The following is a 125,441-nucleotide window of genomic DNA, read 5'->3' as shown; positions in this document are numbered from 1 at the left end:
CAGCATGGTGGCCCCAACTCTGCTGCGTTACTCTGCATTTTATTAAAACAAACAAACGGACAGTACTGGTATTCCACTTTGCTGTGGTTCGGGAAGGTTCAGCATTATGCAAATGTGTTCCCTTGTACTTTAATTCCCTTGAAAGAATTCAGTTACACTTTAAAAAGTTTTTTTTTTCTGTTTATTTTAACCAAGCGTCGACTGATTTGTGGCTTAAAAATGTAACTAGTCTAACCTGTTTTAATGTAATATAGTAAGTTAGTTTGAAAAAGACACATGTCCATCAAGTTCAACCTTTTATGTCTATATAAAACCTGCCTAACTGCTAGTTGATCCAGAGGAAGGCAAAAAAAAAACCTTCAGAATACTCTACAGTTTGCCTCAGAGGGTATGAAAAATTCCTTCCCGACTTAAAGATGGCAGTTGGACCATGGATCAACTTGTACAGCTATGGGATCCGTTATCCAGAAAGCCATTATCCAGAAAGTTCCGAATTAAGATAAGGTCATCTGCCATGAACTCCATTCTAAGTGAATAATTTTTTAAAATGGTTTCCTTTTCCTCTGTAATAATACAACAGGATTTTGTATTTGATCCCAACTAAGATATCCTTATTGGAGGCAAAACAATTCTATTGGGTTTACTGCTAAAATATTTTTTTTAAAGCCTTAAGGTATAGAGATCCAAATTACAGAAAGATCCCTTATCCAGAAACCCCCAGGCCCGAGCATTCTGGATAGCAGGTCCCATACCTGTACTAAAAGCTAATTCCCCACCTGCTGTAAAGCCATCCAAACCCTTCTTGAAGCTATATAATGTGTTTTACAATTTAGAACGTAGCACATATGTGCTATATTTTGAGCAGCTACATCAGTTTTATAATGACCCAATTAAGCCACCCTAAGTCATGGGGTCCAGCATGGAACATGTGCGATTTGTTGGCCCCCTGTTTAGGTGCTTTTACAACACACTATAAATGCAGAGTATGTAAATACATACTATTAATGTGGGGTATCTATTTACTCAGGAAAGATGTGAAATTCATATTTGCAGCACTTTGTTTTTGTAGCCAACATGTAGTGGTGATGAAATGCATTAAAATGCACAATAGACATTTGTAGACAGCCCAAATTTAAAGGTTTACAGTATAAAGACAATATATACAGGTATGGGATCCCTTATCCGGAAACCTGTTATCCAGAAAGCTCCGAATTACGGAAAGCCCATCTCCCATAATCTAATAATTCAGAATTTTAAAACGGATTTCCTTTTTCTCTGTAGTAATAACTTAGATTGTAAGCTCTACGAGGCAGGGACCTCCTTCCTATTGTGTCTCATACCACATGGCACTTATTCCCTGTACATTTATATTTATTGTATTTATTTATGATATCACTTGTATTTTGTAAGATTGTACAGCGCTGCATACCCTTGTGGTGCTTTATAAATAAAGTTATACATACACATACATACAATAAAACAGTACCTTGTAATTGATTCCTACTAAGATATAAATAATCCTTATTGGATGCAAAACAATCCTGTTGGGTTTAATTAATGTTTTATTGATTTTTTAGTAGACTTAAGGTATGGAGATGCAAATTACGGAAAGACCCCTTATCCGCAATACCCTTGGTCCCAAGCATTCTGGATAACGGGTCCTATACCTGTACCAATTCTGAATTCTTTTGAATGTGAACTTTAAGGCAATAGCCCCATGTCATTTTATGGGTACCAATGGATGTTATTAAGGGTAGCCTGTTGGATGCATGTTACATCATGTATAATGTAGAAAGAAACATACTGAATTTGTTTCTGGGTTTAAGGGGACTCTGGGAATGAATACCTAAAAAAATGTACAAAATTTCCTATAGGCTAAAGCTCACCCACTGGGTTTTAAAGTGGAAGCCAGGAATAATAGCTGATCAGATTCCCAACTACAAACGGTTTTGCCTTTCTTGAGGCTCATCAGTGTAGTGCAGGGTTTTCTTATCTGCTTAGGTAGAGTCACCGTGTGGTTACACAAACAAATCATTAAGGTTGAGGAGACTGCCTCATACAGATACAAGTAAATAAAAGGAATTCTGGAAATGAATTCCAAACTCCTAAAAAAAAATCTTGCTTCTGCTTTTAAATCCAGTGGGTGAGCTTTAGCCTATAGGGTAAACCCATGTAAATGGGATTTTTTTAGGAGTTTGGAATTCATTCCCAGAATTCCTTTTGTTTACTTGTAGCTGTATGAGGCAGTCTCCTCAACCTTAATGATTTGTTTGGGTTTAAGGGGGGTAAGTATTTACCGGTACTTACACCTTTCCTTGTACAGTAATTACCATTACTTACATCTTTCTACCCCTTCCTCATCATTCTGTCTACTAATGACATTTTAAAGTGAAAAATATAAAAATTACTTTTAAGCCCAATATGAAGTATGCCTTTGAAACAGTAGATGTCACCTTTGTTTTTTAAAAAGAAAATTCCCAAGCGGAAATAAGTGTAATTAGATAAAAATAAAGTAGCATGAATTGAAAAGCAGAGTTATTGTATGTGAGAATAAGGGTCTGTAGAAGAACCAAGGCAGTTTACATTATTAATCTTAAAACTATACATGCAGTACTTCTCCCTACTCTTCCCAGTGTCAGGAGTCAACTTCTGGATTATTTATTTAAAAGGAAACTGAGATGCATTTTATCACCAGAGGTTTCTTCAAAATGAATATTGCATAGTGGTAATGACACAGGCTGTCAAAAGAAATTATGTTACAGCTGTGCTTCTTCTTTGGCATATGAGTTATTTAGTAGATTCAGCTATTAATATGCCTCTCAGCAAAAGTTTCTTTAATCATGAAATGTAATTGGTTGGTGGCGTTAACTTATTTATATATGTAGCAATAAGCAAATCAGAATAAATGTTTCTGTCCTGTTTATTAAATCATCTTGTGTAGAATTTGTATTTAAGTTGCACTACAGATAAAAAAATTATTTGATATAGAGGTACAGGTATAGAACCTGTTATCCAGAATGCTCGGGACCAAGGGTATTCCGAATAAGGGGTCTTTCCGTAATTTGGATCTCCATATCTTAAGTCTACTAAAAAATCAATAAAACATTAATTAAACCCAATAGGATTGTTTTGCATCCAATAAGGATTAATTATATCTTAGTTGGGATCAAGTACAAGGTACTGATTTATTATTATAGAGAAAAAGGAAATCAGTTTTAAAATTCTGAATTATTTGATTAAAATGGAGTCTATGGGAGACGGGCATTCCGTAATTCAGAGCTTTCTGGATAACGGGTTTCCGGATAAGGGATCCCATACCTGTATTTATAATAAGTGCCAATTCTCTAGTTAAATGTACAGAATGAATACAGACTAATATGGGAGGTAAAGAGGATCTTGCTTGATAATGTTTACAGTGTTAAAGGTGAAGGAGGTATAATACACAACGTGTGGTCTTGGGAAAGATTAGAAACCAGCAGTGAGAACTGGCAAGATGAGAACAAGTTACTATAAACACATCATGTTCTGCAAGAAAATCCCCGAAAGGAAAACACTGGCAAACAACTGGCCACCAAATCCAGTATATTTTTGCATGCAGAATTTTGAAAGCTCACTCGGATATTTTGTTGAATGTTTTTTTTTTTCGGTAGCCCAAACATGCAGGACCAAAGTGCTCCAACTCACACTTCTTATGAGAATTTCTTGAGAGCTCTGGCACCAACATTAAAAACAACTATAAGCTAAAAATAGGTACACATCTTGCGCCATTAGTGTTTGACTATTGACTTTTTTGTAGTCACTTTTCTCAGCCCTGTATTCTTCCTTTTACCCCTGAGATATCTTGTTAAATGGTGTTCACAAAATAACTTGTGCTAATGAATAGACTTTTTATACATAAATGAAGCAGCCTGCTTTTTACTTTATGGTGGCAAGCTTAGAAATCATGCACAGAATAAGCAATAATACTTAATTCAGGCTATGCGATTCTTGAAAGTTCATATATGTCAGACTGTACAATCTGCCCTTTTCAATTAACTCACCATACAGTTTTGTAAAGAGCAAGACATTAGTTCAAGACCTTTATGCATCACCATAGATTATTAAGAGATGAATCCTCTCTCAATCTGTTGACTTGTTCTACAAAGCTGGTGTATTGCTAATGGTGAGAATAAAAGCTTACAAATTATCATCAGGGTAAAACAGCATATTCTCTTAGTCTATAAGATGGGGCATCCTTATTCATACAACTCCTATTTATACTAAAAAAAAGCAAGACAGAAAAACTTATAACAGTTGGCTGGGGATTTTTCACATTTTGATTTAAAAGAAATTCTTTATTTTCTATCTAATTTTTCTAAAGTATTACAGTATCTAACAAAAAAGTATATAGTTTACATTAATAATAATTACAGTAATGTAATAGATCACTAGATTGTTTTCTCTGTGCTGGTGCTGCACCGGCATCTCCTTATGCTACTTTATTATTACTTGGTGTTTTGCGGATGCACAGTAAATCTCGAGGGGTATACTCTACTGTGCATGCATGAACCAGAATTAGTATCGGGGATACCTGGGACGCCGGTAGGATGGTAAGCAAAATGGTGGAACAGCACTCAGACAGTTTTTTCCATAGATTCCTGACTCCTTACAGGAGCACCAGCCGGGGGAAAAAACGTAGTGATCTATTTCACAGGGGGGTGCCTAATATTTTTACACCCTTCAGTGAAATAGACTTTACATGTCCTTTAAAGAAATCAAAGTAGTAAATAATCAAAACAGTAAAATTGGTACAAGTACTGGGAATTCCTTCCTTATCTAGTAACTAGCAGAATGTGTATTAAAAAGATAGAAGCATAAAGAAGTACTAAATATTTGGTAAAATCTAATGTTTTAATGTTATTTAGTGTTATAATTAATGCTACAATTTGGTTCCTGCTACCCAGTTACAATGTTTCAATGAGCCTTAGGCTGATGCCACACGCGGCGTAGGGCTGATTTTTTCGGCAAGCGGAAAAACGCTTGCCGAAAATTCAGCCCTACGCCTGCTACTTGTGCCTGCACCCGAATGAATGGAATACGCTCGGGTGCAGGCACATGTAGCCGACATACACATGAAAATGCGAGACTTTGCATTCTCTCGCGTTTTCATGCCCTACGCCACGTGTGGCATCAGCCTAAAGCAAGGAAAAATAAAGTGAAGTAGTAATAATAAAAGCACATGGCGTGCATCTTGCCATCATTGGCTTAATGAAAGGCTAAAAAATGACTAGAAGGAAAGCAACTGTACTTGGTATTTGTTTCATTTCATAGACACATCACATCACTCATGTGTGAGTAAGAAAGAGCGATAGTGAGTCTGCTACAGATCAACAGAAATTGACTCTCTCATATCAAAGTAAAAAGAGATCCCTGCAAAGTGATGTAAATTAATCATAACTAGAAAACATAATATAACTGATTGTTTAAGTATATACCCTGTTCAAGCCAGTATTTAGTAGATGCAACTTTGTTAGCAATTCCAGCCTTCAGTCTGTGTGGATAGGTCTGTAGCAGCACATCTGGCGACTGCAGTTGTTCCCTATTCCTCTTTGCAAGGCTGTTTACGCTCTGTCAAGTTGCATGGAGATCATGAGTGGGTTCAGCAAGAAATTCTCTATTGGACTGAGATCTGGACTCTGACTATACCATTCCAGGACATTAGGGGAATGACACTCAACTTAATCTTTTAAAAAGTAAACATAATATCAAACAACTTTGCGATATATATTAATTAAAAAATATGCAGCCTTTTCATGATTTTTAATGTAATAATATGGATTGTAATAGTTACCTAAGCTTAGGCCCCTGTTCTCCTGTTGATCTGTCGGACTACTTTGAAATTTAAAAAAAAATGTAACATTAGTCAACTGTTCTCAGCCTGCACTGAGCCTGCATCCTCCAAAACCCACAATTCCCTGCACATGTGATGTCAATAAGGAAAGGAACATCACAGTACAATGTATTGTAGGTTATTTGAGTATTATTTGTGTATTATGTAGTTCCTGCATGCTGTCTGTAAGCTGTGGAGAAGTTGTTACAATTTGTAATATCAGTGTTTTAGTCCCTCCTCCCCTGCCAGAGTTTTAAATAATGCAGAAAGAGAAGAAGTGTTTTGTAACTGGATTTTAGCATATAAAAATGGTATTTATTCATCTTATTTTGAATGAACAGATTACAGTAATATGTGTATTTGGGGTTTCTGTATTGTGTGTGGTTCTTTAACAAATTTTGGTTCAGAAGCCAGAGTTCCCTTTAACATAACAATAACATTTTAAAGCCATTTTTTGTGTGTTTTGGTTTTATTCTTGGGGTTATAGAAAATAAATCTTCCATGGCTTAGGATTCTTGTATACTAAATCAGATTTTCCTCCAGAATTTGAGTGTGTTTTGTTGCATTCATTGTACACTCTACAATGACGAGCCTTACAGGGCCTAGTGCAGAGAAGCCCCCCACAGGTGACTGGACAGATAAAGACATTAGGAGGAGCCATAGCTCTAGTTTACATCCTGCTGTGGCCAGAACAGAAGAAGGGTGGCCATAAGTCTGCCATAATTAGAGACTAGCGCTTCCATTTAATGGCACACCATAAACAGTGGAGGCCATTCTAAAAAGGAGACAAAATTTAAAGATTAATATCTCATTCAAGTATCTCTAAGGTTCCTGTGCTTAAATGAGATACACTAGCACCAGGAAGTTTGTGACAGCTAATCTGTATGGTAACATCACAAAATACATTCGAACAGTTGGTATCTTAGTGAAAACCAGGGTGCCACCAGTGGGCTGTAGGTTATTCATGAATACTTAATATCCTATGTTGACACTGGCAAATAAGTATAAATCCAACTTTGGAACAGAATTTCATATCTGGTAAATATGATAATCAAATATTCTAATTGATTTAGATGTACATTTAGGGATGAAATGCATATGGTAATCGTTAAGAAAAAAACAAGATATTTATTCCTTTGTGAAGTGCATCTTTTATCTTGTTCTTCGCCTGAACAATACAGACTGTAACTAAGCAACAAGAATTAGAGGGCATTTTACTCCATTTTACTCTATAAAAACAATATAGGGAATTGGTGATCAACTAAAGACTAAACTAAAGTCTTCTAGACTAAATTCATTTTAAAATGTAGTAATAAAACTAAGCAAACATTTCAGATTGATCATTTTCTAGATTGTCAACAAAAAATTGATTGTGTTTTGAGTACTAAATAATGCTCCAGGTATTAAATTTTCATTCCAAAAAGTGTTTTTGCAGTTGTTAAAGATCAAATAATTTTTAGAAAAGTTTCTCTATTTTTTTTATTTATTTTGTATTCTATTGAATACAATAAGAAGCAAAATATAAAGTATCCATAAAGAATAAAATCATATTAAAAATAACATGAACATATACAGTAAATTGCCATTAGAAATTATAATATTAAAGTATCTGTCATTACCAACAAACATATATCTAAAACTAGATCCAGAATCTAAGATTTTTCTGGATCACTTTGTATCAAGTCCTTTATGAAGTATTGTGGTTATAGAATATGGCATCAATGCTATTTTTTTCTCTAACTTGTAGCTGTTCCAGAAATATTTTCCATTTTGCCCAATATTCTTACGTACTTTGGTGTTTCCAGATCTGAAGTTTATTGCTGCATGAGAACAAAATAATCAAATAATAAATAATAATAATTCTTTAATGGTGGGTTTTAAAGTCGATGGATTTGCATCTATCCATTTCAAATAGTATTATTTACAATAACAAACAAGGCCATGGAAGAAACTCAGAGATGGTAGCCTGTCTGCTCATATTTTATGAATGACTTACAGTCCTGTTATTGTGACAGCCTGCTTTCCACACTGTCAGAATATTGATGCGCATCAGCTCAGAAATAATGCACAGTTTTACAGCTTGTGGCAAAAATGAATACGGTCTATGGAATTTTGCCTAAATACACAAAATGTAAAAGATTGTTATATGCCTTTTTATGCATATCAGCTTAGACTACTCTTGCAGTTTGTAGCCGACACCAAAATCATGAATATTGAAACAATGGACCATTGGCTTCACCCTCAGTTTTTGGATTGTTTGGTAAAGCCCAGCCCTTATTCACAGTGGAATGTAAAAGCTAAAACATGTAGAAGGATCAAGGTAGGTCACATCCAAAAATAGCCAAATTAATTTTTGTGAGGAAAAGTATGGGGTAAAGCATGGCAAAGATCCTTCATACTTATTCCCATTTTGCACCAAACTTCATACCATCAGCAGCTTGCAGCAGGTAACTACACACATGCATTGAATTAACATTATTTTCCACTCACTTGCTACAAATGTCCAATAATAAAACTATTTATTGTGGGTGCATTGTGGAGAAGACTTTCTACATGCCAAAAATTAAATGAGCTCAGGATGATTTTTTTATAATTATCTTATACAATATATGTAAGCATTAAAAGTGGAAACTAAAGTATTAAAATATGACAATGCATAGATATCAGGGGATAAAGTTATAATTTTAAAGTCAACCCTTCTTTTATCTAACTGTAGTACAATTTATGCACAGATTAATAGGAATTAGCTATAACTTTTTACCAGCAATACCAATATGTACCACTAGCAAAAAAGTTACCACTAACTTTATATTTTACACATTAGTTTATGTGCTGGAGTAGTCTGTTCCAGCAGTAAAAATGATTGTCTGAAATGTTAGTATTCTCATGAGATTTGAACTGATGATTAACAATTATGATTGCTATTAGTATCCTGCTTCTAAAAGCTGTTAAATACATTCAGGCAACTTGGCACATCTGTCACCTTTGATCAGGGAAATATTCTTGACAGTCAGGAAAGTGTTGCGAAATTATCAGACTACTGGTGGATTCCCCAGATCAATCTATAATTAATCTGGTCCAATCAATTTGACTTCACAGTGACCCTTGCTTTACTATTCCGATCCCCTGTTTAGTATAGTAGTCAAAATGAAGAAGACAGTCAGGAAAAAAAAACAGAAAAACAATAATTATGAAGAAGAGAAGTCTGACTACAAATTAGAGGTTTATAATATAGCTCAAATTGATGACAGGTAATTTGTTGTTGAACTGTTTTTCTAAAACCTATTCCTACTAGCAATGCAATTGTCGTGGTTTTCTTTTGAAAACACAAGCCATGCTTTTGTAATATGCTTGTCTAGTAGGTTCAACTGTTCAGGGCAAGAGAAAGAACAAATTAAGTAGCAAATTAGAATTTTTTTTAGGGTTTATTGGTTAAGGTAAAAGAGTCTTGTAACTAGACCATTACTATGTTGCTTGGTAACATTTTGTTTCTATGGATACAACATAATTATTACCAGAAAGTGATATGCACATGAGAACTGTGATTTAATTACAACCTAAATATAACCAGATAGTAAATAATATATGTTTGAATACTGTTAAATTAGTATTTTTAAATTTACATTATTAAATTAAATAATGTAACATTCATCGGCATTTGCTAGCTGTGTCCAAATGACTATAAGAACAACATGCTTTCTCCCATAGGACTTAAAGTGCCTTACAGCAATCAAGGCAGTCATAAAAGTGCACCTAGTATGCTGGGACACCAGGAAATTAAGTGACTTGTCCATGATCTCAATAATTTGCCACATGGAATCAAATCTTGATGTCTAGCAGGAGATCCTAAATCAAATCATTAATTATCCAACTTGCCCTCCTTATCATAACTAGTCACTTATAAAGCCTTGGCAAATTTGCACCTGGATAGTATCCCATGGCAACCAGCCAGATTTATTTCTTTCACTGTTCTATCTGCACCTGGCTGAAAAAAAGAAAGCACCGACTGGTTGCCATGGGTTAATGCCCAGGTGCAAATTTACCCAGTGTTTATAAATGAGGCCCTATAAATTTGCTTAAATGTAATCACCAGACAGCATATTCTGATATCAACCTACCCTTTCTTATATACAGACAATAACTTACTCCAACTAAATGTGGCAATTCAGGCAATATTGCTTTGTATCAGGAGCAGGAATTATTCAAATATTATTACGGCTTGCCAAGAGCTGCTTCTATATGTGTGCACATAACCAAGGCAATGGCAGCTTAATTGAGTGAATGTACCAGACCTGTAATCCACATGCCTGATCACCAAGACACATGTCCCACTCATTAAAATAATTTCTGTGCTATATTATCTTCTGCTTGTTATCTTCACAACGACAGAGGAGGGGAAATTGTCTAATTACATCATGCAGACAAATTGGATAAAGATGATGATTTCAGCTGATGGCAAGTCATCACCAGGCTGGTGGATCTAGAAACGCCACTTGGTTTGTGGCATGAATAAACCACTTTCTTTTTACCACTTTAAATGCTCCTGGAGTATTTTTTCTACAATTAAATGGAGTATCCAGACCAGTCAGCCTGAGGTTTCTCTTTATGCCATAAGCACATACTGTATACGTCCACAAAAAGTCTTACTGCATTATCGGGAGGGGGGTGTGTCCTGTTTTTTGCCTTACTGGGTTCACTTTCAGGCTAATCTTCAACTGAGCTGTGAAATTTGCCTACATATAACAGCTTTGTGTATAGCCAGCTTTATTCTAATGTTTATGATGATTCTTTCAGTAATGTAATTGTTGTTATTATAATACAATCTTAATCTAAGGTTATATGACTATAATGATGTTAACAATCTATTCCCAAAGTGATTAATACAGTGAGGCATAAAAGCCTGTGTTGCTATGGACCAATAGCAACCAGAACTACCTCAATCAATAAGGTTTAAACAAGAATTTAAATAATATGGGTTTTCTCAATTTAAAAGATTTAAAAAGATGATCATCTGGATGGTTCCTGCAGCACACCAGATGCAGTTGTCCTACTGTCCAGTCGTTTGTTGAGCTTTAATATATCCTCTAACATGTTAGGAATAAGCAGTCACGAATTTTGGAAATTTTAATTCAAGTTTTATATGATGTGTTTATTCCAATGATATCGTTAATAAGTCCTAATTATTATGAGTAGAATATTACATATTATTTTAAAACAAAGTTTGACTATGGTCATTATATTTTTACCCACAATGCAGTATTGCAGTATTTCCACCAAAATTCCATTGTAATTACTGTATGCCAGTTGCAAATCTCAGCAAAATGATCTATCTATCTATCTATCTATCATCTGTCTGTCTACCTATCCATCTATTCACAGACTCAAATATTTGCTTTGCTTCTGGTGAAAATGCCTTTTTCTCCAATGTAGGGGAGGCTTTTTGCCCCCAGACCACATATTATGTCCTCTGAGGTAATTTTAAAGCATTATGTCCCTTGTAAGCACCTCACATGTAGACTTTCACAGACTTTCCTTGTAGTAGAAGAACTTACCCCCCACCATGAACAGAAACCCCCATCCCTATCCCAGCTAACCCTGTAAGCATTTGACGTCTATGAAGGTTTTCATTCATCCATGTCATTATATATCTATAGTAAGTCAAATCAACTGGACTTGCTGTTTTTTTACTTGAAGATGTTTTGCTAGTTATCTGACTGGCTTTCTCAATTCAGAATGACTTGTGCAAAGATCTTTCTGGTGTTATATACCCTTGAATCTTTCTCCAATCAGCATAATTAGGCCATGTATCATTTATCAAAACCCCTCTGTGTATATACAGACTTTCTAAGATTCACAAGGAAGGGTCCCCTCTCAGACCAATTGTCAGCAGCATTAACTCTGGGACCAATGTGGCAAAATACCTAGCCAAAATCCTAGCTGTTTGGAATACAGAGCATCACATCCAGAAACCAAAGGATTTTACAAATAAAATCCAGGTTAGTATTGGCACAAAAGAAACTATGGTGTCCTATGATGTTTCATCCCTTTTTTTCATGCATACCCATTGCAGAGGAAGGAAATGGCGAGAAAATGATTGCTACAAGACAACACTCTTGGCAACAGAACAGGTCTTAACCCAGATCACTAGAGATGAGTGAATTTTTCCCCAGGCATGGATTTACTGCAAAATTTGCATTTTGTCATTGCCAATTTCTTTTTGTGAATTTTGCCAAAAAAATTCACAGTGACAAAAATTTGCACAGTGAGGAATTTGTTACGGTTGTGTCAGATAAGTCACAGTCATGTTAAATAAGTCGGGGTGGTATTAAATAAATTAGGGTCGCGTAAAAAAAAGTCACACATTGTCAATAAAAGTCGCATGCATCCAAAAAATTTGTGAGTTTCAAAAAAGTCATGTGCGAATGTGCATGGTACAAATTTCCCAAAATTTTCAACACAGTGGACCACACGGGAAGAAGTGCAAGATAACACATTGGCTTATTTGGACTGCTTGGTAAGAGTTAGAGAGGGTGGGAAGCTGGAAATAGAGGTCTTCGGGAAACCAACCCACACAGACCAGTACCTGCTGTTATCAAAACGTTATCGAAAAAGCGGCTGGCGCTATTCCCGATCTCCACCTAAATAAAGTTGAGGATATTAGATTTCTTTTAAAAGCATTCCAAAGTTTATTCTTTATACACAACTATACATAAAAATCCTTACGCATTTCGTGCCATGCAGGGGCACTTAATCATAGCCTTGAGCCTACAACTAAAGTGCTGCACCACTTGCCTCATTTACATTAAACAAACCTTTGTACGGAGCAACGCCAACACTGTTGTTTTCATAAAAATCTTACTTTATTTATCCATTCTTTTTAAAAAAGGCATATTGTGCCTTTTTTAAAAAGAATGGATAAATAAAGTAAGATTTTTATGAAAACAACAGTGTTGGCGTTGCTCCGTACAAAGGTTTGTTTGGCAGTGTAATTCGCCGTCTGGGTTTCGGCTGTACGTTTGAGCACACACTGATGGTCCGGTAAGTGCTCCCGTGATTTCTACAAAATTTGAGACTCATTTACATTAAAACTGACAATGCTTGATAAAGTTGTTTTAATACATTCAAGTTTGAGCGCATAGATGCGCCTAGTGCTCACAAAGCCTTAATATTATTTTTATTATTAAAATAGTAAGGGGTCTTTAGGGGTCATTTACAACTGAATCCATTGTGTGCAAAGTGCAAATGTCTTGTACCCACAATACACTGTTTTTTCCCCCCAATTTCAGCATAATTGTGGCCAATGCATCAAAAAGAGCACAACTGCCCATGCACTCTGATACAAATTGCACTACAAATCTTCAGTGTTGTAACGTATAATAAACTCAAATAAAAATAATTATTGCTATCCTCATAATGTTAGATTAGATCTCAGTGTTGGCCCCATGTAAAGTAAACATAAAAAAACCCCAAAAAACATAGTGGTGCTCATTTAGAAATAGTGGGCAAATTTGCAAACAGGCAATAATCTATGGCAACCAATCCGATATTTGCTTTCATTGTTCTATTTGCAGTTATCTTAAAAAAGTTGATCACTGATTGTTACTATGGGATACTGCCCAGCTACAAATTTGCCAAGTGTTTGCTATGAGCCTTAGTGAGTTATAGTATATTGTATCAACTGTATTATGAAAAGTAATAATGGTACACGATCTTGTAATTATTTAATTTTTATATACTCAGATTTAAACAATGAAATTTGGTAAAAGAAATCTAAAGACCTAATCTGCCAAGAAACTTCAAGAAAAACAATCCGCCCACAGTGCTTAACACACAGGAGACCCCAGATCCCACACAGTTTTATTTTTAATCCTTCAATAAAACAATAAAGCACATTTTTGGAGTGACAACTGGACAGCTAAATCTTTGTGTTATTTCAAACATTTAAATGTTAGCAGTATTATGATCCATCCTTTATTCTTGCAGTAAATGCCTGTTTCTAGCTGCAGAGGATTTTAATTAGCAAAGGTTTAATTTATTTTGTCAAGTGCTAAAATATAATCCCATTTTAGCATCCTGTGCATTGGTGATGTATGATTACTCTTGAGTTGAGTCCCTTTACAAGTGAGAGTGACCTTTCTGCTTATCAACCAGATGCTATAACACACAGAACCAATTCAAGAATAAATACAATTTACATGTTTATTTTCCCATATTTGTTATGTTTTTAGTTCGGGGTATGCCTCATATAATTGTATCCGTGCAAAAGCTCTATTATACCAGTGGTTAATAATATGTTTGTGTCTGTATCAAAGCAGTGTTTACTCTCATGACTTTAATACTTTCCTTTCAGCAGTGAGGTCTCCTTTAAACACTATTCCCTCAGCATTTCCACTTGCTACCTTAAGCGTAGTACCAACAGCCTAGCACATGGAAGCTCAATAGATTTTTTTCAACACTTTTACATTATAACTATATGAAAAAATGTTTTTCATTGCTGATTTTGTACAGCCACAACAAATCAATGTTGCAGGCATGTCCTTTACTCCAATATTGATGCTTCAATACCAGTTTAATAGTGTTGAGCACTATTAAAGATGGCAACTTTTCTCTTCCCCTGTCCCTGAAATTGTGTTGCAGTGTTGGGCATTGTTTTCTACAGGCTTATTATTAAGATGCATGTTGCAGTCAGAACAAATAATATCCCATTTCTTCTTATTAAACTGCTAGTTACATACACTGAAGAGAATTATTGTTCTGCAACTGTGCAACCAGACCTAATCAAATCTGGTATAAAATACTCGTATATCCTACTGCCATTATAGAGTCACAGTCTGCAAGATTGGAGCAAATTCAATCACTTCAAGGATGACTTAGGTAGAGTGTCTGGTAAAAAAATAAAAGAATGTAAAACCAAGTGACTTAGCAAATAGGCCACATGTAGCATTCTGTTAACATATCTATCAAGCTGTAATCTAATTTTGAAAATATCCACGCATTACAGATCAGACAGCTCAGCAGCACAACATCTGAAATACATTCATGTTGCATTATCATAGATAATTAAGATCCTAACGGAAATGCAAGGCAGCATTGAACTTTATCCTTTCAATGTTTCTTTTTCATAACAAGCATATATATAGCTTTCTGTATTAATCATCTTCGTACAAGTAAGGCTTGTAGCTGCTAGAAACCATTCTTTCAACCTTATGTGTAAGTGGATTTAACTGAGCTCTCGCAAATAAACCTCATCTTTCATGAGTTGTGCCTAAACAATTTCATGCTAACACCCTTGCTAGTTCATGTTGTTGTGTTGTTAGAACTCAACCCTTGAATACGGCGGATCTCTGCATTACTGGGAAAAAAACCCATTGCCTATTGCCTTGCTTTGAAAATTGTTATCTAATTCACACAATGAAAGAAATAATATAATCTAATGCAGGCATGGAATTGATGAAAAATGGTCCATATTATCAATTTCTAATGCAGATATGGAAAAGATGATGCAACATGTAAACTCTAAATGAGTAGCATCTTAGATTTATCTCTGTTATTGCATAGAAAATGTAATGGATTGATGCAAAGTTGGCAGAGCATAGAATAGCTGTTACAGTTCATGTCCAGCAACACATTAGGAAAAAGCTACCCCCATTATATTTAAGTGTTATTGATTCTTTATTTCATTACTAATGGGCTATTGCCATGTGTAAAGATAATAGTTTTCAGTTAAATGTTTGATTTTTTTAATCAGCATAATTTATTTTTCTCTATGTCTGTGTGATAATGTGCAAAGTAAGAAATGGGACAAACTTAATCTGGATAAAGCAGAATTAAAAAAAGCCTTTTTCTGCAGAGCACTCTATTTAATATAGATTAGCATGATTAAACCAATGTCCAACTGTTACAATAATGCAAATTATTATTATTTGCTTAGTTGGGGCAGAGAGGTTGTATATTTATTGCTAAAAATATCTTTTGATGAATGCTGGATTGTTTTCAAGCTTGGATGCCCTTTTAGCAGAGACAAACATATGAATGTTACCAGTAGAATGCCCATCTTAAGAAAAATCCATTTGCCATTATTAAACATAAACGTGAATGTTTACATCTTTGAAGTAAACAGAAAACCACATTAAATGTTAAGTAAAAAAGAAACCATGAAAATATTGGAATAGCAAATAATATATTGTGTTGTACAACTCAAACATAAACATTAAATTGACAGTCTTCGTAAAATAAGAGTATTGTAAATATAATAACAAACAAACCTTGGGAAGGAAATTATGGAGAGTATTTTAAAAAGTGATGCTCTGTAGCACAGTCTTCATGAGCAGTCTTCATGGCCTAGTGGCCAATCCACTAGGAGAGTAGAAGAACAAACCTCAGGGAAAAAACACTTATAGACTTTGACTTCCTTGCATTTTTTCTCTGCCCTGTGAACAGAGAGAGATGGGATCTACTTGTTTAATGAAGACTAGCTTTAGCAATGGGAGTAGAAAATCATTACATTCTAATTCCCTTTATGATGGTATTAAAGATGTGGGAGGACTATAACACTCTACATATATTTCTTCACAAAGAAAAGTTCAGATGCCAGTGGTTTTTAACCATAATTTTTTATTAAAAGACAATAAAGTGAGGTACTTCCTCAGTATATTATTGAGCCAAGTAGGTCTTTAGTGGTATTGCAAAGATTGGGCAGTTTATAGAGGTTCATGCACCATTACCACTAGGAAACAGAAGGATGTTATGAAATAGTCTCACTATTTAGAGATACCTTAGTGAAATGTATCTCTTATAGTGTAAGTCTCTTAGGGATAAAAGATAGCTTGAGTCCCTTTTTTAGCTATGGTGCCTACGGTAACTTCACACCACTATTCCCAAAATTTGTGGCCAGTGCAATCCACCACTTAATTTGGTACACACATAGTTTAATTTTTGCATGCACAGCCTATTCCCAGTTCCTTCCTAACCCCCCTGAGAACATCTTCCTTACTTTATCTACTGCCCCATTACACTCATTTCCATCAGGCATGAATAGAAAAAACTCCCAGCAGATAATTGGGCTCTTAAGTTAAAGGTGTTAAATATTGCAGACAAAATGTCACCAGTGATTCCAAAAGGATGTAACAATATTAGTAGTCAAATAACAGACATTCCATACCACTGCTAACAGCTAACATATTGGAGCAGACTTTCCACTGGAAAGGTATTTAATTTTATTAAGAAAGTTTGTATGGTCTGTTTGGGAAAAAAGTCTACTTGCTTGTAGAAGGCCCCATTCCACTGGAAATTCTTTCAACAGGTGTCCGCCACTGGAAAAAGCAGTTTGAACAACTAATATAGTAATAGTAAACATGGAGGCTGAGCAATCCCCCAATCTGTTGACCCCAAAGTTTTCTATTTATTTTTGCTTGCAATTCACAATGTACTTCTTGTATTAAAGAAATCACCAAGTGCGTGGGTAGTATTTTAATGATTTGTTTTGTATGCTGACATAGGCACCCCTGTATTTTTAATAGTCACCTTAAAATTGAAGAAAACAGCTTGTCAGAGTTATTAGGTACATATTTATCAAATTCCACTCTGGTGAGCCCTACTTTTATGTGTTCTTTACACTGTTTATATGTTCTCATGGTTTATAAACCAGTGTTGTATCCTGTTCATCATCCTGTACTATAAAGTTAAACGATACTGAAACTGAAATGATATAGTATACAGTAAGGTATCCACACCTCCTTTTATTATCGTGGCTATACCCACACTGTGCTATAACAGTTGTTAAAATAAGTAGCACTAACAGCACAAACAACAAAACAGAATCGCCATCTTTAGGCACTCAAAGCAATAACCAATTCACTGAATCCTATTCCCTGTAAATGTTGGTGACCCTGGAATGTTGTATACACATTCATTGCTGCCAGTATGTAAATGTAAGTGTTAATATAACTTTAAGGGGCTCTCCAACCTTTCATATTGTGCGCATATGAAAGTTAAAATGTACAGATGAACTGTTACACTTGAAATCCTGGTTTAAATACAGGTTCTAATGCCCTGCTATCCAGCTTGTGTGAAAAAGGTTATTACTTGTGGAACTAAAAGCAGGCCATCACTGCTATGTGAGCAGGCAGATAGTTTATTTATGTATCATATTCCCATTCTGTGCTTCAGTCTCTTCCTCCTGCCCCCTACTCAGTTGCTATTTAACATAAATATAGCTTTCATTATTTCTCCAAGAATAGATTTATTCAGAATTCAATAAAACGCAAAACACATTCTCAAGTTTGTTTATTAAGAAATAAATTAAAAAACTTGTATTACTATGTAGTAATACTACTGCTTGCATTTTATAGTTATTTATATGGAGGCCCATGAGTTGCTGACCCCTAAATATGCTTTACAAATTGTTTCAGGTTACATATTGTTCCACTCCAGACTGAAGTTGAGTATCTTATAGGCTGCAAGGTCAATGAACCTGAAACACAAACACAAATTTTACATTTACCATTTTTCTTGTCACTTGAAAAATGTAAACCAACTAAGATATTGAATCTTTATTGGAGGCAAAACAATCCCATCAGGTTTAATTTATCATTTAGTAGACTTAAAGTACGGAGATCCAAATTATGGGAAGACCTCTTATCCGGAACACCCCAGGTCCCAAACATTCTAGATAAAAGGTCCCATGCCTGTATATTCAAATCAAATGCTATGGGACAGCATTTCAAGACTGCATTATATCGTTTATCAGTTTGAGTAATATATATTCAGAATTGGAACTGTGGCTTAAATATAGGGCAGAGGAAAATTAAATTTGGAGAAATGATTAAAGAACACTGGGCCATTGGCAACACTGAGCTATTTTCTTTCTCGACGTTAATTCATAGAAACTAATCAGTAATTAGCTTGTTACATGGGTACCTGGGATTGTTACCAGTTTAGGCCTTTACTGAGAATAGCAGGCATGACCACAATAGAATGCATTAAACCAGAACTCACTTTATTGCAGGCTTTTCAGAATACAGGACAGGACAGACTGTAGTAAACCAACCAGGAAACTGCTCTATAAGGTTTTACGAGTGTAGGGATCCCCAGATTTGGGCCCTCTAGGTGGGTTCCCATTTAGACAGGCACTAGAGGGTGACCCTGTGGGATTTGGACACCTAAAGGTGGTCCTAGATATTTATGTGCTAAAAGGGAGTTTCCCTGCAGTTCAGACAGCAGCCACTGGGTGGTGTGTTGGGATATAAAAGGGGATGACTCCCATGTTCATCAGGTTTTAGTCCTGGGACCTCCCCAGAGGTTGAAGAGGTGTTCAACAGGCTTGTGCTCTAGTTAGGAGATTTTGGTAATATGTCGCTCTTGGAGTGACAAGCAGGATATTTAGACAGGCAGAAGTAGCCCCACCAGGAGTAAGGCGGGTTAAGACCCCCCAGCACTCATGGCTGGAGTTCAGGGCATGTAGTGATTAGTTAGGTGACCATAAGGGGAGATTCCTAATCAAGGGTACCTGGGCGAGAGTACTGGGGTGAGTCCTTGTGGAGGGTCAGCCTGGCGTGAGTACCGGGGAGGGCCCTAGGAGAGGGTCTTCTGGCGAGAGTACCGTGGGTAGCCCTCTGAGAGAAGTAAAGGAGAAGGTAACCTGACATGTGCATATAATGTACCCTGGAAGTCCTGCCTGCTCTCAATAAAGCAAGTTCATCTGGTTCATCATCATAACCGGTGTCTTGGCTATTCATATACAGAGGATCCTCAACTGCCTGGTAAGCAGCTACCCCAGGGAGGGGCAAGGTACCAGGAGTTGCAGGGAGACCCTGTCCAAGGAGGACATTACAGAGTTTCCCAGGGAGGGGAGTTATAGTTCTACCTATACCTACCCTGGGTGGAGGCATGCCAGTAATATTGTACCTGTTCCCCCATAGTAAGCAGGGGTTCAGGGCTCCTGTAGCGCCAAAAGTAAGCCACTGGAGGCATAAGTAGCAGCACCGCCTAAAGTGGGCTACACGAGTATGAGGCACATGCACATTTCACACAGTGAACCTTCTCTGAAGCCTCTAGGACCCCTGGACCCTCAATGCCCAAGCTTCATTCAGCTGTCTTTTTACAGCCCTTCTTCAAGGCTGCTACCCTAAACCTACACACTCGCAGTCCTTACCTAATGTACAATCATCACTGGGGCACTACCCCAAAATCCTCATGGAGACCCAAGTTGTCCTTACTAGCTAGCATGTCTTGCTCTTGTTCCTAGAACAAGCTAGTACTTTCTACCTCTCTATCTACCCTAGTAAGGTACTTGTGCATTTAAAAATCAAATGCATTTAAAAATCCCAGCTGTCAATCATATTCTGCCTGCAGACAACTACTTAAACTTTCCATTCAGCACTTACATTCCCCCTACTTCCTCACCATCTAATTGTGTAGCCAGTGCATGGGCATCAGGTCCCCCATTCTGGCACATACAAAGATTTTGGGTGATACAAAGCTTGCCTTAATAACAGTGCCCACAAAATGGCAGCTGCCTGCTAGCTGTGATTGTATATTCCCAAGACTGAAGGAAACAAGATTTAAATCATTTATATAGTATGTGAAGTTAATTTTGCTTAACAAACACAGGTTCCCTTTAACTATTTACTTAATAAAACCAATATTTTGTTTCACCCATTTACAAGCTTTGTTAAGGTAACTGCAAGTAGAACAGTTAAATTATATGTCACATAAAACAGCACAAATTTAAAACACTGCTTCATCTAAATAAATAATTTTCATAAATACAGACTTTTCTAGTACAGGTATGGGATCCCTTATCTGGAAAACCGCTATCCAGAAAGCTCCGAATTACGGAAAGCCTGTCTCCCATAGACTCCACTTTAATAAAATAATTCAGAATTTTGAAACTGATTTCCTTTTTCTCTGCAGTAATAAAACAGTACCTTGTAACTGATCCCAACTAAGAAATAATTAATCCTTATTGGATGCAAAACAATCCTACTGGGTTTAATTAATGTTTTATTGATTTTTTTAGTAGACTTAAGGTATGGAGATCCAAATTACGGAAAGACCCCTTATCCGGAATACCCTTGGTCCCGAGCATTCTGGATAACGGGTCCCATACCTGTAGTATATATTGACCCAGATAGCCGTTTTTTGTAAGGAGTGTCTGGGTCAAAGCCTGTCATGATTTCTAAATTAGCCCCCACTGAATGACACCGCAATTAGCCAGTAACGGTCACTATGTCATAGCCATGCCCCCTGATGCGAGAAGCACACCCACTAAACATCATTACCATGCCCACAGACATCACCTCTCCTTCCCTGACAACAACTGTTGTGGTGGCAACCCTAACCTAAATGCTAGGTCACATCAGCCAATCAGTGGTCAAATTTCTGTCTTTTACTTCCATACATCTTCCTGTTACAATTAGAGCTGCATTATTTTTGGTCAGGTGGTCTCTAAAGAAAGCAAATAGACCATTACAAGTGAACTGACACCTCTTCTTATAACAGAAGTTTAAACTTGGATATACTACCGTGCTTAATCATTTGATTAACCTGTAACCCAGAAATATACAAAGGGTTAAAAACAAGACCCCCCCCCATGTACACAACTAGCTGCCACTTGCTCTGGCAAGGTTGTTTTGAATGGGAGTTGTGCGTAACATCTGGAAGTCATTTGATGTGGGCCATCCCTTCTACCCACTATTTTGGGGGGACTTATTGGAGTAGAGGCACATATGCCCTGTATACAAAGGGAATGGCAATGAAAACACTTAGGGGCCCATTTATTATGCTGTGTAAAATGAAATTTGAACTTATTTTACATAAGTTCCGGCAGAAGAAAAAAACTAAATTTTTCCACCATGAAGCCATGTGTGATGAATTTTATCACCTTTTTTTACACAGCATAATAAATCTGCCCCTTATTGATGATGGATCAATTACGCTTAGAGCAGTATTTTATACAGATGGTGTATCAGGGAAGCAGTGTATAATAAATATTTCAAAGAAATGTAGTTCTATTGTAAGAGGTTCATAGTTTATGAGGAAAATGTCACGCACTGTACTAATAATAAAACATAGTGAATGTGTAATATGAAAATGTTTTTTCAAAGTTGGAATGTGCCTCACAAGGCAGATGGTATTTGTGAGTTAATGACAGGAAAAAATGTGTTTGCTAAAAGAAGAAATGTAATTCTTGATATGATAATTAAAAAAGTTGTTTACAGTTTAGTTTCATAACAACTAGTAGTAATAGAGTGATCAATAACTTTTTTTTAACAGATTTGAGAGGTGAGAATTTTTGGGTGGAACTGAGATAAAAGCAAATGATATAAGGGATTTGTGAACAAAACCTTGTATACTCTAAAGTTTCTATTGTTAATAATTTCTCATTTTTGTCTGATTGTTGTTTGTATTTAGATTGAAATTAAATCTCTTTTCATAAACATAAGTACTAAATGTAATCATTAAAAATCTTTTTATAAAAATCATAAAGAAGTATTAAGGAGAGGACATGGCTTTATTTATAGATGGAAGCAATTACATTTATGCTTAATCTAATGCTTAAGTGGGCCACTTCAGTCACTCCAAAGCTTTAATCATGGTTAGCATGCTGAATAAAAGTCATCCCTCAGAATTCTAACAAAGAAGCATTAAACAATGTTAATCACTTTTTATGGTTGTGATGTTCATAAAATAAATTGATTTATAATTTGCATTTGCTGCAAAAGTCTACTATAAACTGGTGGTGTTCCAGTTGAAAGGTGTAGCATCTCCATCAGCTCAACTAGAACCCTGGAAAAGGAGGCTAAAAAGTGCAGAAACTGAACTTTATTATTGTGGGCATCTCCCTGATTAGGCATGGTGCATACTTTCACATTTCTTAATGGTGCTCAGTTCCAATCATAGAAAAAATAGCCAGTGAGGGTGCAATGTGTACAGGTCACCTGAATTAACCGTCTTGTCGGTGCTGGCAAATGATAAATGTAACATAGAGATTTCTATTGTACCTGTTTTCTGAACCTGCAAGAACTCCACAAACACATTCCTGCCCAAGACCACACACCCGGCAAAGTAGCAAAAAAGGTTCTTTATGGTGAGGATAGTGAGGGTGTGGAAAGCCCTGCTGGGTGATGTTGTGATGGCAGATTTTTTAAATGTGGTTTCAATGACGTTCAGGACAAGCGTAATATCCAAGGCTATTGTGCTCCTAATATCTACAGTTAGTTTAGTATGTGTATATATAAAGTATGTGACTGTATTGATAGGTTTATTTAGATATGTGTATATATGTGCACAGGGTGTCATTTGGAGGGGTTACACTTACTAGTGAGACAAGTGAGAAGATGCATTGAACCAAACATTTTGAATGTTTGGTTCATATGTTCCACATCATCAGGAACAGTTAGCTGATGTGAAGACAAAGGGTAAAAAATGTGTTGTGCTCTTTACTGGGGTATTGGTCAACCATCTCTTCTGAACCACTGGCTTTTTATTCCTTCCTGCATTGTGGATTTACAACCAAGTAATATAAATCAGTTTTGGGTGATCACATGTACTCTTTGGTCTAAATGGTTTCTTCAAAATGTTTCTGTATTCTACAATAATTTCATGCACACTGCCAAATAGATTCAAGATTTCATGTAAATTGGGATTAAATCAAAGACAAAAATATATTTTGAGCTATTTCTTAGGTGCTTGACACACCCACCAAGCCTTTTACTTTATTATTATTATCATTTATTTATAAAGCGCCAACATATTCTGTAGCGCTGTACAATATGTTATATCTTTGAAGGTGAAAGGCAGTCCCCGAAAGAAAGAATACACACTATGTTGATGGCTGGTCACAAGTCGATAGCAAAGGTGAAAGGAACATAATGAACACAAAGTTAAAAAAGCAGAACATAAAATAGGTGCAGAAAAGAAAATAAAAAAAACTGAAAACAAAGCAAAAAATTGCATCAATGAAAAAATGGAACCACAAAAAATGTAATTTTTTCCAAGCATAGTCTCTGCTAGAAAATGGGTCATGCAAGTAAAGAGGAAGGGAATCAGCTCTTGGTGTACACTGAAAAATCTGCAAGTTTTGGGCAAATCTTAATAGTGGGGGACAGGACCAGAACTAGGGTTAGGCAGAAGAGTCTCTTGCCTAGAGGGCAACAATGGTGGGGGGTGCCAGACAGCGTCCTGCCTACCCATAGTCCCTGCTTCCTTGTGCAGCATTCCCTGCACCCCCAACCCCCGCAACATTATTGCGCATGTGTGTGTGGTGGTGGTGAGGGTGCAGGAGCGAGGTAGCCTGTTGGGTTGCCTAGGGCAGCTGGTCAGCTAGGCCTGCCACTGGTGGGGAATTTTAAAAACCCAGAAATTAATTGGCACAGTTCAATGGAAACATTTAATGGAAACATGTTTATAAATGTGCTGCATGACTATTTCATGTCACAGAATGTTGAAGACCCAACCAGCAATTATGTTATTTTCGGTACAGCGATCTTTAACAACCAATGACCACCGTTTGGTGTTCGGCTAAAAACACCAAGCGGAAATGGTTGTTATTTGAAATTATTATTAAACCATTACTGTTCCATGTATGTGAGTTAAATTAGATATAAATATGTTAAAAGGAATGAAGAATTAGCTTTTAACTTTTAATTAACACACTCATGGCCAAAGAAAAAACTTTTTTCATCACTTAGCATCACTTCACGCTTTTTTTCATTAATTTTTCATTAATTATCTGCCCCTAAATCTCTACCAGTGTGAACAACCAAATAAAGAAGTCAATGTAAGTTCTCCAGCACTAAAGCATTCAATGTGCATAAGCATATGAAAATGCGCACTCCTGCATTTTCCTGCAATTGAAATGTGTTAGTGCCAGAGATTCACACTGACTTCTATACAAAGGTATTTCCTGAGTTTTTGCTACCTGGAGATTTATCGCAGGCGACTAAATGTATCTGATGCCATCACTCTAAATGTGGCCCTAGTAAATAAATTTATGTAAGCATGCAATATAGAACAGATGCTGGGAAACAAAAACATGATGCTGTGAATTTAACATTACACACGTGCACAGAATACATTTGAATTTTTTAGACAAAAATGTATTCAGCTCTCATCAATATCAATTTCAATTCCAATGTATGTATATTTACTAGGCTAAAGCAAAATAGCATAGGCAGGTCAGGGTTATGATCTATATCTTGTGAGTAACAGAAGATCTGATTCTGAGAGTCTGAGATCTTATTGCTGGCATCTAGCAAGGCTAAAAATACAAAAATATATTTGCACTTAAGAGATCTGATTCTTTTTTTTTTAAAAAAGAAAGTAGTCTAAAGAGATCATTTAATATTTATTTCCAGCTTGCTGGCTGTGAGTGCCGTGCAGTCTGTGAGTGCTTATTCTGAGAAGGGAGGTGAACCTGATTGGATAGTGTCCCTACAGCATGGGGAGGGAATAGAAACAAGAGTTTCAGCTTGTAATATTGACATAAACAGAGAGGAAAGGAAAGGGTGATATGCATTAAAGGCTTATTGCAGACCCTATGACCCCAATTCTTCCTTCAAACCCTCGATGGATAATGTCAGTAAAGAGTTCCACTTCTTGTTTCTGAATTCCTTTCTGTGGATATAATAGGGAGATAAAGGAGCTCATCTACTGGCACAAAGCACGTTGAAAAATGGAACTGAATAATGTGAGGAAGTTTACTGTTCGGAGATTCTTCTCTGTGTATTTGCACAAGAAATCCAGGACAAAGACTTCAAGCTTCAACAGATACGAGGTACAGTACATGCTGCTATTAATAGACAGATTGAGAGTAAGCACATGTGCTTTGCAGAACACACTTGCCATTTGAACAGGATGTGCTGATGGTATGGCACATACTGTATGTGAGCATGGTGCCCATCTGGAGACTCTTCTTGTAAAACTGCAATTTACTCTGGCATTTCCTTATGATGCAATAATGGTTAAGATTTTTTTAAGGGGGCAGAAAGCTGGGGGTAATTATCTATGGCTTTCTTTATAATAAAGTACTGAGCTCTGTCTATCTATCTATCTATCTATCTATCTATCTATCTATCTATCTATCTATCTATCTTTTTCATTTAATGCATACTGTTTAAATTAGAGTTCATCAGTGCAGAGTTCATGCTTGGTGAGTGTAAAGCATAATCTCATTAAATGGTTTAGTATAAAGAGAGATAAACACGGATAGCCCTTGGCCAGGGCAACTCCCCGAATGAAGCTCTTCTTAGCTAAGAAATTACATTGATTACATAGCCCATACTTTGCTGAAATTGGCCGATGCTAAAAATAAATATGCAGTTTCCTAGAGTTCTAGAACAATGAATTGTATAATCACCAAATGCAATATGTTACTAGTTTAAAATCACTTTGGAAGTTTTACCAGTTTTGCTCATAATACTGCATATCCACAGCTGAAATTATACATTGCTGTTAATTTGTAGCAATTTTAGCTCAATCTGAATGCAGAATAATGTAAAAAAAATCAAGTTGCTATGCTGTGATATAAATCCAAGGAAATGCAAAATATAATTCATTTTAGATTACATAACATTTTCTGCTTAGAAGCCATAGGGTTAGCTAATCCCTCTGTAAGATGCAGTAAAATATTAATTAAAAAAATGGAGGTTTTTGTTAGCTTTGGTTGTTAGAGTTTGGAGTGAGCAAAAAGGTGTGTTTCTCACTCTGTCAGAGTTGTTAACATGAAGATAATTGCACAGAAGGTTGTATGGTAGCATTTGATCTTTTGCAGAATCATCAAAATCCTGTGGAAAATATAACACTGGGATCAGGAGCTGTATGCTGTCATTTCAAGTATGATTAAAGAGGATTATAAAATGGATTTAAATATGCTCTGATGCACAATCCTGTGCAAATCGTTCTGAAATAGAGAATACATTAAAGCTTTCACTATTTCACTGATCATCCACATATATGTTTTGACACAGGTGCACAGAATAAACTGAGGAGAAATTTTGTATGCATCTGGGTGAGTTTGCTACTCTGCGCTGGGCTCCTCTGAATAATTTTTTTGCAAGAAGGTAGTAGTAGGAGTAGTTTGCAGAGTAGGTACACCACTGATCCATGCACTTCTGTGGCAATCACATACAAAGGTGTGTGCTACCACTTCAGTGATTGCCAATTAGTAACATAGACTGTCACAATTCCAAGTGACAATCACCTGAAAAGCAATTGCATATGTGTTTGCAAGCAACCGCTGTAGAAGTAACTGTGGAGTAATTTTAGGTGTTTTTTCCCAACCACCCAAGCTCTGGCCCTTAAATGATAGTAAAGCCATTTTAGTTTGGATGGCTAATTTACTGTGCTTTATAGGAGTTCTGCTACACTTGTCTGAATATTTACAGTCCATGTAGCATGTCTGAAAGACGTAGGGGTTAAAACCTGGCTACTTTATACTGTCCCATCTGGTAAAAATTATACTTGATGTAAATGTTACTAATAGGAATAGGAAAGGAGGCACAGAAGGTGACAATAGCAATGCAATTGTCCAGGTGTAGTAACCCATAGCAACCAATAAGATGTCGCCATTAAAACAGGTGACCAATAAATGCCACATGCTGATTGGTCGCTATAGGCAATTAGACATGTAACAAACTTTACAGTTTATTACATAACTTCTTTAGTGTGTAACTAGTGCTCAGTAACAGTTGTGTAGTAGAGACCTAAATATCTGATATTGTGATAAGGACATCTAAAGTTCTGCTTGCAATTTTGAATGCAAGTGCTGATACATTTGAATGTTAAAAATGGTTAATCTGCAAGATACAATGGAGACTTGCAGCTACATGAATAAAATCCATACTTATTCTTTAATTCAAGAAAAAACAATTATTTTAAAGAATTGGTAAATGTAATCAAAAGCATTTTATATATGAAAACATTTGTTCCACACATCTTGCATGTGGGCAACATAAAACTTAAAAATAGCCTCCACAATGTCGTTAGATATGGAATCAACAAGTGTGACTGGGTATTTCCTGCAGATTCTGTTATGGTCATTACAGCCTGCTTGGTAGAAGTATCATATATCATATAGTATCCTTATTATTAGTGTTATTACATTTATTTTTACAGGGCCAGCATTCTCTGCAGTGCTGCACATAGGGGTGGCTTACAATCTATAGGTTTGGCGAGAGTTGATAGACAAGCCACAAATAAAACAAAGGCAGAAGATTAAAGTCGAACTAAAAAAGGGTTGTCCTACAGAAACAATGGCAAGTTTTTACTGATCTGTCTCTAATGTGGGCAAATCAGTTATAAAAAATTAAAAGCACCAGTACAAGTGTTATTCATACTTCAGTTCTAGAAAGAATTCAGTATTTTTATATTTAATAATTTATTACCCTACTCCAGTGACCAGTAAATTGGGTACAACTCTTAGTTAATTAACTAGCACACCCTATGGGATACTACAAATGTTTTCTTATCCAAATAACTATTGGGATAAGGTAGTAATGGCCCCTAGGTATCCACATTGATTTTTATAGCCATCACCACAGCTTCTCTGAGTTGGTGAGATTGAGGGGGAGGCAGGGTGTGAATTTACTAATCAGTTCTGCATTATACCTGTAAAGCTTGCAGTAACAACTAATCATAAATACAACTTTCTACTGCAATCCTTGAAAAATGTATTACATATTAGTATTATGCTATATGTATATCTGTGAATTGCATGGGAACTGGTTTAGCAAGCAGTCATAGGCCTGTGCGCAGCTTGAGAGCTGCTGCTTGTTTTTAAAACTGATTTATGCATTAACTGTAGCCACAGAACTCAGGTATTTTCCATTATTTTTTTACTTTTCATATGTGAAAACACATGGACAGCATCTTCTCATGCATGGCTATGTCCCTACAGGTCATGACACCACAAGAGTGATCTTTTGATTGTTTAATGTTAATGATATCATGTTGCAATGAGGTTGCTGTGATGTCATTATATCTTTGACAATGCATAATAACATCCTCAGTTTAGGGCTCATGTACATCCACAAGTACAGTTGTGGTCCATGCATGTAAAACAACCTTCATTAAAGGTATTTGCATTAAAATGTACCCCTTGTCCCACACAGTCCTTCCTGACTTTAATTCCCAACTGAGCGCTGCTGCTTTTATTGATGCTGATCCAGACCAAGCAGTAGCTCCAGGGTTTCCTTAGTGCCCTGCATCAATCGTCACAGTTCAGTTGCACCAGAACAATAGGCACACCCGTCACTCTCATGGAGAACACTGTAAATGATGCCAGACAGACTGTTCAGTTTAGTTCAGCTTTATTGTCATATACACAAAATACAATGTACATAGTACAATGAAATCCTTACCTGAATGCCTTCTCCACAAACTAAACAATTAACACTTGACACAAGACAATAACAATACGTACAATAATCACAATAAAATCTTATTACCTAAAATTACCTAAAATAAAGCTTGGTACTTACCACGCTTAACATTTTCAGCAGCTATTATTAACCAACCATAAATACAATTGTAAAAATAGCTTAGTACACCTCACATTTCCAGTATCTATATATTAACAGCAATTGTAGTGCTTCCAATTTTAACATTGCAGTATCCGTTGCAATATTGTACCTAAATATATTAAAAACCCATAACTTCCAGTGCTAGTGTAAAATAGTAAACTTCTCATTTGCCATATCTAAAATGCAAAATGTGATATACTGTATAGTGCATTACAATTGTAAATACAATTTACCATATTGCACATAAATGTGTTATAAAGTGCCAATGCAAAAATTTAGTGCCTCAGCAAACTTAGCATTTACAGTATACAATATCTCAAGTGCAAGTGTAAAAACATACTGCCTTAGCACATAGAACTTTTTTGACACAACCTCAATTTTTTTGACGTGAGTGTGACTTTTTTCCTCAAGTAAATTTCCATCACAGCGAAATTTTCTGCAGTTTTGCAAAAAAATCGCCAATGGTGAAATGTGGAATTTTACATCAAACCCATGTCTGCTGAAAAAATGTGCTCATCATTAACTCTGAGTTATTTGTTCCAGAATCTCTCATGTATATTTAAAAATGATCAGATAAGGCCATATAGTCTTGTTTTTTTATAGAACAAAAAACTACCGTACTTGTTTTTAAAACTGATTTATGCATTAACTGTAGCCACAGGATATTTTCTATAATTTTTTTGGAGTAGTGTAAATGTGTGGTTGAAATAAGTGTATCATCAGACCATGGCGGGAGATAGAAATTTCTTGGACTATCTCCCAGCAAAAAAAGTCTTGTGTGAGTGGCCAGAAATAAGGTTCTACAATTAGCACAGAGATATGTCACAAGCAGTTTATGCTCTCACATAAATATCTACCATGTGACACTCATAATATTTTAATGCGTTCATAATTAATTTAGTTGTTATTTGCTATTTATATTTTTAACACTTTACCAATGTTCTTTGTTTATTTTAGTTTGCAGTGTATGTGTATGTGTGTTTAAATATGAATACGTATTAAATACACTAATACTTAACAAATAATGACAATATTGTACCAATACAATACTTTGTAACATAAAAAGTGTGATATAGGAAAAAATATACAAAATAAATTATTCTGCTTTTCTGTAAATAGCTTTCAATTTGAAAGTTTAACTTGTTTTCATAAAGTTTCACAAGTTTTATCCAATTTGTCATCATTTTCTTTCCATGGATGCCTGGCCAAGCAGTTTAGTCCATCATACTAAGGTCATTAAAACTGACCCTTATTAAAATGTCAACCAGTCTTTATACAGCCACCCCCTGGTATCACTCAGTAGCTTAGAGATCTAAAGCTGTAGCATAGGAAGAAATAGCTGCCTACTGTTTTGCCATCTGTGTAAAAGAAATTCACAGTAAATAATTGGTGTACAGCAGGGTTCTGTATTGGGTTGACTTTATTTAATCTGTTCATTAATGACTTGGAGGAGAACATTGAAAGTAATGTATCTGTGTATGCCAGTGATAAAAACTCTACAGAACAACTAAATGCATCAAGGATGTGTCATACTTGCAGGAAATCTTGACAAACTAATAATCTGGACAGTACTTGGGTTTTGGAAATACTTATAGGGGTATTTACACCCTTTAATCCCCCTTGAAGATTTATCTTTTGGTTAGAGCTTATAGAAATATGTGGCATGCACCAGCACATAAGGGCCCATATTTAACATCTGATTTTAGCAGCTGACCATTTAGTACAGGGCTTATAGTCTATAGTGGTCTATAATGCATCTATTAAATAATGTAAAAGTTAAATGGTATAGAAGAGGATGCCCATGTCCTTACCCCCTGCCACAAAACATGGAAATTTTACCTCATTCTTTGCATTTTGCAAATTGACCTGTGTATAAAGGGCTATATAGATTCACAGAAAGCAGGGGCAATTCTTCCATTTTACAAAACATTGGTACAGCCTCATGTAGAACATTCTGGGTGGGTTTAGGAGTTCAGTAATGGTGTCCTAGACAAAATCCAGGGGAGGAGCAAGCAATCTGATAAGACTTACAGAATATTTGAGTAAGAACAAAGGTTGGTCAAATTGAAATTTCTTATACTAGAAAAATAAAGTTTATTTGCTATTCTATGGAATAAGCAAGTGCAGCTATTTTTGTTGTTTTCTTTATATAAACATATATATATATCCATAAAAATAATTGAATAAATTCAGTTTTCCAAGGGTTTCAGTAGAAAATATTCTCCGTGGTTAGCTTTTACTGCAGGTTCTACATAATGGCTGAACTAATCAATAAATATTAAAGATCTCTGCAGTTGCCTGGGGCTTCCCCGCCTTCCCCCAATCCTCCTTAAATTCCCAAAAGGAGTGATGTGTATAGAAATCAATAGGAGAGTCTGAGTGATCAAGCTATTCTATCCCAACAGGAGTAATTAAAAAACATTTTTTTCTAGGGTTCCCTATCCAATCTACCAGTAGTTATGCTTTATTTACTGACATCCTGAGCGCAAGCTAGATGTTTGCCAAGCTAGAGATATAATAGCACGTAACATAATCATTATAGCCTAGAACTTTTTCTCAGCTTGCCGAATAGATATAACTTTGAAGCCACAACCTTATATAACGATGTTAAAAAATACTGCTATAATTTTAATATGACCGAGTGGTACTGGAAAAAGAACATCCTTATCTGCCATAGTAGCTGATGCATTATTATATTCAGATTCAGAATGTACTGATTTTTAAACTGCTATGTAATATAACAGCCAACAATCAGCATGAATGAATGCAGACAAAGGCAAAGATATGCAATAAAATTGCATTACACTCCTCAGGTTGTAAAAAAAAGCAGTGTACTCCTACATAAATGTATGCAGAGCAGATAGTATGCAGTGTACTCCTACATAAATGTATGCAGAGCAGATAGTATGCAGTGTACTCCTACATAAATGTATGCAGAGCAGATAGTATGCAGTGTACTCCTACATAAATGTATGCAGAGCAGATAGTATGCAGTGTACTCCTACATAAATGTATGCAGAGCAGATAGTATGCAGTGTACTCCTACATAAATGTATGCAGAGCAGATAGTATGCAGTGTACTGTGTTTTTAAGGCCTGATGCAGCTTGTTTTCATAATAGATCAACATATGTATAAAAATATAAGAACTTACAGAAACTCCTGCTTTTGCTGAATGTATTTCAAAATGGCAAAAGTACCTCCTGCCAGTCCAGAATCCAATTACCCAGCAGAGTCTTTCATGCTGCACAGTTCTTGTCCTTAAAATGTTGTCCTCTAAGCAGTTTTGTTACACAGCTTTAACCTTGCCTTTCCTAATTAGGCTTCTAGGTGTGTAACCCTCCCTCAGGAATCAGAAACTGGCATAGACTGAGTGGGAGCCCTTTTCAAGACAGGAATAAATGGGGATAACCCATTTCCATTATATTTTATTATTTATAGAAATCTTCCCAAGGGTCACTTTCCTTATTTAAAAGGCACAGGTCACTATACATTAAATGGCCTATAAAAATCTGTCGGTGGTGTAACAAGCTATTTTTAAAAAAAGAAACTGGGTCATCAAACCTGCGGGAGTCTGCTGAAAAACACCCCTCAATCTGCCTTGGAAAACTACCACTGTAACTGTATGAAACATGAAATATTTGATTTAGTTTGATGGAAAATGTAACATAATGAGCTTCTCAAAGCAACAATGTGCTTTGTTTGACAATATTTGTAACTATAGGGGGTCCAGTAACACAATAAAACACTAAAAAGATTTTTTCCTTTAAAATAGTTTACTCACATTACAATTAAATACAATCATAATGTAATCACAATTTAATACAATTTAATATGTGTTAAGATTTGTGAAACTTTTAGAAATACTGGTATAGAATCTGTTATCTGGAATACTCGAGACCTAGGTTTTTCTGGATAAGGGATCTTTCTATAATTATGATCACCATACCTTATTTAGCCCATAGGATAAACCCATGTAAATGGGATTTTCTTGGATTGGGATTTTCTTTGGGATTAGTTACCAGAATTTATTTTGTCCATACCTTATCTTAAAATCATTAAAACATTAAATAAACCAGGATTGTTTGCCACCAACATGGATTCATGCTGCTTTCCTAGGGTCAAATACAAGGTACTGTTTTATTATTGCAGAGAAAAAGGAAATAGATTTATTTGCTCCCCGTAATTCTGAGCTTTCTTGATAACATACCTCATACCTGTATACAGTGTATTTAAGATTGTTGATAAATATTTTTCACATATGAGACGTTTATATTTTATACTTAGTTAAAATGCAGTGTAAATGCATATACAATGTACAGTATATATTGCCACTAGAGTTATAACACTTGGCAGCCTGAGGCTTTCTGTCCCACTGTTCCTAATACAGGTATAGGACCCATTATCCAGAATGCTCGGGACCAAGGGCATTCCGGATAAGGGATCTTTCCGTAATTTGGATCTTCACACCTTAAGTCTACTAAAAAATCAATAAAACATTAATTAAACCCAATAGGAATCTTTTGCATCCAATAAGGATTATTTATATCTTAGTTGGGATCAATTACAAGGTACTGTTTTATTTCTACATAGAAAAAGGAAATCAGTTTTAAAAATCTGAATTATTTGATTAAAATGGAGTCTATGGGAGACGGGCTTTCCGTAATTCGGAGCTTTCTGGATAACGGGTTTCCGGATAAGGGGTCCGATACCTGTAGTACTTTTTCTCTTGTTCATCACTTTCCAATACAACACAACAGAACAGAACAGTGATGTGCCTAAAAGCCAACTGCATTCATTTACAGAGCTTCTCTCTGTCTGATATACAGGGATTTTATGTGATTTCACACAGCAGAAGGGAAATAAGAGAATAATCCTGCTTTCATTTTCACTGAGTAGTATAAATGGTATATTACTTATAAAAATAACATAAGGAAATAAAATACATCCAGTATAATTACTGGTGCTGTTAGCAAGCATTCTTTAGAGCCATTAATGAAAATGCACTAACTGTTAAGCACTTTTCACAAAACAAAGCCTTTGAAATAGAATATTTCAAGGTCTTGCAATTATAATTAATTTTATTGATGTTGCAAAAGTAAACAAAACATACAGAAGCCATTCACTCAGACTTCATCTGTAATTATTTAGTCCAATTGCAGCATTAGGAGCTGGGTCTCCTTTGTAACTTATTTTAGTTTTTGTTGATGATTATGGTAATCCAAGTATTAAAAGTAATGCTTTATGCGTAAAAGGAAAACAAGACATTGCTTTATAATAAGGGCAACCGGTAAAAGTTTCTGGGACTAAGCTCAGACCTGTTTCCAGGCATCAACATTATGTTTTATTCAACAGGGATTTTTTTACACTGCTCTGCAATCCTGATTTATTAACTGTACAGTATCTGATTCAGAGTAATTTCTTTTTTATATGTCCAAATGAAAAAGTAGCATAAATGTGTTGTGCTTTCCATCCTTTGTATTATTTTTGTTTTTTTTTGGCCAGGGGTTTCATAACTAAGTTGCTTAAAGAAAAAAGTGTGATTCCTATATTCCCCACTTGCTCTGTGTAACAAATATACATTATTTATTCATGATAATAAGGCAGCTGGACATAAATAATGTGCATGCATGGAATCTTATGCCTTTCCAGATTTATCCACCCACCCCATTTTATGTTGACTAGTCTCTAATATTTCTACCTTCCAATCTCCCCAACCCAAATATTTATTTTAATTTATTTATGACAAACAGGCTAATATAATTTGAATGCATCTGGATATGTGTCTTCCAACAGAAACACATTAAATAAAAATGTTTTTCTATCTTGCAGTACCTCTTGCCACCACAATAATAATTGATGTTTGAAACTGTATAATTTTGACTACAGCACCTAAAAAAGAAAAATTAAATAATCTAAAGCTCACAAATGCAATATCATCTCAGCAGTACAACACAATATAAGGCATAACTATTATTTATTATCATTTGCATGTATTTATAAAGTGCCATCATAAGGTGTGGAACACAAGGGGGGACATTTATTAAGGCATGAACTCTCCGAGCGTATTTTGCGCGAAAATTTCGTACCTTGCACGACTTTTTTGTACCTTTTGACAAAATTTTTGCGAAAAAAAGTATTGTTGCGCCGAGTATGAAAGTTTCGGATTTATTCAAGCTTCGTTATCGTGACTTTCCTTGGGCCAGGTTGGAGCTGCAAAGTGCCATTAAGTCCTATGGGAGGCTTCCAAAATCATGCACTGAAGGATCAAAGTCAGAAAGGTTTTCCCACTGTTTACAATCGTTCAGTACAAAAATTATCTTGACTTATACGATTCTTTCATAAGCATTTTCGTGATATTTGCGATCTTCAGAAATTATTGTATCCAATCTGAATTTTTCCCATTCGGGAATCGAACTCATGATTTCATGAATGTAGCCCAAGGAGGCGGGTCCTGGTTACTTTGTAATTAGCTACATTGTGGACAAGGTGGTGACCTCTCCAAACCAAGCACCTCTACTTTGTGTAGAGAGTTAGTGGACTTTTGGACATTCACTAAATTACCTCAGTTGGGCCATTTCCCCTTCATGTTTTCTTGTTTGATTTTTATTAATTCATAAGTATTAATTCGTAAGTAGTGCTAAAAATTATACAGTTTAAGGGGCCATTTATTAACAATTGTATTTTTTCACAATTAGTGTTTTTTTTGTGCTAAAACTCAATTTTTTGCTCATCATTTATTATGTATCAAACCAAGAAAACCACAAATGTAAAAATACGTCATCTAAAAGCTGTCGATGTCATGTAGAATCAATGGGAGCTGTCCTAACCAGATTGTAACAATCTTTATTTAACTCATGGTTTTAGAGCTTTTGAGTTTTCTTTCATGTTTAAGGATAATGAAAGGTTAATATAAATTAAAAGCAAGTCTAAAGGCATTCTTTTTAAGTACTTACTGCATATCTAAATTCCCAGATCCCTGCTTGCTTCTCTGAGATATGGTGCTGGCAGCCTACAGCAGTGTGAAGACTACAGTGACATCACTGAAATCTCTCTGTCCTTCCTGTAGGTGCCAGCGGCAACCTTCCTATTCTCTGAGCATGTGTGTAACTTGATCCTGTCTCCTGTTCTGAGCTACACATGCCCACCAGCCAATCAGAAGCGGATCTGGCAGAGGGGAGGGGGGGAAGGAATGAAACACATGTGCAGTATGAAGCAAGGAGGGAAAGGAAGGGAGAATACCTTTTTAGAGATGGCTGCCTGTTCTAGAAAATGTGAAGTAAGTGTGACTGAGTAAATATTTGATTAGGTGAGCCAAAAGTGTGGTGTTTTTACTAAACAATAGGAGGACTATTGGGCAGTATGCTTTTTAAATTTTGACTTGCATTCTCCTTTAAGTCCACAAAGATCCACAGAAAAACATAAAAACCATGAAAAATGTGTTTTTTTGTGTTCTTTTCATTTTCTTTTCACATTTTAATTTACTTGTACTTTTTCAATTCAGATCTTTTAATAAATGACTAGACATTCATGATTTTTGGGGAACTTAGTTTATACATGGTTTCCAAATCTAAAACCACTAAAATCCAAATGTTCATAAATCACAATTCAAGTTTTACATGTTCACAAGAAAGAATGAGCATGAAATCAAGAGTTCAATGTAGGAATCCATAGCGAGCAACTGTTTCTCTGAAAATAACTGTAAAATTGCTTAATCTTTACATATTTGGAAATCCATGGAACCCATGAATGTTTTGTTTGCTGTACCAATCATGTTTCCACCTCTTTATGATATGTTTCATGTTTACAATAATTTCTGGTCTATTCTGTATTGCTCAGAGCAATCAAATTAGTAGTAAAAGTAACACAAAATCACATTCATTTTACTATTTTCATACATACAGGTGATCAAAAAACTGAAGATTAATGTCACTTTTTGTGACTCTAGCAACACATTCTTATAATAATTATATATATATTTGTTCATGATTCAAAGGGATGCAAATCAAATAGTAATCTTTAAGGGAAGTTTGTGAACAAATTTCATGTTGGTTTGAAAAACGTGAAGTCACTGAATAAAATCTGATCTGTTGTTGGCTCCATCCAGTTTTTGTAACCTTGGACCACAGTTAAATAGTAAAAACCACTGTGCAAAGTTTGGGGACCCTGGTTTAATAGTGTCTGAATGGGAGCAATTTACATTTTCTCACTGAAAGTCAATGAGTGACAACTGATTGTCGGTTGGTGGCTCCCCCCACTTTTTCTAACCTGGAACTGCAGTTACCCAGTGACTAATTCTGCAAAGTTTAGGGGCCCTAGGATTATTTTTTAAAGAACAGCAGCAGATAAAATTTAAACCAGTAAAAGTCAATAGGTGAATTGTGATTGGTGGGCATCCCCCCTTTTTCTAACTTTGAATCGAAGTCACTCAGTGACAAACAGTGGGCACCCTGGCATAAATAGTGTGTGAATGACAGCATTTTAAATTTAAACCAATGAAATTTAATAGATGAAATCTGTTTTCTTGTTAGTGGTCCAACCCACTTTTCTTATTTTTGAACTGCAGTCCCCCAGTGACCAACTCTGGTGGGGACACTGGCATTAAACATGAGAAGATTGGCAGTAGTTTAAATTTCCCCACTGAAATCAAATAAAAAATGTGATTGGCTGTTGGTGTCTACGTCCACTTTTCCTAACCTTGAATACGTAGTCACCCAGTGCAAAGTTAGGAAACCGTGGCATAAATAGTGTGAGAAAAGCAGCAGTATAATATAAACAGATGAAATTCAATTGGTGAAATCTGATTGGCTGTTGGTGGCTCCACCCACTTTTTAAAAAGCTAACAATGCAGTCCCCTAGTGACCAACTGTGAAGAGTTTAGGTACCCTGGTATTAATACTGTGAGAATGGCAGTAGGTTGAATTTCCCCATTGAAAGTCAACAGGTAAAATCTGATTGGCTGTTGGTCGCTCTTCCTTCTTTTTCTAACATTGAACCGCAGTTACCTGGTGCCTAACTCTGCAAAGTTTGGGGACCCTGGTGTTATTACTGTGAGAATGGCAGCAGGTTGAATTTCCCCATTGAAAGTCAACAGGTAAGATCTGATTGGCTGTTGGTGGCTCCGCCTTCTTTTTCTAACCTTGAACCACAGTTACCTGGTGCCTAACTCTGCAAAGTTTGGGGACCCTGGTGTTATTACTGTGAGAATGGCAGCAGGTTGAATTTCCCCATTGAAAGTCAACAGGTAAAATCTGATTGGCTGTTGGTGGCTCCGCCTTCTTTTTCTAACCTTGAACCACAGTTACCTGGTGCCTAACTCTGCAAAGTTCGAGGACCTTACTATTAATATTTGAAGAATGGCAGCAGTTTAAATTTAAACCAATGAAAGTCTATAGGTGAAATCTGATTGGCTGGTGTTGGCTCTGCCCACTTTTCTAAACTTGGGCCCCCCAGTGAGATACTGCAAAGTTTGGGAACCCTGGCATTGGACCAGTAAAATTCAATTGCTGAAATCTGATTTCAAACCTAAAACGTCAGTCCCTTATTGACCAAATGGGAAGAGTTCTGGTGTTAATACTGCAGCAGGGATTGGCAGCAGGTTGAATTTCCCCATTGAAAGTCATTAGGTAAAATCTGATTGGCTGTTGGTGGCTTCGCCCACTTTTTATAACCTTAAACCGCAGTTACCTGGTGCATAACTCTACAAAGTTTGGGGTCCCTGAAGTTTTTACTGTGAGAATGGTAGCAGGTTGGATTTCCCCTTCAAAGTAAATTGGTAAAACTTGATTTCCTGTTGTTGGCTCTTCTGACTTTGGATTATCCAACAAATGTTTCATTCGGGGTGACCCCATGATCATGTTATTCAAGTTTGGGGGGTGTAGCTTCTAAGCTGTAAGAGTGACAGCAGTTTGGAAATCTTCCCTGAAAAATGTGGGTGTTCAGAGCGGCGCCACAAAAAGACGGGTGGCGGGATCGCTTACAAAAGCACAAGCAACCTGCTTCGCTATAGGGCGAAATAGTTTGAGGAGGCTGGGTGTTGTACCCCTAAACTGTAGGAGGAGTAGCGTTTAGAAAATCCCCCATTTTCTAAACGCTACTCCTCCTACAGTTTAGAATAAGAAAAAGAAGCAGAAGAAGCTGAAGTCGAAGAACATGTTTTTTCAAACCAATATAATAATGTCATAGAACATGCTCATCTGTATATTTAATACACTCAGCAGGCAGTGTAGGACTAATGTTTAATGAAGGGCCTTGATGAGGAACTTGAGCTTACAAATTTTGGCAAAATGTGGTACTTTTGTAAAATGTATTTACAAGGATTGACACAAGCTGAATTGGAGAGCTGAGTGCAAACAGTGTTTGTAGCTGCTGGTCAGCTCCAGAGTGTAGGTTAGTCTGAGCACTGAAAAAATAGTAGCTACTCAATGCTACAGCATGGGGTAGATCGAGCTTACAGAATAATACGTTAACTGCCTGTTAAACATGGAACTAAAGGTAGACAAGAGAATATTTTCAAGGGAGAATGTTATGAAAAGTGAGAAAAGTAGAGAAGCAACAATATATTTAAAGCCTAATTCGGGAATAGTGGGACAGGAAGCAAAGTTAAAAAAGGCGTGCATATTGTGTTTTGGGTTGCAAAGTTTGGGCACAGGTTTTGCTTTCCTGAACATAGACCTGTGTTCACAAGCACTGTATTTAATATTCTATACATACACATCCCTTTGAATGCTCTCTAGCTTGCTCTGGGACTTCATTCTATCTATCATCTATCATATAATTTGGGACATTATATTTAACTTTTAAAAATACCCTGTTAAAAATTCAGGAATATTTTGTTTTTGTTACAATATTATGTATATATTAGAAACAAGCACAATTATTTTTATCCAACGATTACTAAAGAAAGCGTAGTTGTCAACTTATACAATAAAAATGCAGCTCTTCAATAAATACAGCTATAAATAATGGTCCATGGTGAGAATCCCATATTATATGACTGGCAGGCTTTCCTGGTATTGATTATAAACAGAGGTTGAGGTGTTGGACATAAATTTGTATCGTATCCTTTCCCTAATCCTAATTTAATTAGGGAATGGTTACAATAATTGTGTCAAGTGATTGGAATGACAAAGGGATACAAATCAAAAATCAAAATATGAAATATACAATGAAAAATGTGATCAGAAATATTTTACATAGTGATACAAAATGAAAAATAATGAAAAAAGTAAATTTTAATTATTAATTATTATTAATTATTTCCAGATATTAAGCTGTAAATGTTTTTTGTTTTCTTGACTTCAAGGTCTTTCAGAAAAGGCAAGTTTGCATATTGCTTTGGTTTCTATATTTGAGTTTAGAAATTACCACCATATCAAACAATGTCAAAAGATCCTCTCAGTGCAGTTGTAAATGTAGCCTGATTACTTCTAGTTAGAGTGTTATTGATTGTGCCTAACACTGAAAACTAATATAGATTTTGGTGCCATTTTGCAAAGGTCACTTCAATGATGTTTAGTGTGTTCTATAAAGCTTGCAGAATGGATTTCTTCAATTTTACAGTGTGTCCACTTTAATGTGTTGCAGTTTTTTTTGTCTCTGTCAGCTTTGTTACTAATGCACTTTCTTTTATCCTGTAAAACTTGCTAGAAAAAAAGAAATAATGGGGTAAATGTTGCCAGTTTGGAGTCTCAGATTCATCTGTGTTTTATGGGGAATATTAACAGAGCCGAGTAAAATATCTTGCTCCTATTAAAATGTAAAAGTTTGTGTTAAATTCATGTTGTGTTTATAAAGCATCAATGTGAATTGACCATGTTTCCTGACCATGGGAATCATATATAGTTGTATTGCAGTAACTGGATTAGTTTGGATCAATTACAAGGTATTGTTTTATTAATACAGAGAAAAAGGAAATCAGTCTTAAAATTCTAAATTATTTGATTAAAATGGGAGACGGGCTTTCCATAATTTGGAGCTTTCTGGATAATGGGTTTCCGGATAAGGGATCCCATACCTGTATACATACATTTATTTATATAGCCTATAGCCCTATTTGTAAATACAGAACTATACATTATTAAACATATTTACTAATAAAAGTGCTAAATTGTGCCTTGCCGTTAACAATTGCAACCAGTAAAATCATGAAACTAATTGTTCATTGGTTGTTACTGGTAACTGTATTCTAGCACCTTTATTAGCATGTCAGAGCAAAACAGAACAGACGAGAGCAGTGAAATAAAACAAAATAAACTATACATAATTACACTTGTTGGGTAACTTACATACACAAATGATGTGCTTGTGTTCCATGATGTAGGTTTTGAGTATAATTTTGTAGGGGATGAGGAAGAGTTCCTTACACATGAACTTGAAAAGGGAACACTGGTGACTGGGTGTATAAGAGATTGAAACAACTGTTAAAATCTCCTGCCGTCCATTCTCCAGTGCTCCTGCCGTCCATTCTCCAGGTGCGGCTGGTAGCATGTTGGCTGTACATATGCTTACTGATGAGTCCCAATAAGGGCAACACTGATTTGCAGTTGGGAATCTGATCAGCCTACAGCCCTGGCTGTGCTTAAAGGAACAGTAACACCAAAAAATGAAAGAGCTTTAAAGTAATAAAAATATAATGCACTGTTGCCATGCACTGGTAAAACTGGTGTGTTTGCTACAGTAACACTACTATAATTTATACAATAAGCTGCTGTGTAGCCACGGGGGCAGCCATTCAAGCTGGAAAAAAGGAGAAAAGGCACAGGTTACATAGCAGATAACAGATAAGTTCTGTAAAATACAATGGTGTTTTATCTGTTATCTGCTAAGTGCCTGTGCCTTTTCTCCTTTGAATGGCTGCCTCCATGGCTACATAGCAGCTTATTTATATAAATTATAGTAGACTTTCTGAAGTAAACACACAACTTTTACCAGTGCAGGGCAGCAGCACATTATATTTTAGTTACATTTATACACTTTCATTTTTTGGTGTTACTGTTCCTTTAAAACCCCAGTAGGCGAGGCTCAGTCTATAAGGTATTGTATGTAAATGGTGTGTTAGAGCTAACTCAAATTGCCAACTCCAGAACCAAAATAACTGACTTCAGCACAAATCCTGCATGTTGAGAGACAGGATTTCTGCTCCCCTAATCCTAAAAGTAACCTATTTTAAATGCAATTTTTGTTGCACTACCCATGTTAGAGATAGCAGATTGGACAGAATTATCTCTCAGACAACTGATTAATTAGCTCTCTATTTTGTAATTTTGTTTTAATCGCTTGTAAACACTACATAGCAGCTGCATAAAGTTACATACTATCTCATACTGTATATATAATAAAAGAAACAAACTTTACCCAGGTGTAGTAACACGATGCAACCAAACAGATGTTTGCTTGTAAACAGGCTACCAAGAAATGCTACCTGCTTATTGGTCACTATGATGGATACTGAGGTTATACATCATTCGTGCAGTTATTTCATAGACAGCTATTTGTTTTTTGCCATCAGAATCCAACATATGTGTTTTATATGTCACATATGGTATTTTGAGCGCAGTAGCTGAGTAAATTTCACACCACCACTTGCAGCAATAAATTCCCTTAAAAAAAAAATCTAAAATGTTAAAGTAATAACATTCAGTAACTGTTTTCCTACATTAAAAATTTTACTATGCTCAAAGGACCACTACATTTAAAAAATAACTTGATTAAATACAGTTGTTTAACACTGGAAGTATGTATTAAACATTCAGTTTTATGTAACCTACTTTGCTTATGGACATTTTATTGACTCACGCCTCCTCTTCTTGAAGCTTAGTTTGGGCAGCAATAAGACTGGGATCCCTATCACAGTTATTGTAGCAGCAGTGGGTTTGGTGCAAAGCTCTGTAGGGGTAAAGAGCAAGCCCAAACAGTCCCCTTTCTACTAACATATGCCTGTTTTTAGCCTCTTTAAGCCATTTCATAGTGAAGGCTTTTGGTACAGACCAAGTATCAGAAGATTACTATGACTTTAAAGTTATAGAGGCAAATATATATCAAAATGTGAGTTTAGAGCTCAATAAATAAAAACTCACCCATGTTCTATTCTTTCCTATGGGGTTGACAGTTAGAACTCATCATTTGATAAATACGCTTCTACAAATCCATAGGGATGAACAGAACATGGGTGAGTTTTTATTTATAAAGCTCTTAACTTACATTTTGATAAATCTGCCCTTAAGTATTTGTGTAACATGAAAAAAGCATATATGTACATAACAACTCCTATTAAACTTCTTACCAAAAATCTGTTTTTCTTGCTTGGTGCTGGATGGACTTAATAAAGGTAACCTAAATATTGCTCTTAGTGCACTTAGTGCCTTTTATTACATATGGGGGCTTGTCCACTTTATACAGCCCCTTTATACAGCTTTATGATAAGCTGCCAAAATAGAGAGCGGGTGATTTGTTTGAACAGCATTTACCTGAGTGTACCTGAGAATCTTCCTGTGGGCTCAGGACCTAGTGGACCAGAGTCGAGAAGAATTCCTATCAGCACATACATATTTTCACAATGGGCCTATATAAAAACCATTTGGCACTATCTACATTTATTTGCACCTATAATGGACCTGGTGCGTCAGGTTCTCTAGTGAACCATAGGCGACCCAGTCTGACAGCCAATAACAGTAATACATACAAATATGGACAAAGACATATCAGTGACTTTTGCCAAAAAAGGAGAATAATTAAAGGTGACAATTTTACAGTATATTTTATTGAGCCATGGTACTCCCAGAGAATTCTTGTGGAGAACAGAAAACCATCCTGGTGGCAGTAAGAGTTGGAATGTTCAACAAGAGGTTACCTGTATTTGTTGTTTAATTTAGTTGCTTAGAAGCACTGTACATTATTAATTTTGCATATATCTTTTTTTTTTTTTTACTCAATGCGTTGTTTTTGTAAACATTTTGCAAGGTACATTCAATAAAAAATGTACAGTAGGAATATACAAGAATGTGGAGTTACAGGGTTTACATTAATTTGTTTTTCCAGTAGGGGGGATTTTTGCCCTCTAGCCAGTGCTACTTTTTCTGTATTCATATTGGACTACTTTGGGCTTGCGTACATGTAATAGAGTATATAGGGAGCTAGATTTTATTTTTATAGGGTGTCCACCCAGTGACACCAGATTTGTAGGAATTTGAGCATCTGTCCCTTTTTGTCCAGTATAGTCCTTTCAAGTGATGTGAGGTCATTCATTTCTTTTTTCCATTCTTGCGTAGATGGGGCTCAGTGTCTTTCCAATGGAGGATCAGGATTCTCTTTGCATATATCTTTATTTGCAGTTCTCTCTCCCTATTCATTTTTCTCCAGTTTTCTTTCATTAAATAATCATTATATAATTATACTGTTATTTTGATGTTTCATTTTTTTTTACAAGCATGTAGGTTTTTCTGGGGTGGGGAATAAGTGATGATGTATTTGTCAAGTTACTAATTGCTACTGATTGCTACATTTGTTGCAACTTTGTCATGTAAAGCAATCCCAAACCCCACAGGAGTATTTGGATTCTGAGATAGGCAGTTGATTGTAACAGCCACCTTTGGCTATGGGCCTGGCCTGCAGCTACCTCGAAGGTGCCAGGTCTTACCATGTGGCAAAATGATGGCTGCTGGCACAGGTACATGGGGGCAAAATTGTGGCTGTTGGCATGGGTACGTGGAAGCAATATGGTGGCTGCTGGCAAGCATACATTGGAGCAATATGATGGCTGCTGGCATGGGTACATGGGGGCAATATGATGGCTGCTGGCACAGATACATGGAAGCAATATGGTGGCTCCTTGCACTCGTACATGGGGGCATTTAGGAAAGAGGGGGGTACTTTTATGTGGCTGGATGATGGCACATTTATTAGTTCTAAAAATGTAAAAAAAAAAAGTATAATGGTAAGGTAGAGGTAATGCAGAACTGGTGGGCATCAAAATACCTTGGCCTGGCCCTGGCATGTGTTTGTACATTACTCTGTTAGCCCTACAGGCTATGATTGTTATTATGCAGATTATTACTTTCAGTATTTTATGTCATGAAAAGTGGGGACCTAGACAAAATGTTTTTTTTTTCATTAAATGGGGCATTTACTATTCTTTTTTTTGGTTTGGGTTTTTTCTTTTATTTTGTTGCAGAAAACCTGATGTTGCCACAGAAAAAATAAGCCAGCTAAAACCTGTTGAGATCATGTAGAAGGTAGATGTTCCTTTTACAATTGAAAGATCTCTATTTGCTTTGTGGTTTTAGGGCCGTGGCAGAAGGGAAGATTAGTTGCCGCGCGACAAATCTCCCGTGTCGTGGGTGACTAATCTCCCCGAAATGCCATCCCACCAGCAAAAATGTAAATTGCCAGTGGGATGGCATACGCGGCGCCTCGATTTCCTGAAAGGGTGAAGACATACTGAACTACTAGCAGCACCTACTTTTTCATGGATACTAAATGCTACAAAATACCCTGATATGGCAATACTGAGAATTGCCTCTGCTAAAACACACGTAGAGACTTATCAGTAAATGATCAGCATTGTCTATCTTAGTAGCCACAACAAGTAGCTGCTACTAGTAGCTCTGTGTGTTTTAACCCTTAGAGGTTTTCAGGTTTTTTGACACTGGCTTTTGTGCTACAATATTAAAAGTCACGTTTTTTTGTGTTTTTTTCCGTTACTTTATTTCGTTCGTGCTTCAATTCAGATTTTTTGATAAATGATTGACATTCTTAGAAATGAGTATAGTTGTGGTTTTAAGAAAATATAAAACCACAAAAATCTAAATGTTAATACCCCCCCCAAATGTTGGAAACTTCTATGTCCTTTCAATGCAGCTTCGCATTCATTCAAATTATTTATGTAGGTAAAGTCAGAAATGCCGTATTCTTTCCTTGCTGCATTAGTTTGCCCAGGAGCTCACAGGAACGTGCTTTGCTCCAGGATACACAGGTTAGCAGATGATGTTCACCCATTTGTGATGTAATTTATGTGATACACAACTACAGAAAGAGAAAAGGCAATTTTTTATTGTTTGCATGTTGTCATCCCTCTTTATCATCACAACACTATTTCTGTGACAGCGTTCAGTGCAAACTCAACTTTGTACTATTCGTGAAAATGTTCTTCACCACATTTATCTCAAGCCTTGTCAATTGAAAATATTAAATGCTTAAGGCTATCTTTCAACAGAATACATTGACATTTAAACTCTGTGTGTGATCTGTTGCTTTGGAAGTTTTCCAAGAACTGAAAAAAGAAAAATGATTAGCACCTTAGGGGATATGCAATTACTAGTGATATTTTGCCTCTGAAAGAGCTGGAACAAGATGAGCAAAATGAGGGATAGAAGAAACTTTGACATGAATTCTCTTGCAGCAAAGACAGCAGGTCTTGATCAGCGCCCATTAATTCAGGTTAAAACATTTGACTACAGTGACAGTTATTTTTGGTCAATTATTTAGAAACTTTTTTTGTCTACTATTCTTTGCAAATGACGTGACCTCAGTAGTAAACTGCACAGTAAAGTGAAACTTATATTTTGCAGCTGGCTTTTATTTCATTGCATGTAAAGAAAGCACAAAATATTTAATCAGGATATTCTATGTGCCCTTTAATAAGAAAATATGGTGAAGGAAAATATAAGTTCTGTCTTTAATAGCAGATATAATAGTTATAATAGAAGTAGTAGTTGTATTTCAATAAAAAGATAAAAGTCACACAACTAGTTTTGGCTCACACAAAGTGGCAGATTTAGTTACCTCAGAATTTTTGCTTCAGGAAGCTTCGCCATACAGGCGTTTAAACTGCGCATTTTTGTTGCAGCAAACAAATACAGGTGTGCTTTTGTAAGCGATCTTTTGTTGGCACGAAAATTTTGGTGCACATTTTCGCTAGCGTCACTTGTGTAACACCCGTTTGGCCAGTAAAGGGTCAAACCAGACTAGTATTAGGTAGAGCATGTGTTACATGCGATCCCCCTTTCCCAGGATGGGCCTCCGCTAGGTGGGAGATGACCTTTAGGAGCTATTTTGGAGATGAGGATGGTGTTGAACAACACCTCCCTGATGCTGTATGGTGTAGTGACAGTAATTAGGACGCCAGAAGGTTCTTTGTTGATCAACTATTAAACATTTATTGTTACAGACAGGGTTGATGCAGGGTAATACTCACAATACTGAAGTAGATGTTACAGCAGTTAATAACAGTTGTAGTTATGCATAGCAGAGTAACACCGCAGTGGAGGTAGATAAGGAGATATAGGCAATCCTAAGGATGATCACCTGGTACTGGGCCGGATCCCTACAGCAACGGTGGATCAGGGGAAGATACTGCCTGATACCTATGTCTGACTGCGGTCCCTTCAGTAAGGCAAACAGAGCCTGGGTATTGCTAAACCCTTTTAATTTCTCCTATGGTGGAGCGAATGCTGCTCATGCTAGATAGCCCTGACTATCTCACACTATATAGAGTGTGCTATTACAGGATCTATCCTTCTGCTAACTTCACCTCATTCACGGGGCCCTGTCCCAAAGGGCTACTCTAGGGCAAATGGCTTTTACTGGGGCCAAGTCTGATCCCAGGCTCGATGGAGATGTTACCTGAGAATCAGAAGGCAGCCAAAGAGGAAGCCACCCCTCCTTGCTAGACACTTTATCAGTCTACAAGGGGAGTGGTCATCCTAAGTAAACCAATAAGGCACAATATAGTATGAACTAGATACATGGTGCTTTGCCCAGCAACAGCACTAGGAACTAGGAAGTAGGGATTTAAAGCCATAGGGACTCTAATACCTATGGGTCCCTACACTTGCTTGGCTGGAAAATTTGCTAACGTATTAATGCTAATATCAGTTACTAATTGTCGGGTATATTAATGAGACACGTGTGTGGTTTTTTTTTTGTGATGCTGCTGAACTTGGTGAAAGTGGCCATTTATTTAGCAAAATGACAAGGAACCAAATGGAAGACTGAGATCCTCTACTGTCCTAGGTCAACATTGTCCTGGTCAAGGCACCAGTGATCCTGCTCCACGCTGCACAAGATCTTCTTTCTTAACTGCTAATGTAACCCCTAACACTCTGTGTTCTTCAGATGTTAAAGCCTCCTCTGACCCTGTTGAGGGACCCAGTTCAGCAGCACCTCCTTGTGCAGTCAGTCTTCTTGCAGTACCCCTTAGTCAAAATGATCCTAAACTTTCAGAAAAGGCCCATAGGGGTGCTAGCTTTTCTCTTGCAGAACACACTGCATCAGTGCATAATGTAAAGGACTGGGCCAAGCTGTTCAGTAAGGATTCCCAGCGCACTTTCATGACTTGCAATATAGTCCTATGGCGTTGGATATCAAAATAGAGCCATCAAGACATGTCAGAAACGTTTGGCTGATATTAAAAGGTGGGTGCATGGAATACATTTTTCTTCTAAAATGGTTACCAAGTGTTAACATTGCTGCCCTTCTCTAATGTTTTAGAATATTTATATTAACCCCCTTCATTTTGTAATCATACTATATCTTACTAAGTTTCAACACTTTGACATTTTGTTATAGATAGTCAATGTACTGTGTTGTTGCTATTACATTACATTATGGTTATTACATTAACCATAGCAACTAGATTCAAACCTTGTTTTAACCACAACAGGTAAACTCAATATATGTCAGTGTTTTGTTAAGGATTTTCCCTTACGTTTTGAGACATATTGCTCAAAATGTGAGATTAGACCTTACCACTGAAAAAATTACACACTTTCTATTCTTTTCTATGGGCTTTTTAGAAGCGTATTTGTCAAATGTTGAACTATAAGTTATCCATTGATAAATACACCTTTAAAAAAACCATAGGAATGAACAGAAAGTGGGTGCATTTTTCTGTGCTGAACTCTAATTTCACATTTTGATCAATCTGCCCCCAAGATCTAGACATATTTATTTTTGAAGCATAACATTTCTACATGTTGCTGCATAAAATAGCTTGAATTTCTGTTGCTTACCAACCAACACACAGGAGTCTGAGGAAAACCAACCAGAACAACCAGAACAACATACTGAACCAATGCATGTGGAGGAGGAAGCACTACCAAGTAAAGTTGAAATTAAATGTTTTTATTCATGAAGTGTAAAAAAAATCTTGCAAAGCCCATTTTCAGACTTCTGTGGCTAATGATTTATTTCAACTTCCTGTGAAACAAAGAAAAGTATCATAAATGGGATAAAAAAATGGATTAAAAAACACAAATGTCTCCACAAAGGCTAGCTTAACCATCATACATATTTGTCACAATTATTTAGAATTCTCACATACATAGTTTATGTATAGAATTTTTCAAGTTTCTAAATCCACACAAAATCTTTTGAGGGTTAATGCTGTTGTTGCATGTTGTTTGCATGTTAGGATAAGGCTTTCTATTCAGGCATAGAGGAGGAGCAAGCAACATTGTTTCTACATCCTATAGCAGCAGAATTTTGTGAGCCAGAGGAACCCCAAGATATGGATATGCAACCTGCTGATGAGAAAACTAATGCAATCATTCCTGATGTCACAGATTCTGACTTCCACACTTTCATCAAGGACTGTAGAAAACAAAAAAACAAATTAAATGACACTTTATTCTCATTCACGAGGACCTGCTGGCATTAAATGGAATAATCCATAATACAGCACAAAAAAATTTCATTTGAAAAGACAAAAAATAGATCTTCACATCATTATAGATCAAACCCGGTTTCTTAGGGTAAGAACCCCCGGAGCAGTTGAGTCATCTGCGGAAGATCTCTGCTATCGTGGACAACAAACCTCTCAGAAAAGGCTTTTGACCGGCAACAATAGGAATCACCAGTGGAAGGCCCTTTGCATCGATTTAGTAATCGGAAAAAGAAGCAATGCAAAGGGCTTTCCACTGGTGACTCCTATTGTTGCTGGTCTGAAGCCTATTCGGGGCGGTTTATCACCCACGATAGCAGAGATCTATTGTGACTCAACTGCTCCGTGGGTTCTTACCCTTAAAAAGCAACATCTTTTGCAACAAAAAATAAAGTCCTCATAGCTGGTCACAAAACCTTTAGATGTGTCAACAAAAGTCTTACTCTATGCTTAATGCTCCTTCCTCAGCTGCTTCTAAAGATTATTTTAATGCTCCTTCTAAAAGGGGTGGCCCTCCAGTTAGGGGGGGAGGGTTTAGAAAAAAAATTCCTGATGGTTGCTTTTCCTTTTTTTTTTGGCATACATGTGCTTACAAATGCAATAAAATGTTTTAATGGAAACATCTACAATGTTTTATTTATAATTTAAATACGTATTTTTAAGCTCCAAAATACCACATGCTACATTCTAACACAGTGATCCCCAACCAGTGGCTCGTGAGCAACCTGTTGCTCCCCAACCCCTTGGATGTTGCTCTCAGTGCCCCCAACCAGGTTGTTATTTTTGAATTCCTGACTTGGTGGCAAGTTTTGGTTGAATGAAAACAAGATTTACTACCAAATAAAGCCTCCTGTAAGTGTACATAGAGGCTGCCTAAAAGCCAATCTTAGCCCTTATTTGGCTCCTCCATGAACTGTTATGATGCTTGTGTTGCTCTCCAAGTCTTTTTACATTTGACTGTGGCTCACGAGTAAGAAAGGTTGGGGATCCCTGTTCTAACATAATCAAATAATGAGCATTAATTAGGGGTAATTGAAATGGAAGTTCAGCTCAGTAGTTTTAGCACAAACATATGTTGACTATATATTTGAAATATATCTCTTTTATCATCCTTATGTTTGCATTAGAATACAATGACATATTAGTTGAAACAATTAACACTAACTTCCTTAAAAAAATTTATGGTTAATTAATGAGGGCAAACAGATTTAGAAATGTAGTTATTTAAGTGGAAAAACAGATATTTAGTCAAACTTACAACTGAAAACTGAGCCAATTAGTTGTGCTCTCACATGCCTTCCAGCCTCTGTTGAATCCCCAATTTGTGCAGGAATTTCAGGCATCAGATTATCAGCAATGTCCAGTGGTATGTGATGTCTTAAAGCGGACCTGTCACCCTAAGAAATAAGTCCAAATTATTTTCTATATTGTTAGTTGAGCAAAATAAACTTTACTTACTCTATATAAATAATATAAATCTTGTTTCCTTCCGTCTTGGAATTACTCAATCAAAGCAAGCAGGCAGGTGCCATTTTGTGGACACTGTTATTAAGGCAAGCTTTGTATCATGCCAAAATCTTGTTTATGTGATAGAATGGGGGACCTGATGCCCAGGCCCATGCACTGGCTACACAGTTAGATAAGGAGGAGGGAGGGGAAAGTGAGATGTGCAGTGGCATCTAGGAAGTGCTGAATGGAAAGCTAAAGTTACTGTCTGCCCCGCCTCTATGCCTAAGGCATAGAGGCGGGGCAGGCAATGTATGATTGACAGCTGTGATTTTTAAATGCCTTTATAATGGGTTTGGATGTGTTAATATAAAAATGAATTTGGGTTTCATGTTTAATTTGAACAGGACTTTTATTATACAGATTTTCATGTCTGGGTGACAGGTCCACTTTAAGGCAATATTATGCATGATGCAACATACAATGATCATCTTGGCCACCATTTTTTGGATCGTATAACAAACAGCCACCAGACTTATTCAAGCAGCGAAATCTTGATTTCAGGACACATCGGGGCACATTCATCAAAGTACGAAGGAGAAAAATTTGTACTTTTTCTAACTTCTAGAACTTTGCATATTTTCTACAATATTTTTGTTAATTTCCGTGACTTTTTCGTGCTTAGTGTCAATTTGTGTGTCAAAATCGTAATTTGTCTCAATGACTATGAAAGTTTCGGAATTCATTCACACTTCGGTATCATGACTTTCCTTGGGCCAGGTTGGAGCTGCAGAGTGCCATTGAGCCCTATGGGAGACTTTCCTTGGGCCGGGTTGGAGCTGCAGAGTGCCATTGAGCCCTATGGGAGACTTTCCTTGGGCCGGGTTGGAGCTGCAGAGTGCCATTGAGCCCTATGGGAGACTTTCCTTGGGCCAGGTTGGAGCTGCAGAGTGCCATTGAGCCCTATGGGAGACTTTCCTTGGGCCAGGTTGGAGCTGCAGAGTGCCATTGAGCCCTATGGGAGACTTTCCTTGGGCCAGGTTGGAGCTGCAGAGTGCCATTGAGTCCTATGGGAGGCTTCCAAAAACATGCACTGAAGGTTCAAAGTTTAGAAAGGTTTTCGCGCCGTTTACAGTCATTCGGACACGAAAATTTTGCAGCTTTCGGATCGCACCACAATATTTTCGACCACGGTACGAATACGAATTTTCGCACAACTAACGCACATCAGAAATTTTCGTAGTTGCTCCGAATTTTTTCCAATCGTACTTAGAAACATCCGAAATGAGGACTTTGATAAATCTGCCCTATCATGTTTTGCATTGTGAAACTTTTACATGCACCTCTGCTTGGTTTTGAGGATTTAAGATGGTTGTGAGCATCCATGGCACACACTCTCTTGTCAGCTGCAGTAGGAACAAATTCAGACGCTGAAAAAACCATTAATGTTGTTAAACTGTAAAAATAATAAGCTATTTTTAACAAACTGCAACACGGGTTGGAGCAGTTGCACCATAAGCTGTTTCTTACTTATAGTATATCAAGGTAGGTATTGCATCTACTTGGTTTTTGCTTCAACGTCTTTAGTTGCACCTTTAAAGAAGGTTAGAGCTGCTTGGAGAGTTTTTTGGAGCATTAGTGGGTGCAAGATCTAGTCTATTTAATGTTATTCATGGACAGACTCTATGATTGCATTTCACAAAGTCCCACAAACCTGTGGAAACCGTTTGTTGCAAATAGAGTAGCAGAGATACACTCACTGAACCACGAGCATGGTCACACTGTGCTGGCAGGAATCATCCTGCAGACTTTCTTACAAGAGGTCAAGGTACAAATGACTTAATTACCATTCACCTTTGGTGGCATTGGCCAGACTGGTTACAAGGTCCACAGTCAGGATGGCTGCAAAATTCACATGAGCATTTGCTCATGTTCCTTAAGTTCTATAAGGGACTGTGCTGAATTGTACCCTCTGGAAATCTGAATTGATGAACTTCTAAAGAAAGTTCATGGGGCAGGAGTATGTTGAAGCTTTATTACAGATTAAAATTTTATGTTTAGATGCTTCTCCTGTTCCTGTGAGTGTGTGTGATTTCTCTTTCTGAAGTTGCTTGTTCCCGCATTAAACAGTTATTATATTATGCATTGCTTCTAATTCAAAATTAAGAGTAGCAAGGGGTTGTGTGTAACTACACCACTCTGTGTCAGAGTGATACCAAGGAGCTCTGGTAGGTCATCTCACCCTGAACTTTAGAGTGTTGCACTGTATAGTTAAAACACCTCAATACGCTCCCAATTAATATCTATGGTGATATTTTTTTTAAAAAATTACTTAAAAAATATTTAACCAAACACGTCAATTGGCTAAACAAATGTAGATTTTTATATACTGCTGTGTCATCTTCTGAATGCACAATTATTAAATAAAAATTGGGAAGGATTGTTCTGGGCTTACATAAGCCAGTAGTCAGCAAACTTGATAACGAGTAGCTGAATCAGCAGACAATGTCTGCCTGTGTTGGGGCCTGGGTAAGCATATTCTCTTTTTATCTATAGCTAGCAAATAGAAAAATTACCGTTCTTTCCCTGGCTTTAAGTTAGATTTTACATTAGCTTGGTTAACAGAGATTATTAGCTAGGGATAACAGGTTTGTGATGTTCTGTCATTGATATGAATATATAATTCTGCATTGCATGCAGTGAAGTTGTGACCCAGGCAGAAAATAATGGGAATTGTAAAAAAAATAAAATAACAAAAAATCTGCCATGCAAAGGCACTCAAACTGTAAGCCAGAACTGGCAGACTGCATCAGTCCTATTCTTCTAAAACTGACATATGTGACATTCACTTTTGTAATAGGGTGATAGAAATTTATCCAGATACAGCCAAGTGTGGTTATGCATCTCTCAAGCATCTCTTTCTTTTCAATATCTGTCAACCCCCAGATAGCATAATATAAACCTCTTCATGCACCAGGGTCACGTGGTTAATGCATTTCTTTGGTAGTTTAGTAAGAAAATGCCTTCTGAAAATAGAATGTATTCACATGCCTCATGGTACACACATGAGGCAAAAATGATAGACCTTAATTCTTACTTAAAGAATTAATGGCAGAGACATGCAAATCAGTCTCCTGTGTGTGTCCCCTATGTGAGGACAGGTGTTTCTTGTGGCCTGCTACATGGGAGAAACTGCCTATTCCAAAGGGAGAGGTACTTTGGAGCAGGTAGCGCTACCTGGGAAACTGAAAGAGCTCTGGGGAAGGGACTTTGCCAGGACTGAACTGGGAAAGGGTATTTCCTCCAGGAGTGGAGGTGGAACTGTATCCTCAGAGAGACTGAGCCAGTAGTGTTTAAAACCCCACAGGTTTCCAAACCAGGGTTATTACTGTTTTAATGTTAATGCTATTTTATTTACATCCAGTTATATAAAGTTGATATTTGCTGCAAACTGTGTGTGATTATTTCGTAGTGGAAATCCCTTTGAGGTGTGCTCCTCAGTGTCCACTAGGTGGAGGCACTGCACTAAAATCCCAGTCCCTGTACCTTTTATCTGCATTCAGGAACCAAATCTCCTGCACTAAGCAAGTAATACAGCCCAAAATAAGTGAGTGTGCCAAGAGAGGGTTACATTTATTTCTTTATTTTAATAGCTTCTCCTTACATCCTAACATCTATAGTTCCCTTCATTTCTTCTTTTTGTTCTCATGTAGAATTGGGGAATGACAATAGTATAGGCATACAAGGCAAATGTTTAGGTAAGCATTATGGTGGCCCACTGACACCTGGGCCCACTGAGAGTTTTCCTATCATCCTGGTAGGCAAGTCTGACACTGGTGCAAGATATTGAAACATGGCTTATGTGAGGCTAGTACTCAGCAAAAAAAACATCCAGGTTAGGCTTAAGCTGTCTGCAAGTTTGGATTTCGTCATACAATGCAATGTATGCAGCTTTAAGACAACAAAAGATCAGAATGTATAAAAGGACAAATTATTCATTGCATATAAAATAGAAAACACACATAAAGAATTGTTTGCATGGAGATCTTGACCAACAACTATGCCACTACACTACGATTCTACATTATATTCATTCAGAAATAATGTTAAATTTTTTTTAAATTTGGAACAAAAATGAAAAGGACATGAAAATCTCAAATTTTTTGAGAAAGCCTGTAAAACCATGAATTATATAAAGATTGTTACAGTTTATACAGGACAACTCCCACTGACTTTAACATGACATCAACAGCATATTTTTACATTGGCATTTATTGTGGTTTGAGGCATGATTAATGGTGAAAAGTTCAAATTTTTTACACAAAAAAATTATTTGCAAAAAACATGTATTTCCAGAAAAAAAGTACGTTAGTAAATAAGCTCCATAGTTGCTCTGTTTGCACAGATTATGACCTGGAGGCAAGTGCAAAGCAGGGAACTCCTGCACCCAGCAGCTGTCCAAGGTATTAATGATAGGCTGTATGGCATTGGCAATATTTTTCTGAATAGTATGGAGGCTCAGTGCCTCTGGATTTTCCTCTGCAGAAACCATGAAAGGGTGGATGAGAATTGTTCTTTAATGTGTTAGGGACACAAAATTACTTATCACTGCAATTTAACAAAATAATTTTAACAAAATGTTCCACTTGTCTTTCATTAACTTGGTGATGAAGGACATTTTGCTTCATTTTCGTAAGTGGCTGGCATTTTTCTTGTATGCAGACACTGTTGTAGGAGTTTTGTTCAGACTCTTATTATATGTGTCTGTGAATTACACCAGCATTGAAAACCTAACTTTCATCTCATGGCAGCCTCACTATTAATCATTGCATTGATGTGCTGATGTAGCATCCTTCCTACATCCTTTTGTGTCTCTTACGAACAAGAAAAATACAGCTACACTAAATCATGCAATTGTCTATGTAGCATCCCCTGAGGAAGAATGATTTCATTAAGGAAATCTCACTGCAACTCTGTAGAACTTCAGTACCAAAAAGAAAAAACAAATACGTTTAAATTGTTATCTTTTACACATGTATCATCTCATTCTGCAGTACTTATCTGGGATGGCTACATTGCTACATTGTATATCTTTAGGTTAAATAATAAAGTTTCTCCCTCAAGGCTGCCTAAAGGCATTGGGAAATGCAAGAAGCCTGTGCTAGGCATGCTCCTGTGTCACTATTACCCTATTGCGATGGGGGTTAATAGTTTTTTAAATTAGGTTTAATTGTAGAATAAGTTATTTTGAAATGAACACAAATAAGAAAGAGATATGCAAGAGAGAATAAGAAACCCTTATAATCACAGAACTCATACTGCTTAAATTTTGACCCTGAACTTATGTGAGTAGATTTATCTACCTATAAACATAATAAGAAAACAGGCTCAACGTTCAACAAAATTAAAAAAACCAAAAGGTTTACTTTTAATTATGTTTACTGAATATGGTAATATGTTATTAATTGAACTTTGTCATTCAGTTTATAACATTCATTTATTTTACTGCCTTAGCCCATTGAAATGGCTTTGATTAGTTGGTTACACTGCACTGCTAGCTGACTTTATTGACTTATACAAGACTTTATTGATCATTTTGACCTGGATGGCATGAAAGCCCTAGTGAAAGCAATGCAAAAGCAATACAATATACATACAATAGGAGGGCTCTTCCAGCCAGGGCTAACTCATTTTATCCCTACCAGGACGTTAGTAACTCTAAGCATTTTAGCACTCATAATCCGTTTAAAAGGATAGTAATATCATAATGTACATTTGCTTTGTGAATTTTTTATTGATGTAATCTTAACAGCAAAAATAGTTATTTTGTATAAAATGCATGCATTTGAACAAGAACAGAGGCTGCAACATAGCTGTTTATCACACAACATAAGTTCTAAAACAGATATTATAAATAGCTCATAAGTTATTTTCTAAAAATAGTCTTAAAAAATATACTTAACTTTATGGCCTTCATGACTGCTCCAACATTTTTTCTATAAATGTTGTTTACACATTTTTGTTTTAACAACTTGCGAGTCACACAGTGGCAATATATGCAGGATCAAATGGGACCCTATTGTCTATACCTGACATCACAAACTTTTTTTTACCCCGAGCCACATTCAAATGTAAAAAGAGTTTGGGAGCAACACAAGCATGAAAAATGTACCTGGGGGTATCAAATAAGGGCTATGATTGGTTATTAGGCAGCCAATATGTGGACTGGCAGCCTACAGGAGGTTCTGTTTGGCAGTACACCTGGTTTTTGTGCAAACAAAACTTGCCTTCAAGCCAGAAATTAAAAAATAAGCACACGCTTTGAGGCCACTGGGAGCAACATCCTTAGGGGTTGGTGAGCAACATATTGCTCCTGAGCTCCTGTATCTGCATGGTGGCAGTTAGTGATTGCTTGAACAATAATTCTCAAACCAGTTGGAACTGGTTTGTAACTGTAATATTTGGAGACCCTATAGCAGTAGCATGGACTGGCTTGCACTTCTTAATGCAGCGCTCTGTATCTTGAGCTGCAGTTTTTTTCTGCTTATCTGCTTTAAGTTGGGTGTTAATGTCCACTAATGGGCCCCATAGTGTTTTTAAGGTCTATTTATGAAAAGCAGTTTTTCATCTCATGAATGTATACACCATGCAACACATTCTTTAGCAATTTCAGTGAATACCTTTTTAAAACTATTTTAATGCTGCATGTGTGTGAATATGGCAGGGATCTTAGATTGTCAGCTCCACTGGGACAAGGACTAAAGTGAATGATGTATAATCTATGCGTAAATGTGTCTGTGTTATATAAATAAGAGATAGTAAATAATACACCAAAATGCAGAGATTCCTAGTTGACAACACCTGGAGCATAACCAGAAAGCTGAGAGAGAGCCCCAAAACATTGCTGTGTAGGTAAATACAAAACTGAACATGTTTTTGGGTGCTTAAGTTAGGGGATTGACTGTAGCTACACATTCAAGAACATTTTAAGCAGAAACATAGAAGTAACAGAAAATGTACTACCATTTTCACGTGCAAAATCAATTACAAATTACAGTATGTAGTAATATATTTTTGCTTTAGCAAGACTGGACATTTTTGTCAAATTGCAACATTATAATATTTTAAAGTTTGTGATTTTTATTGACAATTTATAAACATTCCTATTCATAGTCTGTTGAACAGGTAAGTATCCATGGGAACCATTTCTATGATAATGTCATTCATGCCTACAGTTTCCATGGTAACAATCTCCATGGTAAAATTTGTAATAACAATGGATATAGTAACACCCTGTGTGGCAGAGGTTTTTATCTTGTCTGTGCCACATCACAACTTCCATGGCATCAGTTGCCATGGTACCAGCCTCATTAAAACACTCCAGTTGTAACCATCCAACTCCAGATAGCTCCATTGCCAAGGGAACATCCTCGACAGCAACACTTTCTTTGGTTACTGTCAGATATTCCATTTGTCTCTTTTAAGATGAGACAGTCCCTAAAGGATTGTGCTTAATGGAAAATGCAATGCCTTACAGTCTAGGATACTGACAGATAAAATGTTGTGAGGTATTCTTTGTCCATTCCCACAGTTTCCTTGGTTAATTTTATGGCACCAGTTGCTATGTGAACTCTCCATGACAGCCTTTGCTGTCAATTTCACTGACCATGGTCTTTATTGCACATACTACCATAGCAATTGTGTAATGGCAATGGTCTTCATGCCAGTGGTTGCCATGGTTACAGTTTTACGGAACATGTTCACATGGCAAGTTTGGTTTTTGGAAACAGTTTAACAATCTAACAGCAGCTGTCATGGCAACACTTTTGAATGACAGGAGTTGCAGGAAAATACTAGAATATAAATTTCAATAAGCCCTGGATAAGAAATGAAAAAAAGCAGTAGAACTTGGCTGAGAAAGGAAAGTGGTTGCTATTTGAAGGGCACTAAAGAAAAGAAAGCTCTGAAAAGGAGGGCTGGATCAAAGGAAGGTGACTGGACTCACAGTAGGTGCTCACTTGCACTTTGCAGAGAGTACAATAAAGTCAAACTTATTTTACCTAGTGAATGAAACAATCCTGTATAAGGTATTGCATTTAGTGCCCTAATGTGACAAATCTCTAAACATTAGTTTCTGCTCTATTTAAACAGTATTCAAGTTTTTCAGGTACATTTATCATTTTAAAGCAAAATTATTAACCTAACAATTATACAAACAATACGCATAGCATGCTATATTTCTCCTTTATATATATTGCAGAAATATGCAATATTCATGAATGATCTGGACTTGCAATTCAGGGGTAGCAATGGTTTGACCTCCACCAATGCACTTTCCTTTGCAGGATGAAGGAATAGTAAAGGAGATAGACATCAGTCACCATGTGAAAGAGGGCTTTGAGAAAGCTGAGCCATCACAGTTTGAATTGTTGAAAGTTCTTGGCCAAGGTTCCTATGGCAAGGTAAGTTAAGGCATTTTGTAAATAAAATAATTTTCCTGTCTGTGGTATAACACTTGTTACTGTCAGACTGCCAATAATCTTGAACAGCACTGCTCTTTTTCAAAAATAGAGTGCCTTTACTGCACACTATTTAGGGCATTACAGCAACATTTCAGGCCTTGTGTGGCCTTTTAGCAAGCTGGATGCGTCCACAACTTTTTTTTTACTTAACATTTTGCACCGGTTTTGCAAACAAATTCACTGATGGCGAAATGCATAATCTTACTGCGAATCCATGCCTGCTGAAAAAAATGGCTCATCGCCAGGTACAACAAATAAAGTATTGTACAATTACTCCTATTAAAACAACAATGTTATTGTACTTTTTTTGTCCCCATAATTACAATATCGATATTAAAATATATTTTAGTTTTAATGTTTTTAAGGTTTATTCATAAAGATCAGATTTTCATTCCATAAGGATTTAAGTAGGGCTCCACCATGCATCAGTTTTTGTGAGTACCTTTTTTAAACCATTTTAATGTTGAAAGTGTTTTTTATTTCTGGTATAATTGTATCCCCCCAAATATGTACTTATTGGTTAAAAAAGATTGGTCTCATTATGATTATATCTTTGTCCATTCCTTGTGTTTTCTGAATTTATTCATAACTCCCTTAAATAACCTCTCAGCATTGCCATGCCAAACATTACATTTTTCTTGATAGGTTTATAATTGTTAAAGCGTTGGTGTAATACATCAGGCAGTAATAACCTCACTGAATTCAGAGGCCAGTAACACAGGTCCATGCATCTTGCAGCTTTAAATCATATCCACAACTGAATCCAAAAAGGAATTCTTTTGAATTTTGTCTGATCTAAGCACAAAATGTATGTTAAGGACAAAACCTGATGAATAGTGCTACTCAGTCAGTTAATATAGTTACAAAATCAAATTTAAAAAATACTTTGTGTTAAGCAAAATAGAAATCAGGATAGGAATGAATAGAAAGTGGGGGAATTTTTCTGTGCTAAACTCTAATCTCGCATTTTTATAAATTTGCCCCTATGATTCTTATGTCTGCACAATCTGTATAGCATCTTGCAGCAAATGCCAGTGCACTATTTAGCCTTGATTTTCCCTTTATTCTAAGGTTCCCATAGCAGTTTGTGTTTGTGGTTGCCAATGCTGTTAGATGCAGGGTTGGACTGGGCCACCGGGAAAAAAACGGTGGGCCCTGGCAGCCCAGACCCGATCCCTGTCTGTGCTCCCTGATGTATTTTACTTACGCACGCTCAGGGTAGGACGGCGGGGGCATATATATAAATCCAAATGTTGGACTAAAACAGGCATTAAGATCTCATTAAGTTGCCTATTGTATTTGTGCCAAGCTCAAAGGTGCCAAAGCTCTATGTCAATTCCAATGAGCCCTATAGGTGGCAGCAATTCCCAATTTACTAACTCAGGCTGTGCCAATTGACGCTCTAGACTTGCTCCTAAAGAATCACTCACAGGAGACATTACACTCGTACTTGTACTTTCCATGTTGCACTTGCATACATTAGTAATTTAGCACTTTGCATTTATGGTACAAACTACTTCCTTTATTTAAAATTGTGACTCCTCTAAATGGCAGCCTGACTTTGCCCCAGATTTAGCTAAGTTAATGAAACTTAATGAACAAATGCTAGACATTTGTTATCAATTTGCTTATCACATTATCTATTTGCTTATCAATTAAGCAAATGGCATACACTTGACACAATGTTGGCTCCCCTGGCTTTATGCTTCTTGTTCATGAACAGAATATAGACACCTTAGTGCTTATTTATTTAGCACTTAGTGTGAAGACACACGGGGCGATTAGTTAGCATAACTTTTAATTAACCCTGTTGCGGCGAATAGCCGCCCATAGAGAATAATTGCGCCGCACTCATTTTTGTTGCGCAGATAAGTCGCCACGACTTTTTAAAAAGTTGCGATGACTAATTGCCCTGTCTGTCTTCGCCCTTACTGCAAAGGGCAGCACCACCCAGTCCCATCCTTACCACCTGCCTTAGAGCAGGACAGGGAGGGGGATGCCTACGTGCCTCCCCCTGCCTGCCTCTTAAATCAAGCAATGCCTAATGCAAGCAGCACCCAAAATGAAGCACAGAGACCTGCAGCCATTTACACAATGCCCCCCGATTACAGCATGTTTAAATGCATAAATAGGGCACTTTCATTTCTTGGTGTTTCTGCCTCGCCACTCTTTGGCACCTTTACACAATATAGACGTAACACAAAATGAAGGTCAGAAAAGGAAAGGAGAGTGGGTAGGGGTTACCATTAAGATTACATGGCAATGAATCCTTATGGGGAGACTTCTATATACCTAGTCCATAGGGGCATTATTGGCCCTTAAACCTGGAAAGCTTTTTTTAATTAAAAAAAAACAAAAAAACCCAGTCATAGATTAAAAAATATAGTGGAAGAAAGCAATTAGTGCAAGAAAATGGAATACATATGGATACATTACATCTATATCCCAATTCCCCAACCTTACTCTGCCATCACTTTTGACATACTATTATTTTGGTTAGTTCCTAAATGGAGAAAAAGTACCATTTAGCATCAATTAGCATCTAAGTGCGAAAAAATGGTTCCTCCATTGTCAACTGTTACATTTGGCCCAGCTTCTACATTTCTCTAATTTGCCATTTCGTATGGCTTATAAATTTTAATGTACAGCTGAGTTGCCCTGTATATATTTTGCAGCAGGTGGAATTATACAGAAGATTTCTAGAGTTATGAAATAAATGAAGAGGTCATTTTCTTAAAATGAAATGTTTTATGGCAGTGTTCCTCCATGGTGAACACTTTGTATGCTACGAATAGGCAGTAATGAGGGCTATTTTTACAGCAGTCACTTTTTGCAGCTTAGAAAAGGAAAAATATTTTAGTGCTTTAAAACACATTTTAGCAAAAGAACAAAGTTGCCTAGATGCCATAATTATAAGTGGATTGTTGGCATGAGGATTTTGCCTACAATGAACTATAATTGGTATTGTTGATATCATATTACAGGTATCGGACCCCTTATCCGGAAACCCGTTATCCAGAAAGCTCCGAATTACGGAAAGCCCGTCTCCCATAGACTCCATTTTAATCAAATAATTCAGAATTTTAAAACTGATTTCCTTTTTCTATGTAGAAATAAAACAGTACCTTGTAATTGATCCAAACTAAGATAGAAATAATCCTTATTGGATGCAAAACAATCCTATTGGGTTTAATTAATGTTTTATTGATTTTTTAGTAGACTTAAGGTGTGAAGATCCAAATTACGGAAAGATCCCTTATCCGGAATGCCCTTGGTCCCGAGCATTCTGGATAATGGGTCCTATACCTGTATATCATAACATTACACATATAACAGCAGAGTAATTTTATTGCATGTACTAGGCACCCATTTTGTATTTTTTATTTGTTTACCTGATTAAGCATTCTCTGTATTCCAACAGGTTTTTCTTGTTAGAAAGGTTAAAGGGTCTGATTCAGAGCAGCTTTATGCTATGAAGGTTTTAAGGAAAGCTACTCTCAAAGGTGAGTGTTACGCTTAAATAGAACATACAATTTACAGACCAACTGTACCAATAAAAATATATGTATCATTTGTTAAAGAAAGAATTAAGCTAGGGCACACTACATAATAAAAAGTGCAATGGTTGAACTGATAAACTTGATGGATTTTTTTTTAACCAAAATTAACTATGCAATTTGTGAAAAAAAATAAAGATTGGGCTTCATACTATAATGGTTATCTATATTTTGGCAATGGCATCTAAGTACTAATAACATTTAAAATATTAGCTTCCTTGTCTTATGCCACACCTCCCCTAAAATTGAAAGATTTCATGCATTAAAATTGCCTTTTGTGATGCCCCCAAAAATCACTATAACATATATAAATAAAATAAAAAAAACCCAGAGACAGCACTTTCTCTTCAGGCTACCAGAGTACATTTTGGTAAAATTGTAAAGGTTGCCAGTGGGCTTTACTGATTTATAAAATGCTCAATTTGTGACCAGTTTGTGGTGGATAAATAAAAAAAAAGATAAAAAAATTGCCTGCAGTAGCCATAATGAGAGCCATGTCCTCAGAATCTTATTACTTTAAAGTCATTTTTTTCTTCACTTCAGCCATTGTTAAACTTATAGTCTTCTGTAATGCTCTGGTGCACAGAGAAGAATTGGACTGTTAGTTTTTAATAGAGAAAGGTCTGTTTAGTGAGTTGGGCTGACTTAGGCTGAAAATCTTTACAAAAAATAAAAAATGTGAAACCATTCTATTGTTGGGGGATATACTTACATACCCCTATCTCACTTCTACATTCAGAATGGTGTTCCTCGGATGTATTTGAATAAATGAATTATTTGAATTTATTAGTTGTTGTATAACAACAATACACTGGCCCCTTAGTAGCTGAGACAATGTATAAACCTTATTAGTTACCCTTTGCATAAACCATGTAAGGCCTTGCTTGAATGGTGTAATCTTGTACTTTTTGATGTTATTATTATTTTTTAACAACTAAGTGTAAAGCTTTATAAGATCAGTTTAAACTAGCAATTGCTTGGATATATCACATTATATTAACCTTTTGTTTTATGCTGTTCCTGAACAAGTTCATCTATTGTAACTACTGTTATAATATATGGTCGTTTACCATTCATGCATGACATGTTAGACTATTATGTCTGGATAAGGTTATGTAGGGACCCAAAGGGTTAATATGCCCCTATGGCTTTAAACCATACAATTCATTCTTTCTCCTTGTTACTGGGCAAATACCCATGTATCTAGTTTGCTATTAGCATTTTGTTCCTTATTGGTTTATAGGTAGACCTATACCTTTGCACTCTAATATAGTGCTTAGCAAAGGGGTGGATCTTTATCTTTGGCTGCATCTGTTGACTCAGGTGAGCCTGGGATCCACAGGGCCCCAGTAAGCCATCTACCCTAAAGACTACATCTAACTCTAGTGAAGTCGGGGAACAGGGACCCTGTGAACAAGGATTAGCAAGAACAGGATAACATTTGTCACAGCACTTTCCAGGAAAGTGAGATCGTTAGTCTGGATAGAAAGAGCAAGTCAAGTTCTGTCAAGACTACTCTCCACAGTGGTGCCATGCCGTTCTATCCACTGTGCCTTTACCTGCTTAATCCTCTGAGTGAGTACTGCATAACCCTTTGGATCATTTTTCTTGGACAAATAAACAAGTCAAGTTCTGTTTTACCGCAAAAGAACCTTCTGGCGCCCATTCTTTCAATTTCTTTGCACACAGCCTCAGTGAGCTGTAGTTGCACACCCCTTGGATATTTCCACATAGTGAAAGCCCATCTTGAATTTTAGAGTCCTATGAACCCCATGCACTAAAGCCTATCTAGCTGGTATTGCCTGTTTTCACAGCCAAATAGGGGTTACAGTTACTTATTCAAGGGGAATATAAAATGGCGTTTCCAACAAAAATTCAACATAGTTACAGATGCCAGAACATTTTCCGAATTACAGAAAAAATCTTGTAGGTACTATGATACTTTTTATTAACATCATTTGACTGAAACCATATGTTGCTCCAATATATTGCATCTTGCTACCTATGCAGTCTGGATGAATTAGCATTTTAAACAAAATTTAGGCAAAAAGATAATTCAAAAACACAATTCCTTACTGGTTAAAAAATTTGCCAATGGCAAAATGCGGAATTTTCACTGCTAATCCATTCCTGCAATCCTAGTCCAAACCTGCTATAGTGTAGGATGTTTTGTAAAAATAGTCCTAGGAAGTTCACATTATTTTAAACACATCACTGTTCTGATATCTTTACTGCAAAATTTATATTGTACTCATGACTAATTTATTTTTCTAATATGCAGATGTTGCTTCTTTCCTCTAAAAAGTTAATTAGATGTGTTGGTGTTAATCAAGCTCAAGTGTTTTTTGTTCATCTTTGTGTTGATCGGGAATAGAATGAACAGAGATTTTTAGAAAGCCAATTTTGTATTGAAAAAAGAAAACATTCTTCTTGACCCCAAGATGTCAAATGGCTTTTAAACTTGATTATTCTTCTTACATGTTCTTATAACTCTGTGTAAACAAAAATCTCTTCTTCCAGCGGAAAACCTTTTAGTATTAGTTGACCTTGCTGGTGACCCCCTTCTGTTGCTTTTTCTTTCTATCAGAATCTTAATGTATAGCTTATTTTTACATTTAGAAGGTTCATTAACTGTACTGCAGGTGTTTGCCTGCTACTGTATAAAACAGCCCTGTAGGTCGCATATTAACTTTCTCCTAACAATTAACATGATATGACTTTTTGATATCACTATATAACTGCTAGCTGGAAATACCATCTACAACACTGTAAATATTTTATAATTATTTACAAGTAATAATTTGTGATATAACTATTTTTGGGCAATTTTTCACAAATTATTGTGTTTGTTTATTACTACAACCTTGAACAATGTACAACGTAATTGTAATGTAAAATTTTATTTTCCTCTGCCGATTTTAATTTTTAATGCTTTATTAGTTTCAATATTTGGTTTCTAAGCTAATTATTCACCCTGCTTATTTTATAAATACTTCTAACATTATTCGGTGTGACAGTGAATTTCTAGTAAAGGAATACTGTCATGGGAAAACAGGTTTTTTTTTTAAAACGCATTAGTTAATAGAACTTCTCCAGCAGAATCCTGCATTGGCATCGATTTTTCAAAAACACAAACAGATCTTGTTATATTTAATTTTGAAATTTTACATGGGGCTAGCCATATTCTTTATTTCCCAGTATGCCACAACCATGTGACCTTGGGACTTCTCCAGTTACATGGAAGTAGAAGAAACAATAGATTATATAAAAGCAGTTACATAGTTACATACGGTTGAAAAAATACTCCATCAAGTTCATCCCTTCCAAGTAAACCCAGCACACACAAACCTATACTGACCTATCTATACACTCACATACATAAACTATATATACCAACATCAGTACTAACCATAGATATTAGTATAACAAAAGCCTTGGATACTATGCTTGTTCAAGAACTCATCCAGGCCCCTCTTAAAGGCATTAACAGAATCTGCCATTACAACATCACTAGGAAGGGCATTCCCCAACCTCACTGTCCTCATCATGAAAAACCACTTACGCTGCTTCAAATGGAAGTTCCGTTCTTCCAATCTAAAGCAGTGGCCTCTGTTGCGCTGAACATTTTTATGGGAAAAAAAGAACATCCCCCATCTGCCTATAATCCCCTCTAATGTACTTGTACAGAGTAATCCTGTCCCCTTGCAAGCGCCTTTTTTTCAAGTGACAACCCCAACCTCGACAGTCTAACCTCATAGTTTAAATCTTCCATCCTTTTTACCAGTTTAGTTGCATGTCTCTGCACTCTCTCCAGCTCATTAATATCCTTCTTAAGGACTGGAGCCCAAAACTGCACTGCATACTCAAGGTGAGGCCTTACCAGAGACAGTACTTTATTTGCTTTAGTAGCCACAGAATTACACTGCCCCCAGATCCTTCTCCATTAAGGATACCCCCAACAAACTACCATTTAGTAGATAACTTGCATTTATATTATTTCTACCGAAGTGCATAACATTTGCACTTGCCTACATTCAACCTAATTTTCCATTTTGCTGCCCAGTTTTCCAGTTGAATCAAATCACTCTGCAAAGTGGCATCATCATCCTGCATGGAACTTATAGTTTTGCACAATTTAGTACCATCAGCAAAAATAAAAACAGTACTCTCTATGCCCACCTCCAGGTCATTAATGAGCAAGTTAAAAAGCAAAGGACCAAGGACTGACCCCCTGCGGTACTCCACTAACAACACTGGTCCAATTAGAAAATGTTAAATTTACCACCACTTTTTGTAATCTATCCTTCAGCCAGTTTTCTATCCAGGTACAAATATTATGTTGTAGGCCAATATTCCTCAATTTTATAATAAACTTTCTGTGAGGTACTGTATCAAACGCTTTAGCAAAATCTAAGTAGATGACATCAACTGCCATTCCAGCATCCGAGCTTCCTGCTCACCTCCTCATAAAAGGCAATTATATTAGTATGGCAAGATCTGTTACACATAAAATTATGCTGCACAAACTTTTAGTAATTTGCAATGTATTCAAGTATTCTAACTATATCTCTTCCGAAAGCTTTCCCAACACTGATGTCAGATTAACAGGCCTATAGTTTTCAGAATGAGAACGGGATCCCTTTTTAAATAACAGCACCACATTAGCAGTCTTGCCAGTCTCTTTGCATCATGCCAGAGCTTAATGAATCCTAAAAAATTAAGTAAAGAGAGTGACCCATGCATTAGTAGTTATATTAATAAAAAAAAAATGAGTTAAAATGTCTGTTTTTTTCCTGTTGACATCAACCATCTGACCCCCCTGTGATAATAAGGGTCCCACACCTTCATCTTCATTTTTTCACTATTTATATATTTAAAAAATAATTTTGGATTCATTTTACTCCTAGCTGCAATACCCCTTTCCATCTCTTTCCATGCCTGATAGCTTTTTTGTATGCTTTATTTGCTTCCTTGGACCTGAGTTCTAATGTGTGCTGGCTCTTTCTAAAAGCTCAGGATCAGGCACAATGCACTGAGATGGCTGCCTACAAACCAATATTACAACTAAAAAAAAACCTTTTGTTGGTTTAAGAACAACATTTTAAATGCTAGAGTGAATTATTTGCTATGTAAACAGTGTAGTTTAGAAATAAAAAGTATACCATAAAAATCATGACAGAATCCCTTTAGGTATTATACACACATTTATTTATGTATGTATTCTGTTCTTCCCATGCAGTGCGTGATCGTGTTAGGTCAAGGATGGAGAGAGACATCTTAGCAGAGGTCAACCATCCATTCATAGTCAAGCTCCACTATGGTAAACCCAAAAACAAAAATTGTGTTGTGTATGTACAAAATACACATTTATTATTTTAAAGTAGCATATGTAATTATTAAATGTCCCTGGATTTATAAATGTAAAATGCTTGTCTTTTTCTTCCTACAGCCTTTCAGACTGAGGGGAAGTTATACTTAATACTAGATTTTCTACGAGGAGGGGACCTCTTTAGCAGACTTTCCAAAGAAGTAGGTACATGAAGGAAATTTAACAAGAAGAGAATATACTGGGAGACATTTATAATCATTTAGTCTAAGGTGAAAACAAAGCAAATGCAAATATGTGCAATTCTTTTATAGTTATATGCAGTTTTTGGGATCTGAGTCATATTACAGAATCATTCATAAGCACATCAGCTATTCAAAAAATAAGTGGAAATTGACAACATCAGTTTAGCAAACTGCAAAACACTAATTAAAATGTTTTTTTCTTGTCTGAATGATGCCCATGTGCTTCATGCCACTAATGTATATAGCACTGATGAAAACTAAATAGGGTAGCTGCAGGTTTCTGTGTTCCAAAATGGGTGAATGGTGCACAACTATGCCTACTGACCCTGTTAAATTCTGAAGCTATTAACACTACCCTGGAACTGGGATTAAAAGCTTTCCCAAAGCTGGATTTTGTCAATAGGCACACAAGATTTGTGCCAAGTGAAGAGGATACAAATGTCATTGTGAATGCATGCTTGGGAAGCAATGCATCTCCCCACTAGATGCCCAGAACTCAACCTGCGCCGAATTTACAGTGGAATTATGTAAAAAAAATGCTGCATTGTTGCTAACAAAACATAGCATAAACAGAACATGATGCACATTTATAAACAGTTATTGGATCAGTAGTCAGACACCTTTGGACAGTGATAGTCAGATCGCTGGTATACAGTTTTGCAAATGAATCTCTGAGAAAATTAGTTAAATCTAAAGAGTAGTAGTGATAACAACCAAATTTACTACTAATTTTAGGATATCATCCCACACTTGTTTTGGGAAATATTTGAATGGACTAGGTGGCCAAACATTCTAACTGTATCATTTTATTCTTATTAGGTGATGTTTACAGAAGAAGATGTCAAATTCTACTTAGCTGAATTGGCCTTAGCTTTAGATCATCTCCACAGCTTTGGAATTATTTACAGAGATCTAAAACCAGAGAAGTATGTTTTTATGAATACTGGATTAAACCATTCTATAGTGAAAAAAACTTGCAAGAAAAAATGCCCATTGACTCTAATATTTTTTGTGGAAAAACAATTTTTCTGTGGTTTTACAATTTTTTTCAGCAAAGCAAAATATAAGTATTACAAATAAACAAGTAGTACAGATCTTAACATTATTCTGCGCATTAAGGACAGTAAGCAGTATTGCTAAGGTATATTTAGTGTGGGGCTTAAATAGCCTCTGTAAATTAGTTTATCGCTGTTGCTGCCTTTAGTATAGTAACTGTGTATTAAGGTGCCTTTAATGGATGGAGAACATTTTAGAAGGTTTGCTTTTTAGACAAATTGTTTTATAGTACAGTTTTTTTATACCCATAATTCACAGAACTGCAGCATGACTGATTTCCTAATTTGTGTCTTTTTTTCTTGTTTCTTTCAGCATTCTGTTAGATGAAGAAGGCCACATCAAAATCACAGGTAGCAAGCCAATTAAGTACATTGCGACTCCATGCATACTGTACTATTTCTGTTGTGCAAAGAAATGCCAGATTTTTTTTTAATTTGATATTTTTAAATGCAGATTTTGGACTAAGCAAGGAATCTATTGATCATGATAAAAGAGCATATTCCTTTTGTGGAACAATAGAATACATGGCCCCCGAGGTTGTGAATCGGAGAGGTCACACACAGAGTGCTGACTGGTGGTCTTTTGGTGTGCTCATGGTAAATTTTTCTTTTGCTATATGTGCAAATTATTGGTTTCATATTTTATAGCTGTATGTTCTTTTTCAATAATTCATTATTTCTTGTTTCTGTACTCTAAAAACAAAGGCTGAATTTGGATTTACATACAGCTAATAAGTACAAATATATTACAAATATATTATATAACCTTACAGCTCATGCAACATAAAAATAAAATTTATGGGGACATTTTCACACAGAATGTGTAATGTTTAGTAAATACAATTTCTATTTTCTATTGTATTAAATCATATTTTAAACAGTATAATGTATATTAATTATAATCATCAACAACAACAATAATAATAAAATAAACTAGAAAGGGAAGTTTGAGAACAAACTTCATGTTGGGTTGAAAAACGTGAAGTCACTGAATGAAATCTGATCTGTTGTTGGCTCTGTCCCACTTTTTCTAACCTTGGACCACAGTTATATAGCAAAAACCACTGTGCAAAATTTGGGGACCCTGGTTTTAATAGTGTCTGAATGGCAGCAATTTAGATTTCCCCACTGAAAGTCAACGAGTGACACCTGATTGGTGGTTGGTGGCTCTGCCCACGTTTTTTACCCTGGAACTGCAGTTACCCAGTGACTAACTCTACAAAGTTTAGGGACCCTAGGATTAATAGTTAAAGAACGGCAGCAGTTTAAAGTTAAACCAATAAAAGTCAAATGGTAAATTGTGATTGGTGGTTGGTGGGTGTGCCCACTTTTTCTAACCTCGAGTCGAAGTCACTCAGTGACAAACAGTGGGCACCCTGGCATAAATAGTGTGAGAATGGCAGCATTTTAAATTTAAACCAATAAAATTCAATGGATGAAATCTGATTGGCTGTTAGTGGCCCAACCCACTTTTCCTATTTTTTAACTGCAGTCCCCCAGTGACCAACTTTGCAAAGTTTGGTGACTCAGGCATAAAAATTGTGAGAGCATTTTACACTTTAGCATTGAAAGTAAATAGGTGAAATGTGATTGGCTGTTGATGGCTCCGCCTACTTTTTCAAAACTAAAACCGTAGTTACCTGGTGCCTTACTCAGCAAAGTTTTGGGAACCTGGTGTTATTACTGTGAGAATGGCAGCAGGTTGGAGCAGGCCAAGTCAATAGGTAAAACCTGATTGGCTGTTCACAGCTCCGCCCACTTTTGGACATCCAGCAATCATCATATTTTCATTCAGGCTGACCCCATGGCTATTTGATTCAAGTTTGGGGAGTGTAGCCTCAAAGCTGTAAGATTGGCAGCAGTTTCAATTTTCCCATAAAAGTCAATGGATGAAATTTGATTAGCTGTTGTTGGCCCCTCCCACTTTGGGGCCATCCAACAAATGTCGCTGTTTCATTCGGAGTGACCCCACTATTATGTTATTGAAGTTTGGGGGGTGTAGCTACAAAGCTGTAAGTGTGGCAGCAGTTTGAAAATTTCCCCTGTCAAAGTCAATGGGAAAATTTGGGGGGTTCGGAGCGACGCCACAAAAAGACGAGGGGCGGGATCACTTAGAAAAGCACAAGCAACCTGCTCCGATATAGGGCGAAGAAGTGTGGAGAGTTTGAATGTTGTACCCCTAAACTGTAGGAGGAGTAGCGTTTAGAAAATGGGGGGCGCTAAGAAGAAGAAGAAAAAGTCGAAGAACATAATGATAGGTTTCATGACAGCCCCTGTAACTAAAGATCAGACCGTACCATTTTATTGGAGGGGGGGGTCAGGCAGTACCATTTTGTTGGCAGGGGGGGTCAGACCGTACCATTTTAATGGAGGGGGGGGTCGGACCGTACCATTTTATTGGAGGGGGGATCGGACCGTACCATTTTTTTGGAGGGGGGGGAGTAGGGTCGTACCATTTTGTTGGAGGGGGGGTTGGACTGTACCATTTTGTTGGGGGGGCCATACCATTTTGTTGGAGGGGGGTGTCGGACTGTACCATTTTTTTCGGGGGGTTGGACTGTACCATTTTGTTTCAGGGGGGTCACACCATACCACTTTAGGGGGACGAGGGGATGATAATGATACATTTTCATGACCCCCTGTAACTAAAGATCGGATTGTTAGCAGTTCACTGTCATGCACTTTACTTTCCCCTCCACACTCACCCTGGCATCAAACCAATAAAAATGGGGGGCGCTAAGAATAAGATGAAGTGGAAGAAGAAGAAGCAGAAGAATACGATGAAGTCAAAGAACAGTAAGTTGGGTTTTTCAACCCAACATAATGATACGGTTTCATGACAGCCCCTGTAACTAAAGATCAGACTGTACCAATTTTGTGGACGGGGGAAGGGGTTGGACTGTACCATTTTTTGGAGGGGGGGGTCAGGACGTACCATTTTGTTGTAGGGGGGGTCAGACCGTACCATTTTATTGGAGAGGGGGTTGGACTGTACCATTCTGGTGGAGGGGGGTTTGGATCGTACCATTTTATTGGAGGGGGGGTCGGACCGTACCATTTTGTTGGCAGGGGGGTTGGACTGTACCATTTTGTTGGAGGGGGTGTTGGACCATACCATTTTGTTGGCAGGGGGGTTGACTGTACCATTTTAATGGAGGGGGTGGGTCAGGACATACCATTTTTTTGGAGGGGGGGTCGGACCATACCATTTTTATTGGAGGGGGATCGGACCATACCATTTTTGGAGGGGGGGTCAGACTATACCATTTTGTTTGAAGGGGGTCAGACCGTACCACTTTAGGGGGGCGAGGGGATGATAATTGGGAACCCTGGCAACAAACCAATAAAAATCAGTAGGTGAAATCTGATTGGTTGTTGGTGGCTCCGCCCACTTTTCAAAACTAAAACTGCAGTCCCCTAGTGACCAACTGTGAAAAGTTTGGGGACCCTGGTGTTAATTCTGTGAGAATGGCAGCAGGTTGAATTTCCCCATTAAAAGTCAATAGGTAAACACTTTTTCTTACCTTGAATTAGAGTTACCTGGTGCCTAACTCTGCAAAGTTTGGGGACCCCGGTGTTATTACTGTGAGAACGGCAGCAGGTTGGATTTCTGCCAAGTCAATAGGTAAAATCTGATTGGCTGTTCACAGCTCCGCCCACTTTTGGGCATCCAACAATCATCATATTTTCATTCAGGCTGACCCCATGACTGTGTGATACAAGTTTGGGGAGTGTAGCCTCAAAGCTGTAAGATTGGCAGCAGTTTCAATTTTCCCATAAAAGTCAATGGGTAAAATTTGATTGGCTGTTGTTGGCCCCTCCCACTTTGCTGTTTAAAAAAAAAACAAAAAAACTTGAATGCGTAGTCAGCCAGTGACTGACTGGGAACTTGATTGGCTGTTGGTGGCTCCACCCACTTTTCAAAACTAAAACTGCAGTCTCCTAGTGACCAAGTGTAAAAAGTTTGGGGACCCTGATGTTAATACTGTGAGAATCGCAGCAGGTTGGATTTCAGCCAAATCAATAGGTAAAATCTGATTGGCTGTTCACAGCTCCGCCCACTTTTGGGCATCCAGCAATCATCATATTTTCATTCAGGCTGACCCCATGACTATTTGATTCAAGTTTGGGGAGTGTAGCCTCAAAGCTGTAAGATTGGCAGCAGTTTCAATTTCCCCATAAAAGTCAATGGATGAAATTCGATTGGCTGTTGTTAGCCCCTCCCACTTTGGGGCCATCCAACAAATGTCGCTGTTTCATTCGGAGTGACCCCACTATTATGTTATTGAAGTTTGGGGGATGTAGCTACAAAGCTGTAAGTGTGGCACCAGTTTGAAAATCTTCCCTGTCAAAGTCAATGGGAAAATTGGGGGGTCTGGAACGGCGCCACAAAAAGACGAGGGGCGGGATCACTTAGAAAAGCACAAGCAACCTGCTCCGCTATAGGGCGAAGAAGTGTGGGGAGTTTGGATGTTGTACCCCTAAACTGTAGGAGGAGTAGCGTTTAGAAAATGGGGGGGGGGGGGGCGCTAAGAAGAAGAAGAAAAAGCAGAAGAATAAGCTGAAGTTGAAGAACAGTAGGTTGGGTTTTTCAACCCAAAATAATGATAGGTTTCATGACAGCCCCTGTAACTAAAGATCAGACTGTACCATTTTATTGGAGGGGGGGGTCAGGCAGTACCATTTTGTTGGCAGGGGGGTTGGACTGTACCATTTTGTTGGAGGGGGTTCAGGACGTACCATTTTGTTGGAGGGGGGGTCAGGACGTACCATTTTGTTGGAGGGGGGGTTGGACCATACCATTTTTGGGGGGGGGTCGGACCGTACCATTTTTTTGGGGGGGGTGTTGGACTGTACTATTTTGTTGGGGGGGCCATACCATTTTGTTGGAGGGGGGTGTTGGACTGTACCATTTTGTTCGGGGGGTTGGACCGTACCATTTTGTTTCAGGGGGGGTCACACCGTACCACTTTAGGGGGACGAGGGGATGATAATGATACATTTTCATGACCCCCTGTAACTAAAGATCGGATCGTACCATTTTAATGGAGGGGGGGGTCGGACTGTACCATTTTATTGAAGGGGGGGATCGGACCGTACCATTTTATTGGAGGGGGGGGTCGGACCATACCATTTTTTGGGGGGGGTCGGACCGTACCATTTTTTTGGGGGGGGTGTTGGACTGTACTATTTTGTTGGGGGTGCCATACCATTTTGTTGGAGGGGGGGGTGTTGGACTGTACCATTTTGTTCGGGGGGTTGGACCGTACCATTTTGTTTCAGGGGAGGTCACACCGTACCACTTTAGGGGGACGAGGGGATGATAATGATACATTTTCATGACCCCCTGTAACTAAAGATCGGATCGTTAGCAGTTCACTGTCATTCACTTTATTTTCCCCTCCACAGTCACCCTGGCATCAAACCAATAAAAAATGGGGGCGCTAAGTAGAAGAAGAAGCAGAAGAATAAGATGAAGTCGAAGAACAGTATGTTGGGTTTTTCAACCCAACATAATGATACGGTTTCATGACAGCCCCTGTAACTAAAGATCAGACCGTACCATTTTATTGGAGGGGGGGGGGTCAGGCAGTACCATTTTGTTGGCAGGGGGGTTGGACTGTACCATTTTGTTGGAGGGGGGTCAGGACATACCATTTTATTGGAGGGGGATCGGGCCGTACCATTTTATTGGAGGGGGGGTCGGACCGTACCATTTTGTTGGAGGGGGGGTTGGACTGTACCATTTTGTTGGGGGGGCCATACCATTTTGTTGGAGGGGGTGTTGGACTGTACCATTTTGTTCGGGGGGTTGGACCATACCATTTTGTTTCAGGGGGGGTCACACCATACCACTTTAGGGGGACGAGGGGATGATAATGATACATTTTCATGACCCCCTGTAACTAAAGATCGGATCGTTAGCAGTTCACTGTCATTCACTTTATTTTCCCCTCCACCGTCACCCTGGCATCAAACCAATAAAAAATGGGGGCGCTAAGAAGAAGAAGAAGCAGAAGAATAAGATGAAGTCGAAGAACAGTATGTTGGGTTTTTCAACCCAACATAATGATACGGTTTCATGACAGCCCCTGTAACTAAAGATCAGACCGTACCATTTTATTGGAGGGGGGGGGTCAGGCAGTACCATTTTGTTGGCAGGGGGGTTGGACTGTACCATTTTGTTGGAGGGGGGGACGAGGGGATGATAATGATACATTTTCATGACCCCCTGTAACTAAAGATCGGATCGTTAGCAGTTCACTGTCATTCACTTTACTTTCCCCTCCACACTCACCCTGGCATGAAGAATAAGAAGAAGTGGAAGAAGAAGAAGAAGAAGCGGAAGAATAAGATGAAGTCGAAGAACAGTAGGTTGGGTTTTTCAACCCAACATAATGATACGGTTTCATGACAGCCCCTGTAACTAAAGATCAGACTGTACCAATTTTGTGGACGGGGGAAGGGGTTGGACTGTACCATTTTGTTGGAGGAGGGTGTTGGACCGTACCTTTTTATTGGAGGGGGGGGTCAGGACGTACCATTTTGTTGTAGGGGGGGTCGGACCATACCATTTTATTGGAGGGGGGGGGTTGGACCGTACCATTTTATTGGAGGGGGGGATCGGACAGTACCATTTTATTGGAGGGGGGATCTGACAGTACCATATTATTATAGGGGGGGTCGGACTGTACCATTTTGTTGGAGGGGGGGTTGGACTGATAATTGGGAACCCTGGCAACAAACCAATAAAAATCAGTTGTTGGTGGCTCTGCCCACTTTTCAAAACTAAAACTGCAGTCCCCTAGTGACCAACTGTGAAAAGTTTGGGGACCCTGGTGTTAATTCTGTGAGAATGGCAGCAGGTTGAATTTACTCATTAAAAGTCAATAGGTAAACACTTTTTCTTACCTTGAATTAGAGTTACCTGGTGCCTAACTCTGCAAAGTTTGGGGACCCCGGTGTTATTACTGTGAGAACGGCAGCAGGTTGGATTTCTGCCAAGTCAATAGGTAAAATCTGATTGGCTGTTCACAGCTCCGCCCACTTTTGGGCATCCAACAATCATCATATTTTCATTCAGGCTGACCCCATGACTGTGTGATTCAAGTTTGGGGAGTGAAGCCTCAAAGCTGTAAGACTGGCAGCAGTTTCAATTTTCTCATAAAAGTCAATGGGTAAAATTTGATTGGCTGTTGTTGGCCCCTCCCACTTTGCTGTTTAAAAAACAAAAACAAAACAAAACAAAAACTTGAATGCGTAGTCACCCAGTGCAAAGTTTGGGAACTCTGGCATCAACCTAAATCCTCAAAGAATACACCCAATTCAGTAAAATGTATATATATATAGTGTGCTAACGCAGTTTAATTAAACAATTTATAAAAGAGATCAGAGTTAAAGACAAAAATCTTTACCTAAAATAGGTATTGACCTGGGTGTAAATACCCCAGGTCCCTCGCCAAATATTTCAAATGTTAGTACACAAGCAGTGAAGATCACATAAATATACACACACTCACCGATGCCGAAATTTGGTTCGGGTGCTTGGAGCCCCGAACCCGTAGCCCAAGGGAGCAAACTAAAAAAACTCTGAAGAAAGCGGCTCGCAAAGCACCATGGTCAGCCAGAGAATGGATAAAACTCGAACTTTATTTACATTCTTAAAAACCCAGAACGCCTGACGCATTTCGTGCGTGCCCGCACTTAATCATAGGCATGAGTATGCATCATGCCTCTGCATTTTCTGTTGGCTCCCCCCTATTGAGAAGATTGCAAAGCCTCTAAACTTCCTGCTGGCAAGACACGCAACAGAAAAAAACTCAGAACCCTTTTATTAGTAAATAAATAAAGTAAATAAAAATAATCCCTGTATATTACAAAGTGTAATTTTCACTCTGCTACTTTACTAAGAATATCTAATTGGCCTCACACTGCATCTCCTATTAATATGTAGACAGAAACTTGATTTATTGCATTTTAAAAATTTGCTTTTTGGTTTAGTTTAAAGAGGCAAAATAGGGAGCCAGTACTGATTATTTTAGTTCTGGGAAAGCAGGGATGTACAATTCTGTTATCTTAGATAAATAAGTCTTGCGAGCCACAATTTGATGGATTGTTCTGGAAATAATCAAAGAGTGGGTTGTTAGCAGTAAATGACAGTGACTGAGGTTAAAGATAATTGGATGTGGGAGAAAAGAGAAGAGATAGCAGAAAAAATAATAATTTGCATGTCACTGAGATATGGATAATGTTGCAAGGCTGTAATTGAAGCTGATAAAGAAAATAAATGTTTTTGCAAAATGGAATGGGACCAAGGAGAGAAAACCTTCAGCAAGAAATGTGGTAGAAAAAAGAACTCAGAATTTTAACAATATTGAAAAATCTCTGATTTTATTGGAAAATAAGAGGTAGATTGTTGAGGGACAATAGACTACATATGTTAAAATGTTTTTTTCATTAAATACAATGAATCCTTAGACTTTCAAAAAAAAGTGTTGTATTATCAAAGTGTTGTGTGTTATTAACAGTTGTGCCTAACTGTATGAAAAAAATTCTGTGACTAAGACGGAGTAATAGAAAGTATGTGAAAGCTGCTCCCAGCTCACCCCTGTATGCCTCACTGGAGGGGAGGATGCATATTCCTTGGCATCCCTTGAGCTCTAATACTATACACTAGAAGGTAATAGAACAGCAGCACAGTTATCCGGTAAATCTGGTCATTCGATTTTTATTAGCTCTGCATAAAAGGGAGCCAAGGCCTTATGCGGAACAGTTCAGTGTAAAAATGAAACTGGGTAAAATGGATAGACTGTGCAAAATAAAAAATATTGGTAATATAGTTAGTTAGGCAAAAATGTAATCTATAAAGGTTGGAGTGGGCAGATGTCTAACATAATAGCCAGAACTCTACTTCCTGCTTTCAGCTCTCTAACCTCTTAGTTAGTCAGTGACTTTAATGGGGGCAACATGGGACATAACTGTTCAGTTAGTTTGTGAGCATGCAGGTCAGATTCAAAAGCTAACTAGCTGAACTGTTATGTCCCATGTGTCCCCCTCAAGTCTGATTGGTTACTGACTGCTAACAGCTTAGAGAGTTGTAAAGGATGAATGAAGTTCTGGCCATTATGTTAGACATCTGCTCACTCCAGCCTTTATAGATTACATTTTTGCCTAACTAACTATATTGAAAACATTTTGCCCATTTTCATTTTTACACTGAACTAGAAGTGGAAGTGCCTGGAATGCGTAAGGCCTAGACCTTGTCTCCCTTTTATGCAGAGCTATTAAAGATCAACTTCTTACTAGAGAACTCTGCTGCTGTCCTATCACCTTCTCTAATTATGCTGAAGTGCATTGGAATAGGAAAATCATGGATTTTGTATAAATAATGCATTATAATAATAAACCATTACCTGCTTAATAAATAGTCAAAGTAGTACTTTTGTAATTACTTTTTTATACTGGTTTTTTTTTTTTTTTAACAAAAAAAGTGTTCTGAATATAGGGGTAATTGTTAAAATGTTCTTATTAAAACATTTTGCAACTTTTTTAAATCCCAACCTTTTTTCATCCAAACATTTGAATAAATGTGGCATATATCATTTATTGTTTATTAAAACAAGAAGACAGGTTTAACTCTCAAACATATATACAGAACACATCAATAAAATGTTAACTGTAAGCCATGAGTAAAATGACATCAATAGGTACAGGCTGACATACATTTGTACTTTGAAAAGGTAAATTATTTGCAAATAGTAGAAATACTTATGGTAGTTGACATTTACGTTAAATGCATTGCTGTTAGCAAATGATTTATTAGAACTAATGTTGAAACTATAACTACTGGCATTCCATCTATTAGTTCTGTAGCTGTTGCTAAGCAGTCACATTTCAGCGTTCTATTTCTGTGTTACCAAGGAACACAGAATATAGTCTTATCCTATTATTCTGAACGTATTCCAGCTATACTGAACAGAAGTGCTATAATTGTGAGTGACTTGTATATTAAGAATATTTTTTCCTCATTATGCAAACTCTTACAGTGTTCACATTGTCACAGATGTTTTAACACTTATGACTAAATAGCAGATTCAAGCCTTTCTCTAGTGGGAGGCAGCATATTGATCATTCTATCAGCAAACATTGTGCCAAAAGGCAAAATTAACTTAATAACTCAGTGAATCAAATTAAAGAAGCAATGAGGATGCCATATGGTATCTGAGTTCAGCATAGTTTAATGATCCTCGCACAGCAAGCAAGATAAATACTGTATAAGTATCCACACAGTAGTTAAAACATGAAGTAAATATTTCTTTTTTGGGCTACTTAACAGTTCTGTATTATATAACATAACCTCATCAGTATGTTTACCTCATTTCAACAGGTCTTGGTTTTTAAAGAGACATATATCAATTTAACATAACAGCAATAATAGTGAGCTTCTTTAGTATCCCTGTCTATGAAATAAGGAAACTTAATTGTGCTGTTGTGTTCTGTATATTGGTTTGTTACATCTCTCTGCAATAAAGTTACTAGTATAAAATTAAAGCAAAAATAAATATGTGATAATATAATTCATGTTTATTATTCTGTAGTTCGAGATGCTAACTGGATCACTACCTTTTCAAGGAAAAGACAGAAAGGAGACTATGGCACTGATTCTGAAGTAAGTCATTTTTGGGAGTATATGAAACAAGATAAAATCAGGGTATAAAACATCTCAGAAACGTTATCACAGACTGCAGAAGCAGTGCCAGCACGCCAGCACTGTGTCACACACAGGCATCATAGGGCAGGCAGTACATACTGTGACACAATGCTGGCACTGCTTCATACAGGCAGGGTAGGGCAGGCAGAGTATGGCACACACAGGCAGCATAGGGCAGGCAGCTGCCCTATGCTGCCTGTGTATGCCATACTCTGCCTGCCCTATGCTGCCTGTGTGTGCCATACTCTGCCTGCCCTATGCTGCCTGTGGGAGGTGATTGAGGTAATTATCGAATAGAAATAATACTAACGCATAATTCACAGACATATTTGAAACGTTAAAAGCATAAAATGTGGCGATAATTACTGTGAAACTTAACGCCTCCCAGGAGTAGGTGTTACGAAACAAAATTGCAGCTGGTGATTGTCAATGGTGACAAGATGGAGTTTGCAGTCGGATTTTTTCAAGTATGTGATTGTCCTAGAGTGATGCAACCTCCAGTTTTTAGGGAAATTGTAATTTTCAGAAAGGTATTTTTCAAGTAACGGTTGTGTGCGCTAATATAGCATTCTACATTTAAAATGTACACAACGTGACTAATAGGGGCACATTTACTAATCCACAAATGTCCGAAAAGCGTCTGAATGCGTTTTTTTCGTAATGATCAGTATTTTGCGATTTTTTCAGAAATTGTCGCGACTTTTTCGTAGCCATCGCGCCGAGTACGAAAGTTTCGGATTCATTCAAGCTTCGGTATCATGACTTTCCTTGGGCTAGGTTGGAGCTGCAGAGTGCCATTGAGTCCTATGGGAGGCTTCCAAAATCATGCTAAGTCTGAAAGTTTTGCCCGCAGTTTACGAGCGCTCAATACGAAAAAGTCGCAACAAGATACGAGCAAATCGTAACGGCTACGAAAAAGTCGCGACAATTCGCACAAGTTGTAACGACTATGAAAAAGTCGTCACAATTTATGAAAAAGTTGTAACGGCGACGAAAAAATCGCAAAAAATACGAAAAAGTCGCAAAATCTTCGTTTTCCAATCGGAATTTTTCCCATTCGGATTCGTGGGTTAGTAAATCAGCCCCTTAGCATAGAAAATACATTTGTAGGACTTCAGATAGCAAAAAAGAGCTGTAATTCCATACAAAATGATGAGAAATAAATGAAAACCTGCATAATGATATCAGAGTAGCAACATAAGTACCAATTAGGTTATAAGGCAAAAAAAATAAAAACATAACATAAACAAAACATAACTATTATTTTTACCATTATCTATTTACCATTGAACATATTATTAAATAGACTGATACCCCCATAAAGTAGTCACAAGCTGATGAAATGCCCTGATATACTGTTAATATACTTTGCAGTATAAATTGCTGAAACATTACAAAATAACTAAACAGGAAAGACGGTTTTTGTAAAATTTGCTGAATAAGTAATCAAGCTTATAAAGCAGCTGACTCAGGCCCTGTCTTCCTTTTACTTCTATATACTAAAGATAATAACCTGACAGGTTTTAAATAAGAATTCAAAAAGGGCTCTATACTTTATTTTGCCAAACACCTGGGGGCACATTTACTAACCCACGAACAGGCCGAATGCGTCCGATTGTGTTTTTTTCGTAATGATCGGTAACTTTGCGATTTTTTCGGCGTCTTTACGATTTTTGCGTAAAAACGTGAGTTTTTGGCGTCTTTACGATTTTTGCGTAAAAACGCGAGTTTTTCGTAGCCATTACGAAAGTTGCGCAAAGTCGCGATTTTTTCGTAGTGTTAAAACTTGCGCGAAACGTCGCGCCTTTTAAGTTTTAACGCTACGAAAAAGGCGCGACTTTGCGCGCAAGTGTTAACGCTACGAAAAAATCGCGACTTTGCGCAACTTTCATAATGGCTACGAAAAACTTGCGTTTTTACGCAAAAATCGTAAAGACGCCGAAAAACTTGCGTTTTTACGCAAAAATCGTAAAGACGCTGAAAAAATTGCAAAAAATACGAAAAAGTCGCAAAATGTTCGTTTCCAATCGGAATTTTTCCAATTCGGATTCGAAATCGTGTCTTAGTAAATCAGCCCCCTGGTATTTCCTACCAACATCTACTTGAATATATACAAAATAATTTGGTGCTTTTAGCAATTAAAACATAACTTTTAATTCATTATATTGAAAACAAAAGTTCATTGTCATAAAACCGGGACCCACAGAAAAACGGGACCCACAGAAAAGAAGAAATCAATTATTCTTTAAAAAAAATAAATTTAATAAAAGCGGATATTATCTAAACTGTGTTGCCGTCAATTAATATCTTTTTACAAATTCATTCATTATCTGAAGATTCATGACTTAAATCACACAGAGAGATCCGCTATACAGGAGCGTCAAATTTTAATATAATGAATTAAAAGTTATGTTTTAATTGCTAAAAGCACCAAATTATTTTGTATATATTCAGGTTTTAAAGTCCATTATCACTGTACCATTTGCCAACATGTGCTGTGTTGACTTAGGATGGTACCTCCTGGGTCAAGTTCATTTCCTATAAATTAGAGTGCACTCACTTGTGATAATAACTTAACAAAGTGCTTCAAAGTAATTTTCATAATTATTTCCCTATTATATTAGTTTACAGGAGGGGTCATATAAAATGCATGTACTTTTTTACTTGATTTCTTCAGTAAAACACATAAAAAAGCATAAAAATGGTTTCATGATCAGAGAAGACAAGCAGCTTCAGCAATCACATGATTACTACGTGAGAAGATCTTGAATTCTGCATCTTTGGCAAAGTTTGTCTTCAAATTCCATAGTGACTTTTTAGAATACTTATCCATTGTATTACAAATGTTGGTTTGGGAGCAAGTGAGGTGGCTATCCTGTGAAACACACAGAAGCCACTTAAATGACTTATAAGGAAAATAATATATTATACCCAGTGGGGCATGGAACTAAATTAATAATGTCATTAATAATAAAATGTAGTAATTGAAAATTGTGGCTTAGCGTGTAGAGCTCTTTGACTGGAAAATGTAATAAAAGGTGTAAATTTCCCTAATGGATTAATCACCCCTAGCAACCAGCAGGTTGCAGCATCAGCACTCAGCAGGTAGCATTTACCATTCAACTGTTTGCAAATTAACATCTGTTTGGTTTCTATGAGTTACTAGACATGGGTAAACTTTGTGCCTGTTAATACATTATCATGAAACCACTCACATATATTGCTTACATCTATGCAGGCATTCTCTAGAGCAACATATTTCCCCTTTACTGTATTTTATTTCTCCTGTTTTATTTTAATACCTGCTGCTTGTTTTATTTCATTAGAAAGGATTTTACTTGCTTATGCTTGTGACCAAATATGAGCACATCCTAATATAATTTACATTTTTACATTAAATTACATTTTCTGAATCATTTTTCATGAATATTTTGCAGAGCTAAACTGGGAATGCCTCAGTTTTTAAGTTCTGAAGCACAGTGTCTTCTCCGGGCTCTCTTCAAGAGGAATCCTTGTAACAGATTAGGTATGTATAATCAGGTAGGACCAGTAACACCATACAACGAAAGGGTTCTGTATGAATTTCTATACATATATGGAATCTGCTATCCAGAAACCCGTTATCCAGAAAGCTCCAAATTACGGGACAGCCATCTCCCATAGACTACATTTTAATCAAATAATTCAAATGTTTAAAAATGATTTTCTTTTTCTCTGTAATCATAAAACAGTACCTTGTACTTGATCTCAACCAAGATATAATGGGCCTGATTCACTAAAGGGCGATAAAAATTATCGCACGCTTTTTCGCGTTAAAAAACGCAAAATAATTTGAGCGCGATTCACCATAGTATTATCGCGTGCGAAAAATCGCCATTTTCGCATGGGTTATTACTCGCACTAGTTTTACCATTTTGCGTTAATTTCCGCGCTGAAGAGAATACAATCGCATGATTCACTATAACTTTTGCGCGCTAAATATCGCATTCGGCTATGCGAAAATTAACACCTACTACAGGCAGGCGAAAAATTATACAAAAGTACAGTAAATGATTTTTTGCAATAAAATATGGACTTACAGTGTTATTTATTCAAGTATGTGTTTCCCCTAGAGTGACGCAGCCGCCAGTTTGCAGCGAAATGTTCATTTTTAATACAGTAATTTTCTGCAAGTATTGGCGTGTATGGCTAACATGGCGTGCGTTCATTTGCGCGACTATTTCTATTTGGCTACAAGTGATGAAATGTTTCGCCAGGCATGGATTCGCAGCGAATTTTTGGACATGCGTTGAATTTTTTTCGCGGCGGATTTTTCATGCGTTTCTCAAAACATTCCGCCAATGGCAAAATGCATGAAAAAATTTGCCACACAAAAATTCACCGCACATCCAAAAATTTATACAAGCGTCAAAAAATAAAAGTCACAGCAACAATTTTTTTGCCCGCACAACATTTTTGCCATTTCGTGGATCTTTCGAAAGATTTGCTAATTTTTCACTAAAGATAACCAGAACACATTTGCTCATCACTAGCGGCTACTATTTATAAGCATCTACTATTTATATGATACCATTTATATGCTACCATTTATATGTGGCTAATATTTATATACATCATTTATATGCGGCAACAATTTTTATACACTATTTCTATGCTACCATTCATATGCGGCGATTATTCGCGTAATTTAGCGCATGTACCGGCAAATACCGCATTGAAATAGTCTTTTCGCGAGTTAAATAACGCATGCAATATCGCGCGTAAAAAAGCGCGAGTATGCTTATAGTGAATCGTGCGAAAAATCGCCAAAATTAAGACACAGTAAAAATTTTAGCGCACAATAAAAATAGTGCACGTTTTATCGCCCTTTAGTGAATCAGGCCCAATTAATCCTTAGTGGAGGCAAACAATCCTGTTGGCTTTGTTTGATGTGTGAATGGTTTTTTTTTTTAGCAGATTCAAGGTATGGAGATCCAAATTACAGAAAGACCCCAGGTCCCAAACATTCTGGATAACAGGTTGCATACCTGTATAATATACAGTAAACCCCAGGCCCCGAAGCATTCTGGATAACTCGTGCCATACCTGTATAATATACAGTTACCCTGCAGTTGTGAAACGTGTTTCATAAGCACTACGACAATTTAAATGCTTTGTAGCCATTGGGAGCAGCCATTCAAGTAGAAACTGGGCTACACAGCACACGTTCTCATAGCATAACTGATAAGGTGTGAAGAATAAAATGGTTTTACACAGGGATATAAACAGGGACCAAAATCATTGATAGCTCTCTACCAAACTACAAAACATTTGTTACCAAGTAAATGCTTTCACTCCCTTCAAGTGTTTGTTTGTTTTTTTTTGGGGGGGGGGGGGGTATTTATTTTTTGCAATATTGCTGGGTTTTCTGGGTTTTGAAAACTTTTCTTCCCAGCCATCCACATATTAAAATGAGCTGTGGCATCTTGTATTGTGTGCTCCTGCCTGTTTTGGAGCTGATATCATGGCAACTAATGACATGACTTTAAATAATGTCTGTGCAACAGGGCTAAAATCTGGATCTCTGGACATGTTCTGTAATTTTATTATAGATATATTAAACTAATGAGCTTTATTACATTGCTGTAAAACAGGTGCTGGACTTGATGGAGTTGAGGAAATAAAACGCCATTCTTTTTTTAGCACAATAGATTGGAATGTAAGTACGATTGTTAGTAATTTTGTTTTGTTCTTTATTTTTTTCCCTTGTTTTCTACCTTTTGTGACTAAGGGCAATAAAAGATACATCTGGCATTACAATAAAACCTGTAACTGCAATGGATATTTCACAAATACTCTGTATTATTTGTTTCTTAATGTTTTTTTTTTTTTTTGTAACTTAGATTTTATTGAAAGTTTTTATACATCAAGAGCGGGTTACAGGCAATGTATATAGAGCATACAAAAGTAGCAATATGTCGATATGATACAAGTTTTACATGCCGATGTGTCTTTTGCCTGATATTACTTTCAGGCCCCCCTTTCCTTGGTTTCTTAATGTTTTAATATATTTAATGGTTTATTAGTAAGTTCCAAAGCTACATTTTATGTTGTGTCTCAGTCTTATTTCCCTGGTCTGTGAAGCATATTCCAGTATGAGCCAACAATCTGGAGTGTCCTACTGCCAAACAACATAACTGCTGGTTTGAGCCCAATAATAAACATTTTTTTAAAAGACATTATAAAGCACAATAAAGCCCATGGTTCAAATTTATCAAAAATAATAATGCAATTTGTTTACATTTATCATGGGCAAATATTAGAGTAGCTGGGACAAAATTTTTCATTGTTCCCTATGTACTATAAATTTTTCATCCCATAACAGATAGTTGCAAAAATAAGTGTACACTTAAAAAAGAAGAAATTCATAACAGATAAGTACATAAAAGGTTTTTCTCTGTATCCGTTAAGTAAAAATATAGTAGTTTTGTCTTAAGTATGAATTAAGTATGATCTATAGACATATCTACTTTCTTCCTGTCAAAATCTTATAGTCCTTTACCTATGGTTTCACATTGTTTAGCTTATCTTTGGTTATATTTCATTTTTACATTGTACCTAAAGTCTAATGGCAGACTAGTAATGAAACTACTATAATCTTTAATTTGTGATGTTGGTTGGGACATACTTGTGATGTGATGTTGGTTGGGACATACTTGTAACACAAATTGAAGAAATGAACAATATGAAACACATATGAAATGTTAGACTTTGTAGGGGTTTGGATACCCAAAATATATAAAAAGAATAATAATAATAATAACTATGTGTAGGGAAACAAGTTTAATACAGAGTTGAGATTTTTTTGTGTTAGTATTTTTTATGACAATATTTTTGGAATTTTAAAATGTTATCATAAAATTAAAATCTTATATTATTTTGCAAAATTAAATTATCTGTGATTCCAGAATTTGTATAGGAAAGAAATAAAGCCACCCTTTAAACCTGCGGTGGGCCGCCCAGAAGATACTTTCCACTTTGACCCAGAGTTCACATCTCGTACACCAACTGGTAAGTAACAATATGCTGTATATCAGTGCTGCCTAACCAAGGTACCAAGGGCTCAAATTTCTCTGCCCTACATTGTGGAGGGCCGATAATGAAAGACAGTTTTAACCACTTGCCTTTTTCAAACCACACCCATGTTATCACAAGAGCTTTTAAGACGATACCCACATTAATGGTGGTAACGCAGGAAAAACCCAAATGGTTGGTGCTCACTGTAGGGAATCACCCTTCATTCATATGTGAAAGAAGTTTATTATGTCATATTAAAACATACCCTTAAATATATATGCCTCGTCCTCCCCCCCGTGGATAGCACAGCGACCCCCAGCATATAATTACACACCTTAGGGACCATATAATGACTATTTCCAACTATTTCTAACAAGCTCCCTTCTGTGTACGTGCAAATACATAGGGGTGTGTTATAGCAAATAGAGAGAGATCATTGTAGTTTCAAGGATGGCCTTCAAGGATGGCCTGTACCAGACAGGAATGTAACTAATAAGATACATAATATGTATTTCACAATGTGCAAGCCATGCAAGGGCACTATTCAGGAAAAACAAACTATTGTGAGATGTTCAAGCCTTGCTGTTTGCAGTTACAAAATGGAGATATATTTCTAAAATGGAGTGTGATTTGCTAAGCTCTAAGGTATATCAAAGTATATGAATATATGCATATGTGATTACATTAATATGAGGATATGATATTATGTCAAACCTCACAATGCCTCCTTTTATCACGAAGAGATAACATAATCAAGATGAAATCAACAGAGGAATTTTAGGTACCCTCCCTTTTATCACGAAGTGATAACACTTAAAATCTGTCCTTGATACATGAGCAGCACGAGCAGCAATAATGATAATAACAATAACATCAATAACGAATTTGACCCAACCACTAATGTCTAGGAGCCAGCCAGTGAGCCAGTCCCACCAACTTTGATTCTTATGTTGGGTAATGTTGTCAACTAAACCATGAAGTATGTCAAGCTGTTGGTTGATTGCGTGCGTATGATCAGAGAGATAAAAGCAGCACAAACCTTCAAAGTATTTACAACCATGATTATGTTTGAAGAGTAAATAATCAATTGCTGCACGATTTTGTAGTACAGCTTTTCTAACATCTCCTAAGTAAGTTAATAAGTTTGCAATCGCTGTACTGGTTGCGTTAATGCTCTTAACTATGATGCAAGCAAGTTTATTAATTTGCTTGCCCTGATATATGGTCAATCCTGGTACTCCTACCAGTGAGAGCCCTAGCGTTATGATCTCAGACTTAGACATTAGGGGGCTGATTTACTAACCCACGAATCCGACCCGAATTGGAAAAGTTCCGACTTGAAAACGAACATTTTGCGACTTTTTCGTATGTTTTGCGATTTTTTCGGCGTCTTTACGAATTTTTCGTTACCAATACGATTTTTGCGTAAAAACGCGAGTTTTTCGTAGCCTTTACGAAAGTTGCGTAAAATCTTGCGATTTTTCCGTAGCGTTAAAACTTACGCGAAAAGTTGCGCCTTTTTCGTAGCGTTAAAACTTAAAAGGTGCGAAGTTTCGCGTAAGTTTTAACGCTACGAAAAAAGCGCAACTTTTTTGCAATCGCTGTACTGGTTGCGTTAATGCTCTTAACTATGATGCAAGCAAGTTTATTAATTTGCTTGCCCTGATATATGGTCAATCCTGGTACTCCTACCAGTGAGAGCCCTAGCGTTATGATCTCAGACTTAGACATTAGGGGGCTGATTTACTAACCCACGAATCCGACCCGAATTGGAAAAGTTCCGACTTGAAAACGAACATTTTCCGACTTTTTCGTATGTTTTGCGATTTTTTCGGCGTCTTTACGAATTTTTCGTTACCAATACGATTTTTGCGTAAAAACGCGAGTTTTTCGTAGCCTTTACGAAAGTTGCGTAAAATCTTGCGATTTTTCCGTAGCGTTAAAACTTACGTGAAAAGTTGCGCCTTTTTCGTAGCGTTAAAACTTAAAAGGTGCGAAGTTTCGCGTAAGTTTTAACGCTACGAAAAAAGCGCAACTTTTTGCGCAAGTTTTAACGCTACGAAAAATCGCAAGATTTTACGCAACTTTCGTAATGGCTACGAAAAACTCGCGTTTTTACGCAAAAATCGTATTGGTAACGAAAAATTCGTAAAGACGACGAAAAAATCGCAAAAAATACGAAAAAATCGCAAAATACCGATCTTTACGAAAAAAACGCAATCGGACTCATTTCGACCCGTTCGTGGGTTAGTAAATCAGCCCCTAGGTGTAAGTCTGATTCACAGTCTTCAGAAAGGTGTCCATAATCTGTACCCCTTTTAGGGCACTGGGCCTGAGTGGACCGCAGGGTGGGTGGTAGGGGTAGCTAAACTGAGTCTAGTTAGGGCGCATGGTCCACCAGAAATATTAGCTGGAATATAATTAAATGAGGTGTTCCCACAAGAAGAGAACCATCCTCTGGGCATTGGCACATGTTTATCTAGACTAGGTGACAAGATGGTATGATTACATGGCATAGTTGTGGTGATGTTGGCGCATTGAGAGGTCAGCTTACTGCACACTGGGTGCGGGTCCGTACTCTTAGTCAAAAGTGCCTGAATGCACGTGGGGATTTCGCTAACGTTACAAGTCATGTTATAGCATATGTTACTTGCGGTTACATTGTGAGTAACAATGGAAGCAAAATTCTTTTGCATGCTTCAGTAGCATATTGGTCTGCAACATAAGCATATATGGGGACATGTGTTTCAGTATCAGAATCTTGAACTTCAGAGTCATTATTTTTAAGCATGAAAAATGTCAGTAAGCACAGTAGTGGGTCTCAATCAGTTCAGTTGCACTAGTGGTATCCTTTAGGCACATGTAACTAGTGTTCAGAACAACGTGTGCCATGTATTCCCACAAATTATCATCTTGTATGCCTAATGCTCTCTTATCTACTGTTATGTTCCCTTTGGGGTGGTCCGGAGACTGTCCACAAAACCAGGGTAGCTCCTCAGGGTGATATGCACACATGGTGCTGAGGAAAATGATAAAGTAGACAAAACTTCCTAGAACAAGGATTTTACAGACTCGACTGCAATTTCCTGGGGCAAGGACTGGGTAGGGCCAGAAGGGGGGTCGTCGTCCGAGGATGGAATATCCTGTGGAGTAATCCGCACAGGGGCCCTCTTGAGGTGCACTGCGTGTATCCATTGGTTACTGTCAAACGTCAAGATGGCTGTTTTTGTGATGGCGATCACAGTGGTGGGGTTGTTCCACCTTTCTTTGTATGGAGTCTCCACATGAGCACGATGTCTCCTGGTTGATACAGGTGTGTAGGTTCCGGTGAAGGAATAGGAAAAGAGAGAGAAACATCACCGTAGTGACCATTCAAAACTTTTATCAATTCAGTTACATATTGTTCCCGTATCTGATCCAAATCGTTTGGTACAATGACCAAGGAAGTTCATGTCCAGCGGCGTGCCCTCTGCTAATCACGCAAAGGTTTATTGACGCCGATTGAACATGAAGGCGAACAAGGGCCTTGTCTTCTCACTGGTATAGAATGGTAGGCATTCACTAAATTTATGACACTGTAGTATGGTGAGTCTGAAGGTATAGAGGTGAGTAAGGGGTTAATGTCTGTTACAATGGGTGCCATGGGTGTATGAGTTTATTGATAGCCCATAAATCTTGTGTGAAAGACCCATCCGGCTTTAACACCGGGTTGATGGTAGTATTGTATGGTGATATGGTTTGATAACACCTTTTTTTTTTAAAATGCTCTTGTATAAGAGGTCTTGGGACAAGGTATACTGTTTTTTTTTTATAAACGGGTGTGTAGGTCTTTAAGGATGCTTTGTAGGGGGTACAAGACACATCCTACGTCGGTTTTGGAAATAGCCCACACGGCAGGGTTAATTCGATCTAATGGACATATGTCCGGATGCTAATGTAACCCATACTACATTTATTATTACATACTACATTTATATTACATTTTTACCTTGTTATGAGCCAGGGAGTCCTGTTTAATTATTAGGTGTCAAAGGGATCTTGACCCAAAAATGTTTGGATATGTTTGTGCAATACAGAAATATATTGCAAATACATACACTTCTTCCAGATCCTTCTCTGTTGATTAACAGGCACAAGAAATAACCTATTTGAAAATAGGCTTATTAATATGTACTGCACATATAAAATAAAAATGAAGCAAAACTACATTTACAGAGGTAATGCTACACTTGTGATTATTAGTATTGCGTTTGCTAACGTACCACAGCTTTTCAGATATCTGATTAAATCTCAAACTTTAATATGATTAGAGGAATCTGCACATCTGTGGATTTTTTCCTCTGTAATGTGAATGTATTTGATTATATTATGCATTTGTAATTATTTAGTTCACAGGATGTTCTGCTTGAAGATGTCAATAATCTGTAATTAATATGCATTATGATTTTTTATGATACTATTTCTGCTCCATGTATAACTGACAGTATCAGTGTTGCATATTAATTTTTCTCCCCCCTCTTATAGTTGCAAAGTGACTGATTACCACTTAGTAGGATATATGCTCCCCCCTTCCTTGCTGCAGGGTTTAAGGAAATGACACACAGTGATTCTGAGCATTTCTTCCTCTTATGACTTACAAGCTCTGTGGGCATGGGAACAAAAACTATGAAATCACCTCCTATTTACTTGCCTACACGCTTGCATGCATTTGCTTGTCAGGTAATTGTCAATCAGAAACATATCCTCTTGTGCACCTGCACTTGCTTGGCATTGCTATGGGGGTTCAATAATGTTTTGTCCTACACATATTGTGCTGCTTATCGCCTGCGTAACAAAACACTTGGAACAGCCTTTTTATACCATTGCCCATAAAGTGATTTAGTTAAGTACCGTATATACTCGAGTATAAGCCGATCCGAATATAAGCTGAGGTACCTAATTTTACCTAAGAAAACTGGAAAAACCTATTGACTCGAGTATAAGCCTAGGGTGTCACCAGTAGGGCTGGTGCGAGTGAGCCAGCACACAAAGTGTGCTCAAACTTTGGTTTAGTTGATTATCCCAAAAAAAGGTTGCATTGTGGGATAAAAATGGCAACTTACCAATTTTGCACATAACGCTTTTATATCTTTTTCCCCAATTGGTTGCCCTTCAGCTACTGCCAAGCGACTTAAAGTTCCCTCAGTCCCGCTCTCTGCCTAGGCCAGCTTCCCAGAAATATGCGCATAAGATATATAAATAGAGAAACTAATAAGATGCAATGATTGTGGGAACTAAGGGGGCAATGTACCAATCTGCAGATCAATACTACTCATTTGCAACACAGACCAGGACCAGAAAGGAAAGGAAAGGAGGGGAATGAGACGGACTTGTGTCAGTGCACCTGCGCTCTCCCTATGCCAGCTTCCCAGAACCGCCATCCTGCTACCTGTGCGCTCAGACTTTCAAGATAAAATTAATTCAGTGGTTGCACACTAGGCTGTAGTGATGGATAAAAAATTCAGTGTCAGTTAGCTGGACAGGGTAGGGAGGTCAAAATCAAGTATTCTACTCCCCTTTGATGAAATAATAACATTGACCCCTCCCCTATGGTGGCTGATACGAGTCATCAAAGGGAAGTCAGGCTGGGGGTGTTGGGCATGAAGTGGAACTTTGAGCTGGGTTGGGTGCAGGTTGGATGCAATGGATTAGGGTAATGGTTAAATATTTCTGACCTGTTCATAATTAATATCTCCAGTGCGCTCTTCTACGGTGTGCTCATCTCCGGTGCGCTCTTCTGCTCTGCTTGGCGCCGCAGTCGCGCCAGTGACGTCACGCGCCCGTTCAGTTACTCGTGGCCTGATCTTACAAGGTCTAAGATCAGGCCATGAGTAACTGAACGGGCGCGTGACGTCACTGGCGCGACTGCGGCGCCAAGCAGAGCAGAAGAGCGCACCGGAGATGAGCACACCGTAGAAGAGCGCACTGGAGATATTAATTATGAACAGGTAGCAGGATGGCGGTTCTGGGAACTGACATAGGGAGAGCGCGGGCGCACGGACACAAGTCCGTCTGGGGGATCGGCACAAATTATCATACTCGAGCACATTTTTAGTGCTCAAAAACTCGGCTTATATTCGAGTATATACGGTACTTTAACTAATACCCATAAATTCATTAGACATAAGAAGTTCTTCATTAATGAAAAGGAATCAAAGACCCACATGTGGCTTTACTTTAAGGTATAACTATAGACTTATTTAAAGGACATTGGCTTGAGACATTTTATCTACTCTGTATTTCACAATAGGGACAGTGGTGAATGTGAAGTATGAGTTTGGGGAATGCTCTGGGGGAGGTGAAATGTAATGTGCTTTATTGGTGAGCATATTAAGGACAGAATATGTGGAATATAATCATAGTCGAAGATGTCACCTACCCTTCCTTTTAAATGTGGACAATTGTGAAAAAGTTCTGTCTGTTTGTACACAAGGAATTTGCAAAAACAACTGAAAATTATCTTATTCTTTGGAACAAGCTGTAGAAATCTAAGCCCTTAAAGGAGAACTAAAGCTTAACTAAATGAAAAGGCTAGAAATGTCATACATTATGTTTTATGCTTCTGTACCATCCCAAGGGCAACTGTCAGGATCAGCCAGGATTCAAACACCACTTGGGGTGTTCTTGGCGGTATGCATTTGCCTCTGTAGCCACTGGAGGCATTTTGGGCTCTGTCTGATTCTTCTCTTGTCTGTCTCCTACTTTCTGCCTGCTCCCTTTCCTCCGCCCACCTCATTAACCTCATGTGTTTCCCATCTCCTAATCTTCACCCTTTATAAGCCTTTCCCTGACCATTTCCCCTTGCTTGGTCATTAATTAATTGTTTCTTGTGACCCTGCCTCCGTTTTCCTGGTTCCTGTGACTTTTCTTGTTTTTGTGCTGGTTCCAAGCTCCAGTTTTCCCGTGTCCTGTTCCTGCTTTCTACCTTGTTCCTGTTCTCTGGTGCCCTTCCTACTTCTGCATTGATCTCCCGGTTTTGACCTTGGCCTGTCCTCGACTTCGCTTCTTTGCCGCTTGCCCTGACCTTTTGCCTGTTTTGGATTCTGCCTCTGCCTGCCGTTCTTTATTTAGTGTGTATATCCATTGTGTGCACTGTTACGCTTCTAGTTATTAAAGTTCTTCATTATCATCATGGCCTCTGACACCAGTTCTGTGATCTATGGTTACACTCCGGGTTACCCAGTCTTCAGGCTCCCACCTTTATTTGATCAATCCATTAAAAACATGTAGAAGATCATGTAGAAAATCAACCCCCAAGCTTGACGCGTTTCATGGCTTATGCCACTTCATCAGAAGCTACTATAGGAGTCTCCAACCCACCTGTTTCTTAAATACACATAATTATGTATTTTAATATTATTATTTTTAATATTATGTGTATTTAAGAAACAGGTGGGTTGGAGACTCCTATAGTATCTTCTGATGAAGTGGCATAAGCCATGAAACGCGTCAAGCTGGGGGGTTGATTTTCTACATGATCTTCTACATGTTTTTAATGGATTGATCAAATAAAGGATATATTTTTAATGAATTAGCAGCCCTGCGTGCTCCATCTAACATCTACAACCTTTCTGCGACTGATTACGCCTGGATCGGGGGCGTTTCCTTGATGTGTATGCACGGGTTACTGCTATTACCGAACTAAACCGGTGAGTGCTCCCAACATTTGTATACAATGGTTCAGGCTCCCACCTTCCTGGTACTACACGGTGTCTCCTCAGGGAGATCGTGACAGCAACAACAGCCCTTTAGCAGGGATGGTCTGGGCTTTTAAAGATGCCCCCAGTAGCTCCCCATCTTTTTTTCTGCTGATTCCCTGCACATGCTCTGTGCTGCTGTCAGTTACTGAGCTTAGGGACTGACGCACCATATACTGTATATATAGAATATAAATGAAACAGTATAAGGCTGATTTATTTCATTTGGATTTACATAACATGGCAGCTCTGAAACCAGTGCAATTAGCATCAGAATTTCATGATCAGACCTATAGCATCAGTTTGTATGACAGGCCAACCTCATTTTCTTCTTGATAATTTGCAATGACCCCTGCTTACAGCTCACTAAGCATGTACACTGTCCCGGACAGTTCTAACAGAATCCAAGACAGGGTGCCCCTGTGACAACTGTAAAGACCTATATCATTACTACTATACAGATGCTGAAACATTTGGCTGGTGCAGTCAGTTTAGTATTAAAATATGGCATTTCTATCCATAATCATTTTCAGGTTTTAGTTCTCCTTTAAAACAAGGGAATGCCAAATTCCTGAAAATCCTATTTAAGCACTTGCAATTTACATAAATTGTCTACTTTTCAAGATATAAGAAGTTTACACAGCTAATATAATGAAATTGAAACAGTACCACCTCCTGTTGATTTTAGCCAACAAACTTTAGTAGGAATCTAACTAAGTTAGCCAAAAAGAACATCTCATCATGTTGCTCTGTGCAAAAAAGAGTTGTTGGTCATTTCTAAGCATAGCAACATCACAAGACACAAGACATTACTTTGTTGACTAACTACATTTTCTTCTAACTGTAGCCAGTTGGCCAAAATTAACAGCAGGTGGTGCGGCTGTTTCAAATCCAGTATATTAGCAGTGTAAAAAGTATTAATTGTTAATATCTTTAACACTAAAACCAAAATAAATGAAAATAATACAATATTATTTGAAACTGTCTATACTAATGCAGCTGTGGCCTGCTTAATTGCATAAAAAAGGGAAAGTTGTGCTCAACCACTAACTTATAAACCATTAGGCGGGGGTGCAATGAGGTTGTGTGCTTAATTGCATGCAACCCATGTACCACAGCCTTTAGAGCACATTCTGTCTGTTCATATCTAGCCCTGATAAAGGTGAATCAAACATGTACTTCATATACTGTATACAGTATATAGTAGAATCAAGTCTAAAACAACTGGACTTTTCTGAGTTTTTCTTGAAAACGTTTCACCACTCATCCGAGTGGCTTCTTCAGTTCAAATGACTGGTAGGGAATTCCCCGGCAATTAAACCCTTGAGGGTAGTACAGTCACAGGCATCCAATCATAATGGTTCCATTGAACTTGTTCAGTTAGGTGTTGGCTGAAACTGACAGGTGTAAGAAGGTATGATCCAGTCACAATGGTACCAAGATTCTCATTGATGCAGGTGTTAATCCTTCAAAATACATGAGTGGAAGTGTGAACTGTTGTGGGTAATGGGTGTGGGGTTGTGGGTAAACTGCCGGGGTAAGAATGTCAAAGCGGCATTGTATGTTGATGACAAACAGTGTCACAGGCCCCCTCCTCTGTTCAGGGATGGTTTTTCCAGGCTGGCATAAATGGCCTCTTTCACACCTCTTTCAAACCATCTGTCCTCTCGGTCCAAAATATTCATGTTACTGTCCTCAAAAGAATTGTGATTGGATGCCTGTGACTGTACTACCCTTAAGGATTTAAATGCCGGGGAATTCCCTACCAGTCATTTGAACTGAAGAAGCCACTCGTAGGAGTGGTGAAACGTTTTCAAGAAAAACTCAGAAAAGTCTAGTTGTTTTAGACTTAATTCAACTAGATACTGTATATTATGACCTGGATGAATGAGAATCTTCATAGTCATGTACTTCAATTAGATTTCCAAACAGTGCCATCTACAGGCTAAAAACATAATTAACAGAAAAACAATCAAGTTTTATACCATATAAAATTACTTATCTGTTACTTATAATAATCAATATTGTATCCAGTAGGTCGCTATCTCAATTAATACATTTAAAAAAATCAATATCTGACAATGTCACATATATAAAAATGGGTGTACAGTCAAGGGATTAACCCCTTGAGGTACAAACAAACACTGACCAGCTGTAAACATTAGCAAGGGGGAAACGACTAAAGCTGACATTAATGTTCTGGGAAAGGGTTTTTATTTGCTTTAGGGCCTGGCTCAGATTTTTTTCAACTTGATTGGGAGAAACACAGATTTTTTAGGCATCCATCCAAAAGAGCATTTTAGTGTACGTTCCTGGGCAAAATCCCAGGATACGTAGAAAATAATGGGCTCCATTAACTCCTGCATTCCTGTGTGGTGGAAACCACTGCATAGGAATGTATAATGAAATCCAACTGTCTAAGGGTCCTGAGAATTGTGTGATTAAGATTAGTTTAAATATACACATGAACAAATAATACAATGTTCATATTAATCACATTTAACAAACACACATTTTTAAAAGACTCAGGTATATGTTCTGTCATTAAAACATAATAATTTGTTTTTCCAAAATGGGCATTTTTTCAGATTCATGGCCATACAGTCCAAAAACCATTGTACTACTGTAAGCAGTTAAACCCCTTTTCAAAAAACATTTTTACACATAAAGTCAATCTCAAACTTTTTTAGAAGAGGTTTATTAGAATTGAATTAAGAATACAGTAATGATCCAGCTGGTACACTACATATCAAATACATTTCTTAATTCTGCAATTCCCAATACTAAAGTAGTTTTCCTCCAAAGGTCCCAACAATCCACAACTTGGATGCAAGTAATAAATGGTACTGATTTGCATCAAATTTTGTGTGCACAACTGCACTTGCATCCGTAAATGAGTCCTATGGTACTTTGTATTTGCAGGTAGGCTGCTTAAAGGTGTTTATGGTTAGAATGGACAATAGAAGTATGCATTTCTTGTCTTTACCTATTGAAATTATTGTTGTATTTCAGATTCTCCTGGTATTCCTCCAAGTGCCAACACACATAACCTTTTCAGAGGATTTAGCTATGTAGCACCAAATCTTGATTATAACCCGCATGACTCCTACAACTCCTCAGTTCATCCAATAGTGCAGGTATGAACAGAGTTTTTTTTTGAATTTCCATAGTAAAGTTTTATATTCAGTGGCTTATTTAAAAACACAAGTGCAAAGGGCTAAAATAGATGCAGAATTCTGCAGGCCCAGCCCATAGGCTATTTGGGATATGGGAAGATGTGTGTATGTACCCTTATATTGGGCTAAGGGGGTCTCTGACCAAATTTTGAACCTCAAAGGGGAGGTTTGATTCAAGACCGAAATCTGTTGCCTTAGCATGGGATTATTGCTGTACAGGGAAAGATATTATAACTGTCACACAGTCTACCTTGTTAATTATGAAAGTTTGCATATGGGAGTAACCAGCAATTATTGCTGAAAATGGTACAGTTATTATTTGTCACACACAGACACTGGCACCTTTCCCACTGAACTCCCAGTTTCTAGGTATGTAGTTTTGTATGATTGGAGATAGTATGATTGGAGTCCAGCTCCAATCATATTCCTGCAGTTCCTGTCCTATTTCTTTTCCAGCCTTAATCCTCCAATTTTTTCATGGCTTGCTTCCTGATACTAAACTTTCACTGCTTGTCCTGACTTGGGTATGTTTTGGCCACTCTTTTGTCTACTTATTTCACCACTATCACCTGCCCTTGAGGATGCTTGGGATCCTTGTGCAGTAAGACAAGGTGGCCAGACTCAAGGTAAAGTGGAGAGGAGAAGATTCATTGAGAATGGTTTTTAAATGCATTTGGGTAGTCTGTGTGATAGCTATTATATCTTTCCCTGTACAGTTAAAAAGAAGTTGAAGAGTTTAGTTACACTTTAGAAGCTTTTAATTAACATCTTCTCAAAATATACTGCTTTGAAACACGATCATAAAGCATATGACCAATTAACAGTTATATTCTAAATACTGCACTTCTCAGAATCCCAATGGCAGGTGATTAATTGCTGTGAGGGTTGACGGTTTTGGCTTCTGTGACTTACATCTTGAGTAAGCTTGCAAAATAACTATTTTTTTCCAGGACAAAAGTGTATGACATACGCCGTACATTCATGCAAACGAAAATGTACAAACTCTGTGAAATGAAGAACAAAAACTTTTAAAATAGAAAAGTATTTAAAACCAGCATTTAAAAACCAACATTTACAGTTTTAAAAATACCATAGGGATAGAGCAGATAGACAAACTGATGATGACTTTAAATCAAACCTCCTGAAATTGTATTTAATAACTTCAACATTATTTTTGCTCCTAATCTTAAAGAAGAAGGAATGGTAAACACCAAGTAAACTTTATTAGAAAGGTCTATGTAAATACAGCCATAAGCACTCACAGAAAAGCTGCACTGAGTCCTCTATCAAAAGAAACCTAGGATTTCTTTTCTCCTTTTTTGTAAACATGTTCTGGTATCAGACTTCCCCTCGTTTAGGGCTCCTTCAGGTTTGGGGCAAAAGTCTGCTGAGTTTCTCCTCTCTCCCTTCTGCTGCTCCCCCCACCCACAAGGATGCATAATAAATCCCCCCCCCTTAGGAATGTGTGATCTGAGCTATGAAGCTATGAAGACCAAGCTAAAATGGCAGTTGCTATCTTAAACAAACAGAATAATTACATTATACTTGAATAAGTATAGTGTTCTAACTTGCACTATTGTGGCTAATCTATGGCAGTAAAATGCCAAAATGCCTTTCCTTCTCCTTTAAGATGTATTATGACAATATCAATGCATACATATATCTATATATTTATATAGATATACACACATACACAATTTGCATGCAGAATATAATGGAGAGACAAATTTTCTTTGTTTTCCCTTTTTTCTAAATATTAGTTGTATTAATATCCTTGTATTTGCTAAGTATACATAGTTAATAATGACATTGTTGCTCTTTGATTTTTTGTTGATGTAATATATTCCTTAATATATAGAAATATATATTTCTAATATAACTATGTTTTGCAGCAGTTACATGGGAGTAATATTCAGTTCTCTGATGGGTATATGATCAAAGAAGATCTTGGCATTGGCACATACGCTATATGTAAGCGGTGTGTGCATAAAGCCACTAATACAGAGTTTGCTGTTAAGGTAAGTAATTCAAGTTGAAATACTTTTTCACCCCCTTTTCTTTCTAGTTAGTAAAAAGTAATATGGCTATCCCATAACATTTGTTTGGTGACCTTGACCTATCTTTGACTGATATGCCAAATTAGGCATATCCAATATTTTCGGAATAATAACACTCCGGAGCTGAAATTCTGATTTTTAAAGAGCGCTATTGCACTCTCTGCACTAGCAATGCGCACCCCCCTCACCCCCTCTGACAGAAACCGGTTAGCGAGGGGGGTGGCATCAACTTGGCTGCCTCAGGCGGCTAGGACCCCTGAGGTGGTGCTGCCTAGGCAGTCCAATCCTAGCAGGGACAGCTGATTCCTGAACATTAAAGGAAAACTATATAATCAGAACAGGGTCAGGGAAAATACCCGGTGGGCCCCAGCGGCCCGGACCCGGCCCCTGACAGAGCTCCCCCGGCTGAGGTGGTCCCTCCCCTGATGCATCACTTAGGAGCACTCAGGGGAAGAAGTCAGATGGGGCACCTGTGGGAGGTTAGGGAGGTGCGGTGTGGCCCCATATGGGGGACATGGCCAGCAGCCCTGGTGGACCCTGCACCCCCAAGTCCGACCCTGCATCAGAATTAATACTTAGGGGATGATTTATTAATGCTTGAGCAGGTTTAAGGCTTTTTATTTATTTATTTAAACCCTACTATGGAAAAAAACTATCTGAAGCAAGCCAAGGTAATCAGATACAGTAAAAAGTATACATTTTCCCTTTGGCTGTGTGTGTTTCTTCCAGGTACTCTGGTCCGGGTTTTCTCCCACACTCCCACTCATTGGCTTCTGACTAAAATTGACCATAGTGTATGTGAATCTGATAAAGACCTTAGATTGTAAATACCACTGGGACAGGGACTGATATGAATGATGTATGAGCTTTGTTAAGCTCTGTGTAAATGTGTTGGCACTATTTAAGTACCAGGAAATAAATAAAAATAAATACCAATAGTTTATTTTAAGCTAATAATTCGATTTTTTAAATGATTTCATTTTTTCTGTTATAATAAAACATTACATTGTAATTGATCATACCTACATAAATCCTACATATATATATATATACAATTTAATACATATTGTAAGAAAACTCTCTAATCAGTGCACATTCATTTTCTTTTAATCCTCTTTGCATTTAGATCAAAGTAGAAAATATCAGTCTCAATGAGCCTCTGCTGATAAGTACAAGGACTGAGTAATTGGTTTGCTATTTTAAGGTGTAAAAAATGAACTTACTAATTATGACTAAATTTCCATAATACTTAAAGTACTGTAGGTTCAGTGATTCTTCTTGGTATATCAAAATGAGCTTTTTTGTGGAAAAATATGTATGTAATTCATGTGGTTAAATTCATTTTGCATACAATTATGAAAGCATACTATGGCATACATTTACCTGCGTTTTTGCTCTTTGCACCCTCCCATGCTAATAGTAAATTAACCCTTTTTGTGGGATGGGTTCTACCATTAGTGTTTATGGTCACAGAAATCCAAAAAATAGGAAAAAAGCTTCAGCAGGTTTACTGCAAAACATTTATTGTGGGTAGGTGTTACCACTACCCACAATAAATGTTTTGCAGTAAACCTGCTGAAGTTTTTTTTTCTTATTTTTTTGTGGATTTCTACAATTGTATTTGGTTGCAGCACAGAGCAACAACTAGGAGCTAAAGCTTTTTTTTCGCTAAAGCTTTTTTTTCGCTAAAGCTTTTTTTTTATACAAAGTTCACCAATCATTTTTTATTGTTTATGGTCACAGATTCCTGTATGCCAAATTATTTGCACTTGCCCTATGAGTACAGCCATAAGGCCAGATACAGAACCTGGGCTCCACACAAACATGGATTTACTTAATGTAGTTACTCCTAATATCCAAGGATTACATTCACCTACAAAATCTTCTATAGTGCCCTGAAGTCTCCACATATTTCTCCCATTAACATGATCAGAAGCCTCATAGGAAAAAAAAACGCTGATCTCTGTAAAGAAAGTTCCCATAATGCCTCACTCCTGCACCAAGATGCAGACCAGTGTACATGCGTAGTTTGAAACACTATGAGAAAGCTTCCTGCTGATTGGCTCAGATCCACATTCCTAAGGGGGAGAGTGAGTTCTTAACGTTCTTGAGAAAAGGGGGAGCAGATGAGGGGATAGAGGAGAGAGCTGCGTGTCTCTGGCACAGGAGAACAAAGAGACAACAAATCCTGTTTCTTTTGACAGAGAACTCTGAGTGTTTATGGCTGTATTTACATCGACCTTTCTGATAAAGCTTACTTAGTTTTTACCTTTCCTCCTCCTTTAAATATTAATCTAAACCCCCAAATCTACAAGTGGTTTACTGATAATGCGCTGTTAACTCCAGTCCTACAAAAAACAGCTTTTTATTGTGGACCACCATGGGGTTTTCTAACGTCACCCATGGTCTCAACAGCACCTATACTTGTTTTTTTTTTATGCCAAAAATACAGTATTCCAGATACTAAAATTTAACGATATTAACAGCTAATTCATATAATAAAATCTTTCTACAAAGTTCTAGCTATGTCCCCTAATTCATTTTTGAAACAATTTGCATCTCAAATCCTTATCTTAAAGGAGAAGGAAAGGTAAAAACTAAGAAAGCTTTATCAGAAAGGTATATTTAAATACAGCCATAAGCACTTACAGTAATGCTGCACTGAGTCCTCTATCAAAAGAAACACAGGATTTCTTGTCTCTTTTTTTGTAAACATGATGTTCCAGTGTCTGATTTCCTCTCTCAGAAACATCCTTAATTCCTGTGGCCAGAGTCTGCGCAGTTCTCTCACCCCTCTCCTGCTCCCCCCTCCCACCAGAATGCTAAGAACTCCCTCCCTTAGGAATGTGTGATCTCAGCTATAACAGCTAGAGCTGCAGCCAGGAAGCTACTTAAAATGGCAGCTGCTATCTTAAGCAAACGGAGAAAGCTTCTAAAGCTGTTCACTCAGGTATGGTAAAGTTTTCTGCAGAATAAATATATTGTTCTAGGTGGCACTAATGTGGCACATCTATTGGCAGTAAAATGCCAAAATGACTTTCCTTCTCCTTTAATGGTATATGAGCCCGTCACACTATGTAAAATTGATCCATTTTACACTTCAGACAGATTCAGAGGTCATGGTGGAGAAGGCTCAGTAAGCTTTAAACTATTGTTTTGGATGTATGCCTGCAGCTACTTTGGTCATAATAACTGCATTCACCTATTTCAAAGTTTAGGCATGCAGTTTGTTCATAATGGCTTACTTGCCACCCATAAGTGTAGTTGTAGTAAAGCAAAGATGTCAACGTCATTCATTAAGGTATTATATGTATTTGTGCTGGGGAACCCTGGAGGTACCAAATCTACCACCACATTGGTGCCAAGTGCAGCTCCTCCTAGTAGATGCACAAATCTAGAATTATGGGTAGAAAAAATTTGATGTGCGACAACATTTTTTATGCACAGCAAGTTTTTCTGCGGCGAAGTTTCACGAAACAATTTGCCAATGGCGAAATGCAGAAAATTCGCTGCGAATCCATGCCTGCCGAAAAAATTTGCTCATCACTACTTCTGTAACCTTGGTTGAAATACAAAAATGCAAAAGCCACCCATGGGTTTAGTTACTCCTAAAAAAAAGTTCATAGTGAGATGTAAATGTACTTACTTATATCCAGTAGTATTTGAAACAGTGTTCACTACTAAAAAAATATCTGGCTACTTCTTTTCACAATAAACATGAGGGTAAACAAGAGTATTCCTATATTAACATATTTCATTTGTGTTGGAACTTTAAATTGGTACATGGGATAATTTATAATATTTGCGATTTATTTAGATATAATACAATAAAAGAATTCACAGGAACACCTGGAAAGAAATCCTGAAAAAACACACAATCTAAAAATGGTTATGTGATTTTGACAATATGTAGGCAGTAAAAAATTATAAATGTGGTGCTGACATTTTAATGGCAGGTGTAACGCTTTTGTTATCGCTGAATTCAAAATGTTATGATCAGTTGAAATTTTTCTTTCAGTTTGTGAGATTGCCAAAATATTCTTGTTTTTTAAAGTTACTAAATATAAAGACAATGCATTATATTTATTCATGTAGATAATTGACAAAAGCAAGAGAGATCCATCAGAGGAAATTGAAATTCTGCTGAGATATGGACAGCATCCAAACATCATTACGCTGAAGGATGTGAGTAGTTTTGTTCATATATTTTGCAACTATAGTTTATGACCTTATTGTAACCCTAAGAATATGCATGGATTATTTCTTTTGGCTGCCTTAAGCTCAGTTCCTTAAGAAAAGTAAGTATTTGGTGACTGAATTTTCTGCCCTGACATCTAGTCTGCAATTCTGGGATGGGATCTCACGGTAGTCTGTATACACTATACGCCACAAACAGTGCTTGTGGGGGGATATGAATTGTCCATATTGCTCTGGGTTACAATGTGCCCAGTAACTAAGTGGGATCAATGGCTGATTTAACCCTTTAGGGCAGTGCTGTTCAACTTCTATGGTACAGAGGGCCGGAGTTTTTCTGCCCTACATGGTGGAGGGCTGATAATGGAAGTCAGTTTTGACCACTACCATTTTTTAAAACCACATCCACCTCAAACCACACCCATGTTATCACAAGAGCTTTTAAGACCATACCCACATTAATTGTGGTAGCACAGCAAAAACCCAAATGGTTGGTGCTCACTGTAGGGATATCACTCTTTATTCATATGTATAAAAACATAACCTTAAATCCATATGCCTCCTCCTCACCTGTGGATAGTACAGCAACATCCATATAATTACACACCTTAGGGACCATATAATGACTATTTCTAAATGCTAACAAACTCCCAGAACAAACCCCCTGCCAGGTTCATCTCCAATACGACAGACAGAGTACTGCCTGTGTGTGCCATACTCTGCCTGTCATACCTACCCTGCTCTACCCTGCCTGTGTGTGCCATGCTCTGTCTGCCCAATGTTGCCTGTGTGTGCCATACTCTGCCTAGGTGTACCATACTCTACCTGCCCTACCCTGCTTGTGTGTGCCATGCTCTGTCTGCCCTATGCTGCCTGTGTGTGCCATACTCTGCCTGCCCTACCCTGCCTGTGTGTGCCATGCTCTGTCTGCCCTATGCTGCCTGTGTGTGCCATACTCTGCCTGCCCTACCCTGCCTGTGTGTGCCATGCCCTGTCTGCCCTATGCTGCCTGTGTGTGCCATACTCTGCTTGCCCTACCCTGCCTATGTGTACCATACTGTGTCTGCCCTACCCCACCTATGTGTGCCATACTCTGCTTGTGTGTGCCATACTCTGCCTGCCCTATGCTGCCTATGTTTGCCATGCCCTGGCTGTGTGCCATACTCTGCCTGCCCTATGCTGCCTGTGTGTGCCATACTCCCTGCCTGTGTGTGGCATACACACAGGCCATACTACCCTGCCTGTGTGTGGCATACACACAGGCAACATAGGGCAGGCAGTACATACAGTGACACAGTGCTGGCACTGCTCCTACAGTCTGTCTGAGGTATCAACAGGTGAACAATGTGGGGCTTACAGTCTGAGCCTAAGTTGTAAACAATGCAGGGGGCCAGTTAATCTCAGTACTAATACCATTTAAAGCTAACACAAAGGTAAGCAGGCACAGCAGCCAGACAGGTGGGGGGCCACTCAGAGGGGGGCCATGGGCCACCAGTTGGACAGCCCTGCTTTAGGGTATGAAATGTCACATGCAGAAGGTGACTTGTAGTTGAACAATTAGAGGAGAATAAACTGGTGGTCCACACTATCTTGCAGATGTGGTGGGATATGAATTGGCCATATTGCTCTGTGTGTAACAATGTGCCCAATAAGTTTAAAAGTGTGATCAATGGCTGATTTAACCTAGGGTATGTAATGTCACATTAAACACTTAGAGAAGAATAAACTGGTGGTCTACACTAAATTGCAACACAAGAAAAAACTTTATTTTTAGTAACTAGTATAGCTTCTCCAATAGTAATTATTGTCCCACAGTTAACCTCTGTTGGATACAGTCCTACCTTTTTCTTTAGGCCAGGGGCTCTGTACCTTAGAGAGCTGGTGCACAGGGGTCAGCCGTCTGTTGAGGCACTAGTCCCTATTTTATCTAGTTCCCTTTTTCTCTGGGTCCCTGTCTGGCAAAGTACCACCTGGTCATGGGCATCTTCCTTACTCATTCTTGGAGTGTCAACTGCTCAACTAATTTTTTTTAATTATTTCTGTTTGGTAGGGAATTTTTTCTATTAAAATTAAATATAATTAAAAATGTATACCATAGATGGTATATATTTATAATCTATGTAGATATTTTGTAAAAACAATCAACCTCATTTTCTATTAGCATAAAACACTAGGCACAAATACCTTTACAAAATTGTGCACTGAAGTTCAGGAAAAAACCTTCCGACTTATAGCAAAAGCTCATTATTCTGATTTTAAACTTTGAAATTACCCCTATTAGTAAAAGAGGACCAGGCCCTTATCCTAATAGATACAATATTTTTATCAACATGCAGGTCTATGATGATGGAAAATATGTATACTTGGTGATGGAACTAATGATGGGTGGAGAACTCTTGGATAAAATACTTCGACAGAAATGTTTTTCAGAAAGAGAGGCTAGTGCGGTGCTTTGTGTTATAACGAAAACTGCGGAATATCTACACACCCAGGGGGTTTGTCCAACTTTTTACATTTAAAAAAATTGTCTTGACATAGATGTATTAACAGAAAAGAATGCATTGTATTGTATCAACACTGCATGTGGTAATGTATTTGTAAGGCGCTCTGCCGGTTCGGTTCATTCCCTTACCTTAGGTCGCGCCAGCTGGCAGATGCGTGCCTGCATGCACATGATCCGGCAAACGTCGCAGTGTAACTGCGCTTGTGCGTTGATGCCTGGACATGCGCAGTCACGCGCATTGAAGCTTTAGGGGTCTTCTTGGTATAGGTTTTTGTGTATTTCCTTTTCCTCACTTCCTTATTGTTTTGGTGCCAAAACTGCCTATTACCCTTTCTCTCATTCCCTCTTTGCCCAAGCTGGCTTCTGGTTGTATCAGTTCCTGCTTAAAGCTGGCCATACACATGGCGATCTGACGATGTTTTGTGCGACCATCGGTCGCACGAAACATCGTCAGATCCGCCACACACCATTCAGGGCTGAATCGGCAGGTAAGGAGATAGAAACCATAGGATTTCTACCTCCTTCTGCCAATTCAACGCTGAAGGGAGATTTTGGTCAGGCGCCTTCTATGGCGCCCGATCAAAATTTTCAAACTGGTCCGATTGGCGAGTCGGCCGATATCAGCAGCTTCCTGCGATATCGGTCGACTCGCCAACATACCATACACGCACCGATTATCGTACGAAACGAGGTTTTATACGATATTATCGGTGCGTGTATGGCCACCTTTAGTCTATTTTGATTGGCTTCCTGGTTTTTAACTTCGGCCTCTTTCCTGATTACGTTTCTTGCTGCCTGACTGCTTTGCCCATTTCCTGACCACGCATTTGCCTGATCCTTGTCTTTACCTCGAATATGATTATCTGTACTCCGGAGTTTGTAGGGCCCCAGCTAGGACCACAGAAGAAAGTTCCGTGGCCCCAAAAGGGCGTCGGTGAAGGCCGGAATTAGCTGGGTGTCTCTGCTTACAGAAGGAGTCAGATTTTCACTAGCGGTATAATTCATTAACTCCTGCCTAACTAGTATCTTACAGCATCTACTTGTCTGTACTATATGAAAAACTCCATAAAGAAAGCTTTGGCAAGATTGGTCCTGTCTCACTGTGGTTTTAACATAAGAAGAATATAGATAAATAGTGGTCACCAAATGGATAATAATCATCTCTTGCTGGGCTTCATCTTGTCTTTAGCCTCACTTGGATATTGTATGTTCTCACTCACATATAAGACCACCTTAATAAGGATTTATTATACAGAATATGAATACATTTTCTCCTCTAAAGGAGACCTGTCACTTATGAAATAATTTCAAATCTCTTCTACCATGGTAATTAAGCAAAATAAACAAATAAGTCAAACCTTCGTTCTTTTGAAATCCATGAATACAGCAACAGTCAGGCACCATTTTGTGGTTGTCATATTAAGGTATTATATGAATATAGACACCGCAACTGACATGTCACATTTATTAGATGTTTTATTTTTTGCTAGACAAAGTCACTACTTGACTAATAAAAAATATTTGTTTCCGTCTTGTGAATATAAATATTTTTTTAGAACAGCAATTGAACACTGATAAATAAATAAATATATTCAAATTTTAATTAATTCACTTATGTGTATATAGCTTCCTTGTTTACAAATGGAGTAGGTTGCATTTCTGAAAAGTATAGCGTACTTTACATTTTAATTGACATTTTAACACCTTCTATTCTTTACTGTTTTGTTGCTATTGTTATTCCTTGTTCAAAGGTCGTCCACCGTGATTTGAAGCCTAGTAATATTCTTTATATGGACGAGTCTGGAAACCCTGAGTCTATTAGAATTTGTGACTTTGGATTTGCAAAACAGTTACGGGCAGAAAATGGATTATTAATGACTCCTTGTTATACAGCAAATTTTGTGGCTCCAGAGGTAAGTTATTTGTTTGAGTTGTCAAGGTTGCCAAAATAGTCTCCTTGCAAAAGTATTGACATTTTTGGAGCTATTAAAGTTCATGATTCAAGGTGTTTGCTTTTTTATGCGTTTTTGTGTCCGTTGTTGACTCAACTTGACTGGTCTTTTAAATATAACATAGCTTTCACAGAGTATTTCTTTTTTTGCTTGTACCCATTTACTTAGTTAAAGTATTGCCATAATGGTTTCCTCAGTTGAAGAACATACCATAAACTTCATGTACTATAAACGTTATAGTATAACAACTCTAAATGACAACATTGAGGTGTAAGTGTTTAGCTACACTGAAAAGTAAGGGTCAGATTTATCAAAATGTGAATTTAGAGCTTAATACAAAAAAAACTCACCCACGTTCTATTCATTCCTATGGGATTTTTAGAAGTGTATTTATCAATGGGTGAAAGTTAGAACTCACCATTTGATAAATATGCTTCTAAAAATCCCATAGGAATAAACAGAACGTGGGTGAATTTTTTTGTATTAAGCTCTAAACTCACATTTTGATAAATCTGCCCCTTAAAGGTCCAGTTAAAAGTGGAGATAAAAATGTTTTCTCCTGCAGACCAAAATATTTTCTATTAAGTGATGAATTCTATTTATTATTCTTGCACCCTCTCCACAAAATATTCTGAGAATATTCTTAAACCTGCTGAGATCCATTTAAACCAGTGGGGTGATCATTGTTTTATTGAAAATATTTCTATTTTGTTGTTAAGAATTAATAATGTGCTTTCCTATTTAAGTCCACTACGTTTTTGTGTGTGACAATCCATGAAAAAAATAAGAATTTTCTAATTTTGGCAACTCTCTCCCTAGAAGTTGATAGTACCAGTGCCAAATCTACTTTTACTTTTAAGGCATCTGCATCAAACTGCAGGTGCTTAGTCACTGAGCATTTTAGGTAGGAGCCTCCTGACAGTATGTTTTCTATACCTTTCTTTGTAGAGATGTAGCGAACTGTTTGCCGGCGAACTAATTCGCGCGAACATCGGGTGTTCGCAATTCCGCAAGTTCGTGAACTTTCCGCGTATGTTCGCAATTTGGGTTTGCCAGGCGTTTTTCCGCTGCGTTTTTTCTCGGCCTAAAAACGCCGCACAAACCACACATGGCGTTTTTCAGCAAATCCCGTTTCCATGGTGCTTAGGGCGAAAAACGCCGCGTATTTCCGCTAGAATAGCTTGCGTTTTTGCGCAACGCTGTGTCAACAAAGTATTTTTCAGAGAAATTTTTGCCCTTGATCCCCCTTCTGCATGCCACTGTCCAGGTCATGGCACCCTTTAAACAACTTTAAAATCAGTTTTCTGGCCAGGTTTTAAAGTTCGCCTTCCCATTGAAGTCTATGGGGTTCGCGCTTTTTTTTTTTTGAGGTTCGCTACATCCCTATTTCTTTGTGCTGTTGTGTAGTGTACTAGTGCCTCGCTCTTTTTTAGATCATTTATATTATTGTTTACAAAAAATTAAAAGGTTTTGTTATTTTTCACCTAGGTCCTAAAGCGCCAAGGCTATGATGCAGCTTGTGATATATGGAGCTTGGGTATTCTTCTCTATACCATGCTAGCAGGGTATGTACTGCATATTATAAATAAGAAAACAAATGTAGAGTTGTGGGCTGTGTAAAGCATTTGTGCTGAGCAGTACGTTCAGTGGCAAATTAGTTATGTAATTGTGGCAATGTTAATTAAATGTAAAGCATGACTCTTACGGAGGCATTTTCTAATGCTAGAATTTTTCGGTTCATGTTTTTTACACCAAAACCCATGAAAGGAAAAATATGCCATCTAAAACCTGTTAAGATCACGTTGAACTGAAAGGTTTTAGAGGTTTTGTGTTTTTTTGGCGCTGGCTTTTATATGGTAGTACGAAAAAGTTTTGGTTTTTGGGTTTTTTTTTCCTGACTTTTTTTTTTGTTCATGTTTTTTAGTTCACATCTTTTGAGAAATGGCTGCCATTCGAGAAAATGACTTTATTCATGGTTTAATAAAACCATAAAACCACAAAAATCTGAAAGCTAGTAAATGCCCCCCTCAATATTGCATGATTAGTTATATTTAGAGATGAGCGAATCTGTCCCGTTTCGCTTCATCGAAAAAATCAAGAATTTTCCGTTGTTTCGCGAATCTTTTGAAAGATTCGCGAAACAACGGAAAATTCTTGAAACTGAGAAAATGTCGCGTGGCAAAAAAAATTGTCGCCCGCAACTTTTGAAACGCGACTATTCTTGCGACAATTTTTGGACGTGAGGCAGATTTTTTCATCCGTTTCGCGAAATAATCCACCATGGAGAAAAGCGGAAATTCGCCGCGAATCCATGCCTGGTGAAACATTTCGCCCAACACTAGTTTTTTTGCTTCTCCTCAATTAATCCTGTGTTACTAATACAGGCATGGAATCTCTTATCCAAAATGCCTGGTGTCTGGGACCTGAGGTTTTCAAGAAAAGGGCTTTTTTTCGTAATTTGGATCAGTATATCTTAAATCAACTAAAAACTTTCAAGCTTTCTCAAGGAGGGAACTTTAGAGGTACAATCAGATACAACATTACTTTACAGGAAAGAACACCTTTCTCCCCCCATACCTCCTTTGAAGCTATTTGTTTGCATTGCCCTACTATGAAGGATGCCGTTAGCTTTCTCTATAGAAAGAGTACTAACACCCATTCCAGCGAATTCTTTATATACAAACAGGACTGGAGCACAGACCTAGCACTTATGCTGGATGAGGAAGAGTGGCAGGATATCATATCAAATACAAGGCACAGTTCCACCAATATGCTAGCACAAGAACCAATATATAAAGTATTAAGTATGTGGTATCTGGTTTCCAGCTGCAAAGCTAAATGGATGCCAGAACTCAGTCCCAAATGTTTTAGGGTAATACCCCTGGCATAATGGGACACATATTCTGGCACTGTAGATAGATCAAAGAGATTCAGAAACAGAACCCTGTTTTTATGTTTGGTGTGGTCCAGAACAGTGTGAATTCAGGGAAAATCAAGGGAAAAACGCAGCTTGCCTGTATGGGCTGCAAAAAATGCTGTTGATTTTATGAAAGTCTGAAATCCGGGGACGTAAAATCAGGGTTCTATTGTATATCTTTTAATATAATATAACATTTTGCTATATAGGTTTCTACAATGTGTATCATTCTGCTATGCTGAACCATATGTAATAATGGGATGGTACATTCCAATGTAGTAGCCACTGTCTTAACATACTGCTTTTTGTAGATTCACTCCCTTTGCTAATGGACCAGAGGACACACCAGAGGAAATTCTTGCAAGGATAGGCAGTGGAAAATATGCTCTTACAGGGGGAAACTGGGATTCAATATCTGATGCAGCAAAGGTACTATGTTCAGGGCCGGATTTCTCTCCGGTGCGCCCCGAGGCCGCCCCTGTGGGAGTCCCCCATGCGCATGCGCGAACGCGCACCCCGGTGCGCATGCGCGAACGCGCCCCCACTGCGCATGCGCAAAGCGCCAGCTCCCCATTGCGCATGCGCCAGCTCCCCATTGCGCATGCGCAAACGCTCTTTTTAACTCCCATACGGAGCAGTGGGGAGAGGTCCCGACTGCTCCGTATGGGAGCAAAATTAAAAAATGTTCTTGCGGCGGGGCGGCATGCCGCCCCTAAACTTCTGCCGCCCTAGGCCCGGGCCTTTGTGGCCTCTCCACAAATCTGGGCCTGACTATGTTATTGTAATAATTATTAAAAGGAAGAGAAATAGTGCATAGATTATGAATACAGATATAAAAAAATGTAAAATTACATTGTCTTAGAAAGAATAAAAGGTTAAATGTAATAACCTGTTTTTTTTGTTTTTTTTAAAAATAACCCGCATTGTCTTATTATTTTACATTTAAATTCATTTTCAGACATGTATAAAACAATTTCAAAGGGAATTTTTATACCTTTTAGTCTCCTATGTAAATGCATATTCATTAGAGGCTATTTTTGCTGCTTATTTCTCTACTTTATACAATGCCTGATTGCTGGCATCAGTGGCAACAGAGTTTCATTTCTAAATGGGAGACCTAAGCACAATACAGAGGAAATGTTAAACTATTATTAAGCCACAAAAATCTAAAATGAGCACTACCTGCGAATGGAATATCACTGTCTACAGCTTACTGAGATCTGATTTCAAGGTGAACATTTACTTTACATAGTTACATAGGGTTGAAAAAGACCCATCCATCAAGTTCAACCCTTCCAAGTAAACCCAGCACACACAACCTATACTTACCAATCTATACACTCACATACATAAACTATACAACCACTAATACTAACTGTAGATATTAGTATCACAATAGCCTTGGATACTATGCTTGTTCAAGAACTCATCCAGGCCCCTCTTAAAGGCATTAAAGGAACAGTAACACCAAAAAATGAAAGAGCTTTAAAGTAATAAAAATATAATGCACTGTTGCCCTGCACTGGTAAAACTGGTGTGTTTGCTACAGTTACACTGCTATAATTTATATCAGGGGTGTCGAACTCAATCAGAGAAGGGGCCAAAATCTAAAATCCAGCCTAAATCGCGGGCCGAATGGTTTACTGAACAGTCATAAACTGACAACAGTACCCCCCATAGACAGTAGCCCCCACACAAAGTGCCCCCAATTGCCTCATACACAGTACCCCCCCATAGACAGTAGCCCCCACACAAAGTGCCCCCAATTGCCTCATACACAGTACCCCCCATAGACAGTAGCCCCCACACACAGTGCCCCCATACAAAGTACCCCCAATTGCCCCCATAAACAGTGCCGCTAAAAATAAGTACCCCCAATTGCCTCATCATACACAGTACCCCCCATAGACAGTAGCCAGCCCGCACACACAGAGCCCCCACAGAAAGTACCCCCAACAGACCAGTGATGTCGGCGGCTCCTTCTCTCTTATGCCGCGGCAACAGGCACTACTATAAGGTTGCGCCTCGTCGCTGACGTGTGACGTCATATGCACGGGTGCAACCTTATAAAAGGGCCTGTTGCCGCGGCATAAGAGAGAAGGAGCCGCTGGCGCTGACTGGTGCTGGCGAAGACTTGGTATGTTTTTGCGCAGAGTGCGCACTCTGCGTAGGGAGCGGCGGTGCTGGGTGCCCCCCTGGGAGTGCCCTACGCAGAGTGCGTACTCTGCGTATAGGGAGCGGCGGTACTGCACATCGGATGCCGGACTATAGGTCATGCCTCCTGAATCTTGCGTGACTTGTTATCTATGCGCATGCGTAATAGATAGCAAGTACGGCCGGTGAGATCACAAGCCTCCTATGTCACCATCATTGTGATGGAACACAGCGGCGTGCAGTGATGACAGCGCGGTGCGGGCCACATTGCAAGGCCTGGCGGGCCGGATTTGGCCCGCGGGCCTTGTGTTTGACATGTGTGATTTATATAATAAGCTGCTGTGTAGCCATGGGGGCAGCCATTCAAGATGGAAAAAAGGAGAAAAGGCACAGGCTATATAGCAGATAACAGATAAATTCTGTAGAATACAATAGTATTTTATCTGTTATCTGCTATGTGCCTGTGCCTTTTCTCCTTTGAATGGCTGCCCCCATGGCTACATAGCAGCTTATTTATATAAATTATAGTAGACTTCTGAAGTAAACACACAACTTTTACCAGTGCAGGGCAGCAGCACATTATATTTTAGTTACTTTTATACACTTTCATTTTTTGGTGTTACTGTTCCTTTAACAGAATCTGCCATTACCACATCTCTAGGAAGGGCATTCCACAACCTCACTGCCCTCACCTTGAAAAACCACCTACGCTGCTTCAAATGGAAACTCCGTTCTTCTAATCTAAAGGGGGGACCTCTGGTGCGTTAATCGTTTTTATGGTAAAAAAGAACATCCCCTATCTGTCTGTAATCCCCTCTAATGTACTTGTACAGAATAATCCTGTCCCCTCGCAAGCACCTCTTTTCCAGAGAAAACAACCCCAACCTGGACAGTCTCACCTCATAGTTTAAATCTTCCATCCCTTTTATCAGTTTAGTTGCACGTCTCTGCACTCTCTCCAGCTCATTAATATCCTTCTTAAGGACTGGAGCCCAAAACTGCACCACATACTCAAGGTGAGGCCTTACCAGGGACCTATAAAGAGGCAAAATTATGTCTCCATCCCTTGAGTCAATGCCCTTTTTTATACAAGAGAGCACTTTATTAGCTTTAGTAGCCACAGAATGACACTGCCTGGAATTAGACAACTTGTTATCTACAAAAACCCCTAGATCCTTCTCCATTAAGGATGCCCCCAACACACTACCATTCAGTAGATAGTTTGCATTTATATTATTTCTACCAAAGTGCATAACTTTGCCCTTGTCTACACTGAACCTCATTTTCCAGTTTGCTGCCCAGTTTTCCAATGTTGTCAAATCGCTCTGCAAAGCGGCAGCATCCTGCATGGAACTTATAGTTTTGCACAATTTAGCGTCGTCAGCAAAAATATAAACAGTACTGTCTATGCCCACCTCCAGGTCATTAATAAACAAGTTAAAAAGCAAAGGACCAAGGACTGACCCCTGCGGTACTCCACTAACCACACTGGTCCAATTAGAAAATGTTCCATTTATCACCACCCTTTGTACTCTATCCTTCAGCCAGTTCTCTATCCAATTACAAATATTATGTTCTAGGCCAATATTCCTCAATTTGATCATTAATCTTCTGTGAGGTACTGTATCAAACGCTTTAGCAAAATCTAAGTAGATGACATCAACTGCCACTTTAGAAAATATACTGTTGCAAACAGTACTGACAGTACAGAAAAAATATGTCACTTCTCTATCTGTTATTCTGTATTTCCATAACCCTGTCAGGGATAGAATCACATTAGTTTAAAATAGAATATAAATAATTTTACTGATAAAAATTGTATTATATTTTCAAATATAGCTGTCTTCTCTTGACATATCTATAAGTGGAAAGGGAAGCCCGATACAGCAATTGCTGAATAAGGGCGCATGACTGGGGGACAAACTGCCAGACAGGAGTTAATAGCTGGGGCTTAGTTATTTAACATTTGCGGGTGGAGCATAGGGAGTTTGAAGCAGGAGCAGCTAAGGAGGGCATCCATTTTGGAGAGAGAAACCGAATCCCATCCGCCCTCCCATTGTTACCATTTGTGTTATTACTACTGTGGCCTGGGTAATCGGTTAAGTTGACTCAAGAAGGTGAGTATTTTGGGGATACGGTGAGGCAAGAGTTAAGGGAGGATGGCCCGTTGTCACAGCCGGGCAGTGGGTTCCTGGCAATGGAGATAGATTTTGTTGGCAGTGCCGAGTTTATCAAGTCCCACATGTTCAATGGCACATGGTTTTGAAAGTTTCCTCTCTAAGAGCAATGGGTCTCTGGGAGATAATACGTTTTATATATATATATATAATACCTTGGTTGAAGCATGCAATCCTGAGTGCGGTAATAAACATGTAACCATTATGAACATTTTGCAACAGTATATACATAGAATTTCTATTATGATAAGGATTTGTAATTGCTAAATTCACTGCCTTATGGGGTAAGTGGTTAAGGATTACATTTTTAGTATGTATTACTGTAAGTAAAATATTAATAATTTTGCTTTAGGATATAGTTGCTAAGATGCTCCATGTTGATCCACATCAACGGTTGACAGCCACTCAGGTGCTACATCATCCTTGGATAGTTAACAGAGAATATCTCTCACAGAACCAACTCAGTCGACATGACTACAGATTAGTCAAAGTAAGTACTAACATGAATGCCTACCAGTTATAAGCTGTAATACTATTTATATTCATTTACAGTCATTTAAAGTACAGCATGTATTCACCAGAGAGGTGCAGCACCTGCACTTTAGATCAAGGTACAGTAGACTTATCAAGTGCAGCTTATGTTGTTTTAAGGACACTGTATTCTATTGGCTCTTTCTCTTTACAGTTAAAAAGAATGGCACTCATACTGTGATTCAAAAACATATGAAGATTTTATAGTATTGATAGGCTGTTTTGCATTTTTTCCTGACCTTTTCGCAATAATTTCTATGACACAGAGACAAATTAGTCCCTACATTTATTCCTTATAATAAAGTATTACAGTAATGCTAAACTAACATTTTCCCTTTAACCTCTTGCGTATATTTACATCACTATTATCGAACATGTGTTTTCCACAGAGGCAAGAATGTGAGGATTTTAGCACCCTTATTTGGGGAGGGCTAAAGCAGAGTGCAGGACCTATACTTTCCTGTCCTATACAACTAATTTGTCGCTGTAGTCGGCTTTGAAATCAGTATCAGTCTGTGTTTTTATATTCTCCTCACTGCTTGCCTGACTACAGAAACAATGTTGTATAAATCAGCTCTCATTAAGCTAAAACTCCACAAATGCCTTCCATGCTTCTATGATTCTCCTTCTGTCAATCACAGAACATGCAAGTCATAGTGGCAACTGGAGTCATGGCTGAAGGAGAGCTGACTACAGATATAATATTTAGTTGTACAAATAGTCAGGACAAGCAGTCTTGTGATTAGCACAGGCACGTTCTGTCCCATATTGAGAATTCTGCAGCTGTTTGATTTAGTGTTACTGTAAGCTAGCAATGATATGGCTTTGAATGTTTACAACAACTAGATCCCTGTCACCCACACCCATGTTCCTATTAAACAAAGAATAGTGTACAAACTCCTTCTCTTAACCTTCAAAGCCCTCCATTCCTCTGCCCCTCACTACATCTCTTCCCTTGTGTCTCCGTACGTTCCTGGCTGACTCCTTCGTTCCTCGCAGAGCAACCATTTGGTTGCGCCCCCACTACTACTGCTGTTTCCCGCATTAAACCTTTCTGCCTTGCTGCCCCTTACATTTGGAATGCCCTCCCCGATTTCCTCCGGAGAGAATCCTCCCTCAGTCTTTTTAAATCTAAACTTAAAGACTACCTTTTGGAGCACTCACCCAGCACCTGATCTAGGAACTGGCACTTATATTGTAGTGTCACCCCCTGTGACCTACAGCACTTACATTTGCCCATTTGTGTCTGTTAGTTACCCCTCCCATATAGATTGTAAGCTCTACGGGGCAGGGACCTCGTTCATCTTGTTTCTGACTCTTATTGCAACTGTACCTTGTATTTATTTGTATTTATTGTTGTACTTTGTATTTATCCATTATCTTTAACCCCCTGTTTGTATTAATGTATTCTACTGTACAGCGCAGCGTACATAAGTAGCGCTTTATAAATAAAGATATACATACATACATACATACAGAGACCCCTCCAAGCACTAGATATAAAAGTAAGAGAAGGGTGGTCTGGAACAGGATTGAAAGATGTGAGGGTGCCCTGAGTGGTACAGAACAAAGATTGTGGGGTCTTTGTTAGATAAGATATTCATCTAAATATAGAAATCACCAACCAGCAGGTCAACATTTTCCTAAATTTACCATGTCATGCTCTGGATATCTCCATCTCTACAGAGGAAAAACACTGCTTATTAGATGCCTTGGAAATTATTTTATAGATCCCTTCTAGTTTATTAAATAGTAACACCAGTTATGCAATGCACTAAATTCAAGCAGTCTACAAAAGTAAGCCCTATCAGTCAAGCCCCACTTTAAGGTCCAGTCACTGGCCAGTGCTGATATACCAATATATTCCTATAGCTGTATTCATTTCATGAGCTGAAGGGTGAGGACAGCAAATGCACATTAGACACTAATCTTTAAGTGGCTTTCAGGTGTGTATAGGAAAGTAAATGGTCATTCCCCCAAATTCACATCCTAACTATATTAAGTCTGAGCCACCCCACCATAGTTCCCAGCTCCCAAAGGGGGCAGCCCCAGCAATTGGGCAAAATCTGAAAAGGAACCTGTGTACCTGCTCAGAACTGAAGTATTGGTTTCTAAAATAACTGAAAGGCAGAGCGTTTGTATGACTCTTCATTTGTTAAAACATCACCTGGTGTTAAGATTGGTAACCCAAAACCCAGAACAATTGCCAAGGTCACAGTCGCAGCTCACACTTCTGCCTATGACAGCCTCCTTTGGCTTTGGGTGGAGCCCTCCGCTACTCGGGTGCCACTAGGTCTTAAAGTGAGAGGATCAAGACAAATGTTCTGAGCAAACAAGGGAACCAGAATGTAGCATGAGTACTGAGGGAGATTACAAGAATCAGAATCAGGCTGGCCAGATCAAAACCAAAACAGCAGCGCAGTACAAAACCAGGATCCAGAAGAGAAGTCAAACAGGAAAAGGGGTCAGTCCAGACAGAGTTCAGTCAAAGTCAGGATACAGGCAGGGGCCAAAACCAAATAGACAGAATAGAAAGTGCACCCAGGAATTGTGCTAGATAGACCTATAATGGGCATAGAAGGAAATGCGAGGTGAGGATTTATAGGTTGGATAATTGGATATTTGGAACAGGTGTGGGTAAATAGAGACCAACTATAGCCATCATTCCTGCCTGGAAAACTAAGGATATTATTGAAGTGAATGAGGAATCTAGCAGTCTGCTCAAATAGGTGAGAGGTAAGAAACCTACATAGTAAGAAATGGGTTCCTGGTTCAAATCTAGGCAGGATGTTATACCTGAACAGTCATCTTTAAAGTATGTTAACAGCTATATTTATCATTGAGATTTATAATATGCAGATTGAAATAGTTCTGTTTGACATTTGAATCTGTCTGTGTCTACCTTCCATTGTAAGCTCTGGAATTTGGTTCAGATATTCTTCCCATGCTTCTCTATAACTGCTAGGGATGCCTCCAATGGTAAAGCCAAAATTCATTTGGTGAGTTTTGGATTTAATCAAATATAAAATATTATATACCTATATTACTTATTCAGAGGATAACCTCATCTCTATATTTGCTGTTAGATTACAACAATGTACTGTACATTGTTTTAATCTATAATTGTTTCAAGTTGGAATTTTCTGTTTTTCAGGCTGCCATGGAAGCTACATATTTTGCTTTGAACCACAGGCCTTTAGCACCAAAGCTAGAACCAGTGAACTCATCCACCTTAGCCAAGCGAAGAGGCATGAACAGAGTTACCTCCACCCGTCTATAGTTGTATGAGAAGATTGTTACTCCAATGCAGCTTTAGTGCTAAGCTGGACACTTAAAAAGTCCTCATACAAGATTATTTCTCCCAGATAACTGACAATACAAGATTTGTACTATATAGATAATAATTTATAAAAGCAACTTAATCAACTTATTTATAATTGTAACTGTATACTGTATATACTGTTATATAAAGATGAAAACCAAAAATAAAGGAATTCTGCATAGACCAGACTAAAAAGCTAAAGCTGGTTCCCTATACCCTATAACCTAATATTAGTTTATTAATGCTAAATTAACTATTTGGTTATTTTCAGTGCCATGGACACCTATTGCTAAAAAGATAACTATATAAATAATAAAAGACCAGAAATCTTTAACAAGGATTATGTTGTATAGTGCACAGAAAATAGAGGCTTTGATTAATAAACCTAATCTGTTGCCTTACTTTGAGCAATGCAGATTGATGTACATTCCAGGTATTTATTGCTGGTATCCTGCCATTTAATGCAACATTGTGGAAGGGATCACATTTGGAATTGTTGATTTTTGCTTATTTTGTATAATAATATAGAGCATAATATAGAGCAACTTTTATGGCCACCTTAAAGGGGACCTGTCACCTTAAGAAATAATTCCAAATGTAGTTCTATCATGTTAGTTGAGCAAAATAAACTTCACTTACACTATATAAATAATCTAAATCTTGTTTCCTTCAGTCTTGGAATTACACAATTCCAGCAAGCAGGCAGCCACCATTTTGTGGACACTGTTATTTAGAGAAGCTTTGCATCCTGTCAAAATCTTGTTTATGTGATTGAATTGAGGGCCAGATGCTCAAACCCATGCACTGGTTACACAATTAGATGGTAAGGAGAGAGGGGGAGAGTGAGGAGTGCAGTGACATCTAGGAAGTGCTGAATGGAAAGTTAAAGTTATTGTCTGCCCCGCCTCTATGCCTAAGGCAAAAAAAAGTCAAACTCAAACTTTAAAACTAGATGATTCCTTAAATTCTTAGCTAAATAATTTTTCCATGCCTAAAGTTGCCGCCTGGCTGGTTAAAAGAATACTGAAATTGAACTCTGATTTAAAGGAACAGTACCACCAAAAAATGAAAGTGTATCCAAGTAATTAAAATATATTATACTGCTTCCCTGTACTGGTAAACGTTATGGGTTTGCTTCAGAAAGACTATTATAGTTTATATCAGGGATCCCCAACCTTTTATACTCGTAAGCCACATTTAAGTGGAAAAAGTGTTGGGGAGCAACACAAGCATGGAAATGGTTCCTGGAGGTGACAGGAAAAGCTATAATTGGCTACTTAATAGCCCCTATGTGGACAAGCAGCCTACACAACGCTCTGTTTGGCATTATACTTGGCTTTTATACAACCAAAACTTGCCTCCTTACCAGAAATTAAACAATGAGCACCTGTTTTGAGGCCACGGGAAGCGACATCCAAGGGGTTGGGGAGCAACATGTTGCTCACGAGCCACTGGTTGGTGAACACTGGTTTATATGTATAATGCCACTGTGTATCCATGGGGGTAGCTATTCAAACTGAAATATGGCTAAGGGCAAGCTACTTGTAATGGCTAATAAACACCAGACAATACCCTGCCATAGACAATACTGAGAATTACCTCTGCTAAAACACATATAGAGACAATTAATAGTAAATGATCATTACTGTATTGTATTTTCGTAGCCGCAACAAAGCTCGGTGTGTCTTCACCCTAAATGGCATAGGTAACATAGCAGATAATAGATAAGTTCTGTAAAACACCATTGTATTCTACAGAGCTTGTTATCTGCTATCTAACCTGTGCCTTTTCTCCTTATGTCCAGATTGAATGGCTACTCCCATGGATACACAGCAACACACACACAACTTTTACCAGTGCAGGGCAACAGTACATTATATTTTAATTACTTTTGGGGTGCCTGCCCTATGCCCGATGTCTGCCCCAAACACAGCTTTGATAATAAATGCCCTCCCAGCTGGAGTTAATATACATTCACATGTATGTCTTTAATTGAGCAAAACCATTAACTTCTTATAATTTAAATGTAGAAAGAGGGGAATAGCTGGAGATTTACTTATTATTTCACTTATTTCAACTTTGTAAAAGCACATTTAGGGACTGATTTATCATACCCTGATATTATTTACTGGTCTGTAATGCTCAGTGAAAAACATTTAATAATTTATTTTCTGAGCTGAAATAATTGTTTCTAGAGAGTAAAAAAATTGCATGCAGATAGTAAGCATTCAATAGTGTTGAGAACGACAACTTAATTAAACAGAATGCTCAAAGCAGTTCAACACATCCTGACTAATTAACGCAGGTATCCTCTTTGATGGAGGCGTCAATTCATGAAAAACTTTCCCGGTCTGAACAGCAAATTCTACACTGAAATTCTATGCAAATTACATTTTTTTTTAAAAAGAAATGTGACTCCACCAGTGTTGGTGGCTTAATATTTTTTTTAATCATTAAACTTTACAGAGACTGTTCAGCATTCACACCAGTTCCTGCCCAATGGGGCTTACTATCAAATTCAGTTAAATTTCCTGTTTTTAAAATGTGCACAGAGAAAAAAATTTTCTTGCTTGTAATTAACCCTAAAAATCTAAAGCCGACAATTCACCAGCTAAAATTTGTCGAGATCATGTAGAAATCAATGGCAGATGTTACTGCGCTCCCATGGAGGATCTTTATTTGCTTGGAAGCTGAGGTTTTTTTGATTTTTTAACACTTGTTTTTTGTGCAACAATTCGAAAAAGTAGAGGTTTTGGTGCAACAGTTCAAAAAAGTTGCAGTTTTGTGGCTCTTTCATGCATGTACTTTTTCAGTTCAGGCTTTTTAGTAAATGTCAGACATTTGTGGAAATTAGTTTATTCAAATTTTTAAAAATAAAAAAAATGATTAAAGTTTTAGTAAATCTGTATTTTTGTCTCATAGAAAGAAAACAGTTTAAAGGACACATAAAGTCTACATTTTTCTACAGTATATATAAGTTGGTCACATCTCCCCCACCCAAATCACATCAATTGTATCGCTCTGTTCGCTAGCACCATCACATTTTCATAAAACTAATAGCAGCTTTCATCCAGTGGCCATTTTTCCACATGACACATCACCAGTGACACTTACATCTGTAAAGAGCACATGTGCACAAAGACCCTTATTTAGAGTAAATGTCATTGTGAATGCAGGCTTACACAGGCAGAACTTCCTTTGATTAAAAGTTCTGCTTTGATTACCCACTGTAATGGTTAAGCTGACTCTGGCAGGAGAGGAGGTCAGGGGAAAAAAATAGAAGCAAACATCTAAAGCAGATTTTCTATGGGAACCAGCAATGCCACCTCTTCATTTATTGCTAGACTGGAGGGTGTGATAAGTAATCTGACCTGAGAAGAACTGAGCATGCCCAGTAGCCAACAAAGTAAAGTAAATTCCTGAAGGAGGTGGTCGAGTGAGTTAGAGGAGGAGAGCTGAAGCCTTACTATTAACCTACTATTAACAACCAGAGTGGCTTCCAAATGGCCCTGCTATGGTGGTTGCTAAGATAATGGTACCAACCCTCTATTCCAACCCCTGGTCAGCCTCTTTGCTCACTTCCAAACCAGTCACTAACTAGACTACATTGTTTATAATCCCTTGGTACCAAACTTGGCTAAGGGGCTTCCCCTCCTACCCTTGTCATAGCCCTGTTTCCTCCACTGGTCCCCGAGGCCCACTATTTTGTTACCCATTTCTGGTGTATTGGTGTCATTTCTCCTTGAAGTCTTGGCAGTCTCCATGTTTGGCTGAGGTTTATTAGTTAGTGCACAAATAAATAATATGAAAAACTTTTAATTTCAGATTTGTATATACATGTTTATTTATTTATTTTTTAATTTACATCAGATTTCTTAGCTTGTTTATTAACTAAATCCAGAATATAATTGAAAATCTGTTTCAATATTAAAACGGAAATGGCTTCTGTGAAATGTTACTGAAAAGACAGTAAAACAATAATTTGGTTGGCTAGGAAGTTGCACTGGAAGAGTTAACTGGAAGTAAAGACAATATTGCCCCTAAAAAAGAAATTAGTATTTTTCCTAATAAATGGATAACATTTGTAATTGTATACCTTGAATAATCTTTTATCTGTTTTTACAACCCTGCATTTTAATTGTTCTTGAAATCACATTTGTTAATAAATGAAACAACTTGTCTTGTAAAATGTCTGCCTATAAACAATACATACACATGTGTAGAGAAGCCCCACCCCCATTATTATTGATTGACATATTTAGAGCTGGCGCAAAGGAGCCCTGTAATTAAACACCTGCCTTGGCCAGCCATTAAGTAAAGGGATTTTATTGAATGCTGCACCTCAAGATATCTGACATTAACCTCATCACATGCAACTTTATGCCGCCCTTTCCCTTGCAGGTGCAAGTTTTGCCTATTTTCATGTGATTTATAAACCAACACAAACTATTATCTAGCACAACACCATGGGGCTCATTTATAAGCACTTGGCAAATTTGCCCCTGGGCAGTAACCTATGGTAACCAATCAAATGTTTGTTACCACTGCTCAACTGTCAGCTGGTGGAAAAAAATCAGTTGCTGATTGGTTCTATGGGTTACAGCCCATGTTTATAAATAATCCCAATTATCTCTGATTGAGCTGGGCACAATTACACTGAAATTCTAGTAATAAAGTAAAATTTTTGAAAACTGTATATTGGTCAATTATTTTTTAACTTTGCAATGCTTCAGTAAATAATCTGTTTAATAGTTTG

At 37.7% G+C, this 125,441-nt stretch overlaps 1 protein-coding gene across 1 annotated transcript; it reads left to right on the top strand.

The window, feature by feature from the left end:
- The first annotated feature begins 25,349 nt into the window (after window positions 1-25,349).
- rps6ka2 (ribosomal protein S6 kinase A2) lies at window positions 25,350-120,811 on the top strand. Its single transcript, XM_002942350.5, has 21 exons — window positions 25,350-25,646; window positions 59,840-59,956; window positions 63,438-63,519; window positions 68,813-68,893; window positions 69,023-69,102; window positions 69,964-70,070; window positions 70,513-70,550; window positions 70,654-70,796; window positions 80,798-80,868; window positions 84,348-84,436; window positions 86,544-86,608; window positions 87,858-87,960; window positions 98,715-98,839; window positions 100,771-100,896; window positions 105,031-105,120; window positions 107,466-107,624; window positions 109,384-109,545; window positions 111,073-111,149; window positions 112,813-112,930; window positions 117,185-117,322; window positions 120,518-120,811. Exons 1-21 carry the CDS (start codon window positions 25,545-25,547, stop codon window positions 120,641-120,643), a joined length of 2,199 nt encoding a protein of 732 aa, XP_002942396.3. The 5' UTR covers window positions 25,350-25,544; the 3' UTR covers window positions 120,644-120,811.
- Window positions 120,812-125,441: the final 4,630 nt, after the last annotated feature.

The sequence above is a fragment of the Xenopus tropicalis genome, chromosome 5, assembly GCF_000004195.4.
Source record: "Xenopus tropicalis strain Nigerian chromosome 5, UCB_Xtro_10.0, whole genome shotgun sequence".
NCBI lineage: Eukaryota > Metazoa > Chordata > Amphibia > Anura > Pipidae > Xenopus > Xenopus tropicalis.
Note: the sequence above shows the minus strand (reverse complement) of the source record. Positions and strands in the feature narration are given on the sequence as shown.

Coding starts and splice junctions, on each gene's coding strand:
- rps6ka2 (XM_002942350.5), top strand. CDS start 25,545: ATGGAACTGAATAATGTGAGGAAGTTTACTGTTCGGAGATTCTTCTCT. Junction 86,609..87,857: donor TTAGCACAATAGATTGGAAT/GTAAGTACGATT, acceptor CTGTGATTCCAG/AATTTGTATAGGAAAGAAAT. Junction 87,961..98,714: donor CACATCTCGTACACCAACTG/GTAAGTAACAAT, acceptor GTTGTATTTCAG/ATTCTCCTGGTATTCCTCCA.